The sequence below is a fragment of the Oryctolagus cuniculus genome, chromosome 14 (genome assembly GCF_964237555.1).
Source record: "Oryctolagus cuniculus chromosome 14, mOryCun1.1, whole genome shotgun sequence".
Classification (NCBI taxonomy): Eukaryota; Metazoa; Chordata; class Mammalia; order Lagomorpha; family Leporidae; genus Oryctolagus; species Oryctolagus cuniculus.
The window spans coordinates 94995416-95139594 of record NC_091445.1 but is presented as its reverse complement, the minus strand read 5'-3'; the positions used below and the strand labels follow the sequence as shown (position 1 = coordinate 95139594).

The following is a 144179-nucleotide window of genomic DNA, read 5'->3' as shown; positions in this document are numbered from 1 at the left end:
TATTGCACAGTAGGGCGACTATATTTTGTAAACACAGTGTATTGTATATTTCAAAATAGCTAGAACAGAGAATTTAGAATGTTTCATCACAAAGAAAGAAGTTTCAGGGACCAGATGTGCTAATTATCTTGAATTAATCATCACACAGGTTTGTATTAAGATTTCATACTGTATCTCAAATTAATTATTATGTATTGCTTAAAATAAAACAAAAATAAATAAAAGCTTCAAGGCCATGGAATTGCAAGATCACAATCTATAGGCTTCTGTAATTTTGATAGATAATGCAAAACTGCCCAATACAGACTGTAACAGCCATGTAAATAGGACTGCTTTCTTCAGCGCCACTTCCACCAAAGGGCATGCAATCAAATTCTCCAGTGCTTGCAAACGCTGAGCAGAGAGACATCTCAGTGCATCCTTGAGTTTTCCACAGTGAAAGTGAAAGTCAGTAGACTTTATTATGTGTTTTCTTTCCTGCAAAATCTCTTCCTGCATTTTGCTTTTTTGTTGAGTCCTAGTATTTTTCTTCAGTTTTAGGAACTGAAGAAAATATACTGTTATAGTAGATTATATCATATATTAGAGTTGAGAGAATTTGGCCTTTGATATTTATTCCAAATGGTCTGTCTGGTTTAAAAATTATCACTTGATTTTATCCATTATGCTTTTCTTTCTTCTTTGTTGGTTTATGTAGAAGATTTTGGCTTTCATCATCAAATGTAGACACTTTCTCTTTGATGACTCCTCAGGTTTGGTCACTTAGGCGTTCCTTTATCTAAGGTTATAAAGAAATGTGGCCATGTATTCTGTTCCTTTGATGGCTGAGCTTGTATAATTAAATCTTTGAATCACTGGAATTTTTTGTGGGGTGTGGTATGAAGAATGCGTCCAATATCAACACTTCCCTGAGTACCTGGCTGCCCCAACACCACTCATTGAGAAATCCCAATTTACCGACTTATTTTCATTGCCATTCTCATTATACTCCAAAGTCCCGCCACAATTCGGGGTCATTCCTGTGGTCTCTCTAGATATGCTTATATCGTAAGTCTTTAATAATGAAATTTCCTCTTCTAAGACCTGGTGGGGCCATTCAGCTTCCATTGTATTTCTCTCAAAATATTTCTGAGTGTTATCTTTCATGTTAGATTTGGGATCCGCTGTTCTTATTCTCAAAATATATGCTGGCGTAATTTTATTGGCATTATGTGAAATTTATAAATAACAAGAATTTCACATAGGTTTAATTTTGAATATTCTTATTTGATAACTTGGTATGTCTTTTCATAAATTCAATTATTTTGTCTTATTCAACAATATTTTCTGTTTTCTATTAAATGTAGCACTAGTTACTTTAGTCTGGAATTATTCATTTTAAATGGGAAATTTTCATCCATGGGAGCCATTAAGCATGTTAATTAATTTTCTACAGTGTACACCCCTAAATTGTGATACTGTTTGCAATGGTATTTCACCTGATTCTTTTACTTTTTGTTCATAAAACTATATCACACAAGGATAGAAATATCTTTTCCAAATTTCACATCTCTGTTTTTTTCTTATGTAATATTATTGGCTATTGGTAAATAATGTTGATTATAGTGAGAATAATGACAGTTCAATGATTTCATGCACGAATATATCAGCAATCTTATTTGTAAGTTTTAGTGCAAAATACTAATTAAAAATGAGCAAATATAATCAAATAATACTTTAAATAAAAATACGATCACTTAATAATCAAATAGAACTGATTCCAGATGCAATCATAGTTGATTTTTAGAAAAATCTATTTATCTAATTTGTAATATTAAGAGGTCTTGGCTGGCACCGTGGCTCAATAGGCTAATCCTCCGCCTTGTGGCGCTGGCACACCGGGTTCTAGTCCCACTCGGGGGGCCGGATTCTGTCCTGGTTGCCCCTCTTCCAGGCCAGCTCTCTGCTGTGGCCCGGGAGTGCAGTGGAGGATGGCCCAAGTGCTTGGGCCCTGCACCCCATGGGAGACCAGGAGAAGCACCTGGCTCCTGGCTTCGGATCAGCGCGGTGCGCCAGCCGCAGCACGCTGGCCGCAGTGGCCACTGGAGGGTGAACCAATGGCAAAAGGAAGACCTTTCTCTCTGTCTCTTTCTCACTGTCCACTCTGCCTGTCAAAAAAAAAAAAAAAAAAAAAAAAAAGGTCTAAAGAAAAAGTTTATGGTCATCTCTATGGATGTTGACAGGCACTTGGAAACACCAACAGTTGATTATGATTAAGTGTGTCTACCTATGCTCAAAGCTAAGATAAAACTCACTCGTGGAAAACAGGAAGCATTGAAAATGCTGGTATTTTATTTGTGCACTGTGTATTAATGTTTTTAGTGAATACTCCACAATCACATATAAAGAAGATATCATTTCTATTTTCCAAATCTAGCATTTGTTCTAAATAAGACAGATATTCTTTTCTCACTTTAACTGAATTACTAGGACTTTTATACATTCTTACTTAAAACTGATCATCATGAATGAGGAAGAATTGAATAAAATGACCACCATGCATTTTTCCTCAATTTCATCTTGCACTTCCAGTAGTTTCTTGGTATAGCCTTGTACTACTGCCTATCTGTGTCATAACTGCTACACCTTATTTGTCAGCAGTTCCTTTTTATATTAAAATTACCCTTTACTTTTGTCTCACTTAATGGCTTCATTTATTCTGGCTTACTCTGTCTGAAATCATGACTATGTTCTCTGCCTTCTTGCAGTTTTCTTAGCATAGTTTTGCCTATTGTTTGGTTTGTCAATCTTTACACAATCACAATGTGCTAAGTATGTGCCACTAAATGGCATACATTGTGGCTACACTTTGTGACTGAATTTCACAATGTTTATTAAAATGCAAAAATGTTTGCTCTTTTGTGACATCATTTAAAGTATGTTTTATGTTCATAAAGTTTTCCATTTTTTTTAAGATTTTTTTTTATTTAACAGGCAGAGTTAGACAGTGAGAGAGAGGTCTTCCTTTTGTTGGTTCACCCCCCAAACAGCTGGAGCTACGCCGATCCGAAGCCAGGAGCCAGGTGCTTCCTCCTGGTCCCCAACGCGGGTGCAGGGCCCAAGCACTTGGGCCATCCTCCACTGCCTTCCTGGGCCACAGCAGAGAGCTGGACTGGAATAGGAGCAACTGGGACAGAACCTGGCACCCATATGGGATGCTGGCGCTGCAGACGGAGGATTAGCCAAGTGAGCCATGGCGCCAGCCCAAGTTTTCCAATTTTTAATTGACACATAAAAATCATACAAATTTATGAAGTCCAGTGATAATCCAATACGTGCACACGTATGTGATGATCAATCAGGGTGAGTGCCATTTTCATTTCCTCATTTCTTTGTATCTGGAAGCTCTGAGCTGCTCTTCTAGTTCTTCATAATATATAAAACAGGTTGTTGTAGGCCACAGTCAACCTACTGTGCTATAAAACACCAGAACTTTTTCCTCCTATCTGAATATGTTGGTACCCATTGTCCAATCTCTCTCCATCACCTTCCACCTACCCTTCATGGCTTCTGGTCATCACTGTTCTCCTCTTTTCTTTGTGATCAACTTTTTTAGCTTCTACATGAGTGAGAGCATATAGTATTTGTCATTCTGTATTAGTATCTGTCATTCTGTATTAGCTTAATTCACTTAAAATAAAACTTACAAAGACATTCATTTGTATTTAGCTTCCTTGATGATACATTTTGTGAATTTTATTTTATATTTTAAAAAGCCTGTGGTTTGGCTGTTTCTGTTCCAGTGATTTCCTTTACAATTACAACATTATATAGTACCTTTCATCCTTAATTAGGCAGTATCACTCACCCCTCATAATGAGCAGTGATAGCGTTAGCATGCTTACTTTGTCTTCCCTAACTTCCACTGGCTCAGTCAGTAACATTGTATTTCAGTCATCTGGTCATTAATGTTGTATTTTAGCATTACAACTACTTTGTTAAATAATTACACTTGCCTTCACATTCCACCTGGAAAGGCATCCTTGTCCTAAGTCATACTATTTCTTCTGTCTTGGCAAACTCTGTGGGTGGCTTTATTTGTGCATCCTGAAAGCATCTGAGAGATTCAGTCATCTTGGCTGCTGAAGGCATCTCCCCCAGGTTCAGTCATCCTGGTGAGTCACCGGTGGCTCAGCCCCAAACATGCCAGATTGACAGCTAATTTTGAGGGTTCGGTTTTCAGAGTCATTTCTTGACTGTCTGAAGTCAGTCATCTGATAACTATGGAGTTTACGGGTGAAAAAAATACCTTGGTATTTACAAGCCTAACAATAATTTTGCTAGTATAGATCTCAACTTTTGGTGGAATTTTTCCTGTCATCAAAATTTGGCCGCTAAAAATATAATTTCACCTCTTCTTTCAGGAAAACAAATCCTCAAATGGACACATCAACAGGAAGCTATCTCTCTATGGCACATTTAGTGAAACATTTCGGATTTTATAGTCTGTAACATCCCTTCCCACCCCAAGGAAAAATATTCTCCTGTTCCTTTCTTTGTCTCATAGTTTTGGAGACTCCTTTTATATTTATATTGGATATCCATATAAATTTTACAACTGGTGGTTGATTTCAACAAAAATGACTGCAGGGATTTCGCTGAAGATTATTTTGAATCTATAAATCAATTTAGAGAAATTGACATCTGAATAAAATTCAGACTTGTAATTCATGAACCCTATATACATTTTTCACCTAATCTTTTTATTGTTCTTTTTAACAGTTCTGACTACAAATCTTGAACAGATTTCCTTAAACCTATTCCCAAGTATTTCAAGCTTTTGTTCTTACCACAAATTGTCCTATGAAAAATTCAGTATCTACTTAGGTATTCATAGCACATGAAAATACAATTGACTGGTACCTACTACCTTTCTATACAGCACCACTGCTGAACTCAAATGTTCTATCTGGAAGTGTTTTTTGTAGGTGTTTTGGGGCTTTTTCACATAGATAATCAACCAGTCTCTGAATGGACACAATTCTACTGATTCCTCCCAATCTTCTATTATCTTCTTTTTCTTTTCCTGTTTACTATACTGGAGAGTTCTTCCACGGTGATAGTGCAGAGGCAGAATAATATCCCCTCCCCAAAAAAGAGGCCCACGTCCTAATCCCCAGAAGTTGTAAATCTGACATTTCAGTAGTGAAAAGGCCATTGCAAATCTGGAAAAAGCATGGGTCTGAGGATAAAGAGACAGTGACCTAATCACACAAGAGAGTCCTCTCAGGTAAGATGACATAGGTGAGAGAAGAAAGAGGGGAAGACTCGCAATGCGTGAGGTGGGCATGGCTCGCTGTCCGGTGGCTGGGAATACAGGAGAGGGGAGACATGAACCAGGGCCACGGGCAGTCTACCAGGGCTGTGGGAACGGCCCCGGGTGCACAGCCCGTGAGAACACGAAGTGCTGGTGGTTGGAAGACGCTGTGGTTATTCATTGCAACAGCTAGGGAAAACCCAGAGACACTGAGTAGGAGCAGAGAACGGACTCGCTGGAGTCCCGCCTGAGAGGAAGAGCCCTCGCCAGGAGGCGCGGGTTGGCTGTGCATTCTTTCTGGATGGCCCTCCTCAGGCTGCCTTGGTTTTCTTCCACCCACTTAGCTGATTTTTATCAGGAAAGCTGTTGGATTTCTGTCAAGTTTTTTCTGCACCTCTGGAGCTGATTCCGTGGCTTTTCTACATGAACACATCGCTGTAGGGAACTACGATGATTAACTTATAAATGCTGAACCAGCTGTGAATCTCTTGCCTTATTTTCCTTTTTATATATTACTTGATTTTATTTGCTTATGTTTGGTTAAATATTTTTGTGGGTATACTTGTGAAGGTTATTAGTCTATATTTTTCTTTCCTTGTAGTGTCTTTGTCTGGTTTTTGTATTATAATACTGGACTCATAAAAGTTAGGAAATCTTCTTGCATTTTCTGGAAAGGTTACAGAGAACTGGTATCATTTCTTCATCAAAGGTTTGAGGAATCTGCCAGTAAAAACACCTGGCTCCAGAGTTTTATTTGTAGAAATACTTTAACAAAAATTTTCATTTCTTTGATATAATTATACTTGTCAGCATATTTATTTCTTCTTAAATGATACCTATTTTTACATATTTCTAATAATATTCCCTGATTATCCTTTAAAGATCTGCATTTTTAGTGATTTCACTTCTCTTAATCCCAATATTAGCAATTTATATCTCTCTTTTTTCCCCCGTCACGCTGACTAAAAGATAATCAACTTCATTGATACAAAAAAAAAAAAAATTCCATTGATTTTTTTTTTTTTTTGCTTCTTTTCTTGTTTTTAATTCGCTTGACTTCTGGTGTTATATATAAGAACTGACTTCAAAAAGTTGAGGAAAAGTGGAATTAAAAGCTAAGTTCACTTGGGTAGCCCAAGCACGTGAAGCTGTTTTTTCACAACACCGTGACCTCTGAAGATTCACGTTATGCCCTTTTGGTGCGTAACTTAGGTACATTTTTCTTTTCCTCTTTACTTTCTCACTGTGAAAGCTTTAGCTATTGATTTGTGACCTTTCTTGTTTTTAACTTAGTTCTTTAATGCTATAAATTTCCCTCAAAGCAGTGCTTTATCTATGTCTCACACACTTTTATATGATGTATTCTGATGACAATTCATTTTAAAAGCTATTCCAATTTTCTATGAGGTTACCTCTTTGACACACAGGTTATTTAGAACTGCATTGTTTATTTTCCAAATGTGAGGACATCACAAACATACTGGACATGTATTTCTGGTTTAATTGTTTACAGCCAGAGAATACGCTGTGAAAGAACTAGCTGTTTTAAATTTTTGAGATTGAAGTATTTATTTTTTAGAGGACTACCTGGTTTCCTCAATGCTACTTGGCAGACAATCTATTTTTCACACTAATTAAAAGTGTCAGCATTATGATGCTCATAGATGAGCACATTGATTTCATATGTTATTGAGCCACATAAATAAACTGCAATGCTGAAAGAAGCTCTGCAGAAAACCTGCGCAACTGACTTCTTGGTTTTTGCACGGGAATTATAGTCCACCCCCCAAAAAAAACACCATGGGCACAAAGCCATGAGAAGTCCTGTGGACAAATTTATTTTTTCATATCCTTTTGAATCAGGCTGAAAGATTTTTCAGGGATTTAGTCACATCCTTCAAAATAATTATTTTTTTTTGCCAAGTTCACTTGTCTAACATACTTTCAGAAATTCTCGGTTCTTTCATACAATACAAATTCAAGAACGTCTGCATCATTAAAGGAGGATATTGTTTTTGATCTTGGCCTGACTTGCAGAATTGTGAATGTCAAGATACTGCAGATCCTGTTGATTTAAGGTTGCACATGTTTCTGTGGCCTGCGCTGTGCTCAGAAAGAATGTTCAAGTGAGACTTTAAGATCCAAGGACAAAGGTGAGTATCTTCTCAAAAATTCCTAATCATTTATTTTTTAAAGCACTTGACAAGGATAGTCAGTGATACACAAAAGGCACAAGAAAAGCTGGACCTGCCCCCGGGGAGCAAAGACAGAGAGGCAGGCTCCACAACCACTCTCGCTCCATCTATATATATCCACAAAGGGCACAAAGCAACCTTCTGAAATAAATTCTCCCTGCGAAAGAGAGGAAAAGCATTCCAGAGAAAGGGCTTTTAAATTCATAGTAGCTCAGGGGGTCTCTGAGAATCTACCTTGAGAGAGAAATCCAAGCTCCTGACAGAATGAAGGAAAGCGACTCTGAGCTAAAAATCAGTTTATTGTCAATTGAAATCCTCCTTCCAGAAGCAGATGCATGAAGGGAAGAAAGCAGTGCACGGAGAGGAGTGTCCCTGTGGTGCCCTGGCTCCTGTGTGTGTGTGTGTGTGTGTGTGTGTGTGTGTGTCGTGCATTTGTTTTAAGTGGAAGACACATTTCAGGAAGTGAGGGAGTAGACGGAGAACCTAGCAGGACGTGCATTCGTGGAAGCTCCTCCCTAGCGAGTGACCGTGCCCCTGGGTGTTCTCTGGAGGTCGGCCTTTACTTCTCTGAAGAGCATTTCCAACAACTCCTCTCATCATTCACACACACCTCCCAGTATGTAAATGCAAGTGCACAGGCAGGGGTTCCTGGTTCCTTTTGTTTTTAGTTCAGGAAAGCATCTCCGCCTCCGATGACATTTGCCACCCTGGTGCCCTCCCCAGATCTGCTCCCCACCGTCAGGAGTCCGGAAGAGGGAGAAAAGCTTTTCCTGGGGACCCCTGGGCATGACGATCTGGCATCTTCGCAAGCGGCCCAGGGCAGAGGACCCTGGCGCTATCTGTTAGCACCAGAAGGTTCTGCATTACATATTTTATGTTAAGATGCAAAGCAGTGTCACCCAGGGGCCTCGGATCTTTGAGGGAAAACGGTATTTTTGTAATGAGTGTGTCCTTTCCCTTCATCAAGGCACTTTTCCAAGCACGAAGAGATGTTAATTTTTTGCCCCTTCATCCACAGTCATAGTAAGAGGAATTTTCCATAAAGGATTTATTGGATATAGTTAAAGTGAAATCCATGCATGAATTAAGTGTTAAGAAAATGGAAAGCCCTCGTTGTGCGTTGCTTTATAATTAATGTCTAAATATAGTCTGGGTAGCACAGGTCCATTTATCTATTATTTCAGCTTTCACCAAAAGTGTCCACGACTCACCGCCAGGATGCCTACAGCCCTTCTCACAGGAAGCTGAGGACAAAACTGCACTCTGCTGTTTGCAGACAAAACAGGCGTGGACCAGCTACGGAGCAGCCACAATCTCACCATGTTGTTCTAAATATAATATCACCTGTGCAAAAAAAAAAAATCTTGGGGCGGGGGGTGGGGGGCGCAAGGAAGCCACAAATGACAGTTAGTTCTGACTGTCAATCTACACTTTTAATGAGAAACTCTGCCCGATTTAATGAATCCGGGAGCTTCGCTCTGGCATCATCTTAAGCAGAACTTGTGCCTGCGACGTGCCGGTGTCAGTCTGCGGCCTGCATGGTGGCAGCTGGATGTACCCCTAATGGAAAGTGTTCTCCTTGTGAACTACCACTAGGCACATATAAGCAATCACTGCTAATTTACTCGATGGAGAGGCCAAGGAGGGGTGGGCGTGTGTGTGCGTGGCTGAGCTGTGCAGACAGGCAAAGGTTTAATCAGGACCGGGAGTGGCCTGCATGCGCTTTAACACAGGGAGCGAAAACAATGCATGAGAGGCTGTCGCGCTTTATGACACAAGAGCCGTGAGACAGCAAAGCCTAATTGGGTCACAGCCAAAGGTGAAGCCAGTGCGCCGCCTGCCGCCTGCAGGTGCGCGCCAGCCAGGGCAGCCAGGGCTCCGGCCGCGGATCTCATCTACCGGCTTCCTCCAGCCCCTGTGCACTGGAAGGAGGAGGACACTGTTGTCTGTGACTTTGCCCCCTGCGATCTGGGGAGCTTGTTTTGCTTCAGCCCGTCATGATGTGACTCCTGTGCGGCCCTCTGCGGGTTGCACATGACCAGGGTCAGAAAGAGCAGAAGCCGCGAGGCCTTTTATCACAAACACTTACAGCAGACAAGCAGGAGTGGGGAGGGGGGCTCCCTCCAACACCGCGGTCAGGGGTCCAGGGTGTGACAGTTTCTCAGCCACACTTCCCCCTGGTCCTCCCCACCCTCCATTCCACCTGGCTGATTTTTGTTGTTATTTTCTGGCTCCTGGGTATTTTGTTTTCATTCTTTTTAAAATTTAATGAACAAATGAATGCATTTCTAAATGGACACATAATGGGCTGTCTTCACAGGTATGCTAATTACCTTTTTTTTTAAGCTGTGGGGGAGGTGGTCTCAAGACCTCAGTCTGGCAAATCCCAGGAGAAAGAATTCAGGCTGCGTCAAGCAGGGAAGACAGTGAGAGGAACAAGTAATTCAGACAAGTCACTTCCAAGTGCTGGTGACTCTAATTACTGGGTTCAGTCACAGGCAAACAATGGAGCCCTGGAGGAGGTGACAGTACATTCACAAAGGTCGAAGTACCCTCCACACGCAAAACTTCCTGCAGGGCAGGCGCGTCTGCCAGCAGCCGGGCTGCAGCCTGGGCAATGCTGCCACCTGCTGCTGCTGCGGCTGCTGCGGCTGCGGCTGCTGCTGGCGGAGGCAGCAGGCAGGGAGGCCGCTCCACGCGCCTTCTTCAGAGCTGGGCGCCTTTGTTCAGGGCGGCTTCCGGGTATCTCATCTCTGCCTGCATCCCAGCCTGCAGGGCTGCTGAACTGCTCTGTTGGGGGAACTGTTAGAGGGCCCCTGCCCAGTCCAGTTGCAACCCCCACGTTAGGAGCCACCATGGTGCACACCCACAGACACTCGTGTTTGAGGCCGGGCGGCCGCCTCTGCTCCCCTGTGCAGATGGAGCCGCAGCTCGGCTCTGCAGGTGGCACCTGTACCATTCCCACGCTGAGCAATGGGAAAAGCTGGGGCGGCTGGCATTGTCCTCCTCGACAAGATGGAGGCAGCGCTTGGAGAGTTTGGCTCCTGCTGTCTTGGGATGAGGCTGCGTGGCTGTAAGAGACACTGTGTGACACACTCGTCTGAGAGATGAGGTCAGCCTGGGTGGGCGCGTGTCAGCTTCCCGGTCTTCTGCTCACTGAGCGCTCTTTCGCCCACCTTTCCTTAGGAACGAACTCTGCTTCCGCGCCCTCAGGTTACTTACACAGCGACGCTCTCCCTCTCTTACCAGATGCTTACTTAGAATGATGCTTGCTATCAACAGTCAGATCCTTCTGACAACAGATCAACTTCGGTATTTTCTTTTTAAGGGCTCCGTTCAGCCCCTAAGCGTCCCCAGGGTTGGTGCAGAAGACGAGACTGATGTTCCCAGCCACTGAGAACAGAGAGAGGACATTCAGAGTGCCTCCGCTGCTCTGTCTCACCAAGGGCTGGCTTATCCTCAGTCAAGATGATTTACCCATCCAGGGTCCGGGCAGCACACTAGACAGAGCGGATGGGTAACGAGGGGCAGGCAGGCAGACCCAGGCAGGATCCAGCAGGGAGCAAGAAGAGGGGAACATTCTGACATCACACAGGCCAGGAACACGGACTTTGGGCTTCCCTGAGCTGGGGAGAAATCGGGCTGAGCGCATGGGCAGGAAGTGTGAGGTCAGGGCAGGATCTGTGATGGCTCTCCCAATGTTAAGTAGGGAAAAAGGAAGCCACAAGTGGCCACATCAATCAGCTGCCGGGAAATCTGCCTGAGATCCATTTCCAACACAGACGGAGGAAGCGTGTTCCCAGCTCGGAGAAGCCTGCCCCGGCCAGCACGCCTGCGTTTCCTGGGCAGAGAAAAGACTCCTGCAACGCTGGTTTCGGAGGAACACTGCAACATAAGAATGCCGTCTTCCCTTCTGGTAGGAATGGGTGCTCAGGAAGAGGTTACCTGAAGAGACAGATGCTTATTCCATAAATGGGACATTTGCTAAAAATTAGGGGCCCTAAATTCATAGTTATTCACATCAAAAGTTTAATGATTACTGGATAGTATTGTTAGGAGTGAATTTTTGTGATGGTTTTTCTGCTTGCCATGAGAGCAGGATGCCCTTTCTTCTTGCTCATACCTCCGTACTTCCCATCATGTGATCTGTTTTGATTTTAATAAGCGAGTCAAAAATAACACGAACTCCCCAAAACTCTATCAAGCTGCGTTAGGAGCTGCCTCTGGGTTGGGCTACAACCTCTTTAACCCTCTCTTTCATCTCTAGGCTTTTAAGAGACCCTGCCCTGCAGACACACACACACTGTGGCCACTCTCACACACACAGGCACTTCCCTCTCAAGGCAGGACCTGCTTGTGTCCAGTCACCACGAGAAGTGTTCAGCGGACTCAGCTTGCAGGGAGGGGTCTGAGAACCAGAAAGGGGATCACTTCAGAGGGAAATTGCAAAAAATCACCGCAAAGCACTGAGCACTCTGTTTTACAGAAACACATGTGCTCCTGCAGCACTGCACGTCAGTGAGTAAACAGGGCTTTTCTTTGTTTCCAGGTGTCAGCAAGTATCAAGCCCCAATTGATATTTACTTGATTCCCAGGGGTGAGACTGTCAAATAGTTATCCTCTGTAATAAAGTGTGGAGCCAAGTGCATAGAAGGGGAAAATGATACTGATTGCCTCCTGCAAGACGCAGCTCTGACTCTGATCCCGGCCAATTCTCTGCTGCGGCTTCCCTCACAGGTCTAATGGGCTGAGGCTCCAACTTAGGATTTACATAAATCACTTATGTAGTTTCCAATTGGCTCTTTACAGTGCAAATATATAGTGTTCATTCATTTTCACTTAAAAATAATGTTCTGTAATGGGTCTTCCCCCGGGTCCTCCAGTGATGACTGTGATTTCAGAATCTCAAAATCAAACAAGAAGCTTCCCACGGCAGCTAGCCACATGGTGCTTTTTAAAATGCATTTCTTTTCACTTCTTTCTAAGTTTTCACGGTGAGGAAGAGTCAGCCCTGTTGTAGTTTTCCACCTATTTTTTTCCCTGCATTCTTCTGCCAGTGTCCCCATTTAGCATTCCCCGAAGGCTTACCTAAGACAGACCAAATGCAGCTCACTATTATCTACGGTTCTTTTCATTCTTTCTCATAAATCAATCCTTTCAGCTCCTTCACCATTTTTCCTTCTCTTCTTTGTGCTCCTGAGTTTGCTGGCATCATTTAGATAATGAAGGGCACGGACTTGGCGGGGGTTACTGGGCGATGGATGCTGAGCTCTCCCCACACAGGAACATCAGGCAGAGCTTCGTGATGTCTCTCTCTCTCTCTCTCTCTCTCTCTCTCACACACACGCACACACACACACACACACACATTCCTGCAGTCCAATCAATCTAAAGACCTGTCTTGCTTTAACTCTCAGTACAGACGGAGGCCCCTACACTTCAGCGTCATGCCAGAGGGCTTACCCATAAACCCCTCTTGACTTGGAAATCAAAGAGAGGTGAGAAGAGTTCAGATTTTCTCCTGCTGAGGTATGAGGCTTGCCACGAGACAAGACTGGACTAATAAGGTCTGGAACCGGTTTTATCTAGTTAATAGCAGCCTTTGACATCACAGGACAACACGCTTTCTCCCTGTGTTTATGTCCTTAAGAAGGGCCGTGGTGAAGGTGAGCATTAAAGACGTTAATCTGTGCACTTATATATTTAACAGAGATGTGGAGTGAAAGCAAGAAATCTTACAACTGCTCCGGGCACAGCCGTTCGGGGAGGCTAATTCACGATTCTGAAACTGCTATGAAGGAGTTTTGCCATCTGCGTTTGTTTCTGATTTCTCCTCTGCATCTGAAGGCTTCAATTGCCCTTTGAAGTTGTTCACTTCCTCCTGAAATATGCTCCCCTCCACGGCACAACTGCCCATTCTCTCCAAGGCACGTCTGGCCTGGGAGACTTCAGAGGACTTCTGGCTGGGCCTGGTTGCTCCCTGTCCATCGTGTGCAGCACTTGGGGAGAGACCGTCTGCGTGAGAATTTAACCGATCATGGCATATCAGGCAGAACACTTACTAATGCTAAGCCTGCAAAAACACACTTCCCAGATGTGCACAGGACAATCCCAGGACTGCAATCACGCTTGCTGTGCGCCATCCACGAAGTGTGGAGCATAAAGCCGCCCACGCTGCAGCCCCGAAGTGGAGGACCTTGCCCTCTAACGGGATGCACAACAGTGCACAGAGAACAAGTGGAGGACCTTGCCCTCTAACGGGATGCACAACAGTGCACAGAGAACAAGTGGAGGACCTTGCCCTCTAACAGGATGCACAACAGTGCACAGAGAACAGCTGTAACAGGGAGACGACACGAGACGAGAAAAAAAGGACCAAAGTCGCGCTCCAGGAACACTTTAAGCACGTGTTGACATCTCTTCTTTTTACACACATCTCAGGAATGTATTTATTCTCCTGGTATCTATGGAATGTCCAGTACACGGAAGACTACATGGAAATTCTAGGCTTAATACTCACACATATGCACACACAGTAAAAAGAGTCTGACATTGCTGTTACACATGACAGCGCTGGATACATCACCGCAAGGCCAGTCAGTTCACATCCCTACCACAGGCCCAGGTCAGTTCAGGTCTCAGGGGTTAAGATTTGGCTACCAGCGCCGGGAGGTGTGAATTCCTACTCTAGCTCCCTACAGGGATGGGCTTGCAACTCTGGGACAGTTGATCAATCTATGTCAGCTTCATCACACTGCAAAGGGCTATCCTGAGAATTTAATCAATTCATTCTTTTTTAAGTTACCTGGGTAGATCTTAATGTCTTCTGTTAAAAAATAAATAAATAAGCCTTGAGATAATTAAATGCTTAGCCTTGGTTTGCTTAATATAAGAACTCCTCTTCTTTCCTGTTTTCCTTCCTTTGTCCCTTCCTGCTGTGCTGTGGTGGCAGTGGTGATGATGATGATGATGGTGGTAGTGGTGGTGGTGGTGACGGAGATGGTGATGATGATGGTGGTGGAGGTGGTGGTAGTGGTGGTGGTGGTGGTGGTGGTAGTGATGGTGGTAGCTGTGGTGGTGGTAGTGGTGGTGGTGGAGGTGGTGATGGTGGTAGCTGTGATGGTGGTAGTGGTGGTGGTGGAGGTGGTGATGGTGGTGGTAGTGATGGTGGTAGCTGTGGTGGTGGTGGTGGTAGTGATGGTGGTAGCTGTGGTGGTGGTAGCTGTGATGGTGGTGGTGGAGGTGGTGGTGGTGGTGGTGGAGGTGGTGGTGATGGTGGTGGTGGTGGTGGTGGTAGTGATGGTGGTAGCTGTAGTGGTGGTAGTGGTGGTGGTGGAGGTGGTGATGGTGGTAGCTGTGATGGTGGTGGTGGTGGTGGAGGTGGTGGTGGTGGTGGTAGTGATGGTGGTAGCTGTGGTGGTGGTGGTGGTAGTGATGGTGGTAGCTGTGATGGTGGTGGTGGTGGTGGAGGTGGTGATGGTGGTGGTGGTGGTAGTGATGGTGGTGGTGGTGGTGGTGGTAGCTGTGATGGTGGTAGTAGTGGTGGAGGTGGTGATGGTGGTAGCTGTGATGTGATGATGATGGTGGTGATGGTGGTGGTGGTGGTGGTGGCAGTGGTGGTGGTGGTGGTAGCTGTGATGGTGGTGGTAGCCGTAGTGGATGCCCTACTCATCCTTTTATACTGCTTCTTATCTTGAACTGTCAATGAGCACAATGTTCACCCTCCAACCCCTGCCACAGAAGCAGAATTAAATGACAACTACACTACTCAGTCACCCTAACTCCCAACCTCATTTCAAGAGAAAAAATGTAAGATAGAAGTGGTTCAAAAGTGCATCACGTCCCCATGTTTTACATTTTTCTAAACGTGTCCCAGGTGCACGTTTGGTGAGGCAGTAGGGCTGTATAAACAGAAGTGAATCTGAATTCTATTTATAATGAAAAAGGTGTTAGTTTCTGATGTTACTTTAAAAATAGCTAAAATGCCTCCAAATTGTCTTTTTCTTTATTGATTCTTGTAATGAAAATCTGTTTGGCTAAAGTTACATTAAAGCCAAGTGGCCAGAAAAAGCGTTTGTTCTGAAAACCCCCCAGAATCATTTCCTGTCCTGAGGCCGTGCAGACCTGGAGGATTTCCATGTCTAGGGGCTTGCCAGGCTCAGGGCTGCAGCCCTGGGACAGATGCCCTGAGTTCACACTTCCTTCAGAGCCCACAGTCAATCTCAGGGGACCCCATGCTCTAGTGGGAGTGACCGGCACACCACAGAATCCTGGAAAATTTGCCTCTTCACATCATAGCACACAGACATTTTCAGAATCCCGAGAAACCTTCAATTTACAAGAAAACAGTGAATATTTCCTATTTTTCATAAATTGTATATACTTGATTGTGATGTTTGTGAAGCAAAAAATATTCAAATGATTACCTTATAAAAACATTATCATCCACTTAACTAAAAACTTTGGCTCAGGTGGATTATTACTAAATTTAAACATATAATTTTATCAACAATATGAGAACTCTAAAGGTAATTTGATAGAGAGGCACAGTCGGTGTTACTTATTTAAAGAACTTTCCCTACATGTTTTGTACTTGAAACGTAAGCTGTAATTTCAGCATAGCTAACAAATTAATTAGGACATTCACTTGGAATATAGTTGCCTGCTAATGAAAATGCTTAATTTCAATAGTGATTATTTGTTTAAAGACTTACAGGATTTATCTATAATAGTAACATAAAAATTACTTGATTGCATCATTTAATAATATTTTATAGATAGAATTCCTAATTGAAAGTTATAATTTAACTGTTAAAACACACATCTACAGAAAAACTTTGTAAAGTCAAAAGCAGCCTAATTAATGTTGGTGTTTTCAATATAATGTTTCATTAAAGAAACTGCTCATATTAAAAAAATACATACAATGACATCATTTGAAAATCTGACAAAATCTATGCCATAATATGTACCCCAAAATTTAATCTACTGATTTTTCTTTGTATATATTTCAAATATAAACAAGTCCTTCCTTTACAAAATTAGTTTAAATATTATTTAAAAATATGCAGTCAATTATCTATTTTCAAATCAATGATAATAATAAGACACCCTTTTCTGTTCCACAAATCTATCAAATTACAGAAAAATGAAAATTCTTAAAATTTACATAATTTGATATTTTACCTCTGTAAAGCTAGTCATCTTTCCCATTCAGAATTTTTATTTAATAAAGATTGCACTGCAGAACAACCAAGACGTCCCTTTCATGCTAACTTATAAAACTGCACCAGAGAAAAAGAAAAAACTCAAAATTTCCGTGTGCATCATCCTGTCAGACACTGAACATGTGAGTCTCCTCAGTCAGAAGGGCGATCCTTTGGAAAACCCTCACTGCCAGAATCACGGTAGAAACTGGGGATGAGAAGGAACTTGTAAAGAGACCGCGCTGCCCCCAAATGGCACCGAGCCCCTCTCTGTTTTCTCCTAAGCAGCCAACAACTGGGATCACACTATAACCTAGCTTCCTTAGTGGATGACTTTGCATTTAAAATGGTATTAGAATAGCTTCCTAATTAAAAAGCACAAATCATACTCCAACCAAAAGTCTAAATGGAGAAGCACTAGGCTCTTTCACATTGGTGTGGGAGTCCTGGAGAGCATCTATTGCATTTTAAGTGGTGTCATTATACAGGCCCCTCTGGTCATTTGGGGAGTGGCATTCCCAGAGACCTTGGTGGGGGGGGGGGGGGGGGCGGGACTGGGCTTGGAATAGCATGAGGGGTTACAGAGGCAGTTTGGTGTCCTTGTTGCTGATTTCTGAATTCAAATATTAGCATACACAGCCAACAATCAAAAATAGCATTCTACTCTGCCTTCTCAACAGGAATGAGATTTGGAGCAAACTGGTTAGAGTAAGATGGAGATGAGAGTGTTTTCAACTCAAAAGAAAAGGGCCCCCACCCTTCCTGAAAGTGATGTGTTGGGGAAGAGACAGATCCTAATGAGAAGAGAAAAGTCACCTGGCATTTGCATGGCTCCCTCCAACTGGAGCCCTGACTTGGAGATGGTGTAATTAGAGCTCTCTCTGTGAGGGGAACAAAGGCCTGTCACGATGAAGAAAAGCCCCAAGCTAAGCAAAACCCTCACTAGTTACATCTTTCAGTTCCTTCTCACTGCCTTGAAAAGAGGCAACATAGGAAAACAGGTGCAGGAGGCCTTTCCCTAATGTTTGGACTGGAAGGATCCCTCTTATATTCATCTCATTACAGAGAATAATTATACGTTTTTGAGGCCAGAGGACAAGTCAACATTCACCGGGCCAAATAACTGTGGTAATAGGATTAGGGGGTAAATCACAGCACAGCACACGCCTTCGTCTTGCTAATTTTTCAAGATATTGAGGACTGGATTGATTAATTTGTCTCATGAAGTCACACAGGGTTTCCCTTTCCCTTGACCCAGCAGCATAAAGTTGAATGGCACATCAGGGACAGATGGCAGTGGGAGCCACTCTGCCGTTCCTTCTTCCATGCTTCAAACGGAGGACATGGAGAAATAGGAGTGACCCAGAAAGTACACATTTTCAAACAAAACATAGCTTGCTTACTCCATTAAATAATAACAACATAGGCTTCTCCAATGACTCTGATATCTGTTTTATTTAAGTAGTCATGATCTCCCTAAATTCGTTTTAATTCTTACATCTCTCAGGACAAAAGTCTTGTATTCAGAGTACATAGATGTCACTATTGGGGTTGAATAGTTACATTTCTAACTCTAGTAAATTTCATCAGGAACAACGTACTTTCAAAGGACAAGAAAAGATGATTCGGCACAGCCTCAAGGCAGTCATAACCGGTTAACAATGCAGGTGATAGTCTCTCCAGGTGTTCACTGCACACACAGATCAATCAGCCCAGCATTTATACTATAATCTCACTTCACTTCCAAAGCAGCTGGCCAGGTCCCACACAGAGATTTGTCTCCTGAGTGCTTCAAAAGGTTGTAAGTAACAACATGCAACGGTTTCTGGGCCTGGAAAATGTGCATCACCAATGGGTCTACCATGGGTTCAAGTGCAATCATTATCCGATTTGCCTTTTAAATTCCCGCCATCTTGGAAGGGAAACTTCTCACTCATTTCCATCCCACTATTCTCATGAAAGAGATAACAAGATATAAGAGCCTAATGGTGATGGTATTTAGAGGCTTCGGTGACAGAATTTTCACATTTTGGTGACAAGACACACTAAGCTGGTCTTCACTGATCAGACATGCATAGTTTTCTTTGGCAATGCTCCTAGGTGGCAGGGTGACAAAGAAAGATGTCCTCAGTTCTTTGTCTCCTGTGAAAGAATTTCTACATAGACAAGGCAGAGAGAAAAGCAAGATTTATTTAAGTCAGAAACCTCCTGCCGAAGCTGCTTGGAGGGTGGCTCCAAGAAAAGCAGACCCCCTGTACTGTGAGTGTCTGAGTCTTCTAAGCACACTTTTTCTGGGGGGAAAAAAATAAAAGAACAGCAGCTAACAATCAGTTAGAAGGTAGGGACAAAACCCATCAACAATCTGGGTTCCTATTCGTGCCTGTCCTGGTAAGACAAAAAAAAAAAAAAAATCATCAGAAGGGAAGCACCACTTCCTCCTATTCTCATGCACACTGGAAGCTCCCAAGGAGTGGGACAGGCACTTTGGTCTCAGAAGAGAACTTTTGGGGGAAGCAAGCAGCTTGTACCCTCTTGGAGGGACTTCCTTTCCCTCAGTTTCCACCAGATCAACCTAACTGCCTAGGGACCCATCTGACTCCTCATGGCATTACAATACCTGAGTTCTGAAGACGCTCAGTATCCTAACCTTAAGAGACAGAAGATATCTAGAACCATCAACCTTGAATTTTGACATCTCCAAAGATACATAGCAGGTTGGCTAGCAGCTGGCCATATGCAGTTCCATCACCAACACAGAACCAGGGGATAAATTTGAGTGTCCCACAAATTGAATTAATGGGACAAAGTTGCTCTTCTGTATTGGAAAAGAGGTGGGAAGAGAAGAGATCTTAAAGCCAATTTTCTTCCCATGGTATCAAAAGGCCATTTGTGGGATTATAATTTCATTCAACAATATTTCATGTAATTTATTAAGGTCAACTACATAAAACCCAGCATGACAACATGCAGGATATAGGGCATGAGCATTGATTATATTTTTTATTTTTGTCAAAGTAAATTTTTAGAATACTGTAAAACATTTTTTTTCATTTAATTATGATATAATGCTCTTATAAATTAGAACATTCACGTGGGAAATTGGTTTGGATATATGGACAAAGAAATCTGTTACACTGAGGAATACTGACCCAGTGCTTCCGTTGTGTAAATCTATCCTGAGGAAGTGATGTTAAATGCAATAGCAGCAATGACCCACATGAGTGACAATGTACAAATGTACCATATGTTATGCTCATGTGACACAATCCTAAATAAAAACCAAAATAATGAATACTGTCTAATAAGCTAGGAAACTCATCACATTAAGTGCAAAATCAGCACTAGAACTGCAAAAATGGCATTTACTCATGTAATAATATATTCAATACTTTGAGACCAGAATAAACTACCCTGAAATATGCACAAAAGTCTCATCTAGTTGACAGAATTTTGGATAATATTTTCTTTGTTCAAGTGTTAAATTTTTTCCTGTAAGTTCATGTTTTCAATGTAATAAAATTATTTTAGTTAACATACCATTTTGTTTTATCAAAAAAATAAAAGATTGAGATACACAATGAATCTCAATATATATGTATACACATACACACACATGCACACACACGTGTTCATATGCATAATGAATGAGAAAATTTCTGGTTCCTTCTATACCAGTATTCAGGCTAACGCAAATCACTGAACTTCTCTAGTTGGTACTTCTGTTTTGATTTTTTTAAATCTAAATAAAGTGAAGGTAAAACAAAATGATTCTTATGATTTTAAAATTCTAAAATTTAGAAATTAACAGTGTAGTATAACACAAATCTACAAGCAACAACTTATAAAATTTGAATTCCTATACACGATAATCAAAACTTTACACATGAGATGTTTTATAGGTATGTGTGTTAATCATTTGCATGATATCATTCAGCAAGGTACTCCTCAACTATATTATACATATATTAGTGACTACTAATGAAATAAAAAGTTCTTAAATTTTCAATTTGCAAAATGCCATAAATACATTTTCTCCACAATGACTGAGACTTGTTTTTAGTCTAAGAAACCACTCAACAAGTGCCTGGGTGTGTTAGTGTGATGCTGCTGCTGACCATGTGACTAGGAAAGGTCAGATGTGACCCTGTCCTCAGGGAGCTTCCCGGCAATCAAGGCACAGAGACCTGATGGAGGCTGCTGCCGGGCACAGCCTTGGACAATCTCGGGGTAGACCAGGGAGCACCACGCACCTCGTGGAGCAGGTGGTATCCGTGTTCAGCTAGGAAGGTAGATCAGGGTTCACTCTGCAAACGGGAAGGGACAATGCTGCAGGCAAAAAACTGTGGTGATGCCAGGGTTATTCACACATGGAAGATTCCAAAGACTTGGAGTCCCTTCAGTGTCAGGCAGGGAGTGTGGTGGAATCAGAAGGCTGTGCCAAGATGGCCGCTGGCAAGCGAGCATCAGTTACCCAGGAAATGGCTTCGGAACCCACCTGGTAAAGGATCCTATCTGGCAACAGGCAGTGATTGGTTAGGGCATAAACCACCCCTTGACCAGATTGGCTGCCTTGGCTATATAAGCTGCTGTACCAATTGAAATAAATGAGTCTGCAGGCTGCTCACCTCTGGCCTGCTTTCACCCAACTCCCGGGGTCTGGGGGTGACTCCATGCCTCTTGTCCCCACCATGCTTCTCCTCTCAGAACGAATCCACAGCAACAGGGGAGGACTGTGTTACCTGCCTGACAGGGCTATTTTGAGGATTACATGGGAAAACAAGAAAGCACTTGGAACAGCACCTGCAATACAGGAATATGCAGGAGATGTGAGCTACAACAGCAAGAAGAGGAAGACAAGAAGGAAGAGTCATGGGAAGGCACAGACACCAAAACACAACTTCCTCAAGGAACTGGAGGGAGTGATGGAGCTGGAGTAAGGCTCTAGGAAGGGGGGCTGCTGAAATCCAGGGAGACAGGAGGGCAGCCAGTGGTGTATACAAGTGGCTTCCCAGGTAGTGGCATGAGGAGCAGGAAATCTAAGAAATATGCAGGAGGGGAAGTCAACAGAGCCGTATACAGAGAAGGAGCAGGCGGGAGAGCAAGGGCTCCGCGGGAGCTCCTACATCTCTGGTTTGGGCAATGGCAGGGCCTCCGGTCCTGAAACGATGCTGATGCATTGATGCATCTGTCCTCGGTTCTGGAACACAGACTTTGTTTCAGGACGTGGCGTGCATCAGGTTATTAAGCGAGGCACCTGCGGGGCAGCCAGCCATGTTTGCCATCTGAGGAGTGAACTGGATGTTTGTACCTTGAAAGAAAGTGAATTGGTGCCACAGAGGTGGGTGGGGACACTCAGAATCTATCCTGAAGAGAGAAGAAGTGACACAGGACACAAATGGTCCCAGAATAGAAGCCAGGGCTACAGGAGTTCATGGTGGGGAGGGGATGCAGAGGTGCAGAACTAAAGTGGGGTATGTGATGAGCAACCAAGAAAAAAACAAGTGTTTGAAGAAGAAAGGGATGGCTGACGTACCCAACGCAACAGAGAGGCCGAAGGAGCAAAGGAACAAGAATTAGTCAGTGGATTATGCAAATAGCGTCACTGAAAGAACCATTCCACAAACTAGTGGAGGCTAGGAAATGAATGAGAACTGAAGACAGCTGTAAAGCCAGCCTAAGCCTACGTCTGCATGTGCAACTGTAAGGAGACTGTGAGTGTGACTGCTGTACCTCTCTCCATATCATGTCACTGTACCTGTGCCTGTATTTCAGAGTGTCGAGATGAACTCCCAGTTAGTGCAGTCATAGTAGACAAACGCTCTGGTAAGGATGGCCTGAAGAATGGCCTCTTTGGTGCCATTAACACATATATTCCTCCTCTGTCATTGATTCTGGTTTCCTTTTCCTCTGCCCTACTTCTAGTTTAGGGTCAAAACTGTCCCATAAGCCACACCAAGGGGCTTCATTTTCCACATATTTCAGATCAGCCTCTTTCCTGGCTGCATCCTCTTTTCCTAACTTTACTCTTGTTCTACTTACAGTTTTTCCAATATTTGAAATTCTGCCACTTTTCACATGCAGTAAGGATGGAATTTGTAACCACTCATCACCTGCCTCGTTAAAAGGCGGGAGAAGTACGTAAATGAGTTAGTAATGTTAGCTGACGTCACAAGCCCACACTGTGTAACAGGTAAACACAGTAAAAGCAGCTGCTGTCTCTCACAGGGAAAGTCCATCCAGCTGGACCTCACCGGGAGCAGGCTGTCCCCAAAGCTCAGGGACCCCCTCAACTGCATCCCCTGGTTTCCATGCTTGTTGAGCTTTTCCACCAACTGACAGGAAGGAGAAGTGCATGGAGGTCACCTGTGGGAGGTCTGGATGCAACAGGCGTGACTTCCCTCCCTTTCACCAGCCCAAGTACAGTCCAGTGACCACACAGATGGCCAGGCAGGCCAGAGGAAGGCTGGAGGTTGGTGAGAGCTAATCAGACACCCAAGGACACTACCCATCAACACTATCAGCACAACAACTAATGTCCCTCCATGACAGAGAGGGAAAAGAGTCATCAGAAAACTTCATCAAAGCCTCCATTAAAAAATTTAATTTATTTGAGAGACAGAGAGGGAGAAAGAAAGACACAGAGTGGGGAGGGAGGGCTCTGGTGTCCACTGGATCACTGCCCAATGCCTGCAACAACTGGGGCTTTGCTAAGACTGAAGCGGGGGTGGGGGGCCGGCACCGTGGCTCACTTGGTTAATCCTTCACCCATGCACTGGCATCCATATGGGCGCCGGGTTCTAGTCCTGGTTGCTCCTCTTCCAGTCCAGCTCTCTGCTGTGGCCTGGAAAGGCAGTGGAGGATGACCCGAGTGCTTGGGCACCTGCACCCGTGTGGGAGACCAAGAGGAAGCACCTGGCTCCTGGCTTCAGATCGGCGCAGCGCCATTTGGGGAGTGAACCAATGGAAGGAAGACCTTTCTCTCTGTCTCTCTCTCTTACTGTCTACAACTCTGTCAAATAAATAAATAAAAAATATTTTAAAAAAAAGACTGAAGCAGGAACCCAGAGCTCAACTCAGGCCTCTTACGTGGGTGACAGGAGCCCAACTACTCAAGCCATCACTGCTGCCTCCCAGGGTCTGCATTAGCAGGAAGCTGGAGTAAGAGCTGGAGCTGGGAGTCAAACCCAGGAACTCAGTTGTGGGATGCAGGCATCCTAGGCATTATCCTAATTAAGCCAAATGCCCACCCCACCCTCAGCCCTTTCACCCTTTTCCATTCTCTAATTCAGCTGCAGCACTGTGTTAGCACTGCCTCAAAGACCGGTGTCATAATTCTCCCAGCTTCATCAACGCAGGAGATGATGGAAGCTACATGGTGAGAGTTGAGTATGAGGGATCCCAGGTCCTGCTCACTGGTTTACTTCCAGTTCCACTCCTTCAAAGTGCTGTGACCTTGTCCAGCTCCCTCTGCTTCAAGTCTTCAATCATAGATTGGACAAGGGAAGCACCTGTGTCATAGGCTGTGAAGCCCCAACAGAATCAGAAGGGCAACGATGTAACGAATCCAGGCTAAATATGTTAGAAGCTTTTTGTACAAAATTTAAGGACTGAGCAGTGATACAATCAAAGCCTACACAATGATGAAGCCTAGAGACAAAGAAGAAAGGGGAGTTCGAGGGCAAGGGCAGCCCTTACACAGAGAGAGACCTATTCTCCACCAAATGAAAAGAAACTCCACCGTGACCAGCAGGCACTGGCAGATTAAGCATCACTCTTCCCAAGAGGATGCAGGGCTTCAGGGCCTCAACATCAGAAAGCGACTGATCATCCCAACTCACAGACAAGGGATTAAAATGGAGAATTCCTGAGAGATGGGAGAGAGGCTCTGAGTCCCTTATCCAGCTTTCCAACTCAGTGATCAGACTGCATATAGAAGCCACTGTCTGAGCAGAAGACCTGAAGCACTGCATGGCCTGATTATTAATGACTGAATATTCACTTATGTATTTGAGACAGACAGACAGAAAAACAGAAAGAGAGAGCCTTCATCACTGCCCAGATGTCTACAATGGCTGGAGCTGGACCAGGGCCTGAGCCAGGAACTCCAGGTTGCCCACATGGGTGACAGCAACCTAACGGAGCCATCCCTGCTGCCTCCCAGGGTCTGCTCTGGCAGAAAGCTGGAGTGAGGATCTAGGGCCAGGAATCAAACCCAAATACTCTATTAGTTAAACAGCTAAATACTCTAATAGCTAAATAGCTAAATACTAAATAATTCTCTAATACTCTAATAGCTAAATATTAAATAATAAATACTCTAATAGCTAAATAGCTAATGATGTGCGAAGTGAGCATCCTAACCACCAGACAGACATCGATCCCAAGACCTTATGTTTCTGTCATTTGAAAATGCAGTATTTGTGCCTAATGTTTTCATGCTATATTTGGCTGAAATAGAATTTAACAGCTACGCTGGACACCTAGAGATGTCTGCAAAAAGTTCACGCAAATGCGCATTATAATAAAACTGCATAGATCTCTAAAGTTTTTTTTGCATCAAACTAAACATCTTTTTCCATGAACTTATCAAAGTCATTTAATGCAAATATATGACAAAGCTACTTAGAAGCATGTGTGTTTCTGGGGTGGGAAGCTTGCATTTCATTAACATCATAAATGAAATGGCATCATAATAAAGTTCACCAGCATTTTTAATATTTATTTATTTATTTATTTGAAAGGCAGAGTGACTGAGAGAGGGAAAAGACAGAAACAGAGAGAGAGAGAGAGATCTTCCACCCCCTGGTTCACTCCCTAAATGGCTGCAACAGTCAGATCTGGCCCAGGCTGAAGCAAGGAGTCAGGAACTCCATCCTGGTTTCCCATGTGGGTGGCAGGGGCCCAAGCACCTGGACCATCATCTGCTGCCTTCCCAGGGGCATTAGCAGAGAGCTTCGTTAGAAGTAGAGTAGCTGGGACTTGAACTGGCACTCCTGTTTGTGATGCCAGTGTTGCCAGCTGTGGCTTAACCCACAGTACCACAATGCCAGCCCCACCACCAGCAATTTTAGAACAAAATCAAAATGATCCCAAAGTTCATCCAGAAAGGAAGTATATGACTATACTAAGGAGACTCAGGAAGGGAAATACAAGGAGGATCACAGGACTTACCAGAAAATAAAATGTATTTTAAAGCTAAATAGCTAAAATGGGGTAGTATGGCATGAATGTACTCAGAGATGTTGAGACAAGCAGTAACCAAAGAGTCTCAATGTTTCCTATGAACATGCTTCCTATGCAAATCTCATATTTCACAGAGAAGGCCTTTCGACTCCAGGGAAAACAGACATACACCCCTACAGGGGATCACATAGACTATCAGGTACAACACGCAGCTGACATTCACAGAAGACACTTCCAAATGCCTAATTTAAAAAAAAAAATTGTTTTGCGTGATTCTTTATTATTTAAAGAGGGAAACAGTTACACAGACAGAGATCTCCCATCCACTGATTCGCTCTCAGAATGCCTTCAACAGTCAGGTTTGGACCAGGTTGAGACCAAGAACCTGTAACTCCACGCAGGTCTTCCATGTGGGTGGAAGAGGCTAACTGCTTGAGCCATCACCTGCTGCCTCCTGACTGCACCTCAGCAGGAAGCACACACCTTGGCCTCACTGCTGCTGGCCAGCTCTACCACGGGGGAGGCATTTGTCGGGGATCAGCTACTTCACTTCTCTATGCTTCTGCCCATAAAATATTAGTAGTAAATAAAAATCACTGTTGTTGCTACTGTTGTTTATTAATTATTAATAATATGGCAATCATTATTATACTCATGAGTATCTATTTAATAAGAATGTGGCCAGAGGTAGATAATAAACTGAGTCACCTCAAGAGAAAGTTTCCATTTTCGTGGAAAATGGAAAGAATTACTATTGTATTTTTCTATTTAAGATGTTATTATAGGGGCTGGCATGATGGCACAGCAGGTCAAGCCCCTGCTTGGGACATGGGCATCCTGTACTGGAATGCTGGTTTGAGTTCCAGCTGCTCCATTTCCAATCCAGCTTCCTGCTGGGAAGGCAGCAAGAGATGGCCCAAGTACTGGGGCTACAGACACCCATGCAGGACACTAGGATGGAGTTCCCGGCTTTGGCACGGTCCAGCCCTGACTGTTGTAATCATTTGGGGAGTAAGGCAAAGGATGGATGATTCTCTCTGTCTCTCTCTCCTTTCTTTTTCTCTCCAACTCTGTCTTTGAAATTAATAAATCTCTTTTTTTTTTATTTGATAGATAGAGTTAGACAGTGAGAGAGAGAGACAGAGAGAAAGGTTTTCCTTCCGTTGGTTCACCCCCTAAATGGCCACTACAGCCAGAGCTGCGCTGATCTGAAGCCAGGAGCCAGGTGCTTCCTCTTGGTCTCCCACACGGGTGCAGGTGCCCAAGCACTTGGGTCATCCTCCACTGCCCTCCCGGGCTACAGATCAGAGCTGGACTGGAAGAGGAGCAACCAGGACTAGAACCTGGCACCCAAATGGGATGCCAGTGCATGGGTGGAGGATTAACCAAGTGAGCCACAGCGCTGGCCCCTCAAATTAATAAATCTTTTAAATAAATCTTTTAAAAAATCAAGAAAAGTCAGTAACATTTTCAAAAAATATAATATATAAAATTTGTTGTTGTTGTTTTAGACTACTTGTCTCAGAAAACCTTACCATAGAGAAGGTTCTGGTTAAGCCATCATCTCCTTCTTGGTAGTGATTTGCTGAACATACAGGCACAATGCAAGAGAAGGCAGCAGCTACATAGGTTTAGACTAAAAGGAGATTCCATGTACTATATTTTAACGTTGTGCTTCAGAATTTCTCTTCCACTTGAGTTTGGTATTAAAGATATACTCTCTCCTGATGTTCCAAAATTGTTGAACACGTGGGAGAAAGAGATGAGAAGATGAAACCAATTCAGACTGATAAAAATGTTTATGAAAAACAAGACCAACAGTTGGACACTAGACTATCAATCATGGCTTTTCCTTTGTCTTAGAAGACTTGCTCTATATGTGGCTTCCCTGAGGCTTTCATTGTAAACATCTGAATACTGCAAATAAAGTAGTTGTCATTATGGGTTGGTCAACCAGTACAGACAATATTAATTCAACTCTTTAGAAAATTTCGTGAGATTGAGATCATCATCTCAATAAATAATAAGGAATTTAAAATTAGAGAAGTTAACTCCAAATCTCATACCATCCTGCGGCTGACTCCTGGCCCATTGATTACTAAAAACTTGATTTCAAATAAATATTCTGAGTATTTTAAATTCAACCCACTCACTGTTGACCATTTTCCTTCAGCCAAATGGTGAAGTGGTCATATTTGATTACTGTTTGTAGCCCTGGACTATATTCCTTGCAGAACTAGAGTCCTTTCACTTTTTTTACTTGTTGAACTATTTAGCTCAGCACTAAGTCTTTGACTATGATATAAATAAAAAATATTATTTCAAAATTAAGAGAGAGAGGCCAGCACTATGGCATAATGGATAAAGCTGTCTCTAGGGCCGGTGCTGTGGCATAGCAGGTAAAGCCACCACCTGCAACGCCAGCATCCTGTATGGGCACCAATTTGAGTCCTGGCTGCTCCACTTCTGATCCAGCACCCTGCTAATGTGCCTGGGAAAGCAGCAAAAGATGGCCCAAGTATTTGGGCCCCTGCACCCACATGAGAAACCTGGAAGAAACTCCTGTAACCTGGCTTCAGATTAGCCCAGCTCTGGCCATTGTAGCCATTTGGGGCGTGAACCAACAGCAGATGGAATCTCTCTCTCTCTCTCTAACTCTGCATTTCAAATAAATAAGCCTTTAAAGGGGGAGGGGGTATTGGGGCCGGTGCTGTGGCTCACTTGGTTAATCCTCCACCCATGCACTGGCATCCCATATGGGTGCCGGGTTCTAGTCCTGGTTGCTCCTCTTCCAGTCCAGCTCTCTGCTGTGGCCAGGGAAGGCAGTGGAGGATGACCCAAGTGCTTGGGCACCTGCACCCGCATGGGAGATCAGGAAGAAGCACCTGGCTCCTGGCTTCGGATCGGGAAAGTTCCGGCTGTAGTGGCCATTTAGGGGGTGAACCAATGGAAGGAAGACCTTTCTCTCTGTTTCTCTCTCACTGTCTAACTCTATCTGTCAAATAAATTAAAAAAGGGGGGTGAGGGGGTATCATATTCTTAGAACTGTACCTAGAACTATATTGAATCTGTTGTTTGCATCAATATCACATTAACCTGAGAATTGATAAGATCTGTGTTGCAGTAATCATGCATTTGCAATGCCCCTTAGAATCTAATGTATTAATAAATTCTTTAAATAAAATTTAAAAATAAGCCAAATAGGTAACACTCTGAGCCACAATGCCTTTGATTTTTATAAAGTTATTATGTAGAAGATAATACACTTGTGCAGTGGGGCCTAGACTCCTATTCAGGTCCTTGCCTTCTATCTAGATAAGCACTCTAAGTACAGGCACATACACGGTGCACAAAGTGGTAAAGTTTACTTAAAAGGTGAGAAAGCATACATACATGTGGGCATAGTTGAGGAGTGGAGTGGCCAGGAAGGGGAGGGGGTGGGGGAGGGAAGTAGACAGCGCCTCAGCACCCTGCCCTGTCTGCCTCTGTAGAAGAGAGCCCCTCCCAGTTGCCAGCCTCTTTTTATGAGGTTGGAAGGGGAGTGGTTCCATGGCACCTCCCCCAGGTCCAGCAAAAGGGCTTCTTCCACTGACAGGTAGGCAGATAGGATTACACAGGGTGGGGGAGGTGTAGCTTCCAAAACATGGCCCTATTCTAGTTACCTGCCATATCGCCTATCACTTTCAAATATTTCCAGATAACTACAAATTCACAAAGCTGGATTACGGACGATTTATGAGAAGATGGCAATAATTTTAAAGAAATGTCGTTACGGGATCACTGAGAGCTCACTGAACCCCACAGTATGCGTGATCACAAAGACAAATGTTCCTTCAAAGGAGCAGACACCGGAATAAAACCAAACTCCTGTGCCGCAAAAACAGGCCCCAGCTTCTTGTGTCTGCCTCAGCCCAGGATGTCCATCCCTGTCATTCCTCCAAAGGAATTCACGGCTTGAGAGTGGCCCCGCTGGCCTCCCAAGGTTCCAGTCACTGGACCCGCGGAGTCTCTTGCCTCTCCCGTGGTGAGAACCTTGGTGGTCAGTACTGTCCCGAGTGGCTTCTCTGGGGGGATTCCAGGTCCCTGCAGAATGTAAATGCCACCTCCAGGTAACCACAGACCCGCTGGAGCCCAGCGGGCCACCACGATTCCCGGAAGAGCAGAGCATCCCCACCAATCAACGGAGGAGCACCAGCACCGGTGACCAGCCAGGAACGTGGACACGAGCCGACCACGCTCCTCTCGGACCCAATTTCCGTCTACACGACCCTCAGCCGACCACGCTCCTCTCGGACCCAATTTCCGTCTACGCGCCTCAGCCGACCACGCTCCTCTCGGACCCAATTTCCGTCTACGCGACGACCCTTAGCCGACCACGCTCCTCTCGGACCCAATTTCCGTCTACGCGACGACCCTTAGCCGACCACGCTCCTCTCGGACCCAATTTCCGTCTACGCGACGACCCTCAGCCGACCACGCTCCTCTCGGACCCAATTTCCGTCTTCGAGACCCTCAGCCGACCACGCTCCTCTCGGACCCAATTTCCGTCTACGCGACCCTCAGCCGACCACGCTCCTCTCGGACCCAATTTCCGTCTACACGACAACCCTTAGCCGACCACGCTCCTCTCGGACCCAATTTCCGTCTACGCGACGACCCTTAGCCGACCACGCTCCTCTCAGACAAATTTCCGTCTACGCGACGACCCTCAGCCGACCACCCTCCTCTCGGACCCAATTTCCGTCTACGCGACGACCCTTAGCCGACCACGCTCCTCTCGGACCCAATTTCCGTCTACGCGACGACCCTTAGCCGACCACGCTCCTCTCGGACCCAATTTCCGTCTACGCGACGACCCTCAGCCGACCACGCTCCTCTCGGACCCAATTTCCGCCTACGCGACCCTCAGCCGACCACGCTCCTCTCGGACCCAATTTCCGTCTACGCGACGACCCTCAGCCGACCACGCTCCTCTCGGACCCAATTTCCGTCTAAGCGACCCTCAGCCCCAGCTCCCCAGGGAGCCCGGGGGCCTCAGGTCAGCGGCAGGTCTCCCTGCTGGGCACCTGGCGATGAACAGCGACTTCCTGCAGCACCCGCACGTCAGAGGGCGGCTTCCGGCTCCCGGGCTGCGGCACAGGCGCCGCAGCACCGCCTCACCCAGCGCGGGCGTCACTGCGGTCTCCGGCCGCCACCGTCTCACCTTCCCCACAGCTGGGAGCGCCGGGGTCGAGTCGGCCCTCGAGGCCCCGCCCCCGCGGCACCGCCTCGGCTTACGTCACCGGGCGCGCGCGAAGCCGCCTCCCGCGCCGGTCCTGAGGAGGGGCGGCTGCCGCACGCGGAAGGCCGCGTGGAGCCCAGGGGCCGGGACGCGAGTCGGCGTCGGCCCGCCGTGTGGGACGGGTGCGGGTCCCGCAGCTGCTTCTCGGAGGAGAACGGAGCCTGCGCCTCTCCGGGGCGGGACTTCCGGTGAGCTGACGCGGTCGCCTCCGGGGCGGCAGGCCCGCTGCGGGTGACGGCAGGCCCGGTGCGGCAGGCCCGGCTGTGGTGACGGCAGGCCCGGTACGGAAGCCCCGGCTGTGGTGAGGGAAGCCCCGGCTGTGGCGGTGGCAGGCCCGGTGCGGGTGACGAAAGGCCCGGCTGTGGTGGTGGTAGGCTGCCCGGCTGTGGCGATGGCAGGCCCGGCTGTGGTGAGGGAAGGCCTGGCTGTGGTGAGGGTAGGCCCGGCTGTGGTGAGGGTAGGCCCGGCTGTGGTGACGGAAGGCCCGGCTGTGGCGGCGGCAGGCCCGGTGCGGGTGACGGAAGGCCCAGCTGTGGTGAGGGAAGGCCTGGCTGTGGCGGCGGCAGGCCCGGCTGTGGTGGTGGTAGGCTGCCCGGCTGTGGCGATGGCAGGCCCGGCTGTGGCGGTGGCAGGCCCGGCTGTGGTGAGGGAAGCCCCGGCTGTGGTGGTGGTAGGCTGCCCGGCTGTGGTGGTGGTAGGCTGCCCGGCTGTGGCGATGGCAGGCCCGGCTGTGGTGGTGGTAGGCCCGGTTGTGGCAGCGGCAGGCCCGGCACAGTTGGCCTCAGGCCCCGGCCATCGCGACGCCTCATTAGGGGTGACCTTGACGATGCAAGCTGGGCAGAAAAGCAGTTTCATCTTTGAAATTACAGGCCACTGTTCTCATTCATCTTGATAAGCACTTTCAAGGAATAATAATAGTAAAGAAGTGGAATATCGCTTTTCTCAGGGTGATAGAGGCCGGCTGGCGACCCGTTTAAAGTGAATTTAGATGTTCAGAGATGCATTTGATTCTGTTATGAGGCTGAATCAGCCAATTTAGAAGGTTTTAAGAAGGAAAAAATTGGCTTTAAAAACAAAATTACATTGTATTCTGTTTTTAAAATGCAAACATACCCTGATTGTAATGTTTATTTAAGCTGTAGCTAGCTAGTTTGTTCTACTTGCAGTTGAGACAGTCGTGTGTCTGTGATCCTTGCCTTGAGAACCAAACCCATGGAACCTGGGTCTCTCTGGAACATGCCCAAAGGACTGCAGCACGGGACACAGAATCTGCACTCCTCCCTGTGGTCTGGAGCATTTTGCTGCTATGGGACTAGGGTGCGCATCTCTCAGATCCAACACTGGACAGTCCTTTCCTGCTGTTACCATGATTGCTTAGAGCAAGAACCTGAAGACTGTGGTTTTCTTTTATCCAAGGGGAGACCATGCAGGAGACACCAAAAATAACAGCTTTAAGCAGCTCCTGCCCTGATTAGAGGGAGCAAAGCCATCCCTGAACTCCTGCTGAACACAGTGAAAAGCCTGCAACTGGCCTATATATGAAAGACAGCAGGGGTTCTATGCGGAAGTCTTTGTAGTTCAAGAAGAGAAGGAAAAAGGCAACTCCAACAATTCTCTTTCCTGAATGGTTGGAAGGAACTGTGATGACCTGCCAGAGTTCGTAGTCATGAGGCAACCCCAGAACCTGCCTGCTCCACTGTGTACCATGCCCTGTACTGGAAGAATCGGAACACATTCAGTGACAGCATAGAGGACAAAAAAACTAATAGGTTCTGGAATCTTCCACCTCCTGTGCAAAAGTCAGGAAGGTGGCAGAACCTCCTTCTGGACCTATCTCCTGGTTTCCCCTGCCATGTGCATGTGAGGCATTTTTGCACAGATCAGTTTGCTGTTCCTCTGCAGAAAGTTTCACACCATGGACAGCAAATAGGCAGAGCAGCAGGGCAGATAACCCCTAGGCCAACCAGATCTCAGGGAAGTTGATGTTGGAAGCCATCCTCCCTGACCCAAAGTGGTGCTGATGGGTGTGCAGGTACAAAGAGCATCTTCATGACCTAGAAAACAAAGTACAGAATGATTTCTTCACTGATATTTACCTGAATTCTCCTGCCAGCCATAAGCTTTGGGATTTGGTGTAAAATCTGTCACTTCTTCACTCTCTTCTTTTTGTGTGTGTAATGGGTATAAAAACAATTCATGTCACACAAAGTCCTGAGGGTTCGGGTCATCTGGGGTAGTGCAGAAAGCAGGTTCATAATAAGAGTATCATTACTTTTCTTATGGATATGCATTAAAGAACTTTGCTCTTCTTTTTAAACTCAAAACTTTTAGCATAATGATAGTAAGAAAGATAGTAAGAAATGATAGTAAGAAAGATATGATCAGGAGAAGAGCCACTGGGGCAGGCATTGTGATGCAGCAGACTAAGCTGCCACTGTGACATCAGCATCCCCTATTGGAGGCTGATTAAGTCCCAAATACTGTGCTTCTGATCCAGATTCTTGCCAATGTGCCTGGGAAGGCTACAGAAGATTGCCCAAGTGCTCGGGCTCCAGCCTCCCACATGGGAGAACCAGGTGAAGTTCTTGATTCCTGGCTTCAGCTTGACCCAACATTGGCTATTGTGGGCATCTGGGGACTAACAGATGGGAAACAATATCTCTCTCTCTCTCTCTCTCACTTTCTCGCTATCTCTCATTCTGCCTTTCAAATAAATCAATAAGTCTTAGAAGAGGCAGAGAAAAGAGCAGAAGGTAGAAAAGGAGAATTAGAAGACAAAAGAAGAAGAATCACAATTGTGAGCCTCTTAGGAGACACCACCCTTGTACATCACCATTCTACATGCCTCCCCAGCTTTATCTGGTAACCCTTATTACATGGTAAGGGGTGTGTATATCCATACTTAAAAATATGGAGATTAATTTAATGAGCTCTTGTATTCAGCTCGTTCTTGTCTACTTAAGAGACTTTAGATTTGAAGTGAGAAGGAACACTGTTACCCTCCAGAACCACAATGCCAAAGCTTAAGAATCTGCTAGCATCAGGGTGTCCTCAGTGAAAGAAGTCATAATGGGGCCATTGGCCACATCCCAGAGGACTCCGGGAATTCCCCACTTGCTTTCTTTACCTGGGATTTGTGTTGACACCTTGAAATTTCTAAGCAAGTCTTCTCATAGGAGAAAAGAATGAAGACTATTTACTGTTGGGAGAGAATTTATTTCCCCTTTGAAGATAATTATCCTTTTCAAAAGCTAAGAAGCTGCTCTCTCCTTTAAAATTGCTGAAAACCCATTCCAAGATCTCTAGACTTGAATAGCTCACTCCACGGCAGACGTCGCTGATGAGTGATTCGTTTTCCAATTAAGAATCTCAGACATGAAGAACAGATGCTCTCATGCTTCGAATCCTGAAGCTGGTGCAACAAGCACTTTATGAATTGACTGAAGTGATAATCTGTAGATAGAATTGGAGAGATTAGGGGAAAAAGCTGACTTCTTGGATAATAGGATATTAATTCAACATTACTGGAGCATGTTTAATACCCAAAGAGATATTTTCAGTAATATTTTTAAAATCGTTCTTCATTTAACTTATCCACACAGTATTTCATCCTCGACGACTGATTAGAGTAAATTGGAACTGGGACTTGATTTCATGTAAAACTGAGTGAGTGTGCAAAATATATAAGGCAGAATTTGTTCCTAAAGAGTTGGTCTTATGTGATATAATTATGGTGTGAGCAACACAGACCTTTGCTCAGAGTGGAGTCTGGTTGTTCCAGTGGCACAGTGGAGGCTTTGGAGGATGTCCCAGTGGGAAGGAACAGACTTGCCCATGCAGAACCTGGGGTTTGGAGATGTCTGGTGGAACAGTAGACACAAACACTTGACCCCATTGACTGCCAGTGGGGGAAAGGGACAGGTAAGGGACAGTAGCTGTGTGTGAGCCAGGAGGCCTTTCTGAATGCATACAAAGAATTTCCTCTCTTGAAGGGAATGGACAGGAAGTACTAAATACTGAGTCTAGGATGCAATTGCCTGAGTGGCTGAATTTAAAAAAAGAAAAATACAAATGCCCAGCCAGAGCTGGTGTGTTTTGCTAAGGTAAGGGTCCTGGCTGGAAAAGCCTGGGGCTCTGTCCTGTTATTTAGAGACATACCTTGGGAGTTTTGACGTGTTTTGGCACCCTGAATCTTCAGATGGCAGATTTGTCCCATTGTTCACCAGCGGAAGGCAGCACAGGGAGAAAATGCAGGAGCTCCTCCCATAAGGCAACTAATACCCCTCAAATTGTGTGAATATCTGTGTCCTCCCAAAATTAATATGTTGAACCCCTACTCCAAGGTGATGGTATTTGGAGGTGGGGCCTTTAGCAGGTGATCAGGCAGTGAGGGGAAGCCCTCATGATAGAATTAGGGCCTGGATGTAGGAAGGAGCTGCCAGCCACCAACCAGGAGCAGCCAAATCCACTCATGCCTTGATCTGGGACGTTCAGCCTGTAGCACTGTGAATAACAGGTGTCTGTTGTTGATAAGCCATCCAGTCAGTGGTGTTGCATAGGCATCCTGAAGGGACCGAGGTGACTTGTACAGCATAGGATCTACCACTGCTTTGCATCTCATCCACTGTGCTTGTGACCAGGGTTAGGTTATAGCATAACCCACCTAGGAAGTTTCTAGGTTCCATGGATAGAATTGTGTCCACCAAAAAGATACATGGAAGTCATGAATACAGTCTTTGTAGACACAATAAATAAAGGTAAAATGGAGTCTTCAGGATGGCTCCTAACTCAGTGTGACTGGTATCCTTATGGGAAAAGGAAAACATGTAAAAACACGTACAAGGAGAAGGTCATAAGATGGAAGAGGCAGAGACTGAAGCACCTGAATCCTAATGAATGCCAAGGATTGTACTCAGAGGCTCAGGGAGTATGCCCATAGACACCTTGATTTCAGACTGGTAAACTCCAGCACAAAGACAAATAGATTTCTGTTGTTTTAAGCCCCCAAGTTTATGGAAATTTGTTACAGTACCACAAGAAACTAATACAAGTGGAAAAAGACTAAACCTCAAAGAATCTTCAAGTCCTTGTTCCAACAGGTACCAAGGAATGTACATAGAATTGGATTGTGAAGGAGCTTGGTCCAGGAGGCTGGAAGGTAAAACAGCTGAGATGCCAGAATTGACGTGGTAGACTGTGGAAGGCTCAGAAAGTGGGCAGGCTATAACGGATGTGTTATACAAGACAAATGACTTATCATGGTTCTAAGAAGCCAGGAAGACTGGCCTTTCTCCAGAACTGGGAAGGACACAGCATCAATAAAGGGTTCAGTGGTGCCTCTTACTTTGAGGCCTGGGCTAATTACAGGCACAGACGACAGAGGATAGAGATGGACTTGGTAGGGCCCTGAAATAGTGGCGGTGAAGTGGCATCCTCTGGAGCCTGGCACACAGCTGGTGAGATAGTTAATAGAATACAGCTGCCCTGGATGGGCTTCTGGCTAAGTCTGGTCAGTGTATAACAGGGAGGGTAACAAGCATGGATGACAGGGAAGGTGAGGACAGTCATCTTGCAAAATGTCTTAATCCCTTGCCCAGTTTCCAGACCTGAGTCAGGTTAGGATCTAGGTTGCCCTAAGAGCTGGTAACTGCCTGGGAAAGAAGAGCCTGCCTCACCATGACAAACAGCAACGGGAGATGCATCTTCCTGACCTTCCTTAGAAGACGTGTTCATCCTTAATCAGGTGACCATATGCTGAGAAAAGGGGAACATACTGCAACTCTGATGATGACTGGATGTTGTATCTGAGATCATATTGCTATCCAGAGACCAAAAATGTCGCCATGCCTCTTCCACATCAGAGTAGCATGTGGTGTTAGCTAAGAAACAGAGTCTTGTCCAAGATCCAGATTACAGCGAGTCTATTGGGTCAGTGACCCCAGTCTGTGTCAACAAGCAAATCTGTAATTGGGATCAACAACCCTGGCAGTTGATTCCCATGCCAAAACCTGTCCTTGGTTTGCAGAGGAAAAGGTATGATAATAGGAAGACCAAGCGAAAGCCCTCCCTCCTCGACCATAACCAAGATAGAAGAACCAAAAGCAGTGAGCAGTGTTGCATCCAGAATGCTTGATGGAAATCAGTGACAACACCAAGGTCAAAAGGATGCAGGGACAGTGCTTCCTGAGCTCTGTAAAAAACGAAAGCCTCTGGAAAATGGCATAGACTGCTACAAGCTCAACCATGCATTCAACCCAACTTCAGTCACTCTATCATGTTTGCCAGAGGAGGAATGCATGGCCCAGGTACATTGTATGTGGCCACTGATTTGGCAAATATTTTTCCCTATCACCATCAAAAAATAGCGTGAGAAACAGTTTATTTTCATATGGAATTGACAACAGTAGGCATTTACATTTTTCGCCCTACAGCTGTATTCACTAAACCATCTGCCAAGCCGTAGCCCAAAGAGTCCTGATTGCTTTGACATTAATCTGTTACATTGAGACCATTATGTTGACAGGGCCAGGCAGAAAGGAGGTGGTTAGCATACTTAAAGCCTTTGAAGACTTGCACACCTAGGCTGGCAGATAAGCCTTGCAAAGCTCCTTGGACCTGCCACACCCAAAGCACTTTACAGACTGATGGCCGGGGACACCTTAGGACAAATGCTTACATCTTGCACTCCCTTCCTTGAATAAGCACCATGCCAGTGGGCCTGTTTAGTTGTGTAGGGGGCATATTCCATTCCCCACCAAACTTCTTTTGTTCATAGCCTGAGTGACTCGAAAGGCTGCCAGCTGTGAGTGGTGCCAGGAACAGGATTTAGATTTAGGGTTTAGAGCAGGTTTAGATTTCAGCACAAGAAGCCTGCTGTGTAGGTCATGTGATAGGGCAGATAGCAGTGATGGGAAAATTTACTCTGGGAAGTGCACAACATATGCCAGTCTGAAGTTCTAATATATCAGGGCTCTGGTGGGGGCAGGGTGCTGACCCAGAGCCATGGCCTGTGCCACAGGACAGCATATTTTTCCAAAGCAATGGATGTGCTATCGACTCTGGCAGAGAAACAACTCCTGACCTGGTTTCAGTGAGTGACCATGCATCCAGACTGTCCAGGGACCTGTTAGGCCATTGAAGACTCAGGCAAGAGAAAACCAGCAGCAATTTGCCATGAGACAGAGGTGGCAAATAAGGATGGGGCATGGATAGACTGCCTGGGCAGGTGGCCTGGACTGTGGCACACAACGTTATTCCAAGGCCCTCCTCATCTCATCCGTGGCACTGGGGGATTCTCTGACCAGCTGAAGAAGGAACAAAAACCCCATCTAACTTAAGGATGTGTTCATGAGCAGCAGTCAAATTTCACACCCATTCAGGAGCGACTTTGAAAAAAATCAAATGGAGAATGACCTCAGTAGGTCAAAGCTGCCCATCTCTTCTGTGTGGAAAGAGAAGTGGCTGAAAAGAATGCAAATGAAACCGTGGGCCATGCCCAGTGCACCATACCTAGACAGAAGAAGGCTGTCAGACCAGGGAAGACCTGTGACAGAGACATGGGGTGGACACAGAGGAGTGACCCATCAGAAGGGTCACCTGCGGAGAGGATCTTGAAACAAACTACCGGTGCTGGTGCTGTGGTATAGTGGGTAAAGTCACCACCTACAGGGCTGGCATCCCATATGGGTACCAGCTTGAGTCCTGGCTGCCCCACTTCCAATCCAGCTCTCTGCTATGGCCTGAGAAAGCAGTAGAAGATGGCTCAAGTCCTGGAAGAAACTCCTGGCTCCTGACTCCTGGCTACTGGCTTTGGATCAGCACAGCTCTGGCAGTTGCAGCCATCTGGGGATTGAACCAGTGGATTGAAGACCTCTCTCTATGTCTCTGCCTCTGCCTCTCTGTAACTCTGCCTTTCAAATAAATAAATCTAAGGAAGGAAGGAAGAGAAGAAGGTAGGAAGGGAGGGAGGAAGGAAGGAAGGAAGGACGGACAGAAGGACAGATCGACTGGAAGCAGTTTCCTCCTGGCCACACTGGCTCTGTGCTGAGTGGTCAAATCTGTCCTGGTAGGAGATATGCATGTCCCAACTGCATGGACACTGCTGAAACTGACCTGGCTACTGCTGCTGCTGCTGCCAGTCCTAGAGCCCAACACTGACTCCTGATGAGGCAGATTCCTGAGGAGGCAGATGGCTGCACTTGGTCTACACTGGGCCCTTTCCAGGCCAATGGGCCAGCAGTTCACCCCATGGGAGTAGACAGAATTCTGATGTGCACTTGACTTTTCTGGAACAAGTCGTCATCCAGCACCACTGTGCTAGGCTCACAAAGGGTATGACCCACTGATCTGCACTTCCACATAATACAGCCCCAAACCACAGTGGTCCTGTGAGCAGGGCAGTTGCAGTGGCAGGCCCACAACTGTGGGATCTGCCATCACATCTTGGGTTCCAGAAAGCACTGCCCTATGAGGACTGGTGCCACCCTCGAGAGCACAGTGTCTGGACTGAACAAAAGATCCATGGTGTTGATGTGTCACCAGCAGGAACATTGAATGGGCTTGGCCCTGAGGGGTCTGAGCCCTCTAGCCATCCCTCACAACAACCCAGCCCCATAGTTCTGAGCTATACAAAGTTAAATGTACTTGTCCTCGAAGGTGGCACACATTCACCAGAAATCTCAATGAATGACAAGTTTCCTGGATACTTTAGGGTTGTTGAATTCAAAGGCCAGTGGGCAAGAAGAGCTCTCACCATTTTTGGCAAAGGGTAGTGGATTCTTTACCAGAAGACGGAGGAAGAGGGGCTGAGGCAGATGGGGAAAGAGATGAACATGCGCAGAACTGGGTCATCTGCTTGGTGCCTGTAGGAATCCTGGGGGCAAGTGGCTCTAAGTGGAGAGGTATGGCAACACCCCCTGAGGGGAGCCTGGAGGTCCTGGAAGTCATGCTGACATGCAGAGGCTTAGATCTGACCCCAGGCTGCCTGGCTGCTGGGCGAGCTCAGTGCTCCGGCTATGCTGGGGCACATATGTAAAGAGACTTGCAAGTTCAGTAACCTCACACAGACCAGCTGTCAGAAACCCCACACATCTCTCAGGTACAGCAGAATTGTCATCTCATTCTGGGCATCTCGTTGGAGCTCACACTCACCACTACCTCCCAGCAGGAAATTGGAATCAGCAGCTGGCACTGGGACTGGAAGTCAGGCACTGGGGTGTAGGACATGAGCACCCTAAACTGAGCCTGTAACTATGAAGATAAATGCCCTCCCTCACATTGCACATGTTGTTTAAATTCCAATTTTACCTGGAAATTACTTACAGCAATCTGAAGAGTTTTCAAAAAGTTTATGAAAAAATACATATTCTGAAAATATTATGCAGGAATTTCAAGCTTGTTTTGCACCAAAATCAAAGTATCTTTTAATTCCATTTTCCATGAACCCTTTGAAGTGCCCTCATGCTAATCCCATAGGGATTTTGGGAAGGAAAAAGATGTTTTACATTATATTTAGCATAGCCTATTACATACACCCAATATTATACTTTCAAATATTATATTATTTATGCATATTATAATAAGATCTGTACGTACAGCTCTATAAGGAAACAGGCACTACCAACTTTGACCCAAAACAACGCGAGTGGAAATTGAAGCCTTCAACAAAACTCATTATTTACCATCTCATTATTTTTTCGACTAAAACACAGGATTGAATTACATCCTGTTTTCCTTTCCTTCTGTTCTGTGAAAGTCACTTGCCTGTGAAAATTTCCTCTTAGCTTTTCTCTGTCATACAGGCCTCAGGCCAATCTTCCCAAGACTCCAGCCCACGCGGGACTTCCAGTGAGAACAGGAAAACCCAGACACTTGGGGAAGCCAAGCCAGGAGGTCAAAGCCTGCCACATGGGCTTGGGGCTGCTTCTGCAGAAACCCAGCTCAAAGACAGCACTGTTTGCTGGGTTCGGGAGGTGGAGAGAGGGGCACAGAAGGGAGGGGAAGCCAGTTTCCTGATGAGTGAGGGGTCCGGTGTGTTCTTTCCTCAACTCAAATCGTCACCCAAGCTGGAAACAGGGGCCATGGGGTCAGTTCCTGCTCTGGAGAATGAACTCAGTGTTTTCCTACGGTAGCCAGGACTGGACATGAGCTTCTGCAAAAAAAACCCAAAATGCTGGCATACAGATACAACTTAAGACGTGTCCAGTAAGAGAGGCCACCTTACTGTCGAGCGCCTTGGTTCACCATTTCCCAGCGTGCAAACACGTCTCACACTGTGCCCAGGAAAGCCACCGGGGTGTTCCCCAACTTTGACATTCTCCCACGACAGCCAGGGCGCGGGTGAAATGATGGTGCATGGCTGGATGGAAAACCATGGCCCCAAATGTGATTTATGCAGGAGGGATGCAGACTGCCTCCTGTACCCCCAGGAGGAATGAGTGTTTACCTTCTGGAGGTACAGGTTCCAGCTAACAAATGGAGCATTCTCTGAGCGTGCACTCCAGGCCTCTGGAGGAGGAAGCCCTGGTGATCCTTCCTAACATTGGACAAGGACACATGGTATCTCAAGTGTGTCTGGATTACTAGCCCCATGCTCGGACGGGTTGATCTCAGATTTAAGTGTAGACAGCATGTTTTCGAAAGGAACTTGATCCCTCCTGATTTTACTGCAAACCAGGGAACCATGGTCACAAAAGGCTCCTTTCACAGACAGGAAGAGTTTTCACCTGGAAAAATAAACTGACAAAGCCAACATTTACATATTGCTGATGATATAGTGCCCTCAGAGGAAACCCTACCCTGCCTTTTAGCTAATGGTGCATTCTAAAAGATGGAGACGTATGGTAATACATAATCTGTCTGTTTCCTGTCCCAGTGTCTGTGCGATTCCCACCGAGTGCTCTCTGGGAGACTGCCTCCCTGCCTCTGTTCTGCTGAGCCAGCCGCTGTTAGAGAACAAGACCCGTGCCCCTCACGGCAGATCTTCAAACACTTGGCCTTGTCCCGTGTTTTCATGCTTCCTCCAAAGGCTACACAATGATTTTTCACTACCAAAATCTTGAGGAAAAATAAAATACACAGGAAACAGACATCGTGTAAGCCGTCCTTGGAGAGAGGGCTCATCTTGAAGTGGCCTCCAAGAAGACAAACGGAAGTGCTGGGTTCTCCTACCAGAGGTGACATCTCGGATGAAAACCTCTCATCTTACACGTTTTTAGCAGACTTTGATACACATCAACCAGAACAGACTGGCTTGGCCTGATTCTGGCTACTGGGATGAAAGCAGGTACAGCAGGTCTAGAGTGAGAAGGACCTTGGTGTACATGTCTGGGAGGGGAGGATCAGCTGGGTCCTGTTGGAGGGGGGTGGGGGAAGGTGTCACAGGTTAATAGACACCACTAATAAGGCCATGATCCTGAGACTCAGCCTGATCTTTCCAGGGAGGTTCTGTAAAAATCCACAACCACGCTGAGAGATGGGGTGCCATGGGCTGGCACCTGCCCTTCCCATAGACCTGAAGCTGGGGGTTGAGGCAGCATTCTACAGAGGAAGCCACAGGAACATCGTTATTCATCTACACTCATCAGTCTATCCCTTACCATATTACAAGATATCACATGTCCTTTTGAAGAGTGCTACCTGAATTCATGAATTCATGCTGTAAAAAATTAGCACAGGCTTGTTCGGGGTGTGATTTGGAGGAGAAGGGGTGTGTAACCGCTCTGCGACCCTGCTGGCCCGACTCTGACCCCGGAAGCCCCGTGCTGCTCTCCTCGCTGGCACTCTAAGGCTCCGTGCACAGCAGCCAGTTCCAACGTGGGCCCCGTAGGAAGCCTCTGGAAGCTTTCAAAGCTTACATCAAAAGCCCAGGTTAAAAATCTACACTGCCTGTTTCCAGAGTGGCAACAAAAGTTCTTTTTTATCCCTTGATCACGGAGCTCACCTGTAGGAAATGTTACACCTTTTTATTAAACCGATGAATTGTCTCTTCTGCGTGAACTGGAGACACTCTTGACAGGCCGAAAGTCATTAACACCTCCCAGGAATGCCGGGTAGAGCCGGGAGCACTCTCCCGCCCTTGCCTCTGCATGTCTGGAAACCAAGCCCCTCCACTCACAGGACCCTCGAGCGTATTTTCCTCTTGATACTTACCTGGCTGATTTATTGAAATGAGCAAAAGCTTCTCTGTTGGCAGGATGGTCCCCGACACAGATGTGTACAATAAAACACATTTGCTGTTTTCAAATAAAGACCTTGCCTTAAATTAGCAAACGATTGGATTACTCTGACAGGTTGGCAAAACAAACCGTCATTCAACGGTTGTCACGGCCTATCTGGACGCATCTTCCTGGGGTCTGGCCAAGGCGCTCACCAGAGAGGAGTGAGCGAACAGTCAACACTGTGCCTTTGTTGCCTTCCTTTAAGGATACTTTGGAAATCAAACTTGCTTCATTGTAAAGAACCTGATGAAAACAGACATTTTATTTTAATCTACTCTCAGCCAATAAAGAGTGGTTTGTTCTCCCCCTCTTCCTTCCTTCCTCTCTGCTCCCTTTAAAAAAAATCTAAGCCTTGAACACTTTCCAAGGAACAATGACCTACCATTGTGAGCAATACTCATCTCCCTTTTCTTTGCCTAACAAAATAACCTCCAAAATCGGCAAATACATTTATGAATTTTACTTTCAAATATTCAATTCAACAGGTAGAGTCTGTTCGTTTCTCCTAGGCACAGCCTGTTGGAATTGATTGGGATTTTTTTTCTTTCTATCAGGAAAGTGATTGGAGTAGTGCTCGATATGACCAGGTGTGGACTTCAGAAATGTTTGCATCAAAATGGTTCTATCTTTTATTTCCATTCTCCAGGGACTATTTTCCTGTACCTTCAGACATTGGAGGAGTCAAGTACTAAAGAGCATGAAGCTAGCTGACTGCACATCGTGCACCGTTTGCTACTTCCTTTTCAGGTTCACCTACTGGGCCCTTTCAACTCATCTTTGAGTTTGTATAGTTCATAAATCTCTTTCGATGATGACAGGACAGGCAAATTGCATCGTTTTCAGATGATGTTCAGAAGGATGCTGCCTTGTTGGGGGTATTCAGGATGCCTTCAGTGCTGCCTCTGAGTACAGGCTGTGCTAGAGGGACATTGACTCCGTCACAGCAGAGTGCTGGGGCAAAGAGGTGCACAGTACACGTTCCCTGAGTGAATGAAAACACACAGCTAGAGTGGACTCACAGGCAGACAGCCACCAGCAAACACCAGCTGCTGTCTTGTACGCACCATCAGAATACAGTGGAAAGGGGTCGAATCCAGAGGCTGCTTCCTTCTGGGTGTTGAGGAAATGCCGTCCAATTCTAAAGAAAGCTCAGACAGCCTGCTGCTCCAAACTGTAATGTCTCGGAGATTCTGGAATGAATGGGAAGGAGAGAGGAAGGTGGGGAGGGGGCAGCTCTCCCCTCCCAAGCAGCAGGTTCCACAGCAAAGCAGAAAGACAGTCGGAGGCTGGGTCTGACCAAGAGGAAATGACTCGCTGAGCCTGGGAGGAAGCAGGTTTATGCACAACCTGCCACTCCAGCGCCCCAGGTGCTTGCAGAGGGCCCAAGCAGTGCGAGGTGGGGCTTGAACTTCAAGGACAATTCCAGAGGCATCCTCAGGCAGGCACCACCCACCAAAACCTGCCGGTGGGAAAAGGCTCACTTGCCTGTGTTGTATGCACACTGTTTATTGCAGAGTGACATCATACCTGTGGTAGTTATTTTATCACTGCAATTAGTTCATTTGACTGTCAGGTCTGCATCTAGTATTGGGGAGGGCGGAAATGATGATTTCAGCAAGTTGTAATCACAAGGGAGCATCTTAGAAGATTTCCCAGCCCCATACCCAATGTAGCACAAAACATGATAAAGTCAAAATAACTTCAATCAATGCAGCCTTGCAAGGGGTATAACAGGGCTGTGTTTTTGTGGTTTTCTTTCATCCACTTTGCAGCTCAGTCTCCCCTGCCAAGTTTAAGGTCAGAGTCCATATGGACCTGACCCTCAGCCTGTGGTGTTCACACAGCACCTGGGTTTGCCATGCTGTGAGTCCCAGCATCTAGCATGTGTCACTGTGCTGTCTGGACTCATGCATGTGGGTTACAACTCTACTCTGCAGCATTACTCTAAACTCACTTGAAGGCGAAGGGAAGGGTGGAGGACTGGGGGGAACCGGGGCTGGGAAAACACTGCCTTGCCTGAGAGGAACAGCACAGAGGATACAGGTAACCCAGCATCCAACGCCAGCCACAGGCTCACTCTTGCCTTTCCGGCTTCCTCACACCCCGCAAGGCTGCTGATCATGGATTCTCTGCGAAGGGAGTTCTGTCTGCTCACATGCCTGATGATTTTCTCTCCCTCTTGCCTGTCTCTGCCTCTGCAATCAAACCCCAAGAGGAGGAGGCTGGCCTTCCTGGGCAGGGAGCTGGATGCTGGCACTTCTTATGTTGAGCAGATGCAGAAGCGCCCCTGCAGCCTCTTGGCATGGAATGGACAAGCAGCTCTTTTTTTTTTTTTTTTTTTTTTTTTTTTTTTTTTTTTTTGACAGGCAGAGTGGACAGAGAGAGAGACAGAGAGAAAGGTCTTCCTTTACCGTTGGTTCTCCCTCCAATGGTCGGTGCGGCCAGCGCGCTGTGGCTGGCGCATCGCGCTGATCCGAAGCCAGGAGCCAGGTGCTTCTCCTGGTCTCCCATGGGGTACAGGGCCCAAGCACTTGGGCCATCCTCCACTGCACTCCCAGGCCATAGCAGAGAGCTGGCCTGGAAGAGGGGCAACCGGGACAGAATCCGGCACCCGACCAGGACTAGAACCCACTGTGCCGGCGCCACAAGGCAGAGGATTAGCCTATTGAGCCACGGCGCCGGCCGCAGCTCCTTTAATTGAGTGACCTGTGCCAGGGAAAAGGAGGAGAAGAAGGAAGAAAAGAGAGAAAGGGGGGAGGAGACAGAATTTATTCTGCCTTTGGGAAGGACCTGGACACTGTGCATACCTGTTTGGGCCACAATTAACCTCAGAGGGACTGTCTTAAAACCCTTGAGGTTGTCAAGATGGGATCCTGGCCTGATTATCAGCCTGATTCCAAGGCAGGGTTCTCTGATGGAGACTCCAGTGTTCACTTCATTATGACACAGGTTAAAGAGATCCCCTTGTCCCAACCCAGTGACACTGACGCTAGTCCTTTCTACTGCAGAAAAACATCCCATAGCAAGTGGCCCTGTGAAGAGTGGCAACATGGCAGGTGCTGCCTGCTCCTCAGGCACCCCAGAGAACCGATGTGTGTGCTTGCTGGTGAGTGGACCAGGGGCCCAGGGTGGGTGACAGGCAAGTGCTCTGGCCTGAGCCCACAGCGTTTCTGACTCCAGGTTCCCCCAGAGAGGCCTGCAGACAGCCTGAGTCAGGTGCTGCTCTTGGCGGGCTGCATGGTGCAGTGTCTAAGGGTCCTGCGTCTTGACTGTAACTGAATTCTGAGAGGACACAGTGGTCCCCTTTTAGCTCAGCTTTCAGAATTCTCCCCCTGGAAACCTCAGAAGTAAAATGCAGCTTGGACAAGATGTTCTCAGGGTGCGCACCCTACTCCCCTTTGTGACGGCAGCTTCATATCAGGTTTAAGGCTGCTGTGGTCTGCATGTTGGTGCCTCTGCAGTTCTCACTTGGGGATCTTCACCTCCCTTCCAAAGTGATGTTGTTAGGAGAAGTGGGCTCTGGGAGGTGGTTGGGTCAGAGGGTTGTGATGGGATCAGTACAGCTGGACATGTTCATAACGAAGTGAAGTCTTTGTTGCCTGCCGACATCTTCCTTGCTAGAATTCAAAGCAAGTTCCTGCCAGATTTACACAAACTTACAGACCTAATTATTTTAAGTTTAGGGAGGAGATTAGGTAGAATTTTGTAGCTAAACTTGTTTGGGAAACACTTGAAAGGTACAGAAACAACAGGCCAATTACACAGGAAATTCTTGTCCCTTCAAAGGCAGAGGAGGAGAGTGGAGACCAGGAAAGATGGAGGAAAGGGGCACTGCCCCCATGAACAGGCAGGAGTCACCGCCCCCCAGTGGGGAAGACCCAGCAGTCATCGCTCCGTGAGCCTGTGTCACTGCAAGCCTGGCGGCCGAGGCGTTTCACAGCCTGTCCCGCACTTGCTGCACTCTCGTCTGCAGATTCCTGTTCTCTGCTTTCACTTCATGGCTTCCCTGACCTGGAACAGGTAGCATCAGCCAACATTCCCCGAGTGTGAGGTTCGCCCCGAGGACGTTAGCTTAATTCATCTGCAAGTAATACCTTGGAGAGACGTGGATTTATTTAGACCTCTGTGCATGAGGAAACTGAGGCATAAGGGAGCGGTGTGCACACCCCTGGGCTACACAGGACACAAGAGCGTGTGCTCACCCTGGATCTGGAGCCAAAGTCCCTGCTTTCCAATCAAATGAACGCGCTTTGCACGGCATTTGCATAACGTGTGTGTGGGATGATGGGCTCAGCTCAACAGAGCAGGAAGAATTCTGTCATCCACAGCGTTTTGCTGAAGGAATGAACAGCTCTTCCATAGAAATTTCAATGAATTGAAATCCTAAGATTTTTTTTTTTTCCTCATGCATGGGTGTCTTTTTTCCACTGTTCCTGTATGTGGCCCACTTCTGTCTTAAGCACATTTTTAAAAAATTACAGATGTGTAATTAAGTGGTCTCATTGGTGACACATTTGAGGAAATCTTGAAGTAGGGTATTAATTCCTGAAATTAGTGCCAGAAAATCTCCAGGCCTTAAGGATTTGGTTACCACCCTAACCAGACGGCATCTCAGCCTGTGAACATAAATATGCCAATTAGCGTTTCACAAGGAAATGCATGGCTGAAAATCACAAAACAGCAGCCAGCCTGCCTGCCTGCTTCCTGTCTTTCCTTCCCCAACCCAAGTATTATTCAAACGAGGGGATATGGTCACGAGCTGCTTCCAATAAAGAACTCGCATCAAAAACTGCTTCTCAGTCACCCGTGACCCGTGCTGATGGCCATTGTCAGGCCGTGCGATTAGCCGGACCATGGAGGAATGGTGATGTGGATTCCTCAGTGCAGGCCCCTCCGCTCTCCTCCCAATTAACACCAAGAGCCCCCTGGCCACAGGCGATTCTGAGTGCTTTGCCTGACTTAATTTTGCTTTTAGCACTCAGTGCCAGGAATACCTAGAAAATTATCTACTAATTATCTAGCATTATCTGTGTTGGTTCATGTCTAAAAAACAGCTCTTCTAATTACAAGCCCCCGTGCTATTTGCCTCCAAAGAGTGGGTTTAGCTGCGAATTTCTCCAAAGGGGCTTGCACTAAAGGCTGGTAATTATGTGCTTGGAGTTCTTCAGAGGGCGTCCTCTCGGGTATCACAACAAACACACTGAGTCGAAGGATGCTCTCACAGCAGGTGAGCGGCAAGCAGTAATTACACCTCCACACTGCCAGTGTTCTCTTCTGGACAAGAAGCAAAGACATGCTAACTCATCCCCAACATCCTCGGGAGAACTGCGGGCTCACTTGGCCGGCCTCCACGGGCCGGACACACGGTCACAGCACAAAGCCCTCGCACCTGCGCGTGTCCAGGGGTGAAGAAGGAAAGAGCGCTGGTACTGGGGGCTGGCTTCCGGTCCTACTCAGCCATGCACTGATGGCTGGACGTGTGGCCGCCTCTGCACGTCCCACGAGCAGGCCAAGCTAGCAGTCCCCACGCCTGCCGTGCTAGGAAATGCTGACGGAGCAGCTGCCGGAAGAAAACGTCTTTCACTTCTCAGGGAAATGATGCCGCAACTCCTTTCTGTTTTTCTTTTCAATTTTGAAATAATTACAAACCTTGAAACAAGTTACTTTTTCTTGCAAGATTTGAGAGGAACTTATTGACCTAGCGCCTTACCATACTTGAGTACGTCTGCACATACTCTATAGAAGGGCACCCTCCTACGTAGCAGAAACCTGCTCATCTGGATCACAAACCCGGCAGGGCACTCACCCAACCGTATTTTTCCCATTTTTAATTAGTTTTTTAATTAATAAAAAGAGAACAGATTTCAAGTGGTTCATAGATAGAATTCTAAGAATATAATGATAGCTTCCTCCCTCCCTCCTCCTTTCTTTCTTTTTTTAATTTTTGCAATAACACATTTTTTAATTGACTTTATAATCCCACGCTTAATGCTTCACTAAATCAGGAGTTCAGCAAGCAAAAAGTAGAAGGATGACTTCTAGTCCTCATGAGCTCTCTCAGTCTCACCAAATGCCCCCCTAAAGTCTTTTTAACGAAAGGGCAGTGCACCCACGGGAGCTCCTTGGCCTTACAGAAGGGAGTCAGGGAGCCAACAGAAAATGACAGCACTGAGTGTGGCCACTGGGCAGTGGGAGGGGCAGCCCCCTGGGGCACTGCTTCACCAGCTGGGATTAGGAATGTTTACCTGATAGCACTCAAATGCCCAAAGAATTATGATTATTTTAATTATTATCATGATTGATGGTGGCATAAAGGGAACTACAGGCTCTTAGAAGATCTCTGGGCACACTGGTGGCTCCAAGTCCTCGACCATGAAGAAGGCAGTGTTTCCCACATTAAAGTCGGCGTCGGCAGGCTGGAGAATAAGCCGCATCTCAGCAGAACTGTGGTGAGAGGCTTACCAGGGGGGTGGGAGCAAGGACCAGGGATTGCTAGCGCCATCTGTGCCCAGGGCGCCACCCCAGTGTCCAGGCCCTTGCAGAGTTCCTGCCCTTCTGTCCCAGGCCCCCAGAGGTGACCGGCTGCTGAGCGGTGGCTCACCCAGATGGCTGAGAGCATCTCCTACCCCGCAAACCCTGACAGCCTCCTTCGCATCTGCCACCGTCCATCCCACCCAACGCCCCACACGCTTCCATTGCTCCTGTCAGACTCCCGGAGTGTGTTCCGCCCAGTGCTGCAAGTTCATTCCTGCTTCTCTCAAAGCCGTGGGCTTAGTCCATCCACCTCTCTGCTGCCCGCCCTGCATAGCATTTGGTCCAGGCTGCCATTGCTGTCCACTTGCACATCTGTGGCAACTTCTCCAGCTGCTGTCCTGGCTCCCGCTCCCACCTCCTCACAGTTCACTGCGCATGCCCCACACAAAGTGCCAATTTGAACAGATTTCAGCCCAGTCGTGGGGCTCACTGCTAAGCACTGTCTACAGGCCCCCTAAGATGCTTAGAGTGAAACCCCGATGTCAGACTCTCGGATGGCAGAGACCGACCATGTCAGCTGCCTAATGCCCGTTATCCTTTTCGGCTGCAATAAGAAATATGCTCAGTTTACCTTTTTAAAAAGCAAGACAAACAGCAAATAAAACCCCCTGATTTCCAGTCTTTCTTGAAACCAGGAGTCGTCAGCCTTGTGAATTAGTTCTGGCCAATGATAACAGAATTCTACTACAGAATCCTGGGAGAATTTTTACTTTCCTGATGCACATTGTTCCCCAGTCAGGTTGCCTTTTCTTCCTTTTTTCTGACCTGAATTACAACTGTGATGGCAGGACCTGGAGTAGCCATGTTGGCACCTTGAAGTGAAAGTCTAAGAGAATCCCTCAAATCTTGGCATCTTTAAACTAACATGAACAGTGATCCGCCTTTGAGAAAACTAACCCATCAGTACGTAGTAGTCAAGTTGCTGCTAGGCAAGGTGACGGTGATTGACAGATGTCCCATGGAGATCTGCATCTGCTGGCCTCCCCCACCCCGGTCCTCCCTCTTATTGTGTACCACTCTGGTTGGCCACAGTTGCCCCCTCACACCATCGCTTTCTTCGACGTTCTCTGTAGCACTCCTCTCCTCTTTATCCTCTGACTGCTAACGCTAGGATGCAGCCTTCCTGGAGATAGGAGCTTTATCCGCGTGTTTTCCTACTCCCTGCTCACTAGCTGGTGTTGCAAACAGTGGCAGAGACTTGGTAAATATTTGCTGCATCATGCAACAGAGGGATTCCGCTCTCAGGTACAGTGTCTCTACTAACCCGTTCCTGAACGTGAGCTACAACTGTAGTGAAGATTATATGTGGTGGGGGCATCGTCATGCCTGGTGCGTCCTCTCTCTTGTTCCATCCTACAGGGAAGGAGAAGGACACAGATCTCCTGAGGAGAATGAAGTGACCAAGCTAACCATGCTTGCTTGCTTGCTCGTTCTAGTTGGCTTCATTTATCTGTTTAAAATTTGTTTATTTATTTGAGAGACAGAGAAACAGAGACAGACAGAGAGAGCACTCCCCATGTGCTGGTTCACTCCCCAAATGCCTGCAATGCCCAGCGCTGAGTCCCTGGTCTCCCACTGTGTGGCAGAGACCCAACTGCCGCCTCCCAGGGTGCGCACCAGCAGGAAGCTGGAACGGGGAGCAGAGCTGGGATTCCAACTCCGGCACTCTGATGGGGATGCAAGTGTCCGAGTGGTGGCTTACCCGCTACGACAAGGAGCCACCCAGCTCTGTTTATGTTGGGTAGTTTAGGGAGAGTTCTACAAGGAGAATGAGTGAGTCCCTACTCTCCCTGCTATTTTAGGACCACCCCCTTTCAAGTACATCACATCTCTAATTATTCTTTATAAAAATTGTTATGTTTAATTTTCTCTTACTATTTCTGTAATTATAATTATAATAAACCAAAACTAATTTTTCTTTTTAATCTCTATTTCTCTCCTAATGTTGTTTATTGTCTTCAAATTATTATGCCTCTTTCATTTAATTATTTTTCCCTAGATTTTCAAATGGATAATTAATTCTTTTATTTAATTCTCAATTTATTAATAACATCTTTGAACGGTAGAAATATAATTACAGTTTCTGTTTTAAATGTTTGCTACAAAACTTGCATGCCTAAAGCTACTTCTATTTATCATTCTCCCACAATATTTTTATAATTAACCTAGTGTTTTTCTCTTTAGGCTTATTTAATAATTGGCTCAGTAACTTCCATATATCAGAAAACTCTCTATTGTTGCTGGCTTTTGAGATTGAAGAATAGAATATGATATTGGTTATTTAGAATGCTTTGGTCCATCTTCTGTTGTTTAATTCAGTCTGTTTTTGAACATATGCCAAATGCATATTCTTTATTTATTGAATACAAATTTCTACATACTTCTAGATGAAGCTTATTGAGCATGTTATTTACATCTTGTATCTCTTTGCTTCTTTCATCCTTTCAATATGGTGTTACAATATCAGCTCATTAAAGAAACTAATTAATATTTCTCATCCATCTCCCTTGTCTTGTTTGCTAATTTCAGAGACACACATGTAAGTGCATTTGTGCTGGAGATTTTTATATATTCTGATCAATTTTTGCTTCCCAGTATCTAAAGTCATTTTTTCAGTCCTGTGATTTTCCCTATAAGAATGTGCAGAAAAAGAACTAAGTAGCTGAAGCAAAGTAATAACAAACCAGAAAAAGGGAGGCATACATTTATCGATCTTTCTATTTTAGTCTCTAACTACATCACAGCAAGAGAGGAAGGTGAACAAATGCAAAAGAAAGAGGAACAAAGGAAGCCAAAGTGAGACTCAGAACATCTCAGAATGCGGGATCTCTCTCTCTCTCACACACACACACACACACACACGCATGCAGCACCAAAGACAACTGAAACTTAAAACACGGTGATATTCATGCAAAGGTGGATATCAGAAATACCATGAAGCATAGGCTCTAACTCTCAAAACTGCATTAGACAAAAGCAAGGAAATTCTAAGTTTAGAAATAAGCTTTAAGAAAAAAAGAGATATGAATCAGAAATTGAGATTAAATTACAGTGTGCCTGAGGACAGGCTTTTAAGCTGGAAATACAGAGTTAGATATGGATGATATAAAAAAGGGCCAATTAGAATTAGGAGTATTATCAAAAGAAGTAGAAAATTAGGTGTGGGAGATATGCAAAGACGTTCCAACAGAAGTATAATTGGAGTAGTTGCCACCCCAAAAAACCCTCTTTTCCTTTATTTGAGGGAAAAAAATAATGAACAAAGTTAAATGTAAAACTAACATACACATATCCATTTTTAAATTAAAAAGAAAAACCTCGAGTTTACATATTGAAAATTTTTACCCAGATAGGTGAATTATAGAATATATCATAATACAACAGAAAACCTGGGCTGGCTTTGTGGTACAGCAGAGTAAGCCTCAGCCTGCAATGCTGCATCCAATATTGGAACACCAGTTCTAATCCTGGCTGCTCCACTTGTTACCCAGCTCCCTGGAATGTGTCTGAGAAGACAGCAGGTAATGCCCTAAGTACCTGGGCCCCTGCCAACCATGTGGGAGGCCTGGAGGGAGCTCCTGGCTCCTGGCGGCTGGCCCAGACCTGGCTGTTGCAGCCACTGAAGGAGTGAACCAGCAGATGAAAAGATTCATTCTCTCTCTCTCTCTCTCTCTCTCTCTCTCTTCCTCCCCCTGCCTTTCCCTCTGTCTCTAACTTTCAAATAAACAGCTGTTTAAAATAATGCAAAACCTAAAACATGCAATACGTGAATCTCCATTTGTGAAATCCAGGTCAAAGCAGAGACAATTAAGTTGTTCTCTGACAGCAAATACAAAAACAAGAGAAAGATGAAGTATGAACAAGGGACTATTTATTAAAAAACACATGTGCATTCACTCAACATAGAATGAGGATCACGCTGCTGTAAAACACTGTTATGAGTGGTGTTCATAACACAGTTTAGGCTGAAAGATAAAGCAAGGGACAGAATGGCTTGTTTATTATGCTAAACTTTGTGTAAGGGAGCGGGTAAAAAGTACACACATCTCTGATAGTTTCTCAAAGGGGAACAGTGGAAGTCAAACCAGTACAAATGGAAGCGGCTGTCTATAGCGAGAGCTGTGTGAAGAGGGACAGACCTGAGGCATGTGGAGCATGTCTTTGACATTTGAAGAGTGTGGCTGTTTCACATACTAACAGATACAATTAAATTTTATAAAGCAAATGTGAGTCATTAAATTCAGTGAACAAATTAACTTAATTGTATATAAGATGTCAACATGCCACACAAATCAGAGGTAAATCCACCCACTTGTAACATGTAATTCTGATAGTACATCTTCGATGCAATATTTTTCAAGGAACAAAGGAATTGCAAGTAAATCAAACTTCATTCAGTGATTCTACTTTTAATGGTGATAATGGTATTTTAATTTGACACTATTTTCTGTAGTCAAGCATACATGCTAATGATGTACGAATTGAGATTTTCTGTCTAAGAAAAAATAGATAAAAATAGAAGATCAAAGAGCTAAGACAAGTAGTCCCTAATGTTTAATGTCTTTGGAAATGTCATTGCATGATTTACGTTTGAAATGGGTGCTTTCCCTCCTCATTCCACGGAGGAGCCTGGAAGCAACGGTGCCCTCATAGCGCCTCTATGGTGCCTGAGGCCCAGTCTGTCTGCTTTTGCTGGGAGAAGCGGGCATTCCTGAGACCCAGGCTGGTTGCATCCACACTACAGGGGACATCCAAGAGGCTCCGAGTCAGACAGAGAACAGCCAGCAGCTCAGACTGGCTAACTTGGGGAAGCTTGGTTGTCAGCCAAAAATCATAGCTGTAGCTGAACGTGTCGTGGAGAACATGTGAAAAACCCGTGAGTTCCTCACAGAGCACAGACAGAAAACATACACACACATGTCTGTCACTGTAGGCGACTGTTACAACCTCATTCTCTGTCAATAGAAAGGGCTGAGTCCTTCCTCAACAAGCATAGGAAGAAGTGTAGCCAGCCCTGTTGGTGAGTTCAAACTGCCCCTGATGGAATATCAATGGCTACATTTAGAAGCGATGATTTAATGAAAATGATTTGCAGAGGCAAGCCTTGGCAGAGAGGTTAATTCGCTGCTTGGGATGCTCACGCCCGACTTTGGGGCTCCAGGGGCCTGGTCCTGGCTCCGTTCCTGATTTCAGCTTCTCACCATGAGCACTGTGAGAGACAACAGGTGGTTGGGTCTCTGCCACCCACACAGGAGGTCAGGATGAAGCGTTTCTGGTGCCTGGTGACTCTGCAATGGCTTCACCAATGGATGCTAAAGATTTTAGGAGGAACTTTGTCACCACCTCACCCAAGCGATCAAATGTCGCATGCCTATTAACACGGTCACTGGACAGGAGGCACCTCCTGCTGTGCTGATGCCAAGTAAGTCCATAAGGTTACCTAGGAACTGTTAGTCCTGAAAACACTGACTGTGAATGCAGACTGGATCTTGGGCACACAGCAAATCCAAGATGTCAGTGTAGCACTAAAAAAATTAATTGTCTTGGTCTCTTTAAAAAGTTAATGCAAAAGAAACTAAAAAAGGCTTTGAGGAGAAGGGGGCTATTTTTAATTGGAATACACAAAGAAGATACAGCAATGCAATGCCCAGCCATGAATCTATTTGGTAGAGCAAGCTGTAAAACGTGGGAAAAATAAAGATGTGTGAATGATCTGGGATAAACTGATAGTACAGAACCATTGTTCATTTCATCTGGTGTGAAATGGCATCCAATGACAAACTTGGAGATAAAGACAGAAAAATCAAAAAGGTAAACAGAAGAAATGTAACAACTCATTGTTGAAGTGATTCTGTTATCTTCTGATTTTTTTCTGGATTTTTAAAAGTTTTCATTAATAAATTAAAACTTACATATACTTTTCAGTTCAGAATTGAATTCTAGGCCCAAATGAATACAGTTTTAAAGGATTCAGTGCTAGCCAAATCTTAGGCTTACCAAAACATAAATTTCGTTCAAGTACCAAATATAATTATATTAAGAGCTAATATTTACAACTCAATAGTTAAAATAACAGAAATCATTATTTTAGAGTATTGATGATATTACAAAATTACTTTATATATCAGTTAATACATCTCTCTAATAAGGCACATGTAAAAGCTATTTCAGAATTCAAATATTTCAAACCATTAAACTCTAGAAAATTAGGAATCCATCTGTCTCCAAGATATATCTTTCTTATCTTCAGATTTCTCGTTCTCTTATGTCCAGCTACTTATTCATTCAAGTAAACCTTTTTTTTAATACAGGCACAGTTCTCTCTACAAGGGTTGGCTCCAAGTGTGTTTTTAAACTGCACTAGGATAAAAATAGCTTGTGTGCATGTGTGTGTGTGTGTGTGCGCGAGCATGGCACTTCTGTCATTTTAGCGAGTCTATTTCCAAACCCCTGGCGGTGAATGACACCAGCTTGGGCAGCGTGGCCTCTCCACAGCACGGAGGCCCGTGTTTCTCTCTTCTCCTTCCTTGGGGTCTCTAGTTATGGTCATGTAGTCAGAAACATTTACACTTTGTAGGTGAAGGCAGCTGAGATTCAGTGGAATAATGGAAGTGACATTAATAACATTAAATGTCACAACTCCTGACAACCTGATGCAAATGAGCACCTTACTAAGCAAGCCAGAAAAAAAATCCCTGAATATATCTTTTCTTTAAAGTACATTCAGCATTTAAAAAAAAAAGTCTTGGGCCAAGATGGAAGCAGGAATGCCAGTTTTGGTAACTTCAGCTACATTCCTCCGGGCACAAATTAGTCAAATTTTCCAGCTATAATCATCCCAGTGTATGAAACAGAGCAGTTCTGATGTTGAGAACTATGCAAATGTTTCTTTTATTTACGCCTTTCTCCTCAGATTTGGCCCCCACTTCTTAATCTTCTATTTTTTCCTCCATGCTAATGTGATTGACAGGCAGAGGGGACCTGCTAAGCCCTCCCTGGCCCCCGCCCTCACCTCCTCCCCTCTGAAACACAACAAAGGTTCTTTCAGCCATAAATGAAGCAAGTCCTAGCATTCCTTCCCTGTTGTCACAACAGATCCAGCACAGCCCTCTGATGTGGCTTCCCGCTTTCTCATCTCCCCAGCCTTGTCAGGGCTGCCGGCATTTAGAAAGGTACACCGTATTTTGAAAGGATTAGAGGATAAAACACAACTCAATCCTTTATACCAGGGAGGAGGGGCGGGGGGAGGGGGCAGAGTCAGATGTTCTGGAGCAATTGGGCAAGAATGCCGCATGCCTAGAGAACCAGCAGACACCGGAAGTCGCGTTCCTGAGGAGTGGGCCAGGACGGCACCTGGTAACCATTTGCTGCCCTGAGGAGGCGCGGCGGGAGGCCCGCAGCTGGGTTCTGGCCACTTCTGGAGTTAATGGGGAAACTGGCAGACACTCGCATAGTGCCCATCTTCTTTTTTTTTCTCAACATGGGAAGAAAGTAAGTGAATGTCATTATTTTTTAGCACCTTTCCCATGAAACCAAGTGCAGGGGCCAGTGCTGTGGCATAGTGGGTTGGGCCACAGCCTGCAGTGCCGGCACCCCATATGGGTGCTGGTTCGAGACCCTGCTGCTCCACTTCCGATCCAGCTCTCTTCTATGGCCTGGGAAAGCAGTGGAAGATGGCCGAGCTCCTTGGGCCCCTGCACCCACATGGGAGACCCGGAAGAACCTCCTGGCTCCTGGCTTCAGATCGGTGCAGCTCCTGCCATTGCGGCCAATTGGGGAGTGAACCAGCAGATAGAAGACCTCTCTCTCTCTCTCTACCTCTCCTTCTCTCTCAGTGTAACTCTGACATCCAAGCAAATGAATAAATCTTCAAAAAAAAAAAAAAAAAAAGGGCAAAGTGCCATAGCCCCTGTCAAAGCAGAGCTGAGTGAGCTCAGCCAAGAACCTCACACAGGCTGGGTTCCGTCCCTCCTGAGTCAGGAGGTCCCAGGTTCCTGGGGGTCTATGCAGCCCAACCCCTCCTTTCAGAGGTGAGGAAGCAGAAGCCCTGAGAAAGTCAATGCTTTGCTGGGGTCAAGCAGCAGTGGGTCTGGAAGGCCCATTGAGGTTAGATCTACACACCCACCTCTCATTCTCATTCCTTCTTTGCTAAACAGTCCTGGAGCCAACAGCGCAGCCTCCCTCCGCCTCTCGATGTCACTCTGGCTCTCACCTCAACAACACTGTAACATACACACTTTTTCCCCTCAAAATAATAATTTACGAACTGAGCCAGGAACAAACTCTCAAGCGATGGTCTAGCACTAAACATCCACAAAACTGCTAGGAGATTTTACAAGCAATCTCAGAGACCCTGCTCAGTGCACTCATTCCCAAACAGTGCCGACCTGCATAGAGTCGCATGCATTTCTTGCATGTCCTGAAGACAGGGTCCTGGAGGACAGACAAGCCAGGAAACACCTGACGAAGTTTGGGGACTGTCAACAGAGAGCTGGTTATCAAACAGCTATCAGACAAATGAGAGCAGTGGTCACAGAACGGTACCCTGACCTATAGGGATGCATGTAGCATCCAAACTGTGTTGTCCAAGGTCGAGCACACTCTCAAGTAATGGCAACGTTTTCCAATGTCCTCATTCCAGAACCACAACCAGGTGTGAGGATCTCTTGGTGTGGAATCCATGTGAGAGAAGTCCAAGATGAACTGGTGTGTTTGACTAAGTCACTCCAGGTGCTGACCTGGAGACGGAGATGTGTAGGAACTCATGTTTAAGCCAATACACACACGCTGTCACATGCATAGATGAGGAGAGGCAAAAACAATTCCAGACATGCGTGTATGGATGGCACGGCGCAGACCAAGATGCCTTAGAAGCATTGAAAACCCAATAGCAACAAGCACACGCAGCACTCAGATCTTGTTCTCTAAATTCCATTCTCTAATAAAAGGAATAAGCTCTTTGAAAACATTTTTAGCATTTTAAGGGCTATGGCAAGAACAACATAAAAAGTGCCTGGATTAAGTGCTATAGATAGATAGAAAGATAGATAAATAGATAGATAGATAGATAGATAATAGATAGATAGATAGATAGATAGATAGATAATAAATAAATAGAAAGATGGCATGTCCCAAAGCCTTGGAGACTTGAGGAAAAGAGTTCTTTGTGGCCCAACTGGAAGCCTGCTCTTCAGTATGGATTTGTTCGGCACCATCAGACAAGGGGTTATCTTCTTGGTTAGTCTTTTACAATGACTGAATCCATGCCCATGGGGCCCTGGGGACCCCAACACAAACTGCCCAGGGAAAGGGGATTGAGAGAAAAGGGCCTCGTCCTGGGCGTGGGACAGTCAAGGCTGGAGAACAGGGAAAGAGGGGAGGGACCCAGGATGTTATCACAGCAAGGAGATGGAGAAAACTGTCCATTGAACTTGAACAAGGCTGTTGTGCGAAGCTTTAGATGAAAAGGTATGTCAAGGTTCATTTAATTATTTGGAGAAAAATGCACCCAAAGTGTTTGAGGCAGTGCTAAAAATGAAAGCAATGTATCTTAATCAACTCTAGCTAAGCTTATTAAGAGCAAACCTAAGCTGGTGCCGCGGATCACTAGGCTAATCCTCCACCTGCGGCACCAGCACACTGGGTTCTAGTCTCGGTCGGGGTGCCGGATTCTGTCCCGGTTGCCCCTCTTCCAGGCCAGCTCTCTGCTGTGGCCAGGGAGTGCAGTGGAGGATGGCCCAAGTGCCTGGGCCCTGCACCCCATGGGAGACCAGGATAAGCACCTGGCTCCTGCCATCGGATCAGCGGCCGTGGTGGCCATTGGAGGGTGAACCAACAGCAAAAGGAAGACCATTCTCTCTGTCTCTCTCTCTCTCACTGTCCACTCTGCCTGTCAAAAAAAAAAAAAAAAAAGAACAAACCTAGCAGTATGTAGTAGAGGTTCCCTTTTTAAGGACCACCCCAAGGAGAGAAGATTTATGGTTCAAGTAACCATCACCTTTTGACTTAGCACATGTCTTAGCTAACTGCCGCATCTTGGGTAACCCCCACATTTTGGGACCTCTCTAAGAGTTCTTCATCCTCATAATATCTTCCTGGGTTTTAAGCTGAAAGTTCAAGCTGGGATGAGCACTTGGCACAGGGGTCAAAACATTGCCTGAGACACCCGCGTCCCATGTCTGAGGGCTGCATCCACGTCTCAGCTCTCCTCCTGCGTCCAGCTTCCTGCTAACGTGATTCCTGGGAGGCAGCAAGCAGTCGTTCTCTGGATGGAGCTCCAGGCTCCCAGCTGCGGCCTGGCCCCACCTGGCTGCTGTGGGCATCTGGAGAGTAGGCCAGCGTGGATGGAGCTCCAGACTCCCAGCTGCGGCCTGGCCCCACCCTGGCTGCTGTGGGCATCTGGAGAGTAGGCCAGCGGATGGGAGAGCCCTCTGTTGTCTCTCTCTTTCTGTTTGTGTGCCTTTCAGAGAGAATAAAAATATGTCATGCAAATTGCTAACGATGTAAAATCATGAACCAGGAGGAAGGGACGGGCATAGGTTGCACAGGTGCCGTGTGAAGGTCCCTGAGAGGTATGAGCTGCCGTGCTGCCCGACCCACGCCGGGGCTCACTGTGGACTCAGAAGCCCCTCTGCTTCAGAACGAATTTGGGGACAGTTCCATCAGTTATAAAGTTATTAATCAGAGCATATGGCATGTGTGTGTATATCATAGTGTACAAATACCTGTTACATCACCTTGAACATACACCAATATTTTAGATTTATACATTCTTCTTTTAGGGAAAATAAACTTTTATTTATTTGTTTGACAGGAAGAGAGACAGCCATGCGGATACAGTTAGATCCTATCTGCTGGTTTACTCCCCAAGTATCCACACTGGTCCCCTGATCGGGCCCGAGGCTGGGAGCCGGGATCTCAGCCAGGCCTCCCATGTGGGTGGTGGGAACCCAGTTACCTAAGCCATCACTGCTGCCTCCCAGGGTGCGCCTTAGCAGGAAGCTCGCGTCCAGAGCCAGAGGCAGGCATTGAACCCGGGTACCCTCAACGTGGGACACAGGTGTTTTAACCCCTACACCAAACACCTGCCTCCCAATTACGCATCCCTAAGCTGATGAAAGGAGCTAGGACTTCTGCTTAACCCTAGATGTGGCTCTTGCAAGTGAGCAGCCAAACCATAGTTTCTGTGCGTCTGTTGGGTTTAAGAAATTCAAACATAACCACTCTGCTAGGACAAATGAGGACCCTCGTGGGATCATGGGATGGATCAGAGAGTCACTGAAATTATTATTTTTTTCCTGCTTATCCCCATAATACAATTCCCCACCTCCTGCGAGACAGGCTGAAACTACTGCCGATTCTGTATCAGAATTTATAAGATTAGAAATTATAAACCTTCTACATTTCCTATTACCACAAAGGAGACTGAAAAGTGATTGAGAGTTTTAAGTGACGTTCCCAGTGCCCCAGCACAAGCCTGTCTGTTGTCACAGGAAATAGCCAATCATTCATCAATGCTTCATTCAGAGGCACTTGGCTTGTCTGACCTGTAGGGCAGTGTTCAGACCGGTTGAAGCATCGGGCCCTACGCATTCACTCAGCAACCGGGGCATGCAGTTTCCACCCGAGAGCTAAATGGAGAAAAACGCCCTTCTTGCCTACAGAATGTCTTGTTCCAAACGACAGAGAGAGGGCTAGATGACTCAATTCCAAATTGAGGCAAATTTGTCATTCAAGATTTGAGAAGCAAATTGACCTGCAGAGAATTGTCCGGGCCATTTTACCCTAAACGCACTGAGATTTTTGTTCTGGAGAACGGAAGATGAACAGGGAGAGGGCTCCACGCACCTGGTGTGATTAGGTCTTCCAGCCAGTGGACAAGGAGGCGTGCATCAGAGAACATCCCATCAGAGGCAGCAAAGTGTTTCCTGAGCAACTGGGTCGTGCAAGATGGAGGGTTTAGTGCCAAGATGCCTAGCCTGGGGACATGGCGAGGGAGTTATTAAAATCAGCTGCGGGGTTAGCGGGAGGATTCTGAGGCGGGCACATTGTCCAAAGGAGGGCTGAAGGCAGGTGGGTTTGCGCTGTGCCTGGTGGCAGCAATTACTGTATGGCAGCCCTGAGCGAGCCAGGGGCATCCATCAAAGGCGCAGCCACTCACTTCCTGAAACAAGTTGTACTGTCTGTTTATCACAGCCTCCAATTCCCCAACGCAGGGAACAAAGGCAAGTATCAACAGACAGCAAATGGTTTTGACACTAGGAAGTGAAGCAAGGGACTACCCTCTTCTCAGTCCCATCTCTGTTAAAATAAACTCTCGCCTTCGCAGCTCATCCCAGACGTCAGTCAAACTCCACACGTCCGCACTAGAGAGAGCCTGCGACAAAAGTCACAGAGGAAGTAGAGCAGAAGGTGAGGGGACAGGTGACTGCAGGTGACTTTCCTGTGACAACAGAGCCCGTGCTGCTGCTGGGGTCAGAAAGCCCCACAGTGGACACCCTGGGGCTCACGTCACCAACGTGCCCTGTTGGGAGGCGTTCCGTTCTCTGATTGGTTGTTGTTGCTGACTGTCAGTTAGCAGATGCTGTGATATGGGCTTGTGCACGTGACCACATGCCGAGGTTATCTGTAACCATTAGTGGTTGTTTTACAAAGGGTGTAGGATACTCTCTACTCTTATCTTCTCAGTTCAAGCCACAGCCACGCTTTTCCTAGAGTCTTGTCTTCCAAACTTGGAAAGTTCACATCTAGCAATTTTTCCTTTAAAAATATCCTTCCTGTCCATGTACTAGTTACTGCGGTGGGGGAGGGTGCCTGTGAGGCCAGGACTCAACCCCATTACATGGTCAACGTTGGTGTGCCAAGGATAGTTCCAGTTCTCACTCCCAGGGGCTAGTCTTTACAACATTTAAGGCTGCTCACCACAGGCGGCATGAAGGAAGTGTGGCACAATTACCTTACTGCATGGGAAGGAATAGATGGACAGTGACCGAAATGAGTGTCAGAGCGAACGCTGGCGGAAACTCATAGCCCAACAGCTTCTAAGCAGCTTATGTATGTAGGTAGCATGTCACTCTGGCGTCGTGACCCCACGGGAGGTGTGATGCTCTGGTGTAAACACACGGGAAGGAGGTCCGCTAGCTCAGTAACTGCGTGGAAGTAGCCTAACCTCGTGTAGTTACTGCACAAGAAGCGTTCACTATCAGAGGCTGCTCCCCTGTGGTATCACACCCAGAAGAAAGTGCCTTCCGAGCTTATCAAAATGCCCGTGTCTGGGTGGGTCACCGACGTTTGGCAGCCAGGACTCTCTAATAGGTCCCAGACACGGCCGTAACGAAGTCAGGACAAACCTGGCCTCACCTCTGGGTCACAACGCCACGGATGCTGGTGCAAATGTGCCTGGTTCTCGTGGTTCTCCATGACTTACCTGATTCCTTATAGCAACCCAGCCTCTCCCAAGAACGGCCAGACTGGATGCCCCACCATGCGCCTGTCGTCTGGAGTTCCTCTGTTCATTCCAAGCAGAGTAAGCCCTGAATTCACGCAGATGGAGAGCTCCCGTCGTTGGAGCACTTATTTGTTCCATGCACTACTTTCGCATTTGAGTCAGCACAGGGCTCCAAGATGCTCAGAGCTTGTGGGGATGGCGGAGTCTCGCTCTGCACCCCTTTCTCAAGAGCCAAGTAGGAAGGCTGCCTGGAGGTGTCGGTGGGGAAGCATGCTGACAGGCAGGCTGTCTGCACGCTCGGAAAGCAGGGAAATGGGAACGGGAAGTGCACGCAGGGTGTGCGCCAGACTCAGCAGCAGCAGATGCGTCAGAATGCGCAGACCAGCAGACTCTGCACGGTGCGCATCAGGCAGGAGGCAACAGGAGAACCTGACTCTGCTCCCTGTGCGTGCTGCGTGCCTGTGAGGGGCAGAGACTAAGGGAGGTGGAGATGACGAGTTAAGGAGAAATGGTTCTGGGTGGTTTTCAGTCCCCATATTAGGGGGATGTTGGGGACCCAGTAAGGGAACGCACACAGTCTCATCACTTGATAGATTCTACTGCAGAGGGAGTTGGCCACACAGCCCTATCCTGCCTTCGTGCCAGTGGGCAGTGAGTGCCCTGCAGGGTCCAGGTTCCCTGACAAATGCACGCACAGTCTGCCCACACCCGTGCAGCGGCCGGCTCAGTCTCTCATCAGCACTGACACCACCCGCCGAGACGCTTCGTGAGCTGTGAAGAGCCCAGCTCCGGAGCTCCGTCCCCGGCTATGTGTCAGTTCTCACCTGGTCTTGCTTTGCCTCCATGGTGCAGGACGGCTGAGTCTGCCCCAGGCCATTTGCCACAGTGGACGGAGGGCTGCCCGTGTGTTAACTGCAGAGCGTCCCACAGGGAATCCTTTTCCCCGCACCGCTCCTCTGTACTTAACAGGAACCAGAACCCCCGGGAGCGACTGATAAGCGCGAGGCCTCGGCACTGTGTCTCCCAACCTCCCTCTCTGCTGTAGGACCCCAGAACGAACTTCAGGGACTGAAAATCAAAGCTGACTCAAGTTCAACAAGAGGAATCTTGCTAGCGATTAGAAAGCGATCGCTGTGTCTGGGTAGCCCGCGGTGTCGGGAGGACGAACTTGAAAAGGGAGCTGAGGGTCTGAGCCCTTTGAACAGCTCTGCAGTCATAAATCATCGCGCCCTCCCGAACCGCCACAACTCCTTACTTCCCGGGCACTCCGAGACGACGCTCAGGTTTGGAAGTCAGCTTTCAAACTGTCAAGACGTCCCTCCAGTTGAAAGTGAACTTGATTAAAGGGCAAACAGCTGCATATCCGGATCTGGTTCTGATTTCTTGCAGGGATGGAGAAGTGGGGAGGCGTCAGAAGGCAGGCAGCCTTCTCAGCAGCGGAACGGGCAGAGCCCGGGCTGACGACCGTGTGTGCAGGGAGAACGGCCCTTCCTGATCTGTGAGCTTTCGTTCCCCAGCCTGTGGCCCTCATGGCCGCAGCACACGGCCTGTATCGTCTCCTAGGACGGCCTCAGCTTGCAGCGAGGGGGCAACATCCCTGTGAGACCCCAGCGAGCAAGCGGCACACGCAGCGCGAGAACCCGGGGCTGGCTCCGGGAAGCCCCTGCTCACACGCAGGAGGACCAGGACCCCGGGGCGCTTAGGTGGAAACGCACTCGGACAACGAGCGCTCCTCTGAGATCTGGGACCATAGCGTCTGCGCACAACCAGGGTCTCCTTCAAAGCCTGTTATATAACGGGGTGCAGTAATCCTCACCTGAGGCCAGGGAAGAAGAATGTTCCCCAGGGGTCTGTGTGCCCATCTGACTGTCCCCATGCATTCCCAGGCCCGTGCCGATGAAGATGCTGGAGCCAGCCCCAGGAACCCGTAGAGAACGTGTTGCCATCACACAAACACCGACTGCTGGCTACCTTCTGCTTAAGGAAGGGAATTCTTGAGTGTTTTAGGAACACATGGTCCTAGACTCATTAGATGTACGGAGCAAGGTGGTGAGAATATTTGTAGCCAAAGCCGGGGGAACAGGGGCTTGGCAACCAAGCCTGTCAGCCACACAGCTGTGCCGCCCCAGACCTGCCAGCCAGCACTTGACAGTGGATCCAGGGCCCTGCTGGACGCTTTTTTCTATGGAAACAAAAGTTTGCTTAACAAGAAACAGCTTGCAGCAACGCCTTCTGCAGGTGATGTGCTTGTACTTACTAAAGGGAGCTGCAGGACAGGCGCACTCTGTAGTCGGGAATTCTGAAGGGATAAAGAGAATCATCGCCATTTTATAAAAGTGAGACCGGCACGCCACTGGATCGGTGGGTTTTTCGGGTGCTTGTCTCCTCAAAACAAAACGTACAACCTTTCACTCCAGTGTGCTGTGGGAGGTTCAGGCTACTTAGCAGGAGTTGTGCAGTCCCCTCAGAGCGGCCTCCTGCAGGGACCACAAGCAGCGCCGCTTGGGACGCTGGCATCCCAGGGCTTGCTTGGCTTAAGTAGCTGGGGTCCTGCCACCCACATGGGAGACCAGGCTGGCGTCTGGGGCTCCTGGCTTTGGCCTGGCCCAGACCTGCTTCTTGTGGGCATTTGGGAAGTGAACCAGGAGACAGAAAATATATCTCGCTCTTTCCCTCTCCCTCTCTGTCACTCTGCCTTTAAAATAAAAGAAAATGCCCACTGTTCATTTCTGCCTTTCACTAAAATACAAAGCCAACAGCAGGGCCAGGCATTTGGGCAATGGTTAAGTAGCTGCTTGGGATGCCAGGATCTGGTATCTGAGTGCCACTTTTGAGCTCTGGCTTCTCAAACGTCTGACCCAGCTCCTTGTTAACGCACACCCTGGGAGGCAGTGGTGGGAGGCACGTGCTTGAGTCCCTGTCACCCATATGGGAGACCTGGATGGAGTTCCAGGCTTTTGGCTTTGGCCTGGCCCAGCCTTCGCTGCTGAAAGCATTTGAGGAGTGAATCAGCACATAGAAGATCCTCTCTCTCTCTCTCTCTCTCTCTCTCTCTGCCTTTCAAATAAAATGAAAACAAGCAAACAAACAAAAACAACCTGACAGCAGCCAGCAGTGTAAAACCCCACGTTCCTGCTGTCACCGGGCAGCAGCTCATACAATGGTGTCACGGTTTCCTATTGTGTGGACGGTGGCTGTTCTGGAGAACACACGTTAGTTTCTGCATGTGCTCTTGCTGGGCTCCACTCAAAGGCTATATTGTGCTTTCTTGTAGCTTAAACACACACACACACACACATACACTTTGTCTCCTGGCTGTGTGCTAGATACTAGAGATCCAAAGGCAAGGAACAGTGGCCACTCCCTAGCTCAAAGTTCTGGTGCCACGTTGCATTCCCTGACGGGACCAGATAACAGCTCTCCCTTATCAAAGAGGAATCGCCAAGTATGTGTTTGGTCCAGGGGAATGTTGAAGGACTATCAGGACACAAATTCACATGCTATGCAAACTTGAGTCTTCCCAGCAGTCCTCCTGAAACGTGTATGGATCTTTGCACACACATGTTGGAGACAGCCCATTGTTCTTCACAATCCATCCTTGGCTACTGTCCGTAGTTACAGGTTTCTGAGTAGACATAATTCACAAAACAATCCCACTACATCAGACGTGGAGGCCAACAGTCGTCACTTGTTGTGTGGCATCCTCAGGAAACTATTGTAAGGTCGATACCACCTGACAAACACAAAGCCATAGAATGGCTTGCAACAGGTCAGCACAGGGCAGGGTCTGCCTGCTCAGTATGTAGTAAGTGTTATCCTTTTCCTTACAAGCCCTTCTGTATGGAGGTGGTATTTAGAGGATTTAAGACACCTGCTAATGGGGCCGGCACTGTGGCATAGTGGGTAAAGCCTCCATCTGCAATCCTGGCATCGCATATGGGCTCTGGTTCAAGTCCCAGCTGCTCCACTTCTGATCCAGCTCTCTGCTATGGACTGGGAAAGCAGTAGAAGATGGCCCAAGTGCTTGGGCTCTTGTACCCATGGGAGACCCAAAAGAAGCTCCTGGCTCCTGGCATCAGATTGGCCTAGCTCCAGTCATTACAGCCATTTGGGGAGTGAATCAGTGGATGGAAGGCTTCTCTCTCTCTCTCTCTCTCTCTCTCTCTCTTTGCCTCTCTGTAACTCTGCCTTTCAAATAAATAAATAAATCTTTAAAAAAAAAAGACACCAGCTAAGGATGTGAGCTGATTAAGAGACAGAGGTGGGATTTGATGCCAAGCTCTGTCACTTCTAAGTTACAGTATGAAGTTGAAAGAATCATCAGAATCTGCCATTAAAAACTTTGTATAAAAGGCGGACACCCAAAGTATGATTTAAATAGGTCTTAAGTAAACATTTAGGGTGGATGTTTCTGAGACACTCATTCCTGGCTGAAAAACTCCCTAGAGACCTTGTGTCTAGCCTGCTCCTTGGAGTAAGTGGTTACAACACACACAAGAAGACTCACTGTGTTCTGAGATGAAGACGGTGGTGAGGGGAGACACCTAGCTCTGGGTGAGTCTCTGGGTTAGGAGCTGACAGCAAATGGTAAGTGGAGGTGACACCCATAAGAATTCAAAAAGTGCGTAAGGAGGGAGACTCCAAGCACGTGAGTGCGGACAGAGTGCCCCCAAGCTTGGAGTCTTGTTCTTCACAGGCCAAGCGTGGGCTCTGATCATTTAGATCTGCAGGGCAGGACCATGGCAGGTGTCAGCACGCAAGGATGTGTGCTACCAAGCAACTGCCACTTTCCATGGTAAACCACTGGTGGTAGGCCAGTGCAGGCTGTGGCTCCTTCAGCTGCTCCAAATTCCAATCTGCCTTGAGACCAAGTGGCGCCCATGGAGGGGCTAACTTGGCAGTAACCTGAGTTACTGGGAGACCTGAGCAACCCTCAAGTGCTCACAGCTGCATAATCTCTCTCTCTCTCTCTCTCACTCACACATACACACACAGCCCAGCATGGGCCAGATTAGAAAGGACACATGCATGATCCTGGCTTTGGACTCTAAAGAGACACTGGGCGTCAGCAGAGCCCCACCAGTCAAGCAGGAGCAACACAGCTGGGAGGAGACACATATTGAGGCAGCTGCTGTGGGGAATTGCTTTATGAGATTTGTGGGCTGGCTGCGCACTAGCAAAACCCAGGGCCGGCCCCAGCCAGAGCAGGCTGGCACTCCAAGGCACGGCGCGGAATCTGCAGGTGGAATTTCTCCTGGGAAACTTCAGCTCCGCTCTTACAGCCTGTTCACCTGATGGAATCAGGCCCACCCCGATCAACTAGGATGGCTTCTTTCCCTTAAAATGCACCCATAGTAGATGCTAATCCCAAAGCTAGACTAACTTTGATAATGCCACTGTGTTTGATAACGTTTGCTGAAGTGACCGGCCACTCCTAGGCTAAAAGTAACCGTGGAGTGGAGACCAGCCGTGCTGATGCAGCAGACCGACTGCCGCTGGCCCAACTTCAAAATCATCAGCTGCTGAGGTTCAGGAACCTGCTTGGAGTTACCGGCGGCTGAAATCAGTCGGGGGAGGCAGCTGGTGAGCCCCTCCACCGCAGACCGAAGCCGTGGCCTGGAAAATGCTGGCCTCCCTGAGAGCGTGGGAGCTGTCACTAGACAGCCCACTGTGGGAGAGCACGGGGGAAAATGCGACCAGAGGGAAGTGGAAATTCAGAGTTTTGGATCGTGTATTTTTTGGATCGTGTATGCTTTAACAGATCTATTTCGACGGGGACCTGTTGACATTTGCCACCACTACAAATTTGTCGACTACACGGGGAGTCAGCAGTGTCTCAGAGGTCAGTGTAGATGCCTCTCTCAAGTACGGGCATCGCACAGAGGCAGTACTGACCCTGGAGGGGAGGGGAGACTGTCACTGATGGATCACACGCTCTGGCACAGAGAAGGGGAAGCCTGCTTTCCTTTGCCCGCTGCCCGCTCTTCAGCTAGCCCCGAGGCCGTATCTGTGTTGCAGCAATGCGCCTGAGCTCTAACGCCCTGTATACCAGAGAGCGGCTCCTTTTCTAATTTGGCAGGGGCCACGTCGGTTCTCTGGTATTTGTGTCACCTGCCGAGTGGTTTGAACACCGAAGTCTATTTAATTTGATACTGGGCTAGGAAAGAGGGGGCATTGTCTGATAGAACCGCCCTGGCCAAGGGTAAGACAGCCCGACCTGCTGCTGCTAACACAGCCCTGGGTCTGCACATCACGGAGAAGCCCCCCAGCCACGGGTTGTCCCAGTAAGTAAGCAAGCAGTCAGCGAGTATGCTCGTCCACACTGGCCCCTGCACCACTGGACATCAGCCTGCAGGGATCTGGTCTTTTTTCCTACTCCAATTCCTCTTTTATAATGGAGGGGGTTATAGGCACACATGGTTAGCATTATATTATTGCCATTTAGTCTCTTTGAAGAATCTCTGAAGCACTGCATTGACAAAATCCTTAAATCTTAGATTAAGAAGCAGGAAGGGGAGTGAAATATCAGTACCTTCAGGAACAAAACCACAGTGCGACATTGGAAGCCTCTTTCAAAGAACAGCGTTTGGTTTGAGGGTGGTGGTAAGGTTGGCACGCACAACACCTCTGCCTGGCTGGAAACTCGGTGGTTCGGCCCAGGAGGCTGCTGATGGGGAACCTTGCTTCTCTTGGTCCACGTTTCCATATGCAGTGACCGCACGTAGGGTGGCACATGTGGTGCTTTTCACTGCTCTCTGGTTCTGCTCTGGGGAGTGTGTGATCTCCCTGGAAGGAAGAACTGGGTTCCCCCGTTCAGCTACTTTGTTTCTCCTTGAGGAAGCAATGCTCAGCGTGTGCTACACACTCTGCTTTTCTTCAGGCCTGAAGTTTGAAAGGGACAGGAGACATGATTTCTCTCCTCCATATGGTGAATTGGAAAGGGGGAAGGCCCTGGCCCTCAGGCACAGGAAGGGGGGGGGCATGGTTCTCTGCGGCCACCAGTGGAGCGTGGAGCGCAGGTCTGTCACTGCTGGCGAGCCCCCAAGCCGTATTTCCCCCAAGCCCGATTGGGAAGAAATCTGGCCCTTTGATGTCCCTGGGCTGAACCTTTTGTTCTTCAGTCCGTGCCATGCTTAATTGGAAGGCAAGCACGTTACACATTAAAGGCCTCCAACCCCAACCCATCCTCTCACAGAACTGTCATTGCCAGGCTAAACCTTGGTTACAGACAGGTCTCTACATGCCCACCTCCGCACGGTATTCTTCCTCTACCTCCCTTGTTTCAAGTAAAAGCTGCTGTCTCTCCAAGGCACAAACCTCCTGCCCCGAGCGAGCACAGGGCAGGGCTGCCTGCTGCTTCTGCACGGGTTCAACAAACCCTCTCTTCTCACAAGCTCCAGGGTCGGGGGAGGCGGCAGTGCAGAGTGGGAAGGTGCTGTTTCCATTGCCCCCTTCCCATGCCAGAATGCCTGGTCCTAGTCCCAGCCACTCGGTGCTTCCGATTGACTCCCTGCTAACGTGCCTGGGCAGTAGCAGATGATGGGCTCCAGTACTTGGCTCCCTGCCACCCACATGGGAGACTTAGAGGGAGTTTCAGGTTCTGGCCTCCAGCCTAGCCCAACCCTCACTGATTCAGACGATTGGGGAGTGAACCAGCAGGTAGAATGTCTGTCTCTGTCTCTCCATTGCTGACACTCTGCCTTTCAAATAAATTAAAAAAATCTTAAAAAAAAAAAAAAAACGCTCAGCTGTGTCACGTTATTCACAACCACAGTTCCCACTGTCCGTGGGAGATAAGTACCCAGATTGTCTACGGATGCCTGGACCACGGATGGCACCAACCCTGTAAGTTGATGTTGTTTTCTTTTATATACATGTCTATGGTTGATGTTTAATTCATTAGCTAGGCACAGAACGAGATTAGCAACAACCCAGTAATAGGTATACTATAATAATATACTACAACAGAAGTAATGTAAAACTTGGACTGTTTTTTATTTCTGGAATTTTCCATTTAACATTGTCAGCTGATGGTTGACCACAGGTGTGGGACGTGAAACCACGGCCAGAGGGGGCCGCTGCGTAGAGTCCACCCTCCTAGATTCCCTACTGCGGAGCCCGTGTTTTGCCCAGGCGGCTGTCCATGCTGGGAAGGGTCGCGCTGCTCCCTGCAGCTACAGCCCAGGGTCCCGTTCAGCGTCACTCCTTTCCTGGGGCCTTGCCATGTTCTTCTGCTCTGAAGGGAGGGTACAGGAGAGAGGAATTTGTAAAACGCTTGTATGTATGAAACGCGTCTTCTTTAGCCTCACAATGGAGAGTTTGAGAATTTTTTTTGAATTGGAAATAAATTGTCATCAGAAATTCGAAGCCAATCATGTTTTATCCTCTGGTGCTAACTCATGCCGTTGAAAACCCGTATGTCTGATCTTCATCCTTTGTTTCTCACTCTCTGCAAACACTGAGAACTTTGGTTCAACCCTGGCTTTCAGTCATCAGGCTGCTGTTCCCTGTGCTGATCTCTCTCCTCTCTGTCGGGCTCCACACTAGCTGCTTGGCCAAGCAGGAGCCCAGAGTCCTTCCCAGGAAATCCTTGTGTTACCGAGAACTTATACCCTTTGGGTTGTTTTCTTCCACTCATCCCACATCTGCACATACCTTCTCGATTCCAGAATAAAAGCTGTGATTTTGCTTTTTGTTACAAAGAACAAAGATGTCAGAGAGTTCACCCCAGCATTGACTGACCTTGTGCCTGACCGGTCATGGGAGGTGCCCTCTGCACAGAGCCTGGCGTGTCCCCAGGAGCTTGTCCTCTCTGTCCCTGCCATAATCCTGGGTCTGTGGAGATTCTGTTTTTGATCTTATGCAAGGCAGGTTTTCCCACAATCAGACACCGTTTTGTGCCCCATAAGCCTAAAAGGCATTTTTCCCAAACTGCACCACTCCGTATAAATTAAGTAACACAAAAATGCTGCATGTTTGTTTAAGGTGTTTTTTGTTTTGTTTTGTTTTGTTTTGTTTTTGGCTTAGAAACCCCCCCCCCCCCACTCCACACCCACCGCAAAGATCCGACTTCTGTCCCCGGGAGCGGTTCTGGCGCCCTGTGGAGCCAGCGCGGTCTGAGCACTCAGGGAGGCGCGTGCTGGTCATAGCCGGGACGCGGAATGTTCACTCTGTCCCCCAGGAAGCCCTCGCACTTCGGAACATCGTCACCCCCAACTCCAGTCTAGAGATTCGCTAAGACACGCGAGCTGGGCTCCAATCCACACGTCAGAGAAAGCAGAGGGTGGCAGGGGAAGCCGACCGAGAGCCGCCGTGTCCTCTGACAATCTTTCCCCCGGTTTTGATGCTTCCTTTCCTCGGACGACTGCTTTGGAATCTTTTCCCCTCAAATTCGTATCTGCGTTTGTCTTGACCCCCCGGCTCTCTCGTCGTCTGTAAGGTTTCCTTCTCTCAGTTAACAACTTTGCCTTCTGTTGCTTTGTTCTATTTTTTAAAGCATTCTCACATAAAAAACATAAGTGTGCAACATATTGCCGGTTCCTGGGATACCACATTTTAGATAGGAGATGAAGCCTTACCTTCTGCTCTCAGCATCCCCGGGACGCACGTCATTGCCATACCAAAGAGGAGAGCGCACTCCAAATGCGCTCTGCGCTCTGTGAAGGCACTCCATCTCTCTGTCGGCCAGGAACACCATCCAGCACCACTCAGCCTTGTCAGTCCTCATCTGTCTTAGTGCTTAGTCCTTGGTTGTTAGAAAACTTCTCTCTACTTCACTCAGCAGTTCAGTTTCCAAACTCCTCCCCCAGGTTTGTCCCACCTCTGAGTATCTAGAGCTCTCAGTATAGGATTCTATCACCATGAAAAAAAACTTCTGTTATACTGCACTCGGGTTATAACATCACTCAACTGTGATCCTGCTGGATTGTGTACAACTTTGGGACAGGAACTATGTTATTCATTTCTGAGTTTCCTGTGTCTACCTCCATCCCAACAATACACTCTCTCACATGCCTGTTGGACCATAGAACAGACAACTGACTGATGAAGACCAAATTACTTGATGGGAGAAAAAAGATAAGAATTAAAAAAAAAATACCTGCTGATGCAAATGGTTGACTAAATAAGCATGAAATGCTAACTACTCAGAGTGAATCATAGCCTTTCAAAGATAAGCTAAATGCTTCCACAGCAAGACTTGCTACTTAGACCTCCAAGACGCATTTATCTGTTTTATGCAAGCCGACGACGAAGAGCACAGCTCCTCATGATGTGCCCATAACCCAAGCACATGGCCTTCATTTAAACAAATGCTATTTGATGTTAAAAATTTGTTCTCTAGAGTAAACGGAAGGAAGTGGCAACACCGGGAAGCCTAAGACAATTATATTTGGCAATGATCTTGCTACTGAGTACATCCAAAATGATAGCATTAGCAAGGAAAGTAGAGCCCTACCATTCCCTTTCTTTGGTTTTGTTTTGGAAGGTAGAGATTTTGTCAAGCTTTCCCCCAGTGCTGCTCATTGACTGTGACTCTGTGTTAGCAACCTGTCACTGACTCACATAATTAAGAGCTGGGAAGGATCTTTAAGATCAATTATGTTATTCCAGCAGAGAAAACACCTACCGAAGGATGGTCTGTCTTCGACAATAATGTTTAGAAAACACTCAAGCAAAAACATTCTAGTTTAAGCATTGTAGGGTAGATTTTATTGATGACTTACTGTTTTAATTAGTAAGAAAATGGCCTTTGCTCAAACTTTACTGTTTTTTAAAAAAAATTCTTGGAGCACGCCCAAGGATCATGATTAAATATTAAAAGGTGAGAAGGAGCCATCTGGTCACCTCGGAGGGATTTCGAGATCTTGATGGCACTCCATCTGCATCCCTAGCAATTCACTCATTACATCAAGGACATGCAGAGATTCGAGAAGGGGCACTTTGGGGCAGGCAGCTCAAGGCTGAGCAGCGTGACGCTACACATGCTGTGCTGGGGTCGCCTTCTCCACTGAGAGCACATGAGCCATCTCAAACTTGCTAAGCACAGCGCGCCAGCAAGTTCTGAGTTTACCCAGCAAGGTGTGCCTTTCCCTTTGTGAGGAGAGCTTCTTTATAAGGTGACATCGTTTGCTTTGCAAAATAGGAATGTATTGATTTATTTTAAAGATTCGCTTATTTATTTCGAAAGAGCTACATAGACAGAGGTAGACACACACACGCACGCACACAGTCTTCCATCTACTGGTCATCCTCCAAGTGGACGAAAGACCAGGGCTGTGCCAAGTTGAAGCCAGGAGCCAGGAACTCCATCTGGGTCTCCCACAAGGGTGGCAAGGGCTCAAGCACTTGGGACATCTTCTGCTGCTTTTTTCAGGCCATAGCAGGGAGCTGGACTGGAAGCAGGGCAGCCGGTACACAAACTGGTGTCCACATGGGATGCCAGCATTGCAGGCATGGCCCACCATGCCACAACACCAGCCTGGCAAAATAGAGATTTAGAAAGTGTTTTCTCCCGGTGCACATGGGGCACTGCATCAACATCATGCAGTGGTTGCACAAAACTCTTCTTGGAGGCTAAGATGGACAGGCAGACAGGCATGTGGAGTGTACCAAGGTTCTATCACCATTGGAACAACAGGAGCACACACCTGCGGTGTGTGTCCACTTCTGCCCAACGATAATGGCCTTTGCCCAGTCCCTGACTTCAGCACAGGGTCTCATTGCATCATACTCTTGAGTTGCACTTCAACTTCATACCTTTAACCAAAATTTGCCTGGCCCTATGACCGAGGGTGAAGATCCTAACAGCTCCTTAGTAACTGTTCGATTTTGTGTTTGCTAATCTACTTAAATCCGTGATTCTTTGCCCATCTACATATCCATGCTACTGCCAAACCTATTATGAATTAATTCAGCAAACTTAGATTTGTAAATTAAGTGTTTTGGTTCAGCAGAGATCAGCAACTTGTCTAATATTGCCTAACGAGTAAGTGGCAGATCATGAATCCAAACTTATATTTATGCAACTGAAAATACTGATCTCCTTTTATTACATTGGAAATTTAATGAAGCTGGGCAGACCATTAAAATAATTTTATTTATTTATTTATGCTCCCCAAGGCACACCATTTAAGATAATTTACAAGAGATATTGTAGAAGTCAATACTTTAAAAGATTTCATTTTAGATTTAACATGGGAACATGCCCTGTGAAATTAAAAGGGAGAATCAGCAATTATCTCAACCAGTCTCTTTATCAACTGTGATAGTGCATGTCTTCTCTGATTCTTGTGAGTTCTCCATTGTTAATATACTTCAAATTGTAAGTTGCTTATACTGGAATTCTGCAGAGTAAACGGACATGTCAGGTGAAGGCATTGGTTTTTAAAAACATCGATGTTTTCAGTCATGATAAGCAAGGTCTATGAATCTTACCTTGAGTTTGAAAAGGACCACGTGGCCCTCAGATTGGAATGGTCACCATGGAAGTTTGGACTTGTCAGGGTTCCCAGAGGAACCAACATTACAGAGTTGACTGTAGCTCAAACTCCGGAGTCCTCGGGGGTGAACTCTCGGGTGAGGTCCCCGGATGCCTCTCAGGTGGGAGTTCCACTGTGCATCACCCAAAAACATTCCAACGGCAGCAGCAACAACTCTCGGTTTCCTTCACTGAAGGAGGCCTTTGCAAAACAAGCCTGGACACAGGACTTCCAGAATCTCCTTCTGTTAAAAAAATATTTTCTTATGTGTAGATCAGTTGATCCAGGATTTACACTTTAAAAAAAGAAGTTTTAATGTTGGTGTTCATGGATAACAAGTATACCGACTTTGCAAATGGTTTTCTTTACAATTCTAAGGACAAGCTAAAATGCTAAGGTAGACTCGACTTCAAACCTGCTGGGGAAAATATAGTGGCGTGTGGACTTTCTGTGCTTTCTTCTTTATAATGGACAGTGCCTGGTGTCAAGGTTAACAACCACACAGTCAGCATTGTTGGGCATCAGTCAATATCACTTGACTGCATTAGGAAACAGGCTTTGCTACATGCTAGCATAGCTTGGAAGTGAAGCAAATGTCCTATACTGGCAGAGTTTACACATCATTTGATACCATGAAAGCCTACTTCTCGGACTATTTGTGGAGTCAGTTGGTTTTAGCATTTCTGTAAGAAATTAATACATTATGGGAACTGAAGTGGTTGTCCCTCAGCAGAGACTTGTCAGTAGTCGGGGACCTGAACTGTGTGTCCACAGCTTCCCCGAGTCTGAGCTGGAGGGGGACACTTCAGTGGTCCACATACAGAGCTGCATTGCCAGTCATGTCCTACCCAAGGGCAAGGACACAGCGGAGTTGGGGACAGGTGCTGGCTCAGGCTCCACTCCCCTCCCCGGACCCCCGGCACCTTGCATTGGGCTTCACTGCATTTTCCAGCCCTTCATCAACTCACCCAATTTTCTGGCATGCAATTGTTCATGGTATCTGTCACAATCTAGTTGGTATCTATTGGGTCAGGAATGATGTAGAATCGTCTCTCATTTGTTTGTCAGCCTACTAAAATGTTTGTCCATGTGACTGATCTTTTCAAAGAACTAACTTTTGATTCCATTGATTTTTCTACTCTATTTCATTTGTTTCTGCTTCCCTCTGCTATTTTCCTATTTCTGGTAGCTTTGGGTTTCCTTTCCTCTTCTTTGTTTAGCTTTCTAAGTTGGAAGTGTGTGTTATTTATTTGCTATCATTTTTAAAAAATAGGCATTTACAGCTATAAATTTTCCTCAAACACTTCTTCAGGTACATTCCATAATTTTTGATACATTGAGTTCTTGTTTTTATTCTTCTAAAAGTACTTTCTAATTTTCCTCATTTCTTCGGGCAGAGTCTAAGAAATATGAAATTCTTTGGATCTCACTAAGGAGCAAACACATTTGTCATTGAACGTAGTGAGAAATTCTGCTCATCAATTTATTTGCCATCTAAGAATTCAAAAGCTGAGCTCTGAATTTAAGAAATGATGATAAAGACCTTCCCATTCATCAACTGTTGTTTCCAGAGTCTCCCAGGGCGCTCCTGGTATTGCAGTGTGTGCACCTTCTAGATGCATCCAGTGTGCACAAGGCTGTGGAAGACAAGGCTCCTCTCTCCTCCTGTGGGACAGTTCCAGACTTCTGGGGCTCTCAGTGGGGCAGAGCCGGGGGCTGACCAGAGGGACGGTCAGCTCTCCTGCCTGCTGGCTGTGGTGCAGCAGCGGCTCCTCCACCCCATTTCTGATGAAGACAGGGAGCAGGGTGCAGCCCCATCACACACCAGCGCAGTGCTCGCCTCCACGTTGTGCCAAATGCGTTTTCTAGGTGGTGTGAACACAGACACCAGGCCAAGCCAGCCTTTCGGCAAGGCCAAGCCTGTGTGGTGACACAGTCTGCAGAGTCCGTCCACATTGACGGACGCCTTCCTGGGGAGGTCACGGTGGGATGCGTTAGCCAGGAGGTAGACAGCATTGATAACCCAATATTCGCATGCAGGAGGAAATGTCTCCAATCAATGGCCTCAACTCCCACTTAGAAAGCAGGGCAAAGAAGGGTAAACAACACCCAAAACAAGCAAGGGAGGGAATAGTGATGGTTACGCGAAGGGTGGAAACAGGGTGGAGAGGCAACACCGGAAGCTTGAACTTGGCTCTCAGAAAAGTTGAGCTGGTGTCAGGGGGCTCCTAGCCCCCTCCTGCCTGCTTTTCTGCATGTGCTTAGTGATCAGCAATACTTAGGTCTGTGTGTATGGAACTAAAAATAAGGCAAAAAGCAGTAGCCTACATTTGGTAGCAATTCGAGTCACTTGACAAGGATGAGTGACTATGGCCGACCCGTTGAAGAGAACGGCGAGGACCTTCAGCATGGAACTGTGCACACCCTTTCACAAACACTGAGGACCCCAAGACACCTGCAGAGGGCACAGTCCTGACCGCCCCCTCCCCAGCCGGGGCCCTGCCCCCAGTGCACAGGGCTGCTGCGCAGGGGTGGGGCGTGGACGCTGCACTTTCCCTTTGTGTCTCCCAGTGTGGAGCTGCCACCAGCCACGGGCAGTTGAGCGGGACTGACGGAGACTCAGCTACCGAGCACGGCACAGGCTTCTGCCCTACAGGGTGGGGGCTGGTGGATGCTGTCTGCAACAGCTCCTGCAAGACTGGCCTGATGCCCGAGAAAGCACACTGGCCTTCCCTCCTGGGGTGGAGCCACATTTTCCTGGCCACGCCCTCCTGAAGAAGAATTCCTGTGCTCGTTCCATGACATAGACTCTGGGGCAGGAGGGAGAGGCAGGTGGGGACAGGGTGCTATTCAGATGCCACCTGTTCTTGCTGGGCTCTGGCTGATTCTCTTGGATACATGGTTCTCCATCTGCAGTGAGCACTGGGTTCACTTCTAAAGGCTCTAGCTGATGGATTTGAAGAATTTTCCCCAGGCGAATGGCTGCTGGTTGCGGAGTCCACTGCGTTGTTCACGCCCCCATGGTGGACATCAGTCACAGCACTGCCTTTAACAGCAATAGCTAATTGATGTGCCCTTTGAGTGGGGTTGCCTGAGGTCACCTTGACACCGTTCTTCTGAGTTATGCAAGTAATCCTGAATGATTTCCCTTAGGAGCTGGGGTACTGTCGGGTGAATCAGAGAATGATTTTAAATTCAATTTACCTTCCTAAGATTTCATGAGTCCTGCATTAAGACTTCTACACTTGGCAAAATTAAGTTTATTAAATTACCCAAATGTCCATCTCTAGTCATTGTTCATTTCTTAAATTTGACAATCAGTAGAATAGCGATGCTTCTCTCTCCTGGGGCCTGCCCTCATTGCTAGGCCTGGGGAGGAAGTAGACCAGTTTGCATGAGGATTTCAGACCCAACACTTGTTACTGAAAATTCTTCTTTGGGGAGTTCTGATGAGAATCAAGATAAATTCAGAGATGTTTAAGACAATCAGAAAAATCTGGAAGTGAATAGAGAAAGCTGGGTGGCAGACCCAATAGCAAGGGGTGGGGACCAAAGTCTTTGAAATCAATGCATCTTTGGGCAATAAGGTGTCGAGATCGATAGAGCAGGGTGGGTGTGGCTCAGCAGGTGAAGCCACTGCTTGGGTTGCCTGTGTCCCATCCTGTAGTAACGGCTCAAGTCCTGGGTGCTCCAGTTGTGATCCAGCTTCCTCCTGGTACATCTTGTGAGGCAGAGGATGATGGTTCAAGTGTTTGGGACCCTACCACCTACAGGAGAGATTCAGGTGGAGTTCCAGGATCCTGGCTTCAGTCTGGTCCAGTCCTGGCTGTTGTAGCCATTTGGGGAGTGAACCAGCAAATAGAAGACCTCTGTCTCTCTCTCTCTCTCTCTCTCTCTCTCCCCCTCCCTCTCCCTCTCTCTGAATATGTGTCTTTCTTTCTGTTGCTCTTCCTTTCAAATAAATGAAAATAAACTTCAGAAAAAAGTGGGAGAGACAGAGAGAGAATACAGATCAGCAGGGTACAGGCTGTGGAGGAGAGCTGGCTGAGGAGTCTCAGGACACAGCCCTAGTCAACAGCAAGCCTTGGGGAACCAGCCTGAGCCCGTTACAGGAGTGCTGCAGAAGCCAGACACTTGAACCTGAAGTGTAAGCTGGCAGCACAGGGCTGTGCAGATTGGCCCGACTGGACCAACTTCCACAGTGCCACATGAATAGCTAGCTGTGGAGAGAGAGAGAGAGAGAGAGAGAGAGAGAGAGAGAAGATGGAAAGAAATCTTCCATCCACTGGGTTCACTCCCCCAAATGCCCTAAACAGTCAGGGTTGGGCAGGCACAAGCCATTGGCCTAGAGCTCCATCTGGGTCTCCCACATGGGTTACAGGAGTCTAAACACTTGGACTACCATGCACTGCTTCTGATGTTGCCAAGAGCAGGCAGCTAGAAGTAGAAGCCAAACTAGGGCTCCAACATGCGACCGAGCAGTGACTTTACGGCGGCACGCGTGCCTCCCTCCTCCGCTTTGACACAGGTGAGCACAGGATTTTAGGGTCACCCAACCTACAAGGACAGTAAATGTCCATGAACTTAACCCACCTGTATGTACACAAATACAGACTTTAAGTTAATAATTATTTACTCTTATCCGGGAAAATTACCCGGTATACCCATAATTTTGCACACACTAGCAAACAATGGAAATTTGCCACAAAGTCAGACTCACTAGGTAATTTCATGAGCTGCTAAGAACCCAGTTGCTGAGATGTTATTCATAAACTTTCTGAGTGGTTAATGAGCTTAAAAATAGTCCTCGGTTGCTGGAAGCAGCCGAGTGAGTAATTAGTGGCCAATGAACTGCTGACCTCGGAAGAGCAATAAATCAGCTACCAATTTTTTAAATCAAACTTTGGAAAATTCTTGAGACGCTGTGGATCCACGTGAAGTTGTAGGAACTAGCACAGGTCCACGTAGTGTGCAGCAAGTTGTCCAGGGCGGGTACCGACATAGCGGTGATGGGACATCGTTGGGAGCACAGAGCCATAGGTGACGCCGAGACACAGAGCATCCCATCACCCCTGGGTCCCTCTCAGCGCCTTCTGCAGTGCCCTCACGGCTCTCCCGCCCCGGCCTCCTCCTTAACGCTTGGCAACCACTGACTTGCTCTTTATGTCACCGGCCTCGCCCTTTCAAGGATGACGCAGACACGGAAGCATACAGTGTAGGAGTGGTTTTATATTTTTTCTCTATTGAACAACCCAAAGATTCACCCTGGCTGTTGAACGTGTCCACTGTTGATTCTTCGTGTTTCTGAGTTGTGTTCCACGTCCTGGGTGTGCCTCGCTTGTTTAATCTGTCAGCCGGGAAGAACCCCCGAGTGTGCCCAGGCTTTAGCTTTGCACACAAAGTTATATTTTACAATTCCTCCACATATGTTTCAGAGGCCACACACATTTGGGTTTCTGGGATAAATGCCCAAATGTGCAACCATTGGATCACATAGGGTAGTTGTATGCCTTGTAAGCAATGTGCAACCTGTTTTTTTTCTTCCTTCCTTCCTTCCTTCCTTCCTTCCTTCCTTCCTTCCTTCCTTCCTTCCTTCCTTCCTTTCTTTCTTTTCGACAGGCAGAGTGGATAATGAGAGAGAGAGACAGAGAGAAAGGTCTTCCTTTGCCATTGGTTCACCCTCCAATGGCCGCCGTGGCCGGCACACTGTGGCCGGCGCACCGCACCTATCTGAAGGCAGGTGCTTCTCCTGGTCTCCCATGGGGTGCAGGGCCCAAGCACTTGGGCCATCCTCCACTGCACTCCCGGGCCACAGCAGAGAGCTGGCCTGGAAGAGGGGCAACTGGGACTAGAACGTGGTGTGCCGGTGCCGCAAGGCGGAGGATTAGCCTACTGAGCTGCGGCGCCAGCCGCAACCTGTTTTCAAAAGTGGCTGTGCTAGTTTGCATTTCTGTGATCAGGGTATGAGGAATCCAGTTTCTTCACATGGTCGCGTGCATTTAGCATTGCAACTATTTTGTTTTGTTTTCACGTCACTTATTCTGATAGATGTGTGGTGATAGCTCCTTGGGTCTTGCTTTGCATTTCCCTAATGGCTTGAATTTCTTCCTGGCTGTCCACTTGACCCCCAAAAATCCTCTCCTGTGAAATGCTTGTTGATTTCTGCCCCCACTTCAGGGTCTTACGTTCATTTTTATATAACACCCGTTGTTATCTACTGTGCTTTGTGGATGGGGCGAAGTGCATCACAAACTCCGTCCTGGTTTGTGAGTGACTCGCTTCAGTGTGACATTTGCAAGTATCAGCTATGTGCTAGCAAAGCAGAGCAGTGACACAGGGAGGAGGCAGTGTCGCTGTCAGTCAGGTGCCTGGCCTGGCCGAGCAGCACAGACATGACACCGCTCTCCCCAGCCTGCTGGCCGCTGGAGAAAACGGGCGGTGAGGAAGAGGCTGAACCGTCCGCCCAGGCTAGCGCAGGGCAGGTGGCTTTGAGCGGCACTGCTCTTCTCCAAGGGACGCCTGTCGTGAGTTTCAGAGAAGGTCTCTCAGGAGTTGTCACCTGCACTGAGACCCGAATGGCACCTCGTGGTGGCTGGAAGAGGCGGGCACTGATCCAGAGAGGAGAGAGAGGTCCACACAGGAGACAGAGCTGAGGTGGCGGTGGGGGTCTCAGAAATCCTCACGCCTAAGCGAGGAGATCAGCTTCTGTGATTTGATATCAAACTTGGAAGTCTCCAGAGAGGAGGTAGCACTTAGTTCTGAGAACTCCCCAGAACCCGCCAAGCAGCATTGTGTAATAATATACAACAGCTAATCTACATGACACAGACCTTTTAATTTTAGAAAGCAAAAATGTGAGAAATTGGAAGGAGATATTTCTTTCCCACTGCATATTTAAATTATTTTGTCAGCTAATGAGAGGAGCAATTTGCAGATATTACTAAGAAGATTCATGTTCTTAATAGACACCAACTGTTAGCTGTGATGGGCTAAGCATAACATTGCCCCTAGGGTTGCTTTGTTTGGTTTGTTTTGTTTTATTTTTGCTGTGGCTACAGTACACATATTTTGGATAAATTTATCGAAGATGAGGTTTCTTGATAGGAATATTATTCTCATTTCATGAGATTCAAAGGTTTGGATCTTCAAGCTGACTGTCCATTGATTGAATTTAACATGATATAGCTGTCATTCTCTATCAAGTCTCATGTAAGACTGTGCAGGAAAGCTCCGACTTACATTTTTCTTAAAATTTTAAACAAAAACGCCCTTGACAGGAAATATTCTTGATATTTGGACACCGTGCCAGCCACGTGTTCTTTCAACGCTTGCCCAGACGGGAGGAAGCTGTTTCCAGCAAAGATACTTTATCTCCGGAGTTGCCCTTGGAAACAGCACAGTGTCAGAAAGTGTGAAAAGGAGAGACAATAAAATGTAGGATTGATATTTTTTTACTACATTTTCTCTCTCTGGATATAAATGTTTAGTTCCTGGTCTAAAAGTGATTTACACTGTGAATGCACTTGCAAACGCTCCTGATGGGAACTTGAGACCAACGAATGTTTGCTTTGTCAGAAACCCACTGGCTGCGGTCGCATGGCTGCAGCGGCTGCCGTGGGGGTGATTCTGGGACAATTCTGCATGTGCTGTGTTCTTTCCGGGCTTGTGGATGACGGCTGCAGACTCCGGGGACGCTGCAGATCCTTGTAGGCCTGAAACTGGTCTCTCCACTCACTCACGTCTTCATCCTCAGACTCAGTCATGGGTTTCGGGAGCATTTTCTCTGGGTTAGGTAAAGGATCAGTGTGGAAAACAATAATTAGAAGATAAAAGTTACCCAGGTGAATGGGTGTCAGGGTCAAGCATTAGCGTCAAACCCTCGAGGACCGTGGGTGGAGGCTTACGGCAGCATTTCCAAGGACTGCCAGGGCCGTGCTGTCAAAGCATTAGCCTTGGGGCCGTCATCGTGGAGCATCAGACTAGGCAGCCACTGGCACGGCCAGCATCCCTGTCGGAGCACTGGTTCAAGCCCAAGTGCTTGGGCCCCTCCACCCGCGTAGGAGACCAGGATGGAGGCCCTGGCCCCCAGCTTTGGCCGGGCCCAGATGTGGCTCTTACGCTCACCTGGTGAGTGAACCAGCTAAGAAAGACTTCCATGACAGCAAAGCAAAATGACGTTGGAAATTTTTGTAGGGTCAAAGTTTTAAAGGTCATTTAGGAGGCTGGCACTGTGGTGAAGGAGGTAAAGCTGCCATCAGCAGGGCCAGCATCCCATGTGGGTGCCGGTTTGAGTCCTCACTGCTCTGTTTCCGATCCAGCTCTCTGCTGTGGCCTGGGAAAGCAGTGGAAGATGGCCCAAGTGCTTGGACCCCTGCACCCACGTGGGAGACCCGGAAGAAGCTCCTGGCTCCCGGCTTTGGATCAGCACAGCTCCAGCTGTTGAGGCCAAATGGGGAGTGAACCAGTGGATAGAAGACCTCTCTCTCTCTCTGCCTCTCCTTCTCTCTGTGTGTAACTCTTTCAAATAAATAAATCAATCTTTTAAAAAAAGGGACTTTAGACAAACACTTGAGCAAAAATGTAATTGATGTGCTTCAAATATAACTTGTGTCATTCTGTTAGGTATGAAGACATATTTTATGAAGTTGTAACACAAATGTTGTGTCCAGCTGTAGTCAGTCCTTAATTCATCTTATAAAGTGTGCACTATGTTGTACTGCCCATTGAGTAAAGATAAAATTCTACTAAAACTACTACACTAGTTGGATACGGCAGTGTATCCATTTCACTCTTCATGAAATGCATGGAAGATCTGAGCATTAATCTCATTCAGGGCTGTATTTCTGAGAAAGTTTTATATTTTGTCCTTAAAATTTATACAAGTGTTAATATATTCTGCTGTTTCAAACAGTTGTTTGGGCCCACATTGTGGTGTTCTGGGTGAGGCCGCAGCCTGCAATGCTGGTATCTTTTATATGGACACCAGTTCGAGTCCTGGCTGCTCCTCTTCTGATCCAGCTCTCTGCTATGGCCTGAAAAATCAGTAGAAGATGGCCCAAATGCAAGGGCACCCACATGGGAGATGGGAAAAAAAGCTCCTGGCTCCTGGCTTCAGATCACCTCAACTCTGGCCATTGCAGCCATCTGGGGAGTGAACCAGCAGATAGAAGACCTCTCTCTCTCTGCCTCTAACTCTGCTTTTCAAATAAATAAACAAATCTTTAAAAAAGGAAAAAAAACAAAAAAAAAAACAAAAAAAGTGTGCTAACATTTTAAATATCTTACTGCTTGGAACCTTCAATGAGAAATGGCATAAGAATTCTGAGAGAGGAGAAACAACTCCTGGGGTTGTGTGGCACAGTAGGGTGACGGCAGATGTGAGAGAAGGTGTCTTATCTCTGGCAAGCTAGAGGAAGAGATGCTGGATGCTCTCACTGCAAAGAGGTGGTAACGATTGAGGACACACCGTGCTCCCCTGACCGGAGCATCACACAACGGTCCATGATACTCCAAGGCCACAGTGAATTTTCAACGTTGATTATGTTGATTGAATTTTTGAGATAAAGGAAATTCAGAGAAACAAGTAGAATGGGGGCTGCAGGGAGTGAGGGGGAGGGGGATGAGGAGTTCGTGTGTAATGGGTGTAAAGTTTCCACTTGGGAAAGTGAGAAAGTTCTAGCTATCGATGGTGGTGATGCTGGTACAATTCGGAGCCCAGTGAACACAAACAGGTATACCAATGACAGTGCACTTTGCAGATACAACCAAGCACAGCAATACACTTTAGTTATGCAAGTTTGCCATGAGAAAAAATTAGAAGTTAAATGCAAAAAGATAAAAATTTGAATTTTCATATATGTTTTGTTTTAAATAAATTTGGTAGGGTTATCTACAACAAGAAATATTTTCATAAAAGTTGTGGGAGAAAGAGTGTAATGAATTCTTTTTTTTTTTTTTTTTTTTTTTTTGACAGGCAGAGTGGACAGTGAGAGAGAGAGACAGAGGGAAAGGTCTTCCTTTTTGCCGTTGGTTCACCCTCCAATGGCCGCCGCGGCCGGCACGCTGCGGCCGGCGCACCGCGCTGATCCGATGGCAGGAGCCAGGAGCCAGGTGCTTTTCCTGGTCTCCCATGGGGTGCAGGGCCCAAGCACCTGGGCCATCCTCCACTGCACTCCCTGGCCACAGCAGAGGGCTGGCCTGGAAGAGGGGCAACCGGGACAGAATCCGGTGCCCCGACCGGGACTAGAACCCGGTGTGCCGGCGCCGCTAGGCGGAGGATTAGCCTAGTGATCCGCGGCGCCGGCCGTGTAATGAATTCTTTCAAGGAGGAAAATCAGGATCTGGCTGAAAAGCCCATGAGAGTATTTCAGGCATGGAAAGCCAAGACACTCTGGCAAAAAGATCTCTGTGAGTGAGATCCCAGTGGAAAGAACAGGTCTTCAAAGAGGGAGGTGCCTTTCTCTGAAGGGAGGAGAGAACCTCCACTTTGACTATGACCGTGTCTAAACAAGATAAGAGTCGGAGAACTCAGGGGGCTTCCATAGGCTTGGAAACTCATGACTGGAGCATAGGGAGATTACTGATGCCATAAACAGGAGTGTCAATTTGTAAAGTCAACAACAGGAGTCACTGTGCACTTACTCCTCATGTAGGATCTCTGTCCTTAATGTGCTGTACATTGAGGCTTAATGCTATAACGAGTACTCAAACAGTATATTTCACTTTGTGTTTCTATGGGGGTGCAAACGATTGAAATCTTTACTTAATGTACACTAAACTGATCTTCTGTAAAAAAAAAAATTATCAATTCCCAACTTGACTCTCACTGGGATTAAACATGACAATAGGTCTGATCTGATTTCATCATCATTTAAAAAAAAATCATCTATTATTTTTCACTTTATGTTTCTGTGTGGGAGCAAACTGTTGAAATCCTTACTTAAGGTATACTAAGCTGATCTTCTGTATATTAAGATAATTGAAAATGTATCTTGATGTGAATGGAAGGGGAGAGGGAGTGGGAAAGGGGAGGGTTGTGGGTGGGAGGGACGGTATGGGGGGGGGAAGCCATCGTAATCCATGAGTCGTACTTTGGAAATTTATATTCATTAAATAAAAGATAAAAAAAAAGGAGGAAAATCAATGTTATCAATCATTAGAATGTTAAAGAACATTTATACACATTTTCAAAGACGAGTGTCATATCAAAGTGGTATTTGGATTCCACTGATAAGTGTGGTGTGTCGCATTTCTAAATATCACTTTTTGTAATGTGCTAGAAACTTTGAAATGCAGAAGGCATTTAGAGGCCAACTTCCAAGTGGTGTGAGTAGATTCCTAATCTCTTCTAAGTTTGTGCCCAGGAGGCACTGAAGGCACAGACACACGTGACCACGAGTGTCTCCTCTTCTCGCTCTGTGGCTCAGGCATGGGTTCTTGGCGTGTCCTTGGGTCACTGGGGGCCTCTGAGCTCACCATATCTGCAAATGGAAGGGGGTTGCTGCCCGGGTCCAACACAGCCCAGGGAGCTGGAAAACACTGCACACTTCCAGCCCCTGTCCACAGCATGGGACGCCTCTCAAGCCCTACCTCCTCCGTACCAAATGCCTGCTTCGTGCTGTCACCAGCTACCTTCTACGCACACACAGCAATGCGCCACACTGGCCCTGGGAGCCTGGGACAGGAGCGCATCACTCTCAGCAGTCGGCTGGCAGGTCCCTGAGGACCGCGTGCGGACCCTCCAGTAAGTTCCTGACTCACTCTCCCCGAAGTCCCGTGTTTTCTTGGTGTGTTATCTTGGCCTAATCATCTTGCCATCTGGTTTTGTCCCTGGGCTCTGTCCTTATCCCCTGTAACGCAGTGAATCCGTGAGCGGGTGCTCAACACGGTATAGAACCTTGAGGGACCAGGCACAGCAGGAGGACAGACCGTGGCTGTGGGGACACTTACTGCATGGCTTGCTCATTTGTCCTGGAGCTGAGGAGGAAACTTCAATGAAACCCTGCAAAATTGGCTGCAAATATGCAAATGAGGGTCAGACAGAAAGAATGGAAGCCAGCTTTGACGGCTTTAGAAACCAAACAGATTCATCTATAAGAACGTAGAACGTAGCACCATTGTGGAATTCAAAAAAGGTGAAACCAGCAGAGCACAAGGCAGCTGCCACGGATGCTCAGAAGATAGGAGAGGCCTTCAGGGCCGTCGGCTGCCATAACTGGGGGCTGGCATTGTGGCACAGCAGGTAAAACTGCAGCCTGTGGTGCCGGCATCCATATGGGCGCCAGTTCAAACCCCAGCTGCTCCACTTCTGATCCAGCTCTCTGCTAACGGCCTGGGAAAAACAGTGGAAAATGACCCAAGTACTTGGGCCCCTGCACCTATGGTGGAGACTTGGAAGAAGCTCCCGACTCCTGGTTCTGGCCTAGCCCAGTCCTGGCTATTGTGGCCATCTGGGGCGTGAACCAGCAGATGGAAGAGCTCTCTGTGTGTCTCCTTCTGTCTATGAAACTCTGACTTTCAAATACATAAAAATAGTAATAAAAAAGAGGACTCCTGTAATTCAGTTTGGTTCCTCCAGCCTCTACACATTCCGAATTCAGACATCCAAATTTGTGTGGGAGGGAAGCCGGTTGCTTCAGACTGGGCTGCCACCCTTCACCCATGAGCTGAGCCTGTGGCCGAGCCCTGCACAGGACTGGCACTGAGAGCGAATCCTGCCAAGGAAGCAGTTCCTCCATGAGGGGACTTCTGAGAGCCGGGAGAGGGCCCATCTCCTCTTCCTACCGTGGGCGTGGCTAAAGAGTGCGAACCTGTGACTTTGTGATTGGCTGTGCAGAAATGTTGAGTCTGCCGCGTGTCTGTCTCCCCAGGGAGCGGAGCTCTGTGCTTGCTGTGAGAACATGGACAGGGGTCCCTCTGTGTCCTTTAGACTTCACATGTCGGGTGGACATTTGGGCCAGCAGTTAAGATGCCTGGATTTAATGCCTGGTTCTGCTTCCTGCCTTTGAGGCCCTGGAAGGGAACAGTGAGGGCTCGAGTGATTAGATTCCTGCCGTCCACATGAGATACATGGATTGAATTTCTGACTCCAGGCCCTGGCCCAGCCCAGCGCAGTGGATGGGAGAGCTTGTACCATGTCTATTTCTCTTCATTCTCTCTCTCTCTCTCTCCTTCCTTCCCTTCCTCTCAAACAAACAAATACAACAAAAACACCTGTGTTTACAATAAAATTCATATGTTGAAGTTCAACCCCAGTGCCTGTGAGTGTGACCTCATTTGGAGACAGGGTATTTCCAGAGATAATCAAGTCGAGGAGCAATCACTGGGGCAGATGCTGATCCAGCAGGGCCGGTATCTTCACAAGGGAGACATTTGGACTTGCAGACACTCACAGAAGAAAGACTAACTTCCTGCTCTTGAAGCTCCCAGTCATGGTGTCTGTTAAGGCAGCCCTGGCACACAACCACAGATTCCGGTGGGCAGCCCTGAGCCCTTGATTGAGACCCACTGTTTCTGAACACATTTGAGCATTTTGCTTCCTTCAGCATGGAACAAAGTGGCTGAGGCCCCAAGGATGGAGCCAATGGCCACTCTCGAATTCTCAGCTACAGAGCCTGCCGCTGTGTCCGACACTGACATGGCAATCGCATCTCTCAAGCACACTAGTTATGCCATATGTATACAGCCAGATTAGTAGAGGGGTAAGCATGGTGTTATAACCAAGGATAAATAAGTCCAATCCCAACAATAGCATTTCTGATCTAAATGAGGACACACACTATTATTCCTCAGCCAGAGCTCAAAAAATTTAGCCAGTGGTCATTTTACATCCACTTCCTTAATGTGCCCCATATTTTATGATGTCTTCCTAGGGATTTTTCTTCCTTCCTCTATAACGAAGTGTGTTGGCTTGGCTTCTAGCAATATCTTTAAGTAGGGCATTAAGAACAACATGTGGAGGCAGGAGAGGTCACTGCCAGGCCTTTCCCTTCCAGTTAAATTAGAAAGAGGAACAGTCCTGAAATTTATCTCTTGTGCTGTGACATTTTCTTTTAAGTTATTCAGTACACTTTTCAAAATTATAGTTACCAATGCAAACATAATATATTATGTCGAGTATATTTGACATTTTAGAATTACAGAGGTTACTTAATTTCTGTATTTTATATTTTGAAGTGAAGCAATTTTTAAAATGTCCAGATTTTTTTTCTCATAATGACCAGTGTGAGAGAAGCCAGCGCTTCTGGGACATCTTCATGGCTTCCTCACCTGGGAGGTTTTGTGCAGGTTTGGATCTTCTTTTCTTTCTTTCTTTTTTTTAAAGATTTATTTATTTATTTGAAAGGCAGAGTCACAGGAGGAAGAGGCAGAGAGAGCAAGAGGTCTTCCATCTGCAGGTTCACTTCCCAGTTGGCTGCAGCGGTCGGAGCTGAGCTGATCTGAAGCCAGGAGCCAGGAATTTCTTATGGGTATCCCATGTGGGTGCAGGGGCCCAAGCACTTGGGTCATCTTCTAGTGCTTTCCCAGGCCATAGCAGAGAGCTGGATCGAAAGTGGACTAGCCAGGACTCGAATGGGCACGCACATGAGATGCTGGCGCTGCAGGCGGCGGCTTTACCCACTACGCCACAGCACCGGCCCCGCAGGTTTGGATTTTCTAGCCTGAAGTACGATGTCCCTCGCTAGTAGGTTGCTGTTGAAACTCTCGTCATGAGGGTTTCTCCTGTGGTCTGTCCCTATCGCAATGAGCAAGCACAAGGTCTCTGTCAGCTGCACTGTATCAAGGATCCAGGCTGACTCCGTCTAGAAACCTCTCTCCTGGGACAGCCCACAGTGACGTCTCCCGAACCCTGCCGTGCCCGCTCTCCTCCCTCTGCCCGGAGAAGATCGTACGGACAGGGAGTAGGAAATAGGACAACGTTGACTCATTAAACCACGGTTTTCCAAAGATGTTTAGTTCACAGGGGCCAAGTGTCCAGGTCACAGTTAGACACCAGGACAGCACTGGAGTTTTTACAGATGAGGACAGATACGGGCAAGAGGAGACTTGGATAGGCTAGAGGTTCAGAAACAGTGCTTTGTACAAACATTCATTCCATGACATAGTTAACAGGTGTGGATTTAATTAATACAAGTTACATTCAGTTAATAAGTTAACACAGCCAGGAGTCCCTTAACAATGGACACACATTCTGAAAAACACATCCGTGATTTCATCACTGAGAGACTATCAGGGAGTGTGGTTACACAAACCAACATTGCCATGACGTCACTAGGTTACATAACATCATGGGGTCACCAGCGCATGTGTGGCGTGTCATTAGCTGAGACTGTCTATGTCATTGCATAGAGCATGGCCATAGTCACAAAGGAGAGTGGTTGGCATCATCTGCTCTGTTGTGTAGGGACAAATTTGCAGGAAGCTAGGAATTCTTGTTCACACGCTCGCCTCCTTGCCACAGACGTTGGACCACTGCTGCAGTAGGTGGAGTGTATTATGATCTACTTAGACAAGGTAGAAGACAAAGCAGGTGATGGCTGTGAGTGGGTTCAAGAGCAAGAAACAGCCAAGAAAGAAGATGGAGATGACAGGAGAAGCCGTGGCACTCTCAGACTGGAGTGACGCTGGAGGTGACAGTAAAGAGTGCCACGTCGTAACCAGTGGTGAGGACGCCTTGCCCAGAACGGTGAGAACACGCAAATGCCAAATAGCTGTTTCTCTTTAGCAATGGTAAGAAAGCAGGACAGGTACTTACGCCATATTTAAATGTATGTAGAGTCAATTATGCAGTTTGTGGTGTTCGTCCATGACATATGTGATACACCTCGCAGTTAGCTCACAGAGGTGAGAAGAACACCCCCAAGCTCAAATGTGGGTTAGATGCTGGTAAAAGCCAATCCACACACACAGACATCAAGAGGGTATAAATGTACTGCAACTCACATGCTGAGACTTTTAGGGGTGGCCACACCGCCTGGCAGCAGATCCAAAAGCGGATTGAGAGTTGGGGGAGGCACCACCCAGCAGCTCTTGAGGCGGGGTGGGGCTGCTCTGAGGGCTCCTGCTGGTGGGTTGGGCTCCTCTGGCTGGTGAGCTCTCCCCTTGTGCCGAAGGAAGGACCTCCTGAGGTTTTTCTCACTTGGACAGATACAGGGTGGAGACAGAAAGGGAACAGTGGAGGTTGACACTACGAGTGGCCAACGTCTCACCAGAGTCATAGTTCTTTAGGTAACTAATGGTGTCCTGTGATTATCAGAACCCAGTTAGAAACTTTGATCTAAAACAACTTTACAATTTGAACAAGTGATTTCCAACAGCAACGACAGATGCGGATGGTTGGTCTGTGTGCTGTGTTGAGCTTAGCATCAGAGATGGTGCTGAAGATTCCTGGGGAGGGAGAGACACCTGTGTTCTTAGAAAACCTTCCAAGTTGAGACAGAAACAGCATAGATGATATTCAGTTAAAACAGATACAATGTCAATAGCCTGACCTTTGTTTTTGTCCCAATAGTAACTAAGACCTATTGTAGGAGAGTAACGAGAACTTTCTAAAATTTGAAGGGCATTTGGCTAGTGGTTGTCAGAACAGCGGGCTCTGCTCCTAACCCTGCCTTCCTGGGAGGCAGTGATGAGGATACATGTTCCAGGGTCCCAGCTGCAGCTGCAGTCAGGGGTCACAGCCGGTGTTTGTGGGGTGAACCAGTGGATGGGAGCTCACTCTCTCATCTCTCTGCCCCCTCGCTCTGTGTCTTTCAAATATATAATTCAAAGTTTAAAACTGTGGATGAGCAGAAGTATACTGGAAGACACCAATATTTTCACCTTCCAAGAAATGATGCTAGAAGAGACAGTAAACATAAAATAAATTTGATCAGTGAAAAGTGATAATACGAATACAACAGCGTTGACTTAGACTGTAAGCAAAGCAACAGCACAGTGCAATAGCGAGCAGAAATTCTGCAGATGGCCCAGGCGGCCGCACAGGCAGCATTCCTCCCTTGGAAGGTGGCTGGACAGCTACAGAATCAAACCAACTTTCTAGTCCCTCCTGAAACGTCATCACTTCTGATACTATTCAAAGGGGGCAAGATACATTTAAAGATGCGATACATGAATGAGGAAAAGATATTATTATGAGTTTAAAATAATATTCCAAGTGCTGATTGATTTGTTAGATATAGCACAAATAAATATAAATGTCTCTTGGTAAAAGCAATATTTTTAATTCACATTTTAAAAAGATTTATTATTTATTTGAGAGGTAGAGTTACAGTTAGAGAAAGGGAGAGACAGAGAGAGAGAGAGAGAGAGAGAGAGGTCTTCCATTTGCTGGTTCACTCCCCAAATGGCTGCAATGGCCAGAGATGAGCCAACCCGAAGCCAGGAGCCAGGAGCTTCTTCTCGGTCTCCCATGTGGGTTAAGGGGCCCAAGGACTTAGCATACACAGCTCTGGCTCCTAATTCACTTTGTATTTGATTGAAAGATAGAAGGAGAGAGAGAGAGAGAATCTTCCATTCACTGCTTCTCATCCCAAAGGCCCTCCATAGCCAGAGCTGTGCCAGGCCAAAGGGCTCAGCCGAGGTCTTCGCACGGGTGGCAGGGACTTGAGAACGTGAGCCATCACTGCTGCCTCACTGGGTGGGCGTCAGCAGGGACAGGAAACCCGAAGCAGAGCTGAGCCTCAAGCCTGGCTCGCCGATGTGGGACGCAGGTGCCCCAGGCAGGGACTTGACTGCCGTGTCAAACACCTGCCCCAGCATCGGTCCTGGAAAGTCTGCAGCAGTGTATCGTAAGTTCCCACTGGAACGCACAGGCACGTCCCTGTCACTGCTAGTGTTATCGTAAGTTCACACTGGAACGCACAGGCACGTCCGTGTCACTGCTAGTGTTACTGCTAGTATTATCGTAAGTTCCCACTGGAACACACAGGCACGTCCCTGTCACTGCTAGTGTTATCGTAAGTTCACACTGGAACGCACAAGCACGTCCGTGTCACTGCTAGTGTTATCATAAGTTCACACTGGAACACACAGGCACGTCCGTGTCACTGCTAGTATTATCATAAGTTCACACTGGAACGCACAGGCACTTTCATGTTACTGCTAGTATTCCTGAAATTTGTAGTGAAAATGGGTCTGAGGTGTCAGACATGAAATGGGTAGCAGATGGATGCAAAGTTTTGGTGTTTTGGCTGTAGATTAAGACAAATAATCCCCTTAACCCTTACATCGGCTGTGGAGTAAGAAAAATAATCCCCTTAACCCTTACATAGTGCATGTCATTGCTGGGCACAGTGGCCCTCACTCAATTTCCAGCCAAGTGGAACTGTGCTGTGATTGCCCCCCACCATGTCCTGACCTACGAGCTTATTCAAAGACTCTAACTCCACCCATTGAGCAAAGGAGACCATGGCTCAGGGTCTGAACCTACTGCAAACCCCAGGCACCCACGGGTGAACAGGGAACCAAGAACGACAATATGAAATATCCTAGTGTTTGCTACAGCTTTAAACTATGACTTTTGAAGATTTTTGTCAGGGAACCCAAAGCAATCTTAGGAGAGCTATTCCTGAACAAGTCCAAATGTATTCTGTGGAAGCATTCTCTACTGCCCTTTCATTTTACTTACAACTCCCAATGATATGAATTTATTTTAAGTGCTGATTGATTTATTAGATCATGGTGCAAAACACAGGAAATCAATAGAAGAAAAATGGATGCAGAGTATAAATGGCCACAAAAGATCTTATATGAGCCTAACACTATTAAACGGAGCCATTTTGATAAGCATTTTCCTCAACAGCAAAATTCTCTTTCATTCCAAGCTTCTTTAAATGTTGTCTTAATACAATACTTAATGAAAAAGAAGCAAAATGATGTGTCTAGTTTAACAGAGAAATCTCTCTAAAGGGTAAAATCTATTTAAACTGGCCCATTTTTTTTCACATGATGTCTTTATTTGTCTTCTTCAATTTCTTTTTTTTAAGCTTTTATTTGATTAATGCATTTTTCATAGGTGTGACTTTAGGAATATAGTGGTTCTGTGCCTTATACCCACCCTCCCACCCAACTCCCACCCCACCTCCTCCTCCCACCCCTCCCACCCAACTCCCACCCCACCTCCTCCTCCCACCCCTCCACCCCAACTCCCACCCCACCTCCTACTCCCACCCCCCCACCCCAACTCCCACCCCACCTCCTACTCCCTCGCCCATCCCCTTCTTCATTATGGTTCATTTTTACTTTAACTTTATATACAGAGGACCAACTATATGCTAAGTACAGATTTCAATAGTTTACACTCACACACATATACAACATATAAAGCACAGTTTGAGAGCAAGTTTTTCTGTTAATTCCCATAGTACAACTACTTAAGGACTGAGGTCCTACATGGGGGGTAAGTGCACAGTGACTCCTGTTTTTCCTTTAACAATTAACATTCTTATTTATGACATCAGTGCTTACCCAAGGCTCTTGCCATGACCTGCCAAGGCTATGGAAGACTTTTGTGACCCATTTTAATATGTAAAACAGGCATTTTTTCATAAACTAATCATTATATTTTTTAGGTAAATGCAGATTTACACGTGTTAGTAAAAGTACCTATGTATTTTTACATAGGTAAAAATATAGAGGCCATATACTCTTTACTGGGATACCCGCATTCTTACAAAACTACAGTTCTGTCAATACCAGGCTTCTGACGTCACCACAGTGTGACATCCGCTTACCCACCACCGCGGGAATCCCTCTTCTCGTCTTCTCATAGACACAATTTCCCCTCCAACCTCCATTCCCTTCTCAGCCATTAGCAACAGCTAATTACCACATCCACAGTCTTCTTTTTCTTAATAAAATAAAAATGAAGCCATCCAGAATGTAATTTTGGGGATTGTCCATTTTTACTTGGTGAGGTTTAGTTCCCTCCGGATTGCTGTGCGTGCTTAACCCCCAGGTGCTATTTCTCTCCATGTTGAATACTGTTTCTTTCTCTTGGGTTTTCGTGTGTTTGATGATGAATCCTGGTATGGATTTCTGTAGGTTTATTCTATTTGGGGCTTCTGTTTTAAAATAGCCATTGATTATTTTCATTTTACTTGAAAAAGCAGAGACAGAGGGAAAAAGACAGAGTTCTTTCATTCTCTGGCTCATTTTCCAAGTACTGAAATAGCTGGGGCTGGGCCTCATTCCCGTGTGGTGAAATGTGAATAAGAAAGTCTTAAATAGGAGAGCTGCTCTGTGGCTTCATCAGGGGGATTCACTGTTAGTAACAGTGAATTGGTCTAACTATTATGCAAAAAGAGGAACTACAGACAATTAGAATTTTGTCTTGACTCATTGTGAGGTGTAACTTCACATAATGCCTCTAGCAATCACAGGGAAAACCACTCTCCGATGGTCATGTGGTCCACCTATACCATACCTGGCTTAAACAAAAAGGAGTTCAGTTTCCCTAAGATGTTAGTTGATCGAGTTGCTTCAGTCGTATTGTGAAGAGCAGAATGGAGTCTGTGGGCAAAACTGCCTCAGAAACTTTGAGAAAAGGTGGAAGACAGGTACATAGGAAAATACAGGAGATTCAGGCAAAAATAGAAGAGATCACCAAATTTTCTCACTTCACAAGCTCTAGACACTTTGCCTACACACGGTCGCCTCTTGTGTGGGCTCAAGGAGAAATGTGCACGTGTGTCACGGCTGGAACGTGTGCATAAGCAGCCATTCTGAAGCGACTTGGATGAGCTCAGCTACTGCACTAGGATATCAGCACATCAGGACAACAACAGCACAGGAGACGCTCGTGAGAAAGCAGAGCCGTGGCCAGCTCTGGACAGGGAGGGGCAATGTGACTTGCAGGGTTTCAAGGGACTTCCCTTTGGTGGGGGCATTTTATTTATATGTGAATGCCTGTTTGGTGGACACGTGTTCCGTAAGTGCTACAAGCCTGCCCTGTGTTTCCACCACTTCTTTGCCTTAATAAATCTTTTTTTCTTTTGACAGGCAGAGTGGACAGTGAGAGAGAGAGAGAGAGAGAGAGAGAGAGAAAGGTCTTCCTTTTGCCGTAGGTTCACCCTCCAATGGCCACCTCGGCCAGCATGCTGCAGCCAGTGCACCGCACTGATCCGAAGCCAGGAGCCAGGTGCTTCTCCTGGTCTCCCATGGGGTGCAGGGCCCAAGCACTTGGGCCATCCTCCACTGCACTCCCGGGCCACAGGAGAGAGCTGGCCTGGAAGAGGGGCAACTGGGACAGAATCCGGCCCCCCGAGCGGGACTAGAACCCGGTGTGCCGGCGCCACAAGGCGGAGGATTAGCCTAGTGAGCCATGGCGCCTGCCCTTAATAAATCTTAATCGTTTCTGAAATCTCTTCTGGGACCACTTCTTTTTGAAAATATGCCCCGGTCTTTGTCCTATTCTTATGCATCCCCTGAAATGAAAGACATCTTTATGTTGAATTATCATTGTATCCACTCATCTCAGACACAGGTTGTCATTGGGATAAATATTAGAACTATAACTTCATGGTTTAGGCACTTCATACATGTCAGTCACATCTACACAGCTGTGTTAGCTTCAGCTGCTGAAACAGATTGTAGCGGCCTGGGTGGTTTAGACAACACACATTTACTGTTCAAAGTTCTGGAGGCTGTAAATTCAAGAGGAGCGTGCTGGCACGGTCAGGTTCTGCAAAGACCTATCTTCCCGGTTCACAGAGATCTGCATCCTTGGTGTGCTCTCATACGGTGACTACAGAGGAACAGCAGTCTCTGGGGTCCTTTTCAGAAAAAAAAAGCCTTATCCATAAAGCTTCCATCCGCATGATCTAACCCTTGCCCAAAGGCCTTGACTCCGAATGCTGTCACATTGAGGACGGGGATTTCAACCCGTGAACCTCAGGGGAACACTGGTCTGTCATCGTGCACTTTATGCCTTTCATCTTCAGGGTGAAGAATTGCTCAGCGTCACACAGCTGTCTTCTCCTGTTAATTTCCTACTTAGGAAATAATTATTTATTTAATTATTGATTTGATAAGGATGGAGAGAGATCTCCCCCACTCCCCATTTGGTTCACTCCCCACATGCCTGCAATGACTGGGGCCAAAGCTGGGAGCTGGGACCTCAGAACAGTTTGTCATGTAAGTAGCAAGGACGCAAGCACCTGAACCCTCACCTGCTGCCTTCCAGGGTGTGCTCTAGCAGGAAGATGGAATCGAGACCAGGGCCAGGATTTGAAGCTGGGTACCCTGCTATAGGATGTGCGTATCTCAATTGGCAGCTAACTGATAGGCTAAAAGCTCATCCCTTTTATTTAATTTGTTACCAACAATTATAAAGCGCTCAGTATGTGTCATTATTTGTTCTAGATGATTTTTGCTTTAGAATCTTAGGGTCCCTGTAGTAAACTTACACATGTAGGCTGGCTTCAACGACTAGACATTTAAGGGAATATGGAAGGTAGGAAGCACCCAACATTGTACTCCCAGTAGACACCATTGCAGAATCTGTCTGATGTCACTATTTTGGAACTCTGGGTTCTGCTGAAAGCTTGCAGTTCATAAACTGTGGTAATTTCAGTCAGTTTCAGCTCTGAGTGCTCCCCTCCCAGCCCTGCAGCAGGCAGCCACGTGCTTGTTTTTGTACACAGCTTGCATGATGTAAGGTGTACCATGTTCTTTGAATAGTGGATATGTGTGCTCTGTCCACTAACTGGCGCTTCTGGTCATGGAGGGGCAGACAGAAAAATGAGTGACCATTGCTGCTGTACCCCCTCTCTTGTGACAAAACCTCCCACTCCATCTCAGGTGAGAGCCCAGCACTCTTTCCACCTCTCACTCCTTTATTTCCCCACCACCACCAAGAGCCTGACATTAAATTATGGAACATTCAAAATGATTGCATCCATGAGGAAAATTATGAAGTGGAGTGCATGCCCAGAGAAAGGCATAAACTCAAAGAAGACCAGAGGAGTTCAGGCTGATCCTTGGCACAGAGACATCATACAATAATCAAAAACCACAAACAGCAAACTCTGGAGGTGGGAGAATGTAACCTCCAGAGTTACTCCATTATTAGATTTAAATGTTCAGTTTTCTAAAATGAAATCACAACCGTTAAAGGAAATGGGAACGTTTGGGCAATCAAAGAAAATAAGTAAGCCAACAGAAACTGTCTTGAAAAAGATCTTATTGTGGACTTGCTTGGCACAGACTTTGAAACAATGTTCTAAAAGAGGCACAAAGAACTTAGGGAAACGTAGCGAAAGTCAAGAATTGGTTCATGCAGGAAGAGGCAATAGAAACAAAGATAAAAGAAACCTCACAAGAAACCAGAAAGCAAGCCTGGAGCTGGAAAGTGCAATAACTGAACTGAAAAATTCACCAGAGCGACCCTGGCAGAGCTGACCAAGCAGGAGTAGGCAGCTGTGAATCTGAAGGCAGGATGATGGGCGTGATGGAGTGTGCAGAGCAGGAAGAAAAAGGGCTGAAGAAAGCTGGACGGAACCCAAGCGACCCGAGAACGCCAGTAAGCAACTCAACAATGCATCCTGGAGTTCTAGAAGGCTGAGAGAAGGAGGCAGATTTTACCTGAGCAAACCATGATTGACAAGTTCTCAAATATGGTGAAATTCATACATATAAATATTTAAAAGTTCAAAAAATCCCAAGTGAGGTGAACCCAAAGAGACCCACATCAAGATGTGTTATACTCAAATTTGCAAAGTACACAGCGAAACGTGAATGCAGCAAGAGAAGCAATTCACCACACGCTGGGGATCCTCAGGAAGATTTTCAACCAATGTCGCACCAGAAATTTAGATGCCAGATGATACTGTTCTGCTAAATTCAGCGTGCTAAAAAAACACCTAAAACTAAAATAACCTTTCAACCCCAAATCCTATATCTACGAAAGAAGACCTTTAAAACTGAGGAAGAAATTATGACATTCCCAGAAAAGAATTTCATCGCCACATTTCTGCCCTGTGAGAAATTCTTTTCAGTAGACATTATTCTATGGGCACTAGTCAATCCATTACACTTTCAAATATTTACACATTTAATTCTCCCCCAAATCTCATGAAGTGGATACCACTCATTGTGTGTAGACAAGGAGAGCAAGGTGCAGGGGGTATAAGGCACTCACGTTGTGTCACTTAATGAGAAAGAGCTGGGCTTTGATCAGAGTTGCCTGGCACTGAGTCCAAGGCTCTGCTCTCTTGTCTGCACTCCCAAGTGGGACAGCTGCCCCGAGCTCTGTCCCAGCTTGCCTCACAGCCTCAGTGGGGAGGGCACTGATAAGTGTACTTTGATACACAGGCATCAATCATACCACATACACATGCAACTTTCTCACACACGTGAACACTACAAGTGCAGGGCACTGTTTTCTAAATCCCATGCTGGGTGTTTAAGTGATCTGCACAATCACAAACCTGAGCACTAGGTAGCATCCAGGTGGCCTGGGCATCAAGAGACTGTGACCAGGACGACGTGCCTTTAAGTCACTTTGAAGTCCCCTGCTGCATAAACAGCAAAATTATCCACTTCCTTCTCAAGAGAAATGTGCAAATGAGACTGGAGATCTTGTGCCTGGAAATGGGGGGCTCTTCTCTTTTGTTTGAACTTGACTCACACCCTCCCTGGTTATCAGCTGATAAGAGTCCCCAAGAGAAGAAATGGGCAATTGGAACTGATACGGGGTGGGGTGTCTGGAGGGACTGGCCTGTGAGCTCTGTTCCACCCCTATGTATTTGGATGTCCTGGGAAACCCAAAGGCCCCATCCGTGTGAATTCCTGCTGTAGAAAGAGGAACCCCCCCGCCACCTGCTCCAGGCCAGCTCAAGTCAGTGTCCTTCTGGGGCTCAGCCACCCACCTCACCCTGCATACACCAAAGGCCCTGGGGTGGTGGTGATTATGAGGTGATCACCCAGCGGGGGCTGGGGTTCACAGCTGCAGCTCAAACCTTAGAACAGCCCAGAGGCGGAATGATTTGCCATTATGCTTAGTTCTGAATTAAAATGAAAATGAGCAATACGGTGGGGCCGGGAGGGGATTCCGCTCCTCTCTGGCAGACAAGGGGGCGTGCAGCCTCCCGAGAGCTGAGCCAGGGCCCTGCGGCTCCTCCATGGAGCGCGAGCAGCACCCGTTGCACAGCGATCTTGACGCTGTGTTAATTGTCAGGGGTACCCCACAGCACAGGTCCCTGGACGCCCCCTGTCCCCAGCACCCAGGGCACTTCCAGACTCACACCCGGTGACCTTGTAAGCCCACGTGGGAGCTGTGTTCTCATTAGTGGGGTTTTGTTGGAGGAAAGCAAGGGGCTGATACTCATTATGCTTATTACAGAAAACGAGAATAGCTGGGTGTTATATTGAATACAGGGAGGCCAAACCTGCAATTAAAGAAAGCAATTTTAAACCATGGTAAAATATTAATATTAAAAGTGTTGCAAGGACAGGAACCTAATTAACACAAGTTAAAGAAAAGCCTTAAAGATTCTAATTTTATGATCTTTTTCAAATAAAAATTAACCTGATTAGAGTGCTCCCTTAAAGGTGACATTTATTAAAAAAATATTCAAGCAATTTAGCCACAATGGATTTCGGCAAGACAGCTTCCTGCCGCCACAGCCTCCCTATTTTTAAATTTTATGAGGTTTCTCTGCTAGAGTTTTGTAGCAGTTAAGATGAAAATCCAGATGTATGGCATCCTCTGGAAGGAAGGGAGAAGTAGAGGAGGAGGAGGAAGAGGAAGAAAGCAAAATAATCAGTTTGGTATCAAATTTATTCCGAAGCAGAGAAGTGCATATTTTTTTTTCTGATTGTGGAAAAAAGACATGCCGGGAGGTCAAAGGTCACACAAAGAGGAGACAGTATTGTGTTGGAACTGTCACGCATCACCTCCTATTTTGACATGCACGGGGCCGTTTGTTGTCTGTCGAACATGCAAATTAAGTGGCTGCTGTCATAGCCAGCCGGTATCTGAAAGTGGAAAATGAGACCACCTGTAACCAGTGAATGGCGTGATGGACAAGCATTCAGCACTCGTCATCTCGAAGGCCATTCACACCACCTCCGAATTGCATATGACATGTAAAAATCTTTTCTTAATATTCACACCCGGGAAGTTTGGGGAATTATGGAGGCTTCAACTGCGGCCTCTAATGGGTTCTCCAAGCAGACAGCTGTGGCTGTGAGCTGGCTTGATAATTAGGTGTCCAGGAAGATTTTATGCTACGAATCAGTTAAAAGGGAGAAAAGAAAAAGAAAATAATGGCAAGCAAAACTCACTGGGATGGAAATTGCATTAACCCTTGTGTGTCTTCCTGCCGGTAGGCGGCTATGAACAGGATGCACGCTCAGACCCGTGTCATCACAGCTCCCCGCGTGCAGGCTTAATTTGTAAACACGGCCCGGTGTGCGGGATGCAGGGCTGGCTCATTTAGGCCACTGTCCAGGAAGAGCTGGCTTCACAACAGACGGGATTCCATCTCCAAAAATCATGCGATGACTCCTAACATGCACCCAACATCTTGTGACAAAATGAAATTCTTGAGCAATTAGACGCGTACGCGCAATGGTGGCTGCGTCCACGGACATCTGAGTGTGTAGGACGCGGCTTGGGTCCTTACGGCACTTCTTCCTGGGGCGTTCAGACTTATTTGCGCCCAGGAAAAGGTCCTCCACGCCAAAGGAGCCAGAGAAGGAAGCTGTGTCGTGTGCCGCTCGATTGAGACCAGGCTGGGGGATGGAATGATGAACCTTTCCCAGCCTCAGTCACGGGAACTGGAGGGAGGCATCCACGGGCAATCCCGCCTCCTTCTCTCCTCCACCACCTCCCTGGTCCCAGGAGCCCAACTGCTGACACTGAGACTGGAACCTCCCAGGTATGGGCTGCTTTGTCCCGCGCAGCCCCTCAGGGACAGGGACAGGGACAGGTCGCCGACGGGTTCTCCTGCTCAGGCCGAGTGGTGCCTGTGAGTCTGTGTGGGGTTCTCCCGGCACTAGTAGGGGCTCCCCAGTGCCAGCTCCTGGTGCCTCTCACAGCCACTCTTCCACAGCAGCACTTGGTCCGGGCAGGGTGCGAAAGCACCGAGAATATCCGACTTGTGAGGGAGCCGGGGGCTCCCTCTCAGGCTGATACTGGGCTTAGGCAGACATGGGAAGACGGAGCCATGCAGAGTCTGGGTAAAAGTTCTCCGCTGCCCTGCGGCTGAGGTCACGGGGGTGAAGGAGTCTCGCTGCAGGGCCAGGCAGCACCCTCTCCCACTCGGTTCTGGGAAGGACCCGTTTCCAGGTTTGGGACCAGTCAGCTGTGATTCGTATCAGGTGTGGTCTCAATGGTGTTAGGGTGGAAAGGTCAGCATGCTAATCATCGCTGAGACGCCCCTCCTCCTGGGAATGTCTGTGCAGGGCCCACGGGGGCCCCTTGCACCAGCCCTGGTGATGCGTCAAGGAACACAGAGCCTGCCTCGGCACTTAGAGCCCCGCAAAGGAAAACTGCACTGCAGAGATCATAAATGTGCAAACCCACAGGGGGCACGAGAGCAGTGGAGAAATAAACCACGCGGAGAGGCCGGGCAAGGGCGCTGGGGCTCACAGCTCAGGGGACAGGAGGGAAAGCAGCAAAGAGCTAAGAGAGCCCTGTTGCCATCAGACAACAGAGCACTTTTTAACCTAAAACGTTATGATAAGTGATGGGAGTTGCTGGAGTTTCTGTGGATAGCCTGTGACCAGCCTGAGTACTGAGGTGGCTGTTTCACACAACCTTTCTTGAAGTGTGATGATATAGCTTTTCACTAAACCAAACTGCCAACAAAAGTACTAAACAGTCAACGAGAATCACTTCTGAGTTGTTTGGGTCCGCTTGAGCGTCACGCAAGTCGTGGGGGTGACTGGTGCCACGGGTATGGCATAGCGGCCGCTGCTGTGTCTTCACCCAACCCTACTTCAGTGATGCCCCTCATGTGGACTGAGACTGGCCGTGGTGGGGATGTTTACACCCTGGGGGTTGGCAGATGCCTCGTCTCTGGGCCTTCTCTCACCAGCCTGAGAGCTGGCGCGTAAACACCCGTGCTGACTCAGGTGCCAAGGCGGCTGCTGCTCCCAGGCAGGCCTGGGAGCTATAGGAAGGAGCCCATCAAAGGCAGGGGACATGGAGCTCCAGGGAGGGCGGGCGGAGCGGCAGCACTTCCACTTCCGAGTCCTCATCCCAGGGCCAGCACTGCTTCTCTGCATGGCCATATTCTGCCTTGTAGGAAGCCTTCGCCTCTCCTGGCCTCTGGGTGACCACGAGGTCATTGTCAAGATGCCCCTCCCCCCAGCCCCAATCAAGTGTTCCAGTTCCACTGTCACCAGGGAGACCCCAAGGAAGCACTCACATGGGGGACTGTAGCCTGGAATGAGTGCTGGTTGGGAACTTTGAGCGCGTGTCTGACAGGTGCACCTGCCCACGACTCGGTTCCCAGGGTTGCCACAGGCCACAAGTCCACCCAGGAGACCGAGTCTTCTCTGGTATGCCCCAGGAAGGTTCTGGGCTTTCGACGGCAATCTTGGGCCACCCGGATGCCCCCAACTGGCTGAGAGGGTTTCCCTTTGCCTGCAGTGGGGGCGTCCAGGGGATGCAGGGAGGCAGGGGCTTTGAGGAGCTGGGAACTGAGGCAGAGGAAGGCGTCAGTGCTCGGAGGCTGCAGCACTTTTGGATAGGGCGTTTCCTGGGTGAGACCTGCCAGCGTCGCACCTCCAGATCTGCTGTGTGGCGGTACTGTCTGGGAGAAGATTTCAGAGCCATGTGTGTTCCGTCCTTTTTTACACAGGTCAACAGAAGTAATCCTTTGTACACAAGTAAACACAGCCTCTGCCTATGTTGACTTCCTGAGAAAATCTTAGACTTTAAAATGTGTGCTTATGGAATCATTCAACCAAGTATGTCACCACTGTCTTTTTAAAAATATTTTATTTATTTATTTTGAGAGGTAGAGTTACAGACAGAGAGACAGAGAGAAATCTTCCATCCATGGTTTACTCCCCTAATTGCCAAAGCGGCCAGAGCTGGGCAGATCCGAAGCCGGGAGCCAGGAGCTTCCTCTGGGTCTCCCACGTGGGTACAGGGGCCCAAGCACTTGGACCATCTTCTACTGCTTTCCCAGGCCACAGCAGAGAGCCGAATTGGAAGAGGAGCAGCCGGGACTCAAATCAGTGCCCATAAGGGATGCTGGCCCCACAGGTGGAGGCTTTAGCCCACTATGCCCCAGCGCCAGCCCCTCACCATTGTCTTTCATTCATCTGAGTGAATTAAGAAAGGACTCAGGATGTCTTCAACCTGCTGCCTGTGCCATATCTTAGAGCAGTCATCTCAATGGCGCTTTTAGACTCTCTTGATCTCCCATTCGTCTCTATGTGATGGTAGGAAGCTGCAGCGGCCTGGGGGGCCAGTTAGCCGTGGTAAAGTTCATTTCCACTCCTGATCCATGGAGTACCACGGTGTCCACCATAGAAAAACATCCAAAGTAGCCATGTGAAGTCATCGCCCTGTTTAAAACACAGGGCTGTCTATGTGAAGTTTTGCTTCCGGTGGAACATTCTGGATTGTATGTTTCTTGGGACACTTGGCTACGCTTTAAGTGTACAACAGGACGTGGTCATGACACTGAGTTTTGTAAAGGCCTACGCTGTGGATGAACGGTCAACAGGAGCTTCAACACATGGTCAGGCACTGTCTCCACTTCCCCCTTCAAGTTGGTTTCGCATCCTTTTTCGCGAGAGAGCTAAGTGACCTGGAGAATCCTATAAATGTTTAATCTCAGCCGCACACAGCCCTGGGAGGCTGGCTCAGCCGTTCCCACCGCGATAGTGTACTTCCAATGGAGGCTCCCTGTGTGGCACTGAAGCCAACAACACCAGATCGCCGTTGCATTTCTAGACACTGAGCATTTTGCACACACCTACGGATGTGACTACATTTGTAATAGTAGCTCTACATTCAAGTTCTGAAGGATCCCAGAAAGCCCCGCTGACTTTCACCCGAGGATGGCATGGCCGGGGTGTGCAGCACTTGCCTCTGTTGCCAGGATGATCCCCAAGAAAGCGGCCACCTGCAAGGCACTGTGGGAGGAGACGGAGGACAGCAGGGCTGTGAGAGGTTTGCAGAAGCAGCAGCACCCAGATATGTGGGGGAGCAAAGTGTTCACAACACGCCGCTTCCAGCACCTCGCCATCATGTCTCAGCATCCTTATTTTAACCAGGCGCTGTCACAGGAGGGAGCAGGTTCCGAGGAGTTCTTTCCGGGGGAGGCCGGCAGGTCCCCAGTCAATGCTGAGACACCTCTATAACAGCAAGCCTGCATCCTTGGCAAAATTAAGCAGAATCCCTCCAGAGGAGATGTGAAAGCTGGGGATGATGGCTGTGGTTAACACGAATGGCGCATTTCAATTCTGAACAGTAAGAAGACAAATGCTTTTCTTGTCCTGAAAAGCCAGACAAAACCCGAAAGCCGAATAAAGGCATCTTGTGGATGAAGTGCACAGAATCACGTGTAGGCTCAGGGGTTTGCGTGAAGAGCCTGCAGTGTGAACCAGTTTGAAAGAAACACGTTTCAGTATTTCACAGTATGCTGCCCCTGAAAAGGTGTGACAGAACTTCTGTGTGTATCTGATTTGCAATTATTATTCATACTTTGTATGATTTGGCTACAGCCGTCTTAAAAACATTTTCCTCTGCCCACAAAGTTGAATTTTCCCGTGCACTGACTCCTCCCGCCTTTTCCTTACTAGCAAGCGCACGCCTCCTGGAAAGGCCATCGCCCTAGAGCACAGGGAGCCGACCACCAGCCACGCTGCGGAAAAACACGGAGGCTCTGGGATCTGCTCACCGCCTTTCAGTTTTCTTTGAAATTGAGGCTATTGTTCAGGAAACGTTTTCAGTGGAAACGTTTCTCTTTGCTAGTTCTTATTTTTGTAAATTCGTGTTGATTCCTGAACCCAGACTTCCGGTCCCTGCTCTTCCAGGCAAAGGCAGAAGGCTCGCGAGCGCCTCTCCCTGGATCTGCAGCACCGGCTCCTTTGGGCACACGTGCGAGCCAGGGCTGCAGAGAACTGGTTTCTTGCATCGCAAGTACGCCCGGCTCCACCCCGTATCTACAAATGGCAAAGACAGACCTAACCATGTGTGCGGCTCTGGGGCTGTTAGGTTAGACCTTCAAAACAGCGGGTGGTGAGGCGCCAGCTCCAGGCGACGGTGTGTTGGAGGACACTTCCAGGCAAGCACACGGAGGTGCCGTGCGCAGCTCGGCCCTGGCACAGGTCTCCTTTCAGATCCTGCTGCATCACGCACTTTAGAACTGCGCAGGCTGTTCGTTGTGCACACTCCGTCCTCTACAACGCTCCAGGTTGCACTATTTAATGGTTTGGGCTTTCTCCTTTCTAAAGCAGTAGCTCTCTCCCTGGGTAGATTCCGTACACAAGAAAATGTTTAAAAGCTCCTTTTTCTGCCCTAAAGATGCCTCCTTTAAAAACCGGATGGCCACATGCTTCATGTGGAGGGCAGAAAGGGAGGGCCCTTGGCGTAAGGAGGGTCCTTTTGGGAGCAGTGTTTCCGGATGGGAGGACTTACTCACCTTGAGCTACCAAAGCACAGCCTGCATTTCTGTTCCTAGAACGAGGTGCCGTAACTTGCTTGTGTTTTTGCAAAGCTGTTGACGGCCCTCACGGAAGCAGCTATCTTTGTTTGTAATCATCTGGTCCCCGGCAAAGAAGAACTATTTCAAAAATCCTTCATGCAAACAGTCACAGTGAGTACTATGTGCCCGAAAAACAAACAGCGGCGTGTCACGCAGGGGTTGTCTATTTATTAGTCGTTTTTCTTAGCCAGGCTGTTTCAAGAGATTACTTTCAGGAAACATTTCCAACCTGTTTTAAAAGAGTTGCTGCCCACAACGCAGGAACAAAGGCCACTATGAATATAAATCACTTGTCAGCATATGGTCGCAGAGGGTGTTGCAAGCACAGATCTTGCACAAAAGGCGCGCTTTGTCTCCGTGATGAAGTTCTCAAACTGAAGTTGCGTGCAGGCGGCGAGAAGTTGCCTGCGTGTTGTGGCTGCGGCACTGGGTAAAGCCAGGGACAGCTGCACCGATTCTACATAATTAGTCAAGGTCAGACGCTGCAAATGGAAGCCATTCACCATTTGTGAGGGGAACAATGGCAGGAGACCCAGGCATTCTCAGCTGGGCACCAGTGCGAGGGGCTCCTTGAATGGGGGTGAGGCGAGCCTGCCCTGCTCTGTGCTCCCTGGAAGTGGGGCAGCCACTCAGGACAATCCAAATGTTGGCACTAGCAAGGCTAACCAATGTCACAACACACACGCTTGTTTTAACGACCAGAAGCATATGTTCATTGACAGCGCAATGCTGGTGACGCTTGGAGGACAGAGGCAGAGGGGCGAGGGAATCAATGCAGTTTCACAAGTGCTTGTGGCGTGGCCCCGTCCTTGATTCCAGGGTGTAATCTCTTCCGTTGCCGACTGATGCAGTGTAATCCTTCAAACGAAGGGATGATTGCTTTCAAATGAGCAGCGCCGCTTCGGAATGAGGGAAAATAGGTCGATACAATGAGATGAAGTGCGTTTGACTTAATTTTTGCATACAGAAGTGCTTTATTTCCAACAGGACACATTCCACGCTGCTGCCAGCGGTCTGCTAAAATAAATCGAGACCGAGGAAACCTTTCAGGACTCATGGGTAATTTAGAGACGCTAAGCAATTCGAATCTGCTCAACTAGCAAGTATGCGGTGCAATTTTGAAAACTCGGAGAAGTGTGCGCTCCGCTCAGTGAAACAGAACAAGGACCTGAGCGTTTCTCCTGAGAGCCGCCAAGGTTCGAGCAGCACACTTTTTTAGACACTGCTCCGTGTCTGGGGAAGAGGCCAGCTTGCAACTTCCTCTTCCTTGCTTTTGTGCCGCTCTCCCCCTTGTGTCCCACTGTTTGGGCACAGGGAGGGCCACCCCCTCCTGGAGCAGGTGCCCTGGAGCGCAGAGCACCTCCCCAACATCTCCTGCCCTCCCCGAGTAGCCGCGTGGGTGTGCGCACGGGCAGCTGGCAGAGGGGCCACAGGACGGCGCAACGCGGCGACGCCTCAGCCCACTCTCCCTGATGGCAGTTTCCAGGTGACATTCTTTCTTTGGACTCAAGGCCCTCATTAGTGTCTCATTATAATGTCTTCCCACATATCAGATTTATTTCCGTCCATGCACTTAGCAACAGAATTTTCAGCTACAGTGGGAGGGGCGGAGGAGTTAAAGAATGACTCTAAAAGAGGAAGTTAGAGGACGGTTCTTTCTCGCTCGCTCTCTCTCTCACACACACACACATCTGTTATAAGCTTCAGAGTGCCTTGCATTTGCAGAAAACACCAAAAGAAGATGCTGCTTTACCCCCTTCCAACCACACACCCTTATAGCAGGAACAAAGCAGTGCATTTCTGACTAAACTTGCACGTTTAAATGAAGGAGTCAGAGCAAGAAGTAAGATCTTTCCTGCCGCTGCTGCAAAGCCAGGGGCTCCACACCACGCGGGCATCTCTAAGTTTCTACAGGGAGAAGGGCGCGCGTATGTGCCCACGCGTGTATGCACACACACGCGCACACAGAGTTGGCAGCCTTTCTTCCATCATTCCACCAAAAGAATAACCCTCAGCTCCTTCTGCCACAACCACCTCATCTCTGTAAAAAGGAAAAGAAAAAAAAATCAAACAAAACAAAGTAAGTCATCGCTGGTGTTGGAACCGTTTCTCCCACGAGCTGCAAGGTGGCTCGTTTTTCTCCGGGGACCTCCTGAAGGAATGACAGAGCTGCCGTGTGATTCAGGCAAGCCCCGTCTGCTCGTCCCATTGCGCCAATTCCCTCTCCGTAAAGTTAATAAAGATAACGACCTCTTCACTGCCTTCTTCCTCTCTGGAACAGAGGCGTCGCTGGGCATAAGGAGCTGATGGTTTTATGTAACCATGGCAGGTTATGTGCTGTGAAATCACTGGGAAAGAGAGGCAGCAATTAAAAGCGGGCTGGCCGTGGAGCTGAGCCTTCCCTCCGTGCCTTCCGTGAGTGCACGGGCAACGCTGCTCTCTGTCTCAGCGGCCCCGCCTGGAAGATGGCTTCGCAGAGATCCTGCTGTGTGGCTCCCCGCGCACCCTCCCCAGCCTCCTAACTTGCCGACCAGGAGGTGTGCAGTCCTTCATCACTGTCGGGGAAAATGACACACCGAGTGCGCCAGGCTCCCCATTGTTTCCGCGTAATCTGAGAGGGGAGCAGTAACTGCTAATGTGGGAATATGATTCAGCATGTTTATTACGATGTCATTACGGCTGATTATTTTTATTTCCATCACTAACACGTGCAATTAAGGACGTGAGGCGGTCCTATATTTATTTCTGAATTTAAATGTGACTAGAATTGATTAAACCATATGCAGGAATAATATTTATCATTAAGCACTCACGATTTAAGCCTAAGCCTTTGATAAATGAAGGATGCTTTTCACAGCCAGAAGTGCATTCAGATTGAACTCATTTAACCCTGAAGCGGCCGTCCTAGCTGCGACAAGGGAGCATTCCCTGGTTCTCAAAAGATAAAAGAACTCATTCCCACAGCTTAGCCTCCTCTGAATGGAGAGAACCAAGACACGTTTCTAATGAAAACGCAAACGAAGGACCGAAAAACGGTCTTTATTTTTTTGTCTTTAACCATTTTCAGTTTAGGAAAAAGAACTGGTCTTTAAAACATGGCTTCTAATCTGTAATTACAACATATTGTACGTCTTCCCTGAACCTTCAGATGGCTGATTTCAGATTTGACTTGATATAAAATCACTCCGGAGCACGTTAGCTTAATGATCCTGGCCAACAGACGGCCGGCCGTTTCTTGCTTTTAAATTTGAAAGTGCTTGAGCCACTCCCGGTGAGGCATACAGAGACTTGTTCCTGAAAGTCAAAGCTTGCTCTGCTGTTTCAAATCAATTCATTGACTTTTCAAATAGCAGGTGAAGAATTCCTAGAGTTTAGAATCTGTGACTTAGTTGTGTGGATTTAAAATTTCCTTTTTGTCCCATAATGTAATCGTTTTTGGCTTTCAAGTGTCTTAAGGCTGTAATTATTATCATTAATCTGTTTTAATGACCAGACTTAAGTTACTTCCTGGTAGTGAATTTTAATAACTGCCACAGTGTCCCCACTGGGATCTCAGGTGTCCTAAAATAATTAGCGCACCTCAGAAGGAGCCAGTATTTTTCATCAGGGCACACGCGGAGAATCCTGCGGACTGAGCCCCACCACGCCAGAGACCCCGTGCCCGGGCAGCGGGGCGTGGCAGCTCCACTCTTGGGGTTTAACCTAACTCTGACGCTGGTGCTTTGCCCCTGAGAGGCTAATCACGGGGGTCGTCCAGGGCTCGGCGATCCTTTGTGGCTGCTCTTCCCACTGGAGCCTCCAGCCTTGCAGTTTCTTCATGCAAATCCCGAGTAACTGCCCAGATGAGGCCGCGTGGTGAAGAGGGCTGAGGTCGGGCCAGGGGAGAACACGGATTCTAAGGGCGCTCCCGGCCAGGATAGCAAGCAGGCACACGGGGGCCAAGACGCTCGAATGGCGTCTAAGAAATGCGTTGCATACTTCCTGGTTTCAGTAGGCACTAACACAGAAGGGCTCCTCGCCAGCAGCAAACGGCCGTCAAAATCACATCGGCAAACGCTGCACCGTCTTCAGAATGTGGGAATGAAAGACAAGAACATGACCTTCACGCCGTTCTTGCGGCTCCTGACTCTGAAGGTCTGGCGTTCTAGGGTGGACAGTTCCTGAGTCGTTACTGCAATGCCCCGGGCATCGACTACTCGCTGAACACAGCTCGGCCATCCAAGCAGATACACAGGAGGCACTCGGGCACCTGAACCTTGGGTTCGCTGATGTGACCAAAGCGTTTCTCCTCGTTTGGGTGAAGTGTCCCCCTCTGCATCCTGGGAAGACAGGCCTGTGTTTCTTAGCTCTGTTCCAGAACGTTCGTCCGGGAGCTGACCCTCAAAACTGCCTCAAACGCTCAGGTGAAGGGAATGTATAAAACGATCCTCCAGAACGGCACAAGGAACAAGGACGTTTAATCGCGGTGTGATTTGAAATGCTGACCCCGCGGAACGATCTAGAAAAGGCCCCCTGTCTGCAGCTGTCATCTGGATGGTCCAAGAGCCCTCTCTGGTCCTGCCGGTGGGAAGGGCTCACCCCAGTAGCACTGCCTGCCTGCGTGTGCGTGTGCGTGCGCGCTCTCGGACCCGCGGCCTGCTTCCTGGCTCCAAAGGACAGCCTGGGCAGAAGCCAGAGAAGCAGGCCCGTAAGTGCTGCCCAGGTGAAGCCTGTCACAAGTTTCTCTTCATTAGCTCCCTTAATGACTGGCCAGAGGTAGCAATTAAAGGGAGTTATTTTATGGCGTGATTAGTGCAAGGAGTATGCAACGGTGGCTCCACTTGTCATGCCTTATTAGCAAAAGCTTGGGAAAATATTAAAATAGCAGTAAACCCAGGCTTAAAAAAAAAAAAAAAAAAACCCTGCCAAACGCATCTGACTTTGCCATGCGTCCGTCCGCGCCGGGTCCTCCCCGTCTGAAAGTGATGGGGCTGTGGGGAGGATGCGTTCGTTTGGACTGTGAAGACACCAGAGCGCCATGGGTGCTGGTGCACAGATCTTGATTTGAATGTCTTCTCAATGCTCAGCGCCTGCTTCTAAGGCACATTTCTATCCCCGGGAGATCAGACGTGGCCTTTGCCTCCCGACCTATCCTGGCGTCCTGGAGTCGTGCATGGACAACACAATCTGATTTGAAGTGCAGCACATATGGATTGGCATAAAGGCTTTCTCCGTGTATTAATGCTCCTGGACACTGGGGTTTGCATTTTGCATATGAAAGTGACTACATTTTTATATATAAATCATGACAAATGTGCTGATCCACTTAGCCTGTTTCAAATTCCCCCCGTCATATTTGCCCAAAACTAAGAGCACTTCTGCTAATTAATTGCATGCTATCTCATTTAGATATTTAACCACATTCAAATCAGGCTTCCTCAGGGAAGTGGCCAGCCATGCACTCACACGCGCCGTGTGAAGCCCTTGGCCAGGATAGACGTTGCTGCTAATCCATCTCACTGCGGGTTAGCTTTCTCTTTGAATCCTTTCCTGGTACAAATGGACATTCATTCATTCCCCCACCCATTCAGTTAGCGTGTGAGGACTTTCTGTGATCGGGGGCCCTGGGGCACCTGCCCGGGAGCTCCGAGAAGGACAGGTGCTTTTTCTGCCTGGGGCTGACCCAGCCAGGAGTGGCTATGGAGTCATCCGTGGTTACATGGCACTTCAGAGAAATCACAGTGAGGAACTTAACAGAGCTGGTTTCTTGTACAAGCCAGCGCAGGCTGAATAAATAATCTATTTATGTACTTGGTAGTCTAATGCCTTTATGTGCATATTTAGGGAATATTGACTTTTGCATACAAGATACATGAGTATTAAGAAAAAGCTGTTCTCTTCCATAGCTCATCGTTTTCTCATTTTCCCCTGCGCACACACACAGACGCATGCACACATGCACACGCAACGTGATACCACCGTTTATCAAATTAAACAAACGATTTAAGCTCTGTGCAGTGCTAACAAAGAAAGAGACTTAAAAATATGAATGTATTAGCACCTCATTGTCCCAATGTACATTGACAGAAAAATACAATTAAATCAGCATTTTTTACTACTCACTCAGCATAAATTGCCACCAGCTTTGCAAGACAGACGCAACGCATTGTTTGTGCTTATGAAGACAATAGTCTTTGAGGCTGGCGTTTTTTTTTTTTTTTTTTTTTTTTTAAATCTACAAGGGTCTCCATGGTTTAGCCCTGGAAAATGGGGGCAGAATGGTGGAGAGCTTCAACCCTGGCCTGCCTCCCACCCACCCCCATCCTCCCCGCGGTCCACACCAGCGAACCCAGAACTGACAAATGGGTGGCTCTTACTAGTCAGTAACCATTCGGCACCTAGCATCTCAGACAAGACAAACCTCCGTGGGTGAGGGGAGAAGGGCGCCCTGTCCCCCCTCGCCTCCCCGTCTTTGAACAGGCACTCTCCTAATCGGGGCTGCTGTAACAAACAACGGCTAACTGGCTTGAGCAAGAAGCGGGTTCCTCACAGGTCTGGAGGCTGCAAGTTCAGGTCCACAGGCCAGCAGGCTTGATGCCCCTTCCTGCCATCGCACCCTTATCCCCGCTGACCTTGCCCAGAGGTGCTGCTGGGGACGGCTCCCTCCCCCTCCCCCTCGCCCTCTCCCTCCCCCTCTCCCTTCCTTCTCCCTCACCCTTGTCCTCTCCCCTCCCCCTCGCCCTCGCTCTCCCCCTCGCCCTCTCCCTCCCCCTCTCCCTCCCTTCTCCCTCTCCCTTGCCCTCGCCCCCTCCCTCTCTCTCTCCCTCTGTAAGGACAGTGGCCCTCCTGCTGTCATCCACACCCGACCACCTCCCAAACACCACATCCCCAGCTGCCAACGCAGCGGGCAGCGGGACTTCAGCCTGTGGGTTTGGGAGGTGCACAAGCATTCTGCGAACTCCGCTGTTCTTCCAGACATGACGACCGTGAAGTTCTACTTCCCTGGACTCGCAGACTCAGTTGAAAGGGTGCAGCACAGCCATGAGGGAGTCTTCAGCCACAAGCCTCAGGGCTGCACGAAGCAAGTTCTGGACAGCCTCAGCTCCCTGGGGACAGGAGCCTGCCCGCGGCCTGGGCACCCCGCGGGGCACACAGCAGGCTGGGTTTCCAGTGTGGAAGTGCTGTCACCTCTTGCTCTCCCAGGTCTGAGCCTGTGGGTGGGGACCCCCACGGCCTCACTGGGCCGAAGCTTCTCTGGGATCCCCGGTGCTGGCGTTTGCTGGGCTCCGCCCTCAAGCTCTTCGGGGCATCTGCACACCTGCTGCCCTACAAGGCCACGGCAGTGATCTGGAGGTTCACTGTCAGATCTCAGATCTCCCGTAGATCCCAGCAAGCTCCGCCGTTCTCCTCCGACTCTGCTTCCCTGGACGTTGTGCACGAGCTGATGCTTCAAGGATCACCCCCAGGTGGGGGTAGGAGAGAGGCCGGAACGTTCTTCAAGCTGTGAGTGTGGCGCCCCGGGGGCATTGCCATGGCTGAGCTGGGCGCAAGTTCACCTGCCTGACACCCCTGGCCTCTAGCTGGGTGACCACGGCCCACATGCCTTGAAGCAGGAAATCTCTCCCCCTTTGCCCAGCAAGAAGGGAAAACAGCGCGGCCACAGGGGACTTGGGAAGCGGCAGGTGGCCACGCTCTCACGGGATATGTGGACTCTCACGGGATATGTGGATTCCCGGGAGCGTGGAGCAGAAATCTTCCTGTCACTGCTTTCTCCACGCCCAGAGCAGAGCAAATCTGAGGGAAATAGACACACACAAGCGGGTTGTTCGCATACAGAGACGCACCCTCTCTGCCCTTGAAGGTGCAGGCTGCTGGCTAAGTGGAAGCGCCGGGCACTGCTCCTGCACACCAGGCCCCCTCCAGCAGCCGAGGGGGTCATGGCGCCCCAGCATCCACCATGCAGAGAGAGACACGAGACTGGAATCCTTGGCCTCCCCGACAGCCCATCAGGGCCCTCTCCGGGGGAGCACCAGCACAGGCCATAAAATACAAAGTCCATCCTGCGAAATCCCAGCTCTGCCTCACCTTCTGCCCAAGGTCAGTGCAGACCCGTGACAGGGGAGGGGGCGCTGCTCTGCACACATGTGGAGGGGAGTTGCTCTCCTCTGACCTTGCTGGCTGCAGTCACAGCGGGGCCTGGGAGCTGGGTCTTGTCTTCCGTCTGCTTGTCTGTCTCGAGGCACGCTCAAGAAATGAGACGGGCCCACTCTGTCAGGACGGAAGCTTTGCCTGCCTCTTGCCTATTGGGCATAAGAGGAGTCTAACCCAGCGGCAGGTACTCGCTCCTAACACATCCATGACACAAACCTGATGGGGAGAGGCAGGACAGGCGTCCCTGGAGAGAAGACGGCCTTCCTGGAGTGTGCCGTGGAGACGGGGGAGAGGAGATGGGGCCGCACAGTCGCAACAGCCGATGGAGTGGCTCTGGGCACAGTTTACCTGGCTGAGCTGGGGGCCGCACAGCCAGGCTGACGGGCAAACCACACCATAGTTCTTGCAAGGTGGCAGGTCTCCAGACCACGTGAGCAGGAGCCAAGCAGAGGAGAAAGCAAGGGAGCTGAGTCTGCTCCTTCGCTCTCCAGGAAAATAGAGAAGGCACGTAATTTGACACTAAAAGAGACGGCACCTACTAGCAGTGTTCCTGCGCGGTGATAGACACACAGCACAGGGGCCCATGTGTATCACCCACACTGGCGGTGTGGTGCTGAGGGCCACTGCTGGGGACGGGGTGCGGGGCTGCCACGTGGCTGACTGCGGGTGATGACTCCCGGAGCGCATGCAGGGTTGAAACGCCCCGACTCCAGCCCTGAGATGCACGTATTTTACCGTCTGCAAACCAGACTCCGACAGCAATAGTGATACCCCCACCCAGTGCTTCCTTTGTCTGCGTTGTGACTAACACTTGATCACGTTGATATTTTTAAACGAAACAACCCAAGTAGGTTCTGGAATCTCCTCTGCGCAGGTACCGGCTGGGCTTTCTGGGTTTCTGGGACTTCCTGGCAGTGCCCCGTGACCCCCCGGGCTCTGTGTAAATAAATGAGGGTGGGAGCGGCCGTAGGAACACTCACTTAACCTGTGAGTCGCAAGGTGATTCTGTAGCTGTGTCCTGTCTCCCAGCGTGGAGGTGATTTATGGTTTCCAGCGAAGCTTCATCATCATTGTTCTCACCTTTGTTTCCACCGTAGTTAATTAAAGGGAAGGTCATTGTCACCTTATGTTTTAAACCTCCTTAACATAATATATCACCCTGGGTACACTTTAATAAGGGGGTTTGTGAAGGAATGGTGTAATAGGAAGAAAGTTTACGGCATAATCCATCCTGTTCACAATTACACTTTGGCTGTCGCGCATAATGAAAGTTAATAAGTAGGCAGAATGAAGGGTCTGTCTGGGGGTTCATCCGCGCGCTGATGAACCGGCCGGGTGCTGGAATGGAACGAGGAGATTCCGTGCTCTGGGAAGTGCAGGCCGCGCGGCCCACACAAGCTCGGCTTAAAGGGCACGTCTGCCTTTTTTCACTGCAAATGGCCAACCCCCAAATGAGGCAAAAGTAATGTAAGAACGGTTGTTTGCACAGCTCCCACGTGCCAGGCACAAGAAACAGAGGCAGTAAGAAGGACCCAGTCCCGGCCCCGGGGGTCTCTGACCAGTGTCGGCTGAGAGGCCGAGGACGGGCAAACGGTCTCTTCCGAGCGGTCGCCCCTGGCGGCACCAGAACTGAAGAATGATGCCAGGGGCGCCAGGCACATCTGCCGAGAGAATGCTGGGTCCTTTCCCCGAAGGTCTCTGCTTAACTAAAAAACACGTAAAAATGCCTCCTAGGAGGCGGAAGTGATGCTAAACGTCTCCAAACATCAAGTACTTTAATACTCACAAAGTCCCTAGAAAGGAAGGTACTAATATTGTCAGTGGGGAAACCGAGGCACAGGGGCTCAAGTCTGTCACCCGAGGTCCTAAGGCCACTCAGTGGTAGAGACAGAGGGGTGGCCCCGGGCGGTCGTGCCCTGGCATCCAGCTCATACACATGAGGCTACGATGATTTAAAGGAAGATTTGGTTTTCCCCAATTTTGGATGGCTGTGGACTAAAGATCTTACCAGGTTCTCTGTGTCCTGCAGGACCTCTGGGTCCTCCTAAATAGCCGGCCCCACGTCAGCAGTGCCCACCGACCCTGCGGAGACGAAGTGCTGGCTCAGGCCCAGTGTGGGGGGCTGGGAAGCTCGTGATCGGAGGAAAGGGGCTCTGTCTCATCCAGGTGGGGACTATGTGCAGGGAGAGGGCAGACCACATCGGACCTGGAGCGGGTGCCACGCGGCGTGGCTCACCGCGGCAGCGGCTACAGGGCCCCAGGATAAAGGTGGATGCAACTCTGCCCAAGACACAAGGTAAGTGTGGCTGAAACAAGCCACAGATGGCCACAGAGAATCTGAGTGTGGTGCAAGGGCCGGCGCTGTGGCGCAGTAGGCTAAGCCTCTGCTTGCAGCACCAGCATCCCATAAGGGCGCTGGTTCAAGTCCCAGCTGCTCCACTTCCGATCCAGCTCCCTGCTGATGGCCTGGGAAAGCAGTGAAAGATGACCCAAGTACCTGGGTCCCTATACCTGCATGGAAGACTGGAAGAAGCTCCTGGTTCCTGGCTTTGGATCAGCACAGTTTCAGCCATTGCAGCCATTTGGGGAGTGAACCAGCAGATGGAAGACCTCTCTGTTTTTGTCTTTCCCTCTGTCTGTCTGCAACTCTGCCTCTCAAGTAAATAAATAAATCTAAAAAAAATAGAGTGTGGTACACGGATGGGTGGCTTCTGGGGTGGACCCCCATCCGCCCATCCCTATGACTTCCACCCTGGGGTGAGCTCCGGAATGGACAAGCCTGGACACACGTCTCTAAAGAGAGTGTAGTGCGGGTGCTGGTAGGCAGAGGCTGCAGAGGACGGCGCTGTGCCCTGGGCGTGCTCTCCCTCACATCACTGTTCCACGGCTGGCAGCCCAGTGGAAATGCCCAGTGGAAAGTCTCAGGAAGCGAGGAGCTCAGGGGCTGAGGCCCCGGCGCACCAGCCAGCCAGGGGCCGCCCTCTACAACGGTGGCTTCGGTGAGCACGGGCCGTCCGTGTCCGATGACCCCTGCATAGCAGCTCCAGGAGGCTCTGCACCGAGAAGCACCCAGAGGAGCTGCACCCACAGAGGCACTGGGATAATAAAGAATTTTATTTGCAAACCATTCAGTTCGGGGATAATTTGTTATGCACTGAGGAATAATTAATAAAACTTTATTCTATACACGCTTGTCTTCTACTACAAACCAAGAAACTGGGCGAGATAATAAAGAAAAAGCGGTGAGAGGTGGCCCTGGCCTTAGAGGGTTTACTGCCTTGGGCAGGAATCTGAGAAAGTCTGCCCGGGGTCCCATGGCCACACGGGCCAAGGTGCCTCTGCACACCCGTGAGGAACAGCGGCACTCAAGTCATTAGGAAGTCTCCAGACACTCGCTACTGGGCCGGGCACGTACATAGCGTTTGAGGCCAACAGAACAGAGCAACTTGTCTTCAGTGAGCAGATAGTTTTAATTTTGCAGGTGGAGAAAGATCTGGTGAATTCGATGGGTTCCCTAAACAGCAGGAAACTGTAGCATGCCTACGCTTTCCTTAGTCTGCGTGTGAGCTGCTGTAAAGAGTTAAAGAATAATGTGAGAAAGGCAACCTAGAGGATAGCCTGTCTGCTTTCCCTCCAACACCCATGCAGCACCTCTGTGGAGCAGAGGCCGTGCCAGTGCTGGGAGACGCTCTCGAAGGGGAAAGCAGTGTCCTTGGAGGAAAGCCTGGGTGAGGGCAGAAGTGTGAAGCAAAACTCACGGAGCTTCCGCTGCACGTCAGGCAGCTGGGTGTCAGCAGGTGCTGTCTAACTTGATCATCACAACAAAACTACAGAGTGCATTTCATTATTGTTTTGCAGTTGAGGAAACAGACTTGGGAGGGCTAAGGAAGCCGCCCAAGCTGCATGGGTTTAGTTTTGGGGTCTGAGCATACGTTTTGACTCATTTCTCATTGGCTGAGTCTAAAACCCAAAGACGAGGCTAACCTGGAGTTGACCTTCAAGATATCTCATTGAGCGCAAGGCCTGCCCGAGCCCTTGGCCCTGCCGAGCCTCTCCTGACTTTTAAGTGGCCTCCATCCTTCTAACCCCTGAACCATCTGTCACGAAGCAGACAATTGAGAAAGAGAGAGAGAGAGAGAGAGAGAGAGAAGGGGAGGGGTGGGGAGTTGGGTGGTGAGAAACCCAGAGTGTTGTGTGGCCGTTCCATGTGGTTTACTTTCTCAAGAGTGTGTAGCACCCGCCTGCCCCATTGGCCACCCACTCTCACCTGATCAGTGGGCGGGGACATTCCCTGCTGATACTCTTCCAGGTAACACTTCCTCCAGCTGGAGCTCACACCTTGGCCTGCAGCCAAATGCAGCAAAGCCAGGTTCTTTGCTCCAGTGCCTTGGTACTGAAGGTGAGACGGAGGCACCCTCCTCTCTCATCACCAGGGCACTTGAAAGGCTGAGATGACGGTAGAGGTTCTTGAATTCCCGGTAAAGGAAATGCACCTAAATTCAGAATAAGTCTTATGCAGGATCCCAGGCCTCTGCGCATCTGTTGCCTGCGTAATTCTCCCAAGGACGCTGCCTGGGACTCAAGTGCGTAGCTCACAAGCCAATCCTGAGCTCCCACGCAGGGAGATTTCAGTACTTTCTGCCTTCAAGCCAGGAATTCTTTCGTGTCTGCATCTCCGGCAGCCTGTGGGATTCTCTCTCCCCTGCTGGTGTAGAGTGCAGGCCGGATATTCATGACAGAGGCAGTGGATTAATCCTCAGAGGGGGCAAAGTAGCCGCGATGGGTCTTACACCAGGCTCCCTCTCTGGCAGTGCCTCCGCCAGCCCACGGGGTGGGAAGGTGGCAGCGTGGCCCACGGGCCCGTTAGGCACGAGCTCTCTGGAGTAGGCACTCACCAGGGCCCCTCACTGCTCCTCAGCCACAGAGCCTTGAGGAGGTGACAACCATTGAGGCCTCCAGTTCATTTGATCTGTGAACACAAGCGTAACCCACATCTACGTCATAGGGGAGGACGTCAGACAAATTTTACAAAGTTCATGGCCAAGCAACTGTCAGAGAATAGGTTCTCAATTCGTAATGACTATTGTTGCTTCTTCTCTCCTTAGCCTCAATGATTACTGTTTACGTTAGGGTCGCACTGAAAGGGTGACTCCTCAATCCTGCACCAACGTGGAAGATACTGCAGCTGAGAAACGGACAGAAGCAGCATAGCCCAGCTCTGAAATCCCGTTGACAGTCACCCTGAGAGTTGAAAATGGCTCACCTGCGCTCCCTTCCTTCATCCACCAGAGACGGCCCTGCTGCGAGGGTGGCGGCCGTGTGGGCTCCTCTTCTGTTCTGTCCCCCGGCGCCGGGGCAGGCACTCCACAGCTGTCAAGAGAGGGAATTCTTTTTGCCGTTTAAAATACTAGAAGCTCCGTCGCCTGCAAGTGCTCGTGGGAATGCGTCAAGGCGGTGGAGTCCCCTGGACTCCCACCGTGGAGACGTCTCCCTCCTCGCACAAGGCTTCGCTTTCCTCTTTGTTGGCTGACGCCGAGACCAGAGGAATTAACTTAGCCTGGGTGAGTTTCAACTTGACACCATGGGTGGCTTTCTGTTCTCAGGAGCAGCTCTTCTCATACAGTGATTATGACGCAGAAATTCTTACGACTTCATGTGATGCCAGCCTTTGAAGAGCCACGCTCACGGAACGTCCGAGATTCATGCTTTTTAGCCGAGTCATGGAGGAATGTCGAGTGAGAGCGCGCCCAGAGGCTGAGGCAGGGTGCCAGTGGCAGAGGTGTGTTCGCACAAACCAGGCGACCCTGGCTGACTCGTTGGTTTTCTTGCCCGGGGTCGCTTGAGCTCTGGGTAAGTTTAAATGGGCGATTTAACACTTTAATTTAACACTTTGATGTGGTAATTCCAACACCTGGGCTTTCTCACGGACAGTTTCTTCTGTCTTCTGTTTTAATTCCTGTGATGGGGCCTTGCTCTCTAGTTGCGTGCCTCCCAATGTTTTGCTGTTAAAACAGCCATTTTGAATACTACGCCGAGGCAACGCCGGGAATCCAGCTGCTCCTCTCCCAGGTTCTGCTTCCGCTGCCTGCTGTGGGCTGTGGTTTGCCTGTTCTGTGGCTTCTCCAGACTGGAACTTCCGGCTCCGGGCCTGTGAAGGGAAGACTCTGGTCCAGCTAAATTCTGAGCTATTCTAAACTTCAACTATGCGTCGTATTACTGAAGCAGTCAAGAACACTTCCCCGCCTGTAAGCAAGAACAAAGCCTCACTCGCATTCACGTTATCACTCATCGGTGTGCCAGCCTTCCCCTCGAAGAGAAGACACTCTGAAGTCCGAGACGAGTCAACCTGGCTCGGGCCGTCCTGTCGCTACTTGCTGGTCCTGACATCTCTCGGCACACCTGACCATCACGCTCACAACGTCCTGTCACAGCTTCCTGCATCCCAGTGTCTGCAAAGACCCAGCCCAGGCCCTCCTCTGCCCACACGGGCCAGCCCTGAAACCCTGCTGGCTCTGTCAGCAGTTCCCTTCAGCAGACGCCTGGGAATGACCTCCCTGCCCCTTTGTCCCGAAAGGCTTCATGCAGACAGCGGCTGGAGCCCTGGCCCTGGTGGTCGCAGTGCCGAAACACCAGCCTCAACCAAGACCTGCTTTGAAGCGTGAGCACCCAGGCCGTGAGGCATCCTCAGAAAACACCTCCTACCACAGGAAACAGAAAAGGAAGAAGGTGCTAACCCCACCCCTTTTTACACGAGCAATCAATAAACTACTAACTTATTGTTTGTAGGTTGCATCTAACACGGATGGAAGGGAGTATGTAAAGTAAGGAATGCAAAGAGTTCGAGATGTAACACCAACATGAGGACGTTCTTAAAGCCAGGAACACACGGTCGCTTCCTCACGGGCTCTCCAATTTACCAACGCGGTCTCTTAAACTCTGGGGTGCTGCATTTTGGGGTCCTACTGAATAAATCAAAAGAATATATTATCTGAAATTAGGAGCCAGACGGGACAGCAGCTAAAATTAATTCACTGTCGTAATCTCCTCCTAAGAAATCCCTGAGGGAAGACATTATATGGCCATTTCCATGGGCAGGGATTTAACTATCTCTCTCCTATTCGTTTTACATGCCTAAATCCCTGTGCTTTAAAATAAAAATATATCTATCCACTCGGAAGAGAGAACTGGGAGAACGGCGCTGCCCTCCAAATGAATCCAATTACATGTAATCTGGCTACACATCTACATTTTAGGTTCAGACGGAATATTTGAGAGAGAAAATGGGTCCCAGGACAGAGCACCCGTGTACATGTCCCAACATTTCAACCTTTGCCTCGCCAACGAAAAGAAAACCCAAACTGAGAGATATCAACACAGACACATGCTCAGGAAAATCCAATCACGCTAGCCCCTTCATCTTGAAGCTACACATGCAAGCATTATAACTGTGTTCAACAGAACTGTTGTTAAACACGGGTACCCAAAGTCCATTTCATCTCACTTCCAGTGCGCTTGGGGTGGGGGGCCCTAAGTGTGGCTGGGCGAGCTGGAGATAATACGATACAGGGCCAGAAGCCCTGGTCGGATTTCAAAGAGGTCAACTTGTCAAAGCTTTATGTGGGAGCCAATTACATTAATTTTCCACAGCAGCCAAATACATATTTCATTTCCATCTCCCACCAGAGATGGGGTCCAGGGATCCTGTTTCGAAAGCTCTTATCACTAAGTAACATTCATACCCCCAAAGGAACCCTCGGCAGCCGGTGGCCCATTGAAGTGATTGAGCAAAGCCCCGGCCGCCGGGTGCAGCTGTGGCGCGGTGCCGCCCGACACGCTCGGGGACCATGGGGCTTCCTCGTTGGCCACATTGTCAATAAATTTCAATTACACTAATTGCCAAGAGTTCAATGAGTGCACTCTGAAAGGGAGGAGAAAGGACTATGAAAAGGAAAGCTTATGCCTCATCAGGCTAAAGCAAGGGGAGTAACAGATAGGCTGTGTTTTCTGACGGGGGCATTCAAGTATTTTCCAACATGGCTTAGCCAGGTTTTACAAGGTCTTCCAGCTTCAGGGACCCTGTTTTACATTTCTTTGTTACTGTCTCCAGACAACATACACAGAGACTCGATGACGTGGCGTTGGATTTCAAGGCAGCTTTAATTTCTAAGGTTTTTTTTTTCTTTTTGAGCAGATTGGTCGGCTCTGCTTGGCTGGATTCCGAGCTGTGAATTTGGGGGTTCCCGTGAATGACAGTGACGGCTTTAAAACCTAACCCAGAGGATGGCACAAAGCTCTGGCTGAAGTGGCCCTGTCACATCCCCTCAAATAATTTTCTTTTTCAAACAAAAGAGAAAACCCCTCGGAGCTCTGGCAGTCCCGTATGAAGGCAGGCTTCGGCTGCTGGGTGCCGTAACCGAGTCTAGTGAGGTCGTGCAATCTTGACCAGTTGCTGTAGGACTGGATAAATCCTCGCCACCACCCACTCATTTGGGGCCTCCCAAGAAAGCAGACAGCCAAAAGCAAGAACAGCGCCATGCCGCTTGAAAGCCCATTTTTTGGAAAACAGAACCAGCTGGCCTGGCAGCTCCAGACGCCCGGGAGGGGACATGGTGACCCAAAGCCAGCCAGAGGGTCCGAGGACCCCAAGGGCGTGCAAACTTCGGACACGATTTAGTGGCAGGACCCAGTTGCTGAAGCCTTTGCCACCCCAAGCACCACAGAGCCAAGGCGGCTGCGGGATGGGGCACCTGCTAGTTCCTCCTGCAACAAAGTCTCAAGGAGGCACCGTCTGTCACAGCTGTGACAGCAGAAGGGACACGGGCACAGAGTCAGCTGCGGTGCGAGCCACAGCCATTAACCTGTGAGGACCGCGTTTTCTCTGGTGAAATGGAGCCCATGGCAAGACTTTGAGGCCACAGCCGCTCTGCACCCTGCACAAAGCCTAACCCCTTCCGCACATTAGCTCATGTTGCCCCCAGATGGAAGCCTCGGGGTCGTCTTTCCTCATCTCCGAGTTCAGGGAAAAGCGGGCCAGTAGATCGCCCCCCCACGATGCTTGTACGTCATGTGTCCCCTCTTGCGCGGACGCTCTCCTCTTACACAGGAGCTCTGTCTGTTGAAGGCTCTGGACGGGGGTTTTCAGCATCAAGGGCAGATGGGGGGAATTGTAATAGCTTAATCTTTGGAAACGCGGTGCTAATTACACCCTGGGAGAATTAACAGAAAGGAGCCTGACACAGACCGTGCCTCTGAGTCTGTCCAGGGGCAGCAGCCACGGGGCGGGGTTCAGTGGAGGGCTGTGTTCTGGTGAGCAGGCACTGCCCAGTGCCACGCATGAGCCTGCAAACGCCTCATGCAAAGGACTCGCTGCCATTGCTAAACACGCAAGGGCTGTTTGCCATGCGGCTCCCCACCTGCCAGCCTCGGGCGCACCGTCAGTCTGTTTGGTTACAGGGCTCATTCTCTCCATCACCCCAGTTCCTTTAGAGCAGGAGGTTAAGCAATTATAAAAAAAGACTGAGAAAGAAATACACAGAGCCACTGGAGTCTTTGCACCTCAGAGTGTTTAGAACCAAACTCAGGACACTTGCACATGCGTGTGTGTGTGTGTGTGTGTGCAAATTCTCTTACCCTGCATAAAAACCCAAGATGCGAGAAAACGAAGCAATGTGGGAATGATGGTCCAAGATGTGCACTGAACCCCACAAGCTTGGCTGGCCCCTGCGGCTGCTATGCGTGTTCGTCTTCGGAAGGGTCTGGCTCTCAAAGTGGCTGTGACTGCCCCTGCCACCGACAGGCTCTGAAATTCGTACCCTCCATCTCCTGCCCGCTGTCTGGAGGAGAAATCGTACCCGCTGTGTTAACTCCGCACCTCGGCATTTGACAAGCCGATATGAGATTCGCGCCCACTCATCTATCGGTGTGGTCTGCCTTAGGTATGGCTGCAAGCATTCCTCTGTGGGGAGCGGCAAGAACACAAGCCGTGTCTGCATTTAACAGCTGATAAAAGGAGCCACAAGGTGTTCGCAGGAGCTAGGATTTGAGCCCAAACTTCCACGTAACTCCTAGTTATCACTCAGGAAATGATCACCAAGCTATGGGAGGTGCTGGGTGCTGTGGCACAGTGCGTTAACATGCTGCTTGGCATGCTTGCGTCTCCTGCCGGAGCCAGGAACTTCACGGCCAGTAGTCCTAGTGCTTTGATGGCCCCAGTGCTTGGCTCCCTGCCCCCACATGAAGTTCCTGGCTCCTGGCTTTGCCCTGGCCCAGCCCTGGCTCATGTGGGCAATTTGGGAGGTGAAACAGTAGACGGAAGTCCTCTCTCTCTCTCTCTCTCTCTCTCCCTCTCTCTCTCTTTCTCTCTGCCTTTCAAATAGATGGAAACAAATAAATACACATTTTACAAACTACATTTGCATGAAGTCCAGATTGGACACAGGGAGACAGCCTTCCGGAGCTGTTTGACAGGGTGAGCACTTGCTGTGGTGCTGCTGGACACAAAGCCAATTAACCCACAGAACTGGAGGAAACAATGAAAAGATCAACCAATCTGTACAAGGAAGGTGGGGCTGGATTAAGGAAAAGGAAAAGGGCTATTTCCATTTCAAATGTAGCATATTTGTGTTTAAATAAATGAAAATTGCTTTAGTATCGACCTACAGGAGTTTTATTTTTACAAGCTGAGATTTCTAGAGTATTTGCCCCTACCCGAGAGCTTGCTTGTTTAATTTTTTTCCTTATTTAATGTAGCATGTGTTGGTTTCTGCAGCTATCAGTATTATAGCATTCTGATCAATATCCTTAGAGAAATCCATGAGATAGAATGAAAAAGCATCGTCGCAGCCCTGTGGAGTGTGCAATATTAATTCCCTGAAAAGGCCCCACACTTTACTCAGGAAGCAGCACCAGCCCTCGGGGATCGTCTAACCCACAGGCGTTAAAGGACGCCAGTTAAGCATATTGCCGCCTTGACCTTCGGGAAGGTCGAATGCACCATGAGGACTGTTCTCTTGTGTTATTTCAAGACAAAGAGCAGGGATAAGTGATCACTTAGCAATCTTGACCTTGTCTCTTTAGAGGAAGCCATCTCCTTCTCCCAGAATTGGCTTTATTGGAGCAATGAGGACAATAATGAGGCAGCCCCGCCCCGGGGCGATGCCAGCCGACAGCTCCCTGTGAACCTGTGTGCGCTGTCACACACAGCCTCTGAGAGAGCCTTCGGGGTAGGATGGCCTGGGTCTTACCCCGGATTCCAGTACACACAGAGGGAGCAGCAACTTGGAGCAGCTCCTCATGCTAACATGAGTTTGAACCCCAACCCAGCCCAGACCACTCGTTAACCAGCCACAGCGTGAGCGTCTGCCTCCTGTGAGTCAGGCACGGCCATCGTGTTTCTGCTTAGGGTCCGAGCCTCGAGTCGGCATTGACCTCTGTGACTAGGCCCGCGGTTCACTTGGCAAGGTCGGGAGATGGACGCTGCCGCAGATCTTCCTGGGAACGTCCAGGCGGGAGAAGGAAGCAGACTCGGGCTGAGTCAGGAGTCTGTCTCTGAGCACATCTGTGCCTGGCTTAAGACACCTGCCCCATTGGGACCATGGGCTCCCAGGCTCGTCTGAGAACTGTGGGCTGGTCTCGACGGCTAAATCCCATGGGACAACTTGACCTGGGCCACCCCATTAGCCCCGTCAACATCTCCCTGTTCTATTTCCTATTGATTCTATCCTATTCAAACACATGAACGAGAAGTGTGCTCTATGATACAGGGCTGACGGCGGCAGGAAAGAAAGGGGGGGGGGTGAAAGCTCTGGGTCTCCACAACACGGTCCGCCTCGTGGGTTCCACGGCGCCCCATTCTCTTCACTGCAAGCACCCACATGCAAGGGGTGTGGCCCCAAGCGCTGGGACGACTGCCTTGGAAAGTGGCGACTTCTACCACTTCCACTTTACAAGAAAAGCAAGAAGTCTTCCTCCTGTGTCCTGAGCCAGCGTCCCCTCCTCCCCACGTCCTCCCCACGGCTCTCCCGGCGTGGTGGAGTGAGAGATCCCCGAGCCCAGAGGCGCAGGCAAGTCTGCGCTGCTTCCAGGCTCCACACACGGGACCTCGGGGTGCTGGCTTCCAGGTCGCTCCTTAGTAATTTCCTATTTTTTATCTCTCATTTGGGGGAAGCAGCGATCCTTTACATCTGCAAATCTGCAAACGAGAATTCTTCAGAAACTTATTTTGAATTGCGTTGGGTTCCTGCTTCAGCGTTAGCTCTGTTTCGAAGTCCCTCTCCCTGCACCTTCCGGTAACTGCTTGAGATGTTTGTAAACTCGGGGCCAGTGACTACGGCGCATGGGCAAGGTGGCTCCAGAAGCGTGATGGATCAAAGCTGGCAGGAGCCCGCTCGTTCATCTTTGAAGTGGAGCCGGAGCTTCCGTAACTCCAAAAGGCATTACATGAAAATGAAAAGCCCCCTTATGGCAACTGAAGGCGGTTTTCTGTTTCCTGTCATCATCCATTTGTATCTGCCAATAGCCGCCAGTTAAATCAATGCTCCTGATAAATATAGCCCGACTGAGAAAATGCAGCAGAACATCACTGGCTGGTAATGGACATTTGTGCCTTTTGTCATAACATTTATTCTTCAGATACACACTTAAACCATCGCTCCCAATCTTAGAAGCAATTAACATTGTTTCAATGTGTTACTTAGCACTGAAACCTCATGGTGCACAATCGCTCACTTTGTTGTCTGCATTTTCCCTTGGATTGGGGGATTATGACTGGTTGATGCGGCATGGGTTGGACAGGGCAGCCAGGCTGCTCCTACGCCCTGGCTTCAGGACTGTGGTCTCACTTCTCAACTCTGAGTGCCCTGGTGTATGTACCTGTGCCACCCAGCTCCCAGGTGCTCACGGGCACCCTCAGCTGCTCTATGCCCCACATGGGAGCAGCCTCAGCATCTGCAGCCAGCCTGCTGCGGGGAGCACCCCGGGAAAGGGTGACCCTGACTGGTGCTGCCGAGGGCGTGGAGTCCAGGGAGGTGTGGCCTTTCAAAGAAGCCTGGAGATGGGCTTTCCTGAGCCAGCAGCTCTGGGCTGCTCTGACGTGCATGGCGTGGAAGCACATTCCAGGAAGAGTTCCCAGAACACAGCCGTCAGAATGAGTGCAGGGACGACCCGAAGGCTGCGTGAAGACGGGGAATACAGAACGGGGCAGGAGCCTGGGGAAGCCGGGCCGAGGTGGGGCCTGCTGGCCACGCGGTCTTTCTCCCCTGAGTAGCACGAAGCCCTTGAAGAGCTGGAGCGTGAGCCGGCAGGGAAGTCCTCGGGCCCCTGCACCCGTGTGGGAGACCCGGAAGAAGCTCCTGGCTCCTGCTTCGGATTGGCCAGCTCCTGCTGTTGCGGCCAACTGGGGAGTGAGCCAGCGATGGAAGAGCTTTTTCTCTGTCTCTCTCTCTGTCTGTAACTTTAAAAAAAAAAAAAAAAGAACATAATGATATTCCCTCCCATTCTCCTTCCTTCCCCTTTTCTTTTTTTTTTTTTTTTTTTAGTTTTTGAGATAATATATTTTAAATTTGCATTTCTGTAAAAAGGTATAATAGTTCGCTGAACAAGAAGTTTAACAAGTAAAAAGCAAAAAGGCCCTAGTGTAGTGAGTGGGAACATAGACAATGGCTGTGAACAATAGTTGAATGGAAAAATGACCAATTCGCCCAGATACAGTACATCTTAGCGTATCACAGATCATAAAACTAAAGTCATATAACATTCCTAACCACTGGCTTGACAAAGGTATAAAACAAAGAAATAACTTTTTTAAAGATAAAGTTCATTTTTTCCAAGAAAGGGGAGAAAGGAGTGGGGGATGTGACTAGAACATACATGGCATCAGTAGACGTTTGGTTTCTAAAGCGTGAGTTCTGGAACGTGTGTGATTTCCCACGGGGTCCAGGCCTTAGAGGTGGTGTGGCCGTGGTGTGCACCTGCCCTGCAGGCTCGAGTGGACGCGCATCTGTCCTCAAGGTGATGAGTGTGTGAAGGAGCCGCTCTCTCAACCAGGTGACTCGTTCTGTGCCGGCCTCGAGCCCTGGTTAGTGAAGGAAGGAGCCGCAGCCTGAGGTAGCTGGAGAGAGCTGGACCAGACCCCAGGGGCTCCCTCACGGAAATCCTCCAACTCAACCTCTCTCTTACCATGAGCTCTAGGGGCCATGCAAACCGCTGACTCTGCGCATGTCCTTAGAACTGGCAAGGGGCCTGCTTTCCACACCCACTCCTGCCCTGTTCTTAAAATGCAGTGGGGCTGGCCATGGTGGGCATCCCCAGCTTCTGCAGGAAACGCCTCCTGGGAGCATTGCTGTGGCCCTCGGGGGCTCCTGGCTGGGCCGTGCTGCCCCCGCTGTGGCACCTGCAATGTCCCGCCTTTCCTACAGCCCCTCACAGAGCTCAGGCAGTTGGCACTGTGGGTCTATCGCACAACACGCAAGCGAGGGAGATGCCACCAGTCCCACAGGCAAGCCTGCTTTGGGAGTGACACCCTCACAGCTGCTTGCCACTGGGCATGCCCTGCCTACGTGGAGGCTCAGGACACCCAACAGGCCACCGTCCGCGCCTGCTGGAAGACAGCGGCAGAGGACGGCTGGCTCTGAAGGTCATGGCCACAGTTCAGGAGGTGCAACCCTGTGCTAGGTCATAGTCTCCCGTGCTGTCACTGGTGCAGGGATCTAGGTCGTGGACGCCTTGAATGTCCAACCTCCCAGGTGGTTTAGGGAAGTAAAAAAAAAATAGTTTTCCTTTATTCTTTTCATTACTTTTGCCTTGTCTTTGCCCAGAGTGTGAGAAATATTCTCTTCCCAGCCACAGGCACAGGTGCTTCTCAGAAAGTGTGTCATTTTCTGATGTATCGCAGCAAATGACCACAAACTCCGTGAACAGAGTATCTTCGTTATCTCAGAGTTTGGGCCCCCCGCCCAAGGTCTTACGAGCCTGCTGTAACGTGTCCACTGGGCGTTCTCACCAGGAACCTCAGCAGGTGATGGCCACTGACAGCCTCGTTCAGATTGCGGGTGGAGAAGTCTCCTCTTGGCAGTAGGACGGGGCCCCTCTCCCCGGCCGGGAGCACCTCCCAGAGTCATCCCAGTAATGCAGACCAGCATCTGCAATGGGACCCGCTGCACTCAGCACAACGTCTACAGTGGTGCTGCTACTCCACAAACCGAAAACCTCGTTCTAGCTATAGATCGTAACAAGGAGCAGGCCTGTGGTCTTGTGGTTGACATGCTGGTTGGGACACTTGCATCCCACCTCGAGTGGGTTTAGTCCTCGCTCTGCTCCCGATCCCCGGTTCCTGCTAATGCAGACCCCGGGGGGCAGCAGTCCTGGCTCCCCGATGCCCAGGCGTGCTCGGCTCCTCGCCTGCCACACAGCAGCAGAGGCTCTGATCCTGCACCTGCAGTTCTGCACCTCCCTGGGCCCCAGCCTCTCCTTCCTGCCTCGGCCGCTCCGCGCCCTGCCTGTGTGCGTGCGTCTTCCACAGCGCCATTTGTCACCACTCAGGTCTCAGCAAGCTCTTCAGCTCTTCCTCCTGAGCTGGGATTCACTAACTGCTGATTCACATCACCAGTTATTTTCAAAAAACTCTTTAAAGATGGAGAACAGTCACCCCAGAAGGCAAATGATAATGGAAATAAGATGAAAGGCAAATGCACCCTTATTTTCAATTTGTCTTTCACGGAGTCCAGACTGATCTTGGTAAATGCCAAGCATTCCACAGAAGGTGCGAATTGGTATTTTGTGAGACTAATGCAAACCCAGGCTAGCAATAGGTACAAGGTGCTTGGGGACAGCAGAAACCAGGGTAATCGACCTCAGCGTGCCTCGGTTTCCCAGTCTAATAAAATGCTAGCTCCTTGCAGGGAGGCAGGTGGCAGTGTCTGAAGACCTTTGGTTGTCATAGCTGGGGCAGGAGGTAACCGAGGCCAGGGGCGCACTGACCACCCCACAGTGGAGGGACAGCTCCTCCCCAGCAAAGCTCAGCCCTGTCCAAAATGACCGTGGCACTGGGCTGGGAAACCCTGTTGTACATGAAACAGAAATTAGTGAGACTATAGAGAGAGGGCTGAGGGTTACGTAGATTTTAGTGGGTAAAGTAAGACACCCAGTTCTACAGCTGCATGAGAAGCTGGGGCTCGGCATGTGCTGTATGGGCGACTCTGCCTCCCATGTGGATGGGCGGCCTTGCAGGTGCAAGTTCACGTAGTGTGGCTGAGGGTGGGAGAGGAGAGAGCAAGGCTGGCGTGGTCACCCTCCCTGCCAGCTTCCTCCAGTGCTTAAAGAAAAGATCAGTAATGGGCGAGGAGGGCAGGCCCCGCTGTCATAACGCACCCCTCGCACTGGCCCTTACTGTGATTTCGATGAACTGCCAGTCTGACAACCACGCCTGGAGTGGGTGCTGGGGGTTCCAGTGACGACGCTGCTTGGGACACACAAACCATTCTGGATTGCCTGGGCTCCAGCCCCAGCTCCACTCAGACTCCAGCTTCCTGCAAACGCACATCCGGGGAGGCAGCAGCGGGTGAGTGGAGTAGCTGGGGCCCAGCCACACATGCGGGAGACCCAGACCGACCTCCAGGCTCCTGGATGCAGCCTGGCCCAGCCTACGCTACTGCAGGCACTTGGAGAGTGAAACTGTACAGGATCTCTCCCCCGCCCCCCACTCCCTCACCCCATCTCTGACTTGCAAGAAAATAAATAAAAATTAGAAAAATGAGATCACCTTCCCAGTGACTAAACATTTATGAACAGGAAAAGTCCTTGGTTATTTAAATGTAACTGAATCCAGTGAGAACTAAGAATGATGCCATTCTCTTTGCGAAGGGTTTGACATTTAGGAGAAAAGAAAGAGTGGTTGTGACAGTCAATAGCCACAGCACATAAATGCAGGCGCTTAAATTAACTCCGTGCTAAATGCAGTTACTACATAAATGCTCGCTTTGCTGCCACCAAGAGTGACCTTCTCTGGGTTAGAAGTCAAAACCCCAGCTATTCACGGCTCCCGAGAAGGACCTCGCTGCTCATTTCTCACTGCCCAGTTCGGGGCTGAGTCCTCGCTGCAGCCATCAGAGGCCCTGCAGAAGCACGAGCCGAGTGGCTCAGCATCTTCCGACGGAAGTAGAAAGAACTGGACAGAGAGGTTCACGCGCGGACCAGAGCATCACTGCAGCCTGGCCACACCCTCGTTCTCCTTCCCTCAGACTGACGCTGCAATGTCCAAGTCCACCGAAATGAGACTCTCAGCCACGTGTGTCCCTGCTTGTGGCGAGGTGCTCCGGGACAGAATCCCAACCCCTTGAGGGACTTGGACCACAGGGCAGACCAGCAGCACCCCAGAGGCACAGGTGGCACCCACAGCGAACACCCCGTCCTAAAAGACACCCACGGTACAGCAATCTGGTCCATGAATCAACAGGCTCAGCCAGACCCCACCGCCTGTTAGGCTGGGGAAAGCGGGAGCCAAGGTAGCCAGAGCCCATTTCTTTTCTTGCTTTCTGCTTCAATCAGTTTATGATGGGTCACATTGACAAGGGTTAGCCAGCGAGAGAGGAGAGCGTAGCCGATGTATCAAAGCTGGGACTGACAGCATACAACGAAGACTGTGCGTGCACAGGACTAAGCAAACAGGACAGAAGAAGTCCATCCGGCCTCGTAGAGAGCGTGGCCAGGCACCGGCTTCCGCTCTGGGACTCACCCTGCATGTAACAGGTTCTGCCTGTTGCTTCTAGCAGATGGGGAGACCTCGAGGTCCTGGATAAAACAGGACAACACGTGCAGCTGCCGCATGAAGATGCAGCTGGCGACAGTGCTGCGCTGTGCGGCATTGGCAGGGCAGCGGCGGGGACGGGTCAAACGAGCGTGGCTGGTGAGATTCTGAAGCTGAGGAACCGGAGCTGGCGTGTTCTGCTGTGTCCACTTGCCGATAGTTGGTGTCTGTTGTCTGCCTCCCACGCAGGGATGCACTGGACGGGAACCAGGGCGCTGGCAATGGGAAGCTCACAGCCGGCTAGGAGGGCAGAGAGAGGCCAGGCTGAATAACAATCGTTTGATCACCATGCTGTGCTGGGGGTGCTGGTGGGGAGCCCCACGCTGGCCGCGAGCTCTGGGCCTCCTCTTGCTCCAAGGGGGCGGTGTTCCCCCAGGCCTGCTCCCCTCTGGAGGGGTGTGACGCCCGTTGGCAGCAGCAGGTGCTGTAGAAACGACCAAGGAAGGGCGAGGGCTCCCAGCTCCCGGGGCGGGCAGAGCCACGTGAGAACAAGCGTCAGGCAAGCTGGGGGTGTTCGCGTCTCCAGGGAACACTGCTGGGAGGCGGGCGGGCTGGGCTCCCACCGGTGTAAGCAGAGACCGGGAAGCAGAGCTCCTGGGTGTGGACTCCATGTGGGTGTGGCCAAGGCCTGGGCGCCCAGGCGAGAGGGCAGGGGCACAGCTGGGCCCTGACTGCTGTTCGAGGCCTGGCCCACCTTGGCCCGAGCCTCTCTGGACTACGTTTCCTCGGCTGTAGCTGGGGTCAGCGTGCTCCCCAGGGGCCTTTCCCAGAGACACAGCAAAGCCCTTGGGAACTCTGGGAAAAGCGGTCTCGCCACGACCCCAGCACGGCCTTACGTGGTACCCTTCTTCATGCTGTGTCTTTTGGCTCCAGGACTCAGTAACACAGTCGGCTTGAACCTGAAGGCTCGTTCGGGCGGCCTCACTCGGGCTCGGCCATCGTCGGGATGGCTGGGGAGGCTGTTGCCACCAAATCACTGTCTCGTGTGCATGCATTAAGTGGTAGGACGCACTTGGCTACAAAGGGCTTCCCTTCCGAATCCAGTAGTAAGAATTATATTAGAGGCTTTATAAGTGTTCAGAAGGACAAAAAAACTCTACAATTCTTTTCCATTTTGTCACATTCAGTATTCACATGCTAAATAAATTATTTTATTCCTTACGCAAACGCCTTCAGAGTCGTAGCCGAAAAGTGTGCGTTCCTCACAATCGTGAGCCAGTGTGTGGAGCTGCCACGTGCGTAACACAGCCGCAAGGCTCCCGAATTGTCAGAATTGTGTTAGAGCTCCTGGCACTCAGCACTAAACAGCCAACCAGGAGATTTCCCTCGGCGTGAGCAAGAACACGCACTTCCCTTTCTTCATTAAATAGTTTATTTCTTCAACTACAAAGGAGGCAAAATGCAGCACCTTACATAGTAGGAAAATTGTGATTTTTAAAAGATTAGTTATTTATGCATTTTTTTTGAAAGAGGGACAGAGAGATCTTCCATCTGCTAGTTCATCCACCAAATGACCACTACAGCCAGGTCTGAGCCGGGCCAAAGCCAGAAGCCAAGTGTTCCATTCTAGTCTCCCACATGGGTGCAGGGGCCCAAGCGCTTGGGCCACTTTCTGCTGCTTTCCCAGGTGCATTAGCAGGGAGTTGGAACAGAAGCTGCATCAGATTTGGGATGCCAGCCTTGCATGCAGCGGGGGAACAACCCACTTAGCCACATCAGCCCCCAAAAGCTAAGATTTTATTGGACATCCTTGTAGACGTGCTATGCTGACAAAGACAAGTGTAACCTGCACTGAACAGACTCCTGATCCACATTCTAATTTGCATGATGCACAAGGACAGAGAATCAGTTCTAAAAGATGAATTTTTAAAGTACCTCTGGAAAGAAACTAAAGGCAATTGTGCCCAGAAAAACATTGAAAAACTAAGGAAGAAAGTTAAGCGGACAATGTGATAGAGAATCTACTCGGAGTTGATTGCAGGGAATCAAAAGACCGGTACTAAGGTAGAACACAATAAAATTCTAGGATCTCAGGAATAAAAGAAAAAAATTGAGAAAAAGATGGATCATATGCAAAATTACAAGCTGGATGAGTCTAACATGTGAAAGGCAACACGCATGTTAGATTCACATAATTAGTACTATAGGTCTTGGACAATTCAGCTTCAGAACCCCACACTTTTAAAAGTCATTAAAATAAAACGGAGACTTTTTTACAAGTGTGCAGCCTACAGTGCCTGGGTCATTAAGAAATGGGAAACTTAAACAAAACAACAAAGAGCAAGGATCGACGAAGAACAAACTCCTGCAGGAAGTGCCAGAGCTTGATGGCCTCACTGCTAAATCTGATCAGACATTTAGGTGGGAAAAATCTCATTCCAATCCTCACCTTCTTGCAAAAAAAAGTTAAAGAGGAAGGAACACTCTGACACACATTTTATGAGGCCAGAATTATCCTGATACCAGAGTTAGGCCAGCACAAGACAAGCAAAGAGAATTACAGGCCAGTACCCTGATGAACATAGATGCGGACATCCTGAACAAATACTAACAAACTGAGTTCAAAAGCTCATTGAGCAACAACAATCGTAGAGCCATCACACTACTAGGTTTCAAACTAAACCACAAAATTGCAGTAGTAAAAACAGAAGCACTGAAAATGCCACTGAGAGACGTATAGAACCAGAGAATACAATGGGAAGTCCCAACATAAATCCACGCCGTTAGGACTAACTGATCTTCCACACTGTGCCAGGGGCAGACAGTGGAGAAAGTGCTCTGTCCTCGATGAATGCGCTGGACAAAACTGGCAACTCTCATGTGGAGGAAGCAAATTAGACCCTTACATCACGTAATAAAAATCGACCCCAATGTCTCCAAGACTTCCCTAAGAACTGAAACTGTGCACACTCCACACCTTTGGTCTGGGCAATGCTTTCTTTGGAAATGACCCCGAAAGCGCCAGCAGCCAAAGGAAATGCAGAAAATAATGGGATTTCATAAAACAAAAATTCTTCTGCACAGCAAAGGAAACCATCAGAGAGCGAAGAGATAACCTGTGGAATTAATGAAGTATTTGCACACCGTACATTCACAAGAGACAAGTATCCACAAGAAAACAAACAATCCAAGTAAACATGGATGTAAGACCTGGAAAGACATTTTTCCAAAGGAAACATGAGTGGTCAGCGAGTGTCTGAAAAAATGTTCAATATCAGTTATCATCAGGGAAGCGACAATCTGAACCACAATGAGATACACCTTCCGTCTGTTAGAACGGCTACTGTCAAACCCAGGAAAGAAAAACGTTTGCAAGAATGCGGAAAAAGAACCCTTGTACAGTGTTGATGGGAACATAAATTAGTAGAGCCACAATGGATGTGCCTCAAAAGATTAAAAATAGGCCTAGCATATGTTTCGGCAATCCCGATCCTGGATATGGACCCCAAGGAATTGAAAGCACTGTGTTAAAGACACAGCTGCATCCCACGTTCATGGCAGCAACCCCCATGTTCACTGTGGCTATTCAGAATAACTCAGATATGAAATGATCCTATTTGTCCATTGATGGGTGAGAGGATACAGAAAATGAGAACATATGCACTCACACACACACACAATGTGATACAATGAAGCTTTTTTAAAAAAGAACTTTCTATCTTTTACAACATCTATGAAGTTGTGGGACGCAGTGCCAAGTGAAATAAGCCAGGTGCGGAGAGGTAAATGCCACGTGTTCCGTCTCACACAGAGAATCTAAACACCTTGATCTCAGAAGCAAAGAGCAGAATGATGGTTGTCAGTGGGTGGGGTGGAGGGCAGGGAATGAGAGGCTGAATCAGGAAGTGTGAGTATGCGCTGGGCACTTGCTGTAAGTTAATAAGAATGGATTACATAATTGAAAATTGCCGAGTGGATTGTAAAAATTCTCGCCACAAAAATAAGTATGCCAGTGATAAACATATTAGCTTGACTTAAATCATTTCACATGTATTTATGTGCAGAAACATTGTATATCATTCGTACATTTGATTTTTTTAAAAAAATTAGATGTATTTGAAAGTGTGAGAGAGAAACAGAGACCCAGACAAAGAGAGGTCCATACATTGGGTTACTCTCTAATGACTGCAGGAGTTGCGGCTGGGCAGGGAGCTGTGCCAGGAGCTGGGAACTTCATCCCCATCTCCCATGACGGTGGCAGGAACCCAACCTCTTAGCCATCACTGCTGCCTCCCAGGTCCACATTAGCAGAAACCGGAGTCCAGAGTTGGAGCTGGGAGTCAAACTAGCCATTCAGATGTGGGACTTAGGGGTCTCATCTGTTAGGCTACACGCCTGCCCCCAATATACGTGCTTTATGTCAATTATATCTCAATAAAGTTAGGAGAAAAAAAGAATTTAGACATAGGCTGCATTTGTTTATATTTACTATAATTAAAACAAAATCCAAGGAATTTTATTACCTATATTTTGTTATTTTTTGAAAAAAAAATCAGCCCAATGGGTGTTTATATACATGTTATTTTCATGAACAAATTATGTTACTTTCAAAAGATAAAGGATAAGTTGAGAGGCTCCTCTTAGTGCCTGGCGCCTGGAAGAAGGAACCCGGTCTTGCAGTGAGCTCTGCACTTAGTCTACTGTGAGGTGGTGTTTGGTGGAGGAATGTGAAAGAAGCCGGCTCAGAGAACACAGGAAAACTCTGTTAGTAACAGTTCATATAATCGTGACTATTTTCTGTGATACTACTAAAACTAGACCAGTAGTAGTTCCCTGCAATGCGGAAATTGAAACAAATAAATCAGTTTTTCATGCTCTGTTTCATTAAAATCCGCTGGTTGATTGTGGACTTTGAATGATGGGCATTTTACCTACGGATGAAATTGTAACATCCTGCGTTGGTCAATCAGAAAATATTGGTTCACTGAGTTGTACAGATGTTCCAAATCTTGACACATTTCATTTTAAAATATCAAAAATTGCCTTTATTAATAACAGCAACAATCTCATCAGAAAAACCTTTAAGTATTGAGAAGCTGTCAGGCTCTGGCTGGAAAACTCAGCCTGCACCCGCGCCAATAAACACTGTCAGTTGTCCTCCTTAACGTGTCAGCGCCCTTGATTTGTTTTCGAGAAAATGTCTACCACAGTCTCAGTAAGCACCGTTTGTCTGCCAGACGTTGTTTCAATTAAATACGGTGTCCGTGCACACCGCGGCTAGTTCAACGGGAGCCCGTCGGGCGAGGGCTATTCCTGGAAATACCCGCCATGCCTCAGTGCTCGCAGAACGGCCTGATGGGAAGGCGGCAGAGGGGCTGATGGGAAGGGGGCAGAGGGGCTGATGGGAAAGGGGTAGAGGGGCCCGACGGGAAGGTGACAGAGGGGCTGATGGGAAGGGGCAGAGGGGCTGAGGGGAATGAGGCAGAGGGGCTGATGGGAAAGGGGCAGAGGGGCTGCTGGGGAGATGACAGAGGGGCTGAGGGGAAGGGAGCAAGAGGGGCTGATGGGAAGGCGGCAGAGGGGCTGCTGGGGAGATGACAGAGGGGCTGAGGGGAAGGGAGCAAGAGGGGCTGATGGGAAAGGGGTAGAGGGGCTGAGGGGAAGGCGGCAGAGGGGCTGATGGGAAGGGGCAGAGGGGCTGATGGGGAGGTGACAGAGGGGCTGATGGGGAGGTGACAAAGGGGCTGATGGGGAGGTGACAGAGGGGCTGATGGGAAGGGGCAGAGGGGCTGAGGGGGAGGTGACAGAGGGGCTGATGGGGAGGTGACAGAGGGGCTGATGGGGAGGTGACAGAGGGGCTGATGGGAAGGGGGCAGGGGGGCTGATGGGGAGGTGACAGAGGGGCTGATGGGAAGGGGGCAGAGGGGCTGATGGGAAGGGGGCAGAGGGGCTGATGGGGAGGTGACAGAGGGGCTGATGGGGAGGTGACAGAGGGGCTGATGGGAAGGGGCAGAGGGGCTGATGGGGAGGTGACAGAGGGGCTGATGGGAAGGTGACAGAGGGGCTGATGGGGAGGTGACAGAGGGGCTGATGGGGAGGTGACAGAGGGGCTGATGGGAAGGGGGCAGAGGGGCTGATGGGAAGGGGCAGAGGGGCTGAGGGGAATGAGGCAGAGGGGCTGAGGGGAATGAGGCAGAGGGGCTGATGGGAAAGGGGCAGAGGGGCTGCTGGGGAGATGACAGAGGGGCTGAGGGGAAGGGAGCAAGAGGGGCTGATGGGAAAGGGGTAGAGGGGCTGAGGGGAAGGCGGCAGAGGGGCTGATGGGAAGGGGCAGAGGGGCTGATGGGGAGGTGACAAAGGGGCTGATGGGGAGGTGACAAAGGGGCTGATGGGGAGGTGACAGAGGGGCTGATGGGAAGGGGCAGAGGGGCTGATGGGGAGGTGACAGAGGGGCTGATGGGGAGGTGACAGAGGGGCTGATGGGAAGGGGGCAGGGGGGCTGATGGGGAGGTGACAGAGGGGCTGATGGGAAGGGGGCAGAGGGGCTGATGGGAAGGGGGCAGAGGGGCTGATGGGGAGGTGACAGAGGGGCTGATGGGAAGGCGGCAGAGGGGCTGATGGGGAGGTGACAGAGGGGCTGATGGGAAGGTGACAGAGGGGCTGATGGGGAGGTGACAGAGGGGCTGATGGGAAGGGGGCAGAGGGGCTGATGGGGAGGTGACAGAGGGGCTGATGGGAAGGGGGCAGAGGGGCTGATGGGAAGGGGGCAGAGGGGCTGATGGGAAACCGGCAGAGGGGCCCAGTGGGTATTCGCCACTCTACTCCTCAGAGCGTTGAAGACAGAATCTGCGAGGCTCGCGGAGCAGCGATGGAGCCGAAAGGTCCAGGTTTGACCTCAGACTGCACGTTTTCTCTTTACGTCCCCGTCTGAGAGTCATTTTTGACTAAAAATGTAGAGATGTTGAGGATACTGTATGATAACTTGAGCTATTGAAAAGTTTAATTTTTAAGATTTTCAGGCTCACACTTAGTGTATTTTATTCTTGGGGTTCTATGTTTTCAGCCTGTCAGAAACACGAAGTGTTCCAAGGTGATCGGAACTCGGAATGAGGTTTGAACACTTAAGATCGCTTACTCAAATGAGTAATCCAACGGTCCTCGTTGTTTGACAGGGATTTTTATCAAGCCAATGGATTAATTAAATATGAATTTAAACTCGGAACTAAAGTTACTGGCTGAGTAAACAGAACAGGAAAATGTATTCATCAGATTTAGCTATAAAATAGACATGTCATGGAGTATTCACATTAGCATGCTATATTTTTTGTAAAATCCAGAAATTTACAACTAGTCCTTTGGGGCCCCACTTGGACCAACACTACACATGTGTACATCCGCATAATCAGCTCCCCAAACATTCAAAATCAAAATTAAAGGATAGAAATTTTAAATAATTAAAAATTTTAATAATTAAACTTTTTAGGATCCTCCCTCAAAATCCTACATAAAAATAAAAATTAAGATAATAAAATAATACTTAGAAGAAAAAATAAAAGAAATAAAATGCATAATCCAACACATGAGTTAACACTCAATATTTTGCTTTAAGGAAGAGAATTATTTAACAGGAAGATAAAATTAATGAAATTACCAAAAGAAAGTAAAACAGAGAAACCAGAGATGAGAGGCCAGGAGAATAAGACAGAACAGAATGAAAATGGTAATATCAGCATAGACAAAATTTTAATGGGACTTGCTGATGAAGACTGAGTTAAAAACATTTCTGAATCAATTCAGTCAAAATATTTGATAAATTTCAACTTCCAGTCCTCACAAACAATTATATGGTGGGGCTGGCACCGTGGTGCAGTAGGTTAATCCTACAATTGCAGTGTTGGCATCCCATATGGGTGCCAGTTTGAGTCCCGGCTGCTCCACTTCCAATCCCGCTCTCTGCTATGGCCTGGGAAAGCAGTAGAAGCTGGCCCAAGTGCTTGGGCCCTTGCACCCTCGTGGGAGACCTGGAAGAAGCTCCTGGCTTCTGATTTCTGAATTATATGATGATTCAGATTTGAAATAGAAAGCAATTTCTTTGACATTATAAAGGCTTACTTCGATTGCAATACAAACCACACTTGGTGATGAAACACCAAGGATACACTGACTTCATTGCACTCTGTGTGGAACATTCTAGCCAAGCAGAAAATCAAGAACTGACTTATAAGGATTGTAAAGAAAGGGACATAGCTAAATATATGTATGAACCTGCACATGCACATAAACACACACATATGGATGAATGTATACACGCATACATTTTGGCATACGGGTTACATACAATATTTTGCCTGTACACATGGCTGTGGGTGTAACGGTGAGATGTAATACAAGAATGCAAGTTCTCATTCACAGCAGCCATAAAAACGAACCACCTAGATAAATGGTCAACGAAGTATGTTCGTGAAAAACATAAACGAAGACCCAAACAAAGAAGGAACCTGTCATGTTCATTTATGGAAAGAAAGGTCGTTAACTGTTCTCTAGTTGGTCTACCAATACAATGAAATTTTAATCTATAAATTTTATACTTAGTAGATTGCTGTTGTCACAGGGAAAACCCAAGCGCCACATGAGCCACGAGAATGCATGAATGGGGATGCGCATTCCCACCAAGCCAGAAGCAAGAGTGACGTCTCAGCAGTGAGAAGTGTATACTGGCGTGTGGACGCAGCCATGGACTTCGTGACGCAGCAGAAGTGCTCAAAGATTCATGTGATGTGAGCATTTTGTGTACAACAGATGAGATGGCAGTGAGTGAGAAAAGCCGGCTATCCCTCCCCCCCCCAGTCCCGATGTCCACATTGAAACAAAAGCTGGAACAGATGGCTGCATCGTGTCAAATAACAGATACATCCCAAATGGATCCGAGATACAATGACATGTAGAAGCACCAACTTTCAGAAGATCACATAGAGAAGACCGGTGGGATGGCATTATACGGCAGTACTGGAAAGCCATTTCAGAGACGCACACTCTTCCCCAACAATCATACGTCTTTACTACATTATTAGTAAAACTCCTTTGTTACAGAAGGCACTATTAATAATAACAGCACCAGTGTTTTTAAAAAGTGATTATTTGTGCTTGATCTTGTTCTCATCCCTGTGTGTGCATTAAGTCAGTCCTCAAAAGATCTGCCGGGTGGAGAATATTCTCATCATCTATGTTCCTATGAGGAGATGGAGCAAGAGAGATTAAATAATCCCCTCAAGGTCAGACAGGCAGGGACACGAAAAGGTAGGCTGAGCACCTGGAGCCTCGAAGCTTTCAAAAGAATAAACACCATTCACACGCCAACTAAGAGACTCGTCTCTCGGACATATTAAATTCCCAAAGATTAATGAGAAAAATGGAGGAAAATGGAACGCTGGATTAGGTCTGGGTGTGCTGTGTAAAAGGCAAACTGAGGCACGGCACAATTGTAAAGAATTCAACGTGTGAATTGGACAGCTCCAGGGCAGCCGTGACTAGGGCTCTGCAGACAGAGTCCAGAGGAGGAGCTGTGGACACAGATGGAGACAGAGCACACAAATTATTTGGCTCTCGTTATACAGTGAACTTGTTCGGTCCATCCCGCTGGAAAGTCTCTAATTATATACATTAGTTGACTGCTTCTAATGGACCAACCTTAAATTTCATTAATCTTGTTTAAAAAAAAAAGCTCAGACTAAGCTGTGCTTACGTTTGCAAATCAAACAAGATTAAGGTCACTTAAGGGTCTGCTGGCTTTGCTCAGGGGTCCTCAGGCCTGGTCTGTGTTTTAACTTACTTGAAGAGTGGTCCTATGCCACTGAAATGAATCAGCATCAAAAACAGGGGATAGGGTCTCTCTTGTTCAGAAAGGACTAGATCATCCATTTGGAGTCCAGGGGTGGGGGTGGCGTAGTTCCTGGCCCCACCATGGCTGCGTTCCCCCACAAGGGCACGGGACCAGTGGTAACGGACCCGAAACCACGTGAGAATTCAGTGAGAGTGCAGAGACTCTGCTCTGCTCCCCTCCCTGGGAGCGGTAGCCTCCCCTGTTATCGGCGGCGCCCCCGGAAGCTGGGGAAGCGTTAGCTAAATGTCTAGGATCACGGGGATAATCAGTTGGGGAGGACAAAGAATCCAAGCGTATCCACGTGTGCATACTGAAGTCAGAGTCACTGGGAGACCCCCACCCTCTCTGCAGTGGCATCCCAGGACACACCAAGCCCCTCCCCAGAGAGGCACACACAATTTGTGAAAGAAGAAACCAGAATTCCCATTAAACACACAGAAATATGCTCAACTCAGTTTAAACCAGGAGAGGTAAAGGGAAGCTACGAGATGACGTGGGCAAAGACCGAGACGTCTGATAACACCTTTGTGAGATGGAGGAGGAAAGCCACACCAGGATGTTTGGTTGCGTAAATATTGGCTCGATGACCGTGGACAAGAGCAGGGCAATAGCCGGCCAACATGAATTTCTCCGAGTCAAACACCCAGCTCCACTCTCATACACATTCCAGCCCAGCAAGTTAAGAGACACCCGTGGAACTGAATCTACAGATCAGCATTGCTGATTTTCGAAAGCAGACCACTGGGGCCGGCACCGCGGCTCACTAGGCTAATCCTCTGCCTGCGGCGCCGGCACCCCGGGTTCTAGTCCCGGTTGGGGTGCCGGTTCTGTCCTGGTTCCCCCTCTTCCAGTCCAGCTCTCTGCTGTGGCTTGGGAAGGCAGTGGAGGATGGCCCAAGTGCTTGAGCCCTGCACCTG

General features: G+C 48.3%; 1 protein-coding gene across 17 annotated transcripts; it reads left to right on the top strand.

Moving 5' to 3' along the window:
• Positions 1-30326: 30326 nt before the first annotated feature.
• LOC108175803 (proline-rich protein 14) lies at positions 30327-71722 on the top strand. 17 transcript variants are annotated; one of them, XR_011382087.1, is made up of 5 exons: positions 30332-31407; positions 42035-42445; positions 44026-44746; positions 46388-46485; positions 47166-49040. XR_011382087.1 is itself a non-coding variant. In XM_051837045.2 (3 exons), the coding sequence occupies exons 1-3, from the start codon at positions 30953-30955 to the stop codon at positions 62314-62316; spliced, it is 570 nt and encodes a 189-aa protein (XP_051693005.2). In that variant the 5' UTR covers positions 30329-30952; the 3' UTR covers positions 62317-71722. The 17 variants fall into 17 exon arrangements, 2 of the variants coding, with proteins under 2 accessions (XP_051693005.2, XP_069912961.1); XR_011382089.1 differs by having other exon boundaries at positions 30332-31442; XR_011382091.1 differs by lacking the exon at positions 44026-44746 and adding an exon at positions 42600-43966 and having other exon boundaries at positions 30332-31442.
• Positions 71723-144179: the final 72457 nt, after the last annotated feature.

Coding starts and splice junctions, on each gene's coding strand:
- LOC108175803 (XM_051837045.2), top strand. CDS start 30,953: ATGAACAGCGACTTCCTGCAGCACCCGCACGTCAGAGGGCGGCTTCCG. Junction 31,350..46,387: donor TCTCCGGGGCGGGACTTCCG/GTGAGCTGACGC, acceptor TTTCTACTGCAG/AAAAACATCCCATAGCAAGT. Junction 46,486..62,241: donor ACCGATGTGTGTGCTTGCTG/GTGAGTGGACCA, acceptor TCGCCTTCGCAG/CTCATCCCAGACGTCAGTCA.